Source organism: Somniosus microcephalus, chromosome 1 (genome assembly GCF_052327205.1).
Source record: "Somniosus microcephalus isolate GS21.2 chromosome 1, FLI_Smic_1.0, whole genome shotgun sequence".
In the NCBI taxonomy this organism is placed as follows: Eukaryota; Metazoa; Chordata; class Chondrichthyes; order Squaliformes; family Somniosidae; genus Somniosus; species Somniosus microcephalus.
The window spans coordinates 357,288,781-357,432,959 of record NC_140987.1 but is presented as its reverse complement, the minus strand read 5'-3'; the positions used below and the strand labels follow the sequence as shown (position 1 = coordinate 357,432,959).

At 44.8% G+C, this 144,179-nt stretch overlaps 2 protein-coding genes across 2 annotated transcripts; one reads left to right on the top strand and one right to left on the bottom strand.

Moving 5' to 3' along the window:
* The first annotated feature begins 78,657 nt into the window (after window positions 1-78,657).
* On the top strand, window positions 78,658-106,630 carry urp1 (urotensin-related peptide 1). The gene is made up of 5 exons (XM_086007601.1): window positions 78,658-78,770; window positions 85,483-85,632; window positions 86,051-86,085; window positions 93,474-93,579; window positions 106,405-106,630. Exons 1-5 carry the CDS (start codon window positions 78,671-78,673, stop codon window positions 106,434-106,436), a joined length of 423 nt encoding a protein of 140 aa, XP_085863727.1. The 5' UTR covers window positions 78,658-78,670; the 3' UTR covers window positions 106,437-106,630.
* Window positions 106,631-113,760: 7,130 nt separating this feature from the next.
* On the bottom strand, window positions 113,761-143,938 carry LOC147124991 (chloride intracellular channel protein 2-like). Its single transcript, XM_085995781.1, has 6 exons — window positions 143,648-143,938; window positions 140,975-141,084; window positions 130,796-130,921; window positions 122,559-122,665; window positions 119,676-119,857; window positions 113,761-117,466 (listed from the first exon to the last, which is right to left on the bottom strand). Exons 1-6 carry the CDS (start codon window positions 143,699-143,701, stop codon window positions 117,305-117,307), a joined length of 741 nt encoding a protein of 246 aa, XP_085851907.1. The 5' UTR covers window positions 143,702-143,938; the 3' UTR covers window positions 113,761-117,304.
* Window positions 143,939-144,179: the final 241 nt, after the last annotated feature.

The following is a 144,179-nucleotide window of genomic DNA, read 5'->3' as shown; positions in this document are numbered from 1 at the left end:
GAGCAGATCGGGGTCGCTGCGTTGCTCCGCTGCCAGTTGAGCATAGTCCACTGCCAGGTGGGCGGGATAGGCAGTCGGCCACCACGTTGTCTCAACCCGAGACGTGCCGGATGTCCGTGGTGAATTCGGACACCGCGGCGAGCTGGCGTTGTTGCCTGGCTGACCACGGGTCCGCAGATTTCGCCATCGCGAATGTCAGGGGTTTGTGGTCGACAAACGCGGTGAAGGGGCGGCCCTCCAGAAGAAATCTAAAATGGCGGACTGCCAGGTACAGTGCGAGGAGCTCGCGGTCAAAGGTGCTGTATTTGGCCTCCGGGGGGCGCAGTTGGCAGCTGAAAAAGGCCAGCGGTTGCCAGGCCCCGTCGACCCACTGTTCATACACGGCGCCGACCGTGTGGTCGGAGGCGACCGTGGTGAGGGCCACCCTGGCGTTGGGCTGTGGGTGAGCGAGCATGGTGGCGTCGGCGAGCGCCTTTTTGGTCGAGTCGAAAGCGGTCAACATGTCCGCCGACCACTCGATCGCCATTCTGTCTTTCTTACCACGGAGGGCTTCGTATAGGGGTCGCATGAGGGAGGCCGCTCCGGGAATGAAGCGGTTGTAAAAGTTGATCATCCCCAAGAACTCCTGGAGGCCTTTGATGGTGGTAGGCCGGGGGAACTGCTGGACGGCTTGCACCTTGGCGGGCAGGGGAATGGCTCCGTCCTGCGTGATGTGGTGGCCGAGGAATTCGATCCTGCTGAGGCCGAATTGGCACTTGGCTGGGCTGATGATGAGCCCGTGCTCACTGAGCCGCTGGAACAAGGTGCGGAGGTGCTCAATGTGTTCCTGCTTGGAGGAACTAGCTACCAGGATGTCATCCAGGTAGACAAAGAAGAACTTCAGGTCCCGGAGGACCGAGTCCATGAGCCGCTGGAAGGCCTGGGCCACGTTTTTGAGGCTGAAGGGCATTCGGAGGAACTCGAATAGCCCAAAAGGGGTGATTATGGCCGTCTTGGGAACGTCCGTGGGGTGGGCTGGCACCTGATGGTAACTGCGCACCAGGTCGACTTTGGAGAAGACTGAGCGGCCGGCCAGTCTAGCCGAGAAGTCTTGAATGTGCGGTATGGGGTACCGATCCGGCGTGGTGGCGTTGTTTAGGCGCCGGTAGTCCCCGCAGGGGCGCCATCCCCCATCGGGTTTGGTGACGATGAGGAGTGGGGGGGCCCAGGGGCTGTTGGAGCAGCGGATGATGCAGAGCTGTTCCATTGTGGCGAACTCGGCCCGCGCGATCTCCAGCTTGGCCGGGTCCAGCCTGCGGGCGTGGGCATACACCGGTGGGCCTGTGGTGGGGATGAAGTGTTCTACCCCGTGCTTAGCAACCTTCGCGGAGAAGGTCAGGTTGGTGAAGGCTGGGAACTCAGCCAGGAGTGCTGAGTAGTCGTCCATTGAGCGGGCGCAGCACTGCCACGCCATTTCGGCGGGTTGGGGGGGGGGCCATGGCGCCCGGGACAGGTGACATGGTGTTCATGTCCACGAGGCGGCGCCAAGGCATGTCGACCAACAGACCATGGGCGCACAGGAAATCCGCACCGAGGAGCGGGGAGAGCACCTTGGCGGTGATAAACTCCCAGTGGTAGCGGCGGCCTGCGATGTTGATGGTGACGGTGCGGGTGCCGTACGTCTGGATGTTGGTGCCGTTGGCGGCAGCCAGCGCAGGGCCGCGGCCACCTCGCTGGATCTCGAGGGCGGACGCGGGGATGATGCTGCGCTGCGTGCCCGTGTCGCATAGGAAACGGCGTCCGGAGGCACTGTCCGTAACATACAGTAGCGTGCCTGCTTGTCCCACGGCCATCGTGTAGGCCGGTGTGGGGGCGGTTGGAAACGTGCAGGGATGGCTGCAGCGGCGTGCCCGTGCGCCAAACCGGGTATGGAAGTAGCAGTAACCCTGGGTTGGAGGGCTTGGGGGACGTGGGGGCCTGGGGGGCCTCGTGGCTGAGCTGTGTGGCCGCGCGATAGAGGGTGGAGCGCGCGCCGACGCTGCGGAGGCCAGGTCGGGGGTGACGGTGTGGTTGGAGCTGGCGGACAGGAGCTTATCGGCTTCGTCGGCCAGGGCCTCGAGGTCCATGAGGCTGGATGCCACGATCGCCGGGCGGATGCTGGGAGGTAGTTGGCAGATAAAGAGCATGCGGAAGAGGGAGCCGGGCGGTTTCTCGTCGGTCAGAGCAAGCATGTGTGAGAGCAAGTCTGACGGCGTGGAGTCACCGAGGCCCGGGAGGTCGAGGAGGTGGCAGTTGCGCACGAATTGGGAGGCTGTGAATTTTATAATGAGCGCGGCCTTGAGATGTGCGTACTTGCCTTCCTCCAGAGAGTTTTGTAGTGTTGTCCAGACTTTCGTGATTGTGGAGCTGCCCAGGGAGGCGAGGAGGTAGTCGTACATCATTGCGTCGGCGGTGATGCCGCGGAGTCGGAATTGCGATTCGGCTTGAAGGAACCAGGTGGTGGCCAGGTTCTCCCAGAACTCCGGCAGCTTCACAGAAACTGCGTTTGTGTCAGCCATGGTTACGCTTAGGAGTCGTCCTGAGCGTCGGGATCACCAATGTAGGAGTCTACGTACTCCTAGCAAAAAATTCTGAACTCGGAGAGGTTCAACAGAAAAGGTTTAATTGTTGAGGCTGCATGCTGAACACAAAATGGAGTCAAAGACTACACAAAGTACAACTCTCTTTCATCAGTGCACAGCTTTGACTGCTCCTCCCCCGCTCTGGGCTTAACTATGTTGCAGATCGAGTTTCTTAAAGGTGTGATCCTTCTTAAAGGCATGACGCCTGATTTATAGCCTACGGACCGGAAAGCGGATTGTGTCCGTTCTGTGTTCGGTACGCCACAAAAAAAACTTAAAGTCTATACATATGAAATGAAATGGTTAAATACACTATCAGTCATAAATATAAATTCCAAGAAATAACACAACACCAACATTTAAACAATAGTAAACATTAAAGAATTGACAAATATGCCCCCTTGCATCTGAGCCTGAAGGTCGAAGGAGGAGGATTGTGCAAAAGGTGACACCCTATTGTCTCCTGCGCTTTGCGCTTTGCCCTTCCCCGTGACCAGAGCCCTCTCATGCTCAGTGAAAGGCCCCTGTGTACCATCTCTTGCCCTTCAGCAGTTGTCTCGTGACAGGGTTGCTGCTGCTGCTGCTGCTGAAAGGCAACATTTGCTTCCAACATAATTGATGGAGCTGCTGTCTCGTGGGCCTGCACTGTGTCTGCTCTGGGAGCAGGCAAGGGGGATTCTGCAGGGGTCAAATGAACGGCAGCTGAACCTGCTGTCTTCAACTGAAATAGTTGAATGAGAGACTCCTTAACCTGATTAAGCGCCAGATGAATATGGCCCATCACATCAGAAAAGCTGTGTAAAGCCATGACAAGCTCATTAACAATTATCTGTGCAGTTGTGCCAAACTGATTGATGGTCTGTAGACCTGTGTCCAAATTATTGCATATACTGCTGCCAAGAACATCAATCCCCGGCCTGATAGATGCAAGAGCGTCAAGTTTCTTCCCATGACGAGTAACCATACCTTGCCTCAATCCTTCAATCTGTTGCACCTGAGTTTCTAAATCATTCTGCTGCACTAAACATCTTGCTGCTTCTCCCACCTGCTCTGCAGTATCAGGTTGGTGGCTGGCTGTGGAACGACAGTCATTTGTGCCTCGCACAGAGCCAGAGGGGCCAGGAGATAGAGAGGTGGTGTGCAGCATTTCATCATGGTCAAGGTTCCCACTTTGCTCGGTCGCCCACCCAGGGTCCATACTGTAATGTATATACCTTTAAGGGGGGAACTATCTTTTACAGCTCATGTATACTGCAGTACCGGCAGTGACCACACCTGTATATAGCACTGAGTAGTAATCTGTACAGATCAGTTCCCGTGTGAGCCACATTGAGTAAACACCTGTTGTACCGTTCTCCTGCAGTCTGTGTCTTATTATACACAGACACAACATTGGCGACAAGCAAGTTCGAACCTACCTGCAACTCTGCATCACCTCCCGGGGATTCGTTCCTGGAGATCAGTGGATTGGAGGTCAAGGCCAGAGACTCGGGCGTCGACCACGGGCAACCGCCCAGTCATCCAGCAGAGACTCGAGAACTGCGGGAGAGGCTGTTGAGAGCCAGGCTTGGCTTTCCAGTCGAGGTGGTCCAGCGAAACGGGCTGGCAACAGGTAATGCGCAGACCCTTCCCGGACAGCGGCGGGTTAGAGCCCGACCGAGCGGCACAGCAAAGGGCCGAGCAGCGTCGACGGGGGAGAGAGAGAGAGAGAGGGCAGAGCGCACAGGGTGCAGCCGGTGTTCAGGGGCCGAGCAGCGTCGAAGAGAGGGAGAGAGAGACGCGCAGAAACCCGCGAGGTGCCGCCATTGCCACGAGGACCGCCGAGAGCGGCATTGGCAGCAGCGCAGGAGAAGCACACGAAACCTACAGGGCGCCGCCATTGCCACGAGAACCGCCGGGAGCGGCGTTGGCAGCAGCGGGGGAGGAAGGAAAGCGCAGGAGACACCATTTTAAGCCATTGGGAGATGCCATTTTAAACCACACCCAAAATGCCGAAGAGTGGCAGTATCACCGCGTTTGACAATGAAGTCGAAGATTGGACTACATATGTCGAACGAATAGTGGTATACTGCAAGGCAAATGAGGTGTCAGATGGCAAGAAAGCGTCGGTATTGTTAAATTTAATGGGTGCAAAGACGTATGGTTTATTACGAAATCTAGTAACCCCAACGAAGTCAATGGAAAAGAGTTTTGAAGACATAGTGACGATACTACAGGAACATTTAAACCCCACACCGCTGCTGATAGCAGAAAGATTCAAGTTTCACAAATGGAACCAGCATAAGGATGAAAGCAATGCTGATTATTTAACAGAACTGTGCAAACTATCGAAACACTGCCAGTTTGGAGCGGGACTGGCAGATACCTTAAGGGACAAGTTTGTGTGTGGGCTTCAAAGTGAAGGAACCCAGAAACGGCTTTTATCTGAAAAGGACCTTACGCTGGAAAAGGCTTTCAGCATTGCGGTATCATATGAAGCAGCAGCACGGGGCGCTGCAGAGATACAACAGAGACCGCAAGAATATGGCACAAACGAAATGTCATATAGAACAGAGAAGTGCTGTTGCTGCGGCAGAACAACACACGACCAGAATGATTGCTGGTTCAAAGACAAAGTGTGCAGACAGTGTGGAAAAGTAGGGCACATAGCACGAGTCTGCAGGTCGGGAAAGAAAACCAGCAATAAGAAACCTACCAAAGAAAAGTACAAGAAGGTACATAAGATGACGGAGAATAGTTCAGACGAACAAAAGAGTGATAACGACTCCGAAAGCACGGAACTGAGTTGTCTGAAACTACATAATGTGATCACAACGGAGGATCACCGAACCATTTGGGTCACTCTCAAGATAGCAGGAGTCCAGGTAAAGATGGAATTGGACACAGGATCAGCCCTAACAGTCATAAACCGACGGGACTACGAGCGGCTATTCTCACACATACCCTTGAGAGACACAAAAATTATTTTGAAGACGTACACGGGGCAAAAAGTCTACCCCAAAGGAAAAATAAGGGTGACCGTTATATATAACGGTAAGGAAACACCAAAACTAGACCTGTATGTATTGCAAGATGGAGGACCACCATTACTGGGACGTGAATGGATCCGGAAAATACAACTGGATTGGCATTCCATACAGGCACTGGCTGTGGCTGACAGAAAGGATGACAACGTCATACCTGGGCGACTGTCAAAGATCCTAACTGACGCCAAAGAAGTGTTCCAGCAAGGACTCGGAACACTAAAAGGCATGACAGCGACGATTAAAATTGAAGAAAACGCAAGCCCCAAATTTTTTAAGGCCAGACCGGTACCTTATGCGATCCACCCAGCCATCGAAGCAGAGCTGGAGAGTCTGGAACGTTCAGGTGTACTGTCCAAGGTAGACTGGAGCGAGTGGGCTACACCCATCGTCCCTGTGATGAAAAAGTCATTGAGCAGCACGCCTGGGGAACCAAGGAAGGATCGCATCTGTGGGGGCTTTAAGGTAACAGTGAACCCGGTCCTTCACACCGTACAATATCCACTTCCGCGGATTGAAGATATTTTTGCCTCGCTATCTGGAGGGAAACGCTTCACTAAGATTGATCTGGCCCAGGCGTATCTGCAAATGAAGGTAGAAGAAGCATCAAAAAAATACCTCACAATCAACACCCATAAAGGTCTCTACCAATACAACTGGCTGGTATTCGGGGTAGCATCAGCTCCGGATATTTGGTAGAGGGCAATGGAACATGTCCTGCAAGGGATCCCAGGGACCCAGTGTTATTTGGATGACATCCTGGTCATGGGCGAAAATGACAGTGATCATCTTGCCAACCTGGAGCAGGTGCTCACTAGATTGCAGGAATATGGGCTCCGAGCTAATCGCCCCAAATGCGAGTTTTTTAGAAAACAGATCTCGTATTGTGGCCACGTTATCGATAAAGAGGGGTTACATAAGCCCCCAGAGAAGATTGAGGCAATAGTCAAGGCTCCAGCACCGGAAAATGTGTCACAACTGAGGTCGTTCCTCGGGTTGGTAAACTACTACCATAAGTTCTTACCAAATTTATCTACAATACTACACCCACTGAACACCCTACTGCAAACTGGGGTGCCATGGAAGTGGAGTGATGAATGTAGACGAGCTTTCCAGAAGAGCAAAACACTAATCACATCGAAAGAGGTATTCACAGAAATCACAGAAACCCCACAGTGCAGATAGAGGCCATTTCGGCCCATCGAGCCTGCACCGACACATATCCCACCCGATCCCCGTAACCCCTACACCAACACATATCCCACCCTATCCCTGTAACCCCACGTATTTAATCCCCCTAACACTAAGGGTCAATTTATCATAGCCAATCAACCTAACCCGCACATCTTTGGCCCATTACAACCCGGCATTACCAATTCGGTTGGCATGTGATGCGTCACCCTACGGCATTGGAGCTGTCGCACAAATTCTCGGACGGCTCAGTCACTAACCTCAGCCGAGCGTAACTACGCCCAGATTGACAGGGAGGCCCTCAGCCTAGTGTGGGGAGTGAAAAAGTTCAATCACTATCTGCACGGACAGAAATTCACCTTGCTGACTGGTCACCAGCCTCTTGTCTCCATTTTTAATCCAAAGAAGGGCGTACCGGTGATGACTGCGCAATGACTACAAAGATGGTCACTTTTTCTAGGGGCGCACCACTATGAGATGGAATATAAGGGCACGAAACAGCATGGAAATGCTGATGGGCTATCACACCTGCCACTGCCTACTGCGGAGGAAGCACCAGCAGTGGATCCTGTCAAAATATTCCATTCGACTATAGTTGAATACCTACCGGTAACTCACGCTTGTATCGAAAAGGAAACCCGAAATGACCCGACACTGTCTCGGGTATATGATTTGACGGTGAAGGGATGGCCAGCACATGGCGACTCACGGTTGCCAGCATTCTCGACAAGGAGAGAACAGCTGTCAGTGTGCCGGGGGACCTTGATGTGTGGATCCTGAGTGGTAATTCCACCCAAGTTAAGGGATAAAGTGCTCAATGAGTTTCATGAGGGTCATCTGGGCGGGGTAAAAATGAAAAGCCTAGCCAGGGCTTATGTGTGGTGGCTGGGAATCAATAAACAAATCGAGGACCTGAGCAAGAGCTGCTCAGGGTGCCAGAAAGTCCAAAATGCACCACCACATGCCCCTCTACACCCATGGGAGTGGCCCTCATCTCCATGGCAACGGGTGCATATTGATTTTGCTGGTCCATTCATGGACTCAATGTTTTTAATAGCCGTGGATGCGCACTCGAAATGGCCTGAGATCATCAAAATGTCCTCCACCACCACGGAGAAAACTATTGCAGTCCTACGGACCATTTCTGCCAGGAATGGCTTGCCAGAACAGATTTGCTCCGACAATGGACTACAGTTTGTGTCCGAAGGGTTCCGGAGGTTCTTGAAAAAGAATGGGGTAAGGCATTACATATCCGCCCCGTATCATCCAGCCACAAATGAATTGGCTGAGAGGTTCGTACAAACCTTTCAGAAGGCAATAAAGGCTATGTACAATGACAACATTCCGCTGCAGCACAAGGTGGACAATTGCAGTCACCAACCAGGCCCCAGCCATGATGTTCTTTAACCGAAGGTTAAGATCTCGCCTGGATTTGCTCAGACCAAACGTACGAAGAGATGTTGAGAGTAAGCAATTCCAGCACATCCATGAGAAGCCAACAAGGAGCTTCAATGTAGGGCAACCAGTCTTGGCCCGCGACTACCGAACAGACAAATGGCAGCCAGGAATGATATGCACACGGCAGGGCCCACTAATGTACACAGTGGACGTTGGGGAGAGCATCGTGAGGCGCCATGCTGACCAGATCCTAGAGTCACAGGAACAAGTCAACCCCATGCCTCGCCCATACATACCTGGTGATGAACCCGACGTACAGGTCGCATCTACCCCAGAAACAGTAGCATCGGAAGCTGATGAACCAATCGATGACAGGGGGCCAGAATTGCCTCCGCACCAAGAGCAAGACACTCGGGAAAGGCGCTATCCAGAAAGGATCAGGAAGCCTCCCCAAAGACTGAATATATAAATAGACTATTTTCAGCTAATGTTGCATGTTAAAAGTGTTAATTGTAATTAGTTTGATATTTAATTGTTAAATGAGTGTTATGGTACTGTTAATCTAAAAGGGGAGGAATTGTAATGTATATACCTTTAAGGGGGAACTATCTTTTACAGCTCATGTATACTGCAGTACCGGCAGTGACCACACCTGTATATAGCACTGAGTAGTAATCTGCACAGATCAGTTCCCGTGCGAGCCACTTTGAGTAAACACCTGTTGTACCGTTCTCCTGCAGTCTGTGTCTTATTATACACAGACACAACACATACCCTCCCCTTCCACTAGCTGAAACTCCACAAATTGCTCCTCCTCCGCCTCACTTACTGTTCGCACTTGATCTGTAAGCCCTTCCCCAATGCCCTCTGCAGCCGCAGACTCAATGCACTCTTCATCCTGTGTCTGAGAAGACAGCTGTCCACCTGTGGGAAGGAAACAGTAAACATTTACAATGTTGAAGCACATCACAGTGCTGATATTCAACGCACACCTAACAGTTTTAAACATACAGCTGGACAGAGCAACTCACCTTTCCTTACTCCAATGTCTGATTGGGCACCAGACACTGAACTGCCACCATTGATTCCCAGTAAGTGCGTGACCCTTTCCTCTTGCTCTGCTAACTCCCTCAGAGTGGCAACACCACCGCCTGTCATGGCACACTCTCTGGCGTTATATGCCATTTTACTCTAAATTGAAAACAGAATTGAAAACGAAACTTCAGTCTTTGTTGCAGAGACCAGCTGCCTGCTTTGGAGACAGGGTATTGTTCACTAATTGAAATTTCACACCTCAAAACCAGAGTACAGATAAGGGGGGTGAAATTCGTCTCCTTTGCACCTGCCGTTAATGCCTCTGGGGTGTTGCTGAGGCGCTACCAGATAGCGCCGCTCCCCCGCCGGTAGTGCCCCAGGCCGCCGCATCTTCGTCAATGACATCATCACAGTGCGCGCAACCCCTTAGCGCCCCATGGCAGAAATTTGGATGCTCCCCGCGAGGCTGCCACAGATGGTAGCTTCGTGGGTCACGAGCCGGGCCAACCTCCGCTCCAGGAGGTGCGGCCGCGACCCGCGCCGCCATTTTGCTTTTTTGCCCGACCTCCAGGTCAACCCTCCCTGGTGTACTGTGGCATGGTCCTGGCTGCCATTGCGCAGCCTGGCACCGCGTCTTGGCACCGGGCTGCAGCCGCAGCACCCCGCCACCCTGGTGGCCTAGTGTGGACCATAGGAGGCCCTGCAGAATGCGCAGCGGCCCTCCCCTTTAACTGAAGGGGAGGGGCGTTGAAACATGTCAGCGCTCCGTGGTGCCTCAGCGGAGTGCTGCCAATCTTGCCCCAATGTCGCCTCGGTTACCGCACCACCAGGAAGTGGAGCGTCCAACATTGCGCTCCACTTCCTGGGCAGGGTGGTAATGTGATTTTTGCGACTGGGACAGGACTTCCTCGCCAGGTGCAGGATGCCCTGCCTCATCAGCGTTACCACCCCGAAACGGGGCGTTACCGAATTTTGCGCCCCTTGTTTACAAGCACAATAGGTGTCCCTGACTGGCTCCAAAGCCATTGAATTTTACGACTTGCTCAGATGCCTGCATAATCAAGCCACTTCACAACAAGTGGCGCAATGGTTATGTCACTAGACTAGTAAGCCAGAGGCTCAGTCAAATGCTCTGAGGATATGGGTTCAAATCCCATCCACGGCAGCTGGTGGAATTTAAATTCAATTCAATTTAATTCTGGAATTAAAATGTTAGTCTTAGTAATGGCGACCATGATACCATTGTTGATTGTTGCAAAAGCCCATCTGGTTCACTAATGTCCTTTAGGGAAGGAAATCTGCCATCCTTACCTGGTCTGGCCTACATGTGACTCCAGACCCACAGCAATGTGGTTGACTCTTAGTGCCCTCTGAAATGGCCTAGCAAGCCACTCAGTTGTAAACAATGAAAAACAATAAGAATAAAACCGGACGGACCACCCGGCATCAGCATCGGCACCGGAAACGACAACGACAACGGCAAACCCAGCCCTGTCGACCCTGCAAAGTCCTCCTTACCAACAGCTGGGGGCTTGTGCCAAAATTGGGAGAGCTGTCCCACAGACTAGTCAAGCAACAGCCTGACATAGTCATAATTACCGAATCATACCTTACAACCAATGTTCCAGACACCACCATCACCATCCCTGGGTATGTCCTGTCCCACCGGCAGGACAGACCCACCAGAGGTGGTGGTACCGTGGTATACAGTCAGGAGGGAGTAGCCCTGGGAGTCCTCAACATTGACTCAGGACCCCATGAGGTCTCATGGCATCAAGTCAAACATGGGCAAGGAAACCTCCTGCTAATTACCACCTACTGCCCTCTCTCAGCTGATGAATCAGTACTCCTTCATGTTGAACACCAATTGGAAGAAGCACTGAGAGTAGCAAGGGCAAAAAATGCCCTCTGGGTGGGGGACTTCAATGTCCATCACCAAGAGTGGCTCGGTAGCACCACAACTGACCGAGCTGGCCGAGTCCTAAAGGACATAGCTGCCAGACTGGGTCTGCGACAGGTGGTGAGTGAACCAACAAGAGGGAAAAACCTACTTGATCTCGTCCTCACCAATCTACCTGTTGCAGATGCATCTGTCCATGACAGCATTGGTGGAAGTGACCACCGCACAGTCCTTGTGGAGACGAAGTCCCGTCTTCATGTTGAGGATACCCTCCACCGTGTTGTGTGGCACTACCACCATGCTAAATGGGACAGATTTCGAACAGATCTGGCAACTCAAAACTGGGCATCCATGAGGCGCTGTGGGCCATCAGCAGCAGCAGAATTGTATTCAACCACAATCTGTAACCTCATGGCCCGGCATATCCCTCACTCTACCATTACCATCAAGCCAGGAGATCAACCCTGGTTTAACGAAGAGTGCGGGAGAGCATGCCGGGAACAGCACCAGGCATACCGAAAAATGAGGTGTCAACCTGGTGAGGCTACAACACAGGACTACTTGCATGCCAAACAACGGAAGCAACATGCGATAGACAGAGCTAAGCGATCTCACAACCATCGGATCAAATCAAAGCTCTGCAGTCCTGCCACATCCAGTCGTGAGTGGTGGTGGACAATTAAACAGTTAACAGGAGGAGGAGGCTCCAAAAATATCCCCATCCTCAATGATGGTGGAGCCCAGCACGTGAGTGCAAAAGACAAGGCTGAAGCATTTGCAACTATCTTCAGCCAGAAGTGCCGAGTGGATGATCCATCTCGGCCTCCTCCTGAGGTCCCCAGCATCACAGATGCCAGTCTTCAGCCCATTCAATTCACTCCACGTGATGTCAAGAAACGGCTGAAGACACTGGATACTGCAAAGGCTATGGGCCCTGACAACATTCCGGCAACAGTACTGAAGACTTGTGCTCCAGAACTAGCTGCGCCCCTAGCCAAGCTGTTCCAGTACAGCTACAACACTGGCATCTACCCGGCAATGTGGAAAATTACCCAAGTATGTCCTGTCTACAAAAAGCAGGACAAATCCGACCCGGCCAATTACCGCCCCATCAGTCTACTCTCAATCATCAGCAAAGTGATGGAAGGTGTCGTCGACAGTGCTATCAAGCGGCACTTACTCAGCAATAACCTGCTAACTGACGCCCAGTTTGGGTTCCGCCAGGGCCACTCAGCTCCTGACCTCATTACAGCCTTGGTCCAAACATGGACAAAAGAGCTGAACTCAAGAGGTGAGGTGAGAGTGACTGCCCTTGGCATCAAGGCAGCATTTGATCGAGTGTGGCATGAAGGAGCCCTAGCAAAACTGAAGTCAATGGGAATCAAGGGGAAAACTCTCCATTGGTTGGAATCATACCTAGCACAAAGGAAGTTGGCTGTGGTTGTTGGAGGTCATTCATCTCAATCACATGACATCACTGCAGGAGTTCCTCAGGGCAGTGTCCTAGGCCCAACCATCTTCAGCTGTTTCATCAATGACCTTCCCTCCATCATAAGGTCAGAAGTGGGGATGTTCGCTGATGATTGCACACTGTTCAGCACCATTTGAGACTCGTCAGATACTGACGCAGTCCGTGTCCATATGCAGCAAGACCTGGACAACATTCAGACTTGGGCTGACAGGTGGCAAGTAACATTCGCACCACACAAGTGCCAGGCAATGACCATCTCCAACAGGCAAGACTCTAACCATCTCCCCATGACATTCAATGGCATTACCATCGCTGAATCCCCCACTATCAACATCCTGGGGGTTACCATTGATCAGAAACTGAACTGGACCAGCCATATAAATACTGTGGCTACAAGAGCAGGCCAGAGGCTGGGAATTCTGCGGCGAGTGTCTCACCTCCTGACTCCCCAAAGCCTTTCCACCATCGACAAGGCACAAGTCAGGAGTGTGATGGAATACTCTCCACTTGCCTGGATGAGTGCAGCTCCAACAACACTCAAGAAGCTTGACACCATTCAGGATAAAGCAGCCCGCTTGATTGGCACTCCATCCATCACCTTCAACATTCACTCCCTCCACCACCGGCGCACTGTGGCTGCAGTGTGTACCATCTTCAAGATGCACTGCAGCAACTCACCAAAGCTCCTTCAACAGCACCTTCCAAACCCGCGACCTCTACCACTTAGAAGGACAAGGGCAGTAGATGCATGGGAACATCACCACCTACAAGTTCCCCTCCAAGCCACACACCATCCTGACTTGGACCTGTATCGCCGTTCCTTCACTGTCGCTGGGCCAAAATCCTGCAACTCCCTTCCTAACAGCATTGTGGGTGTACCTACACCATATGGACTGCAGCGGTTCAAGAAGGTGGCTCACCACCATCTTCTCAAGGGCAATTAGGGATGGGCACGAAATGCAGGCCTAGCCAGCGACGCCCACATCCCATCAATGAATTAAAAAAAACAGCTATGTGACTAAACATGTTTTAAAATAGCAAAGTTAAATTTTACCAAATTTTACAGTTGACATTTCTAATAACTGTACAAACCTTGGCAGATTGCATTAAGTCATTCAATTTTTTATGATATTGTTCTGCTGTCCATGGAACGGTGGAGTTAGTACTAACAGCCTGCGCAACTTCTGTCCAAGCTATCATTTGTCCTTTGCGCGGCACCCTGGACTTTTCGGTCCCAATGATCTGCAGGCTTTTTGCCTCAACCTCATTGATGTCATTAAAATTCTGAGCTCTCTTCATCATCACAACTTTGTTTGCTCCTTCCATTTCACTTTGCTGTTTAATTAAAAGTATTGAAAATAATTTCAAGGTTTTTAAAACTCTTTAAAATGCTTTAAATCTCTTTTAAAGTCTTTGGCCTAGAAATTCACTATGGCCCCGCCAGCTGGCTAGCGCCCAGAAGTTAGCGCTGGGCGGGAAGCCCATAGCGATCGTCAGATATTCATTGTTAGCGCCCCAATTCAGAACCGGGCGCTATACCAGGGTGTGCCCGCCTCCGCTTGGGGTGCTGACACTGAATATCAGCGCTCTTGGCGCCGCTGCGCCAGCCGCTGCGGAGCGGCAGGCTGCGGTACTGCAGGCCTCCTCCTTCTCTTAAGGGGGAGGTGCCTGCAACAGCCGGAGCCCCGATCGCGAGTGCCGGCAAAAGAGCCCGGCACAACGGAGAAGTGCCGGGCTCCCGCAAACCAGCCGGCAATGCCGCGGGGGGTGGTGGAGGAGGCCGGGGAAGGAGGTGCGGGTAGGCGGCCGCCGAAAAAGCGGCCGGCCGCACCTTCCCCTTTAAAGCGCCCCACTAAGGATTCAGCACAGCCCCGCTTTCTGGTCGCTGTTTGCGGCCGCTTCGGAGGAGGCGGCCGCAACTAAATATGGGGATCGGGCCGGTTTCGGGGCGGTACCGGGGCACTGCGCACACCGATGACGTCATCGGTGCCGGCGCAGCGCTAACGGCTACCGCCGCCAATACCGCTGCGCTGAATATCTGCGCAAACTCATTTTTGGCGCAAAATCACTCTTTAGGCGTTAACTGGGCGCAAAGCTGGCAGCGCCTTAATGAATTTCTAGGCCTTTAAATCCATGTAAAAGTCTTTAAAATATTCTAAAAGTTTACAAAAGTTTTTAAAAACTATAAAAAAAGAACTTAACATTGCGAATTACAGCTGCTTTCAATGCTGAAGGCACTGCACAGTTAAAAAAAAATTGGGGGCGGGCCTATGCAAATGTGAATTTTGTCAGGTCTTGTGGGCGGGTCTCACTTATGAATGAAGCCCTAGGCTCCGCGCATGCTGCGCTCCTGGGTGGCATGATGTCATACGCTACCTAGGGCTCTGCAGACTCAAAGTGCAAATCTCCACATGGGGACCCACTTCAGGTAGGCGCAGATTTATTTTGGTGGTAGGCTGTGTTTGCCCGCAGGAAGCCTCTGACCGCAAATTCAGGCCCATTGTGATTTTCGAAGTGCTCCCTTAATAATAGATTTTAGCATTTTCCCTACTACTGATGTCAGGCTAACTGGCCTATAGTTTCTTGTTTTCTCTCTCCCTGCTTTTTTGAATAGCGGGGTTACATTCACTACCTTCCAATCTGCGGGAACCATTCTAGAATTTAGGAAATTCTGGAAGATCACAACTAATGCATCCACTATCTTTGCAGCCGCCTCTTTTAAAACCTGAGGGTGTAGGCCATCAGGTCCAGGGGATTTACCGACTTTTAGTCCCATTAATTTCACCAGTACTTTTTCTTTACTAATACTAATTACTTTAAGTTCCTCACTCTCATTAGACCCTGGTTCCCCCCAATTTCCAATACGTTCTTTGTGTATTCTACTGTGAAGACAGACACAAAATATTTGTTTAACGTCGCTGCCATTTCCTTATTCCCCATTATGATTTCACCTGTCTCTGTCTCTAAGGGACCCACATTTACTTTCACTAATCTTTTTCTTTTTACATACATGTTAAAGCTCTTACAATCTGTTTTTATATTTCTTGCTAGTTTACTCTCATTCTATTTTCTCCCTCATCATCAATTTCTTGGTCATTCTTTGCTGATTTTTAAAATCCACCCAATCCTCAGGCTTACTACTCTTTTTGGCAACATTGTAAGCCTCTGCTTTTAATCTAATACAATCCTTAACTTCTCTAGTTAGCCATGGCTCTACCAATTTTCCAGTGGAGTTTTTATCCCTCAAGGGAATGTATCTTTGTTGAGAATTATGAATTTTTCCTTAAATGTTTGCTATTGCTTATCTACTATCATATCTTTTAATCTAATTCACCAATCTACCTCAGCAAATACCCTCATACCTCTGTAATTGGCTTTGTTTAAATTTAAGACCTTAGTTGTGGGCTTAACCACATCACACTCAAACTTAATATGAAATTCTATCATATTATGATCATTCTTCCCCAGATGATCCTTTACTATAAGATCACTAATTAACCCTGTCTCATTACACAATACTACATGTAAAATAGCCTGTTCCCTGATTGGTTCCCTGACATATTTTTAGGGCATTTCTCCTACAAATTTCAATAAAATTATGAAGACATACTCGTTTGCTGTTGGAAAACATGCCGTGAATACCTAATAACCCCTGACCTAGGAAACTAGGCCAAGGCCGTGGTGGGGTGAGGCAGCAGATGGAAGTCCCATCCTGGCATTTTGGGGATAGAATCTGGAAAAGCTAGCCTTAATATCTATATACCTCCCCATCTCATCTCTTTACAAGGTTTAAAAGCCAAGCTTCTCCAATCTGTCATCTTACCTCAATCCTCTAATGCTAGTGATCAGTATAGAGACTATTTTCTCACTTCTTTCAGGTTGAAGTGTTTGTTTACTTTGCAACTAAAGGAAACTACGATGGTCTGAGGAGCGAGTTGCGTAGGATTGATTGGGGAATGGCACTCAAAGGGTTGCCGGTGGATAGGCAATGGCAAACATTCAAAGACCAAATGGGTGAGCTACAGAATTTGTTCATCCCAGTTTGGCATAAAAATAAAACAAAAAAGGTGACTCAACCGTGGCTAACAAGGGAAATTAGGGATAGCATAAGATCCAAGGAGTTGACATATAAATTGGCTAGAAAAAGCAATAATCCTAAGGATTGGGAGCAGTTTAGGAGTCAACAAAGGAGGACAAAGGGATTAATTAAGAAAGGGAAAATAGAATATGAGAGTAAGCTTGCGGGGAACATAAAAACTGACTGTAAAAGCTTTTTTAGATATGTGAAGAGAAAAAGATTGGTGAAGTCAAGCGTAGGTCCCTTACAGTCAGAAGCTGGGGAATTTATAATGGGGAACAAAGAAATGGCGGACCAACTAAATACATACTTTGGTTCTGGCTTCACAAAGGAGGACACAAATAACCTCCCAGAGATGCCGGGGAACATAGGGTCTAATGAGAGGGAGGAACTGAAAGAAATCAGTATCTGTAGGGAAATGGTGTTAAGAAAATTGATGGGACTGAAGGCCGACAAATCCCCAGGGCCTGATGGTCTACATCCCAGGGTACTTAAGGAAGTGGCCCTAGAGATAGTAGATGCATTGCTGGTCATCTTCCAGAACTCGATAGACTCTGGAACAGTACCCATGGATTGGAGGGTAGCTAATGTTACCCCACTATTCAAAAAATGTGGTAGAGAAAAAGCGGGGAATTATAGACCGGTAAGCCTGACATCGGTAGTGGGGAAAATGCTAGAGTCTATTATAAAAGATGTAATAGCAGAGCACTTGGAAAGCAGTGACAGGATCGGACAAAGTCAACATGGATTTACAAAAGGTAAATCATGCTTGACGAATCTACTGGAATTTTTTGAGGGTGTAACTGGTAAAATAGATAAGGGAGAACCAGTGGATGTGGTGTATTTGGACTTTCAGAAGGCTTTCGATAAGGTCCCACATAAGAGATTAGCCTGCAAAATTAAGGCACATGGGATTGGGGGCAAGGTATTGACTTGGATAGAGAACTGGTTGGCGGACAGAAAGCAAAGAGTTGGAATAAACGGGTCATTTTCCGAGTGGTAGGCAGTGACTAGTGGGGTACCGCAAGGATCGTACCTAGGACCCCAGCTGTTCACAATATATATTAATGATCTGGACAAGGGAATTGGATGTAATATCTCCAAATTTGCAGATGACACAAAGCTGGGTGGGAGGGTAAGCTGTGAGGAGGATGTCGTGAAATTCCAGTACGATTTGGACAGGTTGGGTGATTGGGCAGAAACATGGCAAATGCACTATAATGTGGATAAATGTGAGGTTATCCACTTTGGTGGCAAAAACAGGAAGGCAGATTATTATTTCAATGGCAATAGATTGGGAGAAGGGGAAGTGCAAAGAGACCTGGGTGTTATTGTGCACCAGTTGCTGAAGGTAAGCATGCAGGTGCAGCAGGCGGTTAAGAAGGCAAATGGTATGTTGGCCTTCGTAGCAAGAGGGTTCGAGTACAAGAACAAGCATGTCTTGCTGCAGTTGTACAGGGCCTTGGTGAGACCGCACCTTGAGTATTGTGTGCAGTTTTGGTCACCTTACCTGAGGAAGGACGTTCTTGCCATGGAGGGAGTGCAGCGAAGATTCACCAGGCTGATACCTGGGATGGCAGGAATGACATACGAGGAGAGATTGTGTCGATTGGGCTTATACTCACTGGAGTTTAGAAGATTGAGAGGGGATCTCATCGAAACCTATAAAATTCTGTCAGGTCTGGACAGACTAGATGCAGAAAGGATGTTTCTGATGGCTGGGGAGTCCAGAACCAGGGGTCATAGTCTAAGGATAAGGGGTAAGCCATTTAGGACTGAAATGAGGAGGAATTTCTTCACCCAGAGAGTGGTGAACCTGTGGAATTCTCTGCCACAGAGGGCGGTGGAGGCCAATTCATTAAATATATTCAAGAAAGAGTTGAATATATTTCTTGAGGCTAAAGGGATCAAGGGATATGGGGAGAAGGCAGGGACAGGGTACTGAATTTTGATGATCAGCCATGATCTCATTGAATGGCGGAGCAGGCTCGAAGTGCCGAATGGCCTACTCCTGCTCCTATCTTCTGTTTCTATGTTTCTATGGACACAATACTCTAGGTGGTTTGACTGAACACTGTACAACTTCAGCGTGGCATCCTCCAAATTATAATTGGCTGAATTAGCAATATGATTCAGCATTCTATTTGCTTTGGCATTTGTTGTTCCACAGTGATTGGATGTCACTCTACTAACATTCTTCATTCAACCTCACCTTTGGCATCAGACCCTATTTATAGAGTATGTACACCTCCCATATTTGTTCTTCCAGCCAGGTATCTTACAGTCATCTGTATTGCACTCCATTTGTTATGATCTACCCAATTAGACTTTTTATCCATCTCATTTTGTAGGTGGAGTGTGTGTGTGAGAGTGTATACATGTCCAGTCTATAAAGTTCAGTTGTATGGAAGTGTAAATACTTGCATGTTGTGATTTACCCAACGAGATGGTCGGGAGTTGGTTGTTGACAGAACAAACTATTTGGTCCAAAAGACTTAGAAAAAACTGACAAACTGGGAACTGAAACATGAGCCTAGAAATTAATGTTAGCAATGGGTTAAGTCCTCTGTTTAAGTAGTTACCAGAGGAATGTCACATGCATGCCAATATTGCAAACAGTAATTTCTAGCCTATGAAGGTCTGTTCAGCGACATTGAATACTGATTACAAATTAGACAAGTGATGACTGGTTGAAGACTTGCTGCTCGAGCCTTGTCTCAGCTCTCAACGAACCACTTCGCCTGAATTTAACAAGAGAGCACATGTGCACCCCCATTACTGCTTATTAGCCCATGAAAAAATGTTTCCCCAGCTTTCCTGCATTTGAATTACTGAAGGTCTTAAGTATCATGGCAGCACGGAGAGCATTTATTTTAAACGGACATAACCAAATGGAATTTTTTATATATATTTTTGTCACAAATTGTGAATCCCATTGTATCATAACCATGAGCCTACTTTTGAAGTGCAAAATAGTGGACCAAATCTTGCTGGGAAAATAACAGAGTGTTAACGACACATGCCATTATTAATGAGCAATCGGCTAGCAAATTCAGGGGATTAAGAGTTACGCCGTGCGTTGCGAATATCCAGAACGACATCTCGTCCCTAGCGTCCCCGTTATTTTTAAGAACTCGCTGGATTTCTCATTAATTGCCCATTAAACTCACCACTTTAAATTTGGGCTGGTATTTAATTGTGTAAGTACCTATTTAACGATGTGATAATCAATCTCTCTGGCTCAGAAAGGTAACAATTTAAACTGTTCAGTCTCATTCCTGCATGTAGTCAATTGGTGTTGGGATTTAAAAAAAAATTAATTTTAAATTTTAAATTTTGAAGAGACTTTTCCTTTCTGTCTCTTTTTGCTCTCTCTTAATCCACTCTGTCTTTCCCTCTCTTTATTTCTCTTTCTGTAGCTGATTTGACTCTAATTCACCCTCTTCTCCATCGTTACAACTTCCAAAAAAAATATATTCCACTGAGAAGAAAAGGGTGTAAAAGAAAAGACAGCCATCCGTGGCTAAGTAAAGAAATTAAGGATAGTATTCGACTAAAAACAATGGCATATAAGGTAGCCAAATCTAGTGGGAGGATAGAGGATTGGGAAAACTTTAAAAGACAGCAAAAAGTAACAAAAAGATTGATTAAGAAAGGGAAGATAGATTATGAAAGTAAATTAGCAAAAAATATAAAAACAGATAGTAAGAGTTTTTATAGTTATATAAAAAGAAAAAGGGTGGCTAAAGTAAATGTTGGTCCCTTAGAGGATGAGACCGGGAAATTAATGGTGGGAAATATGGAGATGGCAAAAACACTGAATGAATATTTTGTATCAGTCTTTACAGTAGAAGACACTAAGAATATCCCAACACTGGACAAACAGGGGGCTACAGGGGGGGAGGAGCTAAACACGATCAAAATCACTAAGGAAGTGGTACTCGGTAAAATAATGGGACTCAAGGCGGATAAATCACCTGGACCTGATGGCTTACATCCTAGGGTCTTGAGGGAAGTGGCGGTAGGGATTGTGGATGCATTGGTAATAATTTTCCAAAACTCCCTGGAATCAGCAAAGGTCCCGGCAGACTGGAAAATTGCTAATGTAACGCCCTTATTTAAAAAGGGCAGTAGACAGAAGGCTGGAAACTATAGACCGGTTAGCCTAACATCTGTGGTAGGTAAAATATTGGAGTCCATTATTAAGGAGACAGTAACAGGACATTTGGATAATCATAATTTAATAGGACAAAGTCAGCATGGTTTTATGAAGGGGAAGTCATGTTTGACAAATTTGCTGGAGTTCTTTGAGGAAGTAACATATAGGGTGGATAAAGGGGAACCAGTGGACGTAGTGTATTTAGACTTCCAAAAGGCATTTGACAAGGTGCCACACAAAAGATTATTGCTTAAGATAAAAAATCACGGGATTGGGGGTAATATTCTGGCATGGATAGAGGATTGGCTATCTAACAGAAAGCAGAGAGTTGGGATAAATGGTTCATTCTCGGACTGGCAATCAGTAACTAGTGGTGTTCCACAGGGGTCAGTGCTGGGTCCCCAACTCTTTACAATCTATATTAATGATTTGGAGGAGGGGACCGAGTGTAACATATCAAAGTTTGCAGATGATACTAAGATGGGAGGGAAAGTAGTGAGTGAGGAGGACATAAAAAACCTGCAAGGAGACATAGACAGGCTAAGTAAGTGGGCAGAGATTTGGCAGATGGAATACAATACTGGAAAGTGTGAGGTTGTGCACTTTGGCAGGAAAAATCGTAGAGCAAGTTATTATCTTAATGGCAAGAAACTGGAAAGTACTGAAGTACAAAGGGATCTGGGGGTCCTGGTGCACGAAACTCAAAAGGTTAGTATGCAGGTGCAGCAAGTGATTAAGAAGGCCAATGGAATGTTGGCTTTCATTGCTAGGGGGATAGAATATAAAAATAGGGAGGTATTGCTTCAGTTGTACAAGGTATTGGTGAGACCGCACCTGGAATACTGCATTCAGTTTTGGTGTCCATACTTAAGAAAAGACATACTTGCTCTCGAGTCAGTACAAAGAAGGTTCACTCGGTTAATCCTGGGGATGAGGGGATGGACATATGAGGAGAGGTTGAGTAGATTGGGACTCTACTCATTGGAGTTCAGAAGAATGAGAGGCGATCTTATTGAAACATATAAGATTGTGAAGGGGTTGGATCGGGTGGATGCGGGGAGGATGTTCCCGATGATGGGTGAAACTAGAACTAGGGGGCATAGTCTTAGAATAAGGGGCTGCTCTTTCAAAACTGAGATGAGGAGGAACTACTTCACTCAGAGGGTGGTAGGTCCATGGAATATGCTGCCCCAAAAAGCTGTAGAAGGTACATCATTACATAAATTTAAAACAGAAATAGACAGTTTCCTAGAAGTAAAGGGAATAAAGGGTTATGGGGAATGGGCAGGAATTTGGACATGAGTCTAGGTTCGGATCGGTCATGGCCCTGTGGGTAGCGGAGCGGGCCCAGGGGCCATGTAGCCTGATCCTGCTCCTATTTCATGTGTCTAATTCTGTTAGATTCAGGAGATGGTTCAGTGATAGTAGATTGGCGGTTAGGATCAGATCAGCCATGATCTTATTGAATGGCGGAGCAGGCTCGAGGGGCCGATTGGCCAACTCCTGCTCCTATTTCTTATGTTCTTATGTTATGTTCTTATGTTCCTCTGTTTCTTTCTCAATCCTTTGATCTGATTGGTTAAGGAGATACACTGTTGGTCCCATCGTTCACTAAGGTCCCAGGGGTCTTGTTGCCCTCACCATGCCATTAACAGCTCACCCTTCCAATAAGTTACTGCACAAATTATATTTGAGCTGAAGTGGAGGAAAAAAATCTAACTAATGGTGTATGCCATGAGATGCCCCGCTCCAGCTAATTTGGCCCATGTGTTCAGGCTTTGGCTGAAAAATAGTGAAACAAACATTAGAGTTAATTTCATAGAACATTTTCCCAGGAGTCTGTGGCACTCCCCCAGCTCCCTCTCTGGGCTGTTTTTACTCTTCTTACTCGAGTTGCTCTCATTCTCTGGTACTGATTACTGAATAAAACAAGCAGAGAATCCTGACCACACCACTGTTAATACACATATAAAAACAGAAAATGCTGGAGAAACTCAGCAGGTCAGGCAGCATCTGTGAAGAGAGAAACAGAGTAAACATTTCAGGTCGATGACTTTTCGTCAGAAGTGGAAAAAAGCATGAAATGTAACAGATTTTTAAACAAGTGTAGTGGCTGGGAAATGGGGGAGGGGATGAAAGAACAAAAGGGAAGGTCTGTGATAGGATAGAAGGCAGGGGAGGTTAAGAGACATTGAGAGACCTTAAGAGATATTCAAGGCGAGAGGAGGTGGTAATGGGACAGGTTAAGAAACAAAGGATGGCTCTCGATGAAGTGTAAATTACACTGGCAGAATGAAGGTCAGCTGCCATGTGGGAGAGAAGAACAGAACAAAAGTGTGGATAAAAAATATATATATGTTAAAGGCCGGGGTTATGATCTGAAATTGTTGAACTCTATGTTGAGTCCAGAGGGCTGTAAAGTGCCTCAGCGCAAGCTCGAGGAACAGCTCCTCATCTTTCGATTTGTTTCTTTGTTTCTTAACCTGTCCCACTACCTTCTTCTTTTGCCTTGAATATCTCTCAATGTCTCTTAACCTCTCCTGCCTTCTATCCTATCACAGGCCTTCCCTTTTGTTCTTTCATCCCCTCCCCCATTTCCCAGCCACTACCCTTGCTTAAAAATCTGTTCCATTGCCTGCTTTTTTCCAGTTCTGACGAAAGGTCATTGACCTGAAACGTTAACGCTGTTTCTCTCTTCACAGATGCTGCCTGACCTGTTGAGTTTCTCCAGCATTTTCTGTTTTTATTTCAGATTTCCAGCATCTGCAGTATTTTCTTTTTGTATTACTGTTAATACACACATGCACACTTCGGGGTAACAGCTGGGGGAAGTTCCGCAGTCAAAAAGAAAAAGAAAATAACTGCAAGTAATGAAAATCTGAAATAAAATTAGGAAGTGCTGGAAATACATAACAAGTCCATTAGCATCTGAAAATAGAAAGAAAACAGGATAATGTTTCAAGAGTAGTCACTTCGTCAGAGTGGTCTAACAATTAGGTGAAGTTGTAATAATTTCCTAAATATATAAAATATCTTTTGTTTTAATAATGGAAACATTTTGCCATTGTCACTACAGTGGCAGACTGCATCTAACTGTATGCGGTTACAAAATAAGTGCTTCTTGATTTTCCTCCAAACTTTTGCAAGATACACAGTTTGCACTGCAATTAATTAATATACCACAAAGCACATTTAGTAATAACTGATAAGATCAAATCTCACTTAAGGACCACATTTCATATTTGCAAGCCTTTGCTATTTACTGCAAATGCAACATGTTATGATCAGATTCAATGATTAAATTACATGAAAGATTAGAATAAAAATTCCTGTGGACTGAAATGAGGGTTAGATCCTAAGTAGGATGCCCATCCCTTGTCTGTGTGAGAGATCAGTAAATGTTGGGATTTAGAGCGATTTGGGGATCCTTGTACACAAATCACAGAGAGTTAACATGCAGGTACAGCAAGCAATTAGGAAGGCAAATGGTATGTTGGCCTTTATTACAAAGTGGTTGCAGTATATGAGTAAGGAAGTCTTGCTGCAATTATATAGGGCTTTGGTGAGACCACACCTGGTGTATTGCGCACAATTTTGTTGTCCTTATCTAAAGAAGGATATACTTGCCCTCAAGGGGGGTGCAACGAAGGTTCACTAGATTGATTCCTGGGATGAGAGGGCTGTCCTATGATGAGAGATTGTGTAGATTGGGCCTATACTCTCTGGAGTTTAGAAGAATGAGAGGTGATCTCATTGAAACATACAAAATTCTGAAGGGGATTGACAGGGTAGCTGCTGAGAGGCTGTTTCCCCTGGCTGGGGAGTCTAGAACTAAAGGGCATAGTCTCAGGATAAGAGATCGGTCATGTAGGACTAAGGTGAGGAGAAATTTCTTCACTCAGGGTTGTGAATCTTTGGAATTCTCTACCCCAGAGTCTCAGTCGATGAGTATATTCAAGACAGAGATCAATAGATTTTTGGGCATTATGGGAATCAAGGGATATGGGGATAGGGCTGGAAAGTGGAGTTGATGTAGAAGATCAGCCATGATCTTGTTGAATGGCGGAGCAGGCTCGAGGGGCTGTATGGCCTGCTCCTGCTCCTATTTCTTATGTTCCAATGTTAAGTCCCAACCCTGGCCCATATCCCAGGATCGGGGGCATTTAAATGCTTTGGGCTAGTGCCTGCACCGTTTACAGCACTGATGAGCTATCTGCCTCAGTTGGCGGAAGGGGATTTCTTGCCGTGCCGTGACACAGTGGGCCCATGGTCCTGGGGAAACAGCTGTTTAGAAAAACATATTAAACTGGCTGCTTCTCTATTTTGCTGGTTTTCAAAACTGGCTCTTAGCAATCCGAGACAGCATGGATATACAGGTGTCTCTTGTGTCAGCCGTGGATCATTGGTAGCCCTCGTGTCTCTGAGTTAGAAGGTTGTGGGTTCAACTCCCACTCCAAAGTACTTAATTGGCTGTAAAGCACTTTGGGATGTCCTGAGATCACGAAAGGTGCTATAAATGTAAATTTTTCTTTCTTGTGCCCAGGGTTGCTTTGGCATAAATAACTGGGATTACATTTGCTTCTGATTATAATGCACCCACCCGTACTTAGGTGGGCGTAATATGCACGCAACAGTTTCCCCGAGTAACTTGACAGGAAATTTGGGGGCTAAATTGTTTAGGGTGTAATTTACATCCAAGATTATTTCCTCTTTTACATTCTATGGTGTCAATTACTATTTATGAGGCTTTTATCCCCCAAACTTCTTCCCCAGATATCTGATAACTGATAACACCAGCATATACACTAGCACTAGTCATAACTATTGTTGAGTGTTGTATTAGAAAAATACCAAACTATGAATCAGACTCCTAAATGCTACCTGATGGTTTCAACTTAAATCAGAATCTTAAGCCTAAGATAATCTTATCTGTTCCAAAATATTTATTTTAGTTGGTCAGCATTACATGCTTGTAAATCAAAAATCAAAAGTCAACCAAACACTTAGACCTCCAGACTGAAAGAATTGATCAAACGTATGCAGTACACTTTTTTTGCCACTTTATGTCGCTCGCGCGCTTTGAAAGCCTTCTCATGTGTGATGTAGCACTTACAAACACAGTCTGCCTCTAGTGGTAGTAAATGGGTGCTGCAGCATTAAAATTAAATATGCACTGCGAAATGCTGTCTGACATGTTGTCCCAATTAACTTCCTCGTATGGTTAACTAAACCATTCCTGTTTTGTGAAGTCTGCTTCTGAGCAATTTTTAAATCTGTCCCACCTTATTACTAATCACGGGTTTCCTTTGTTCTAAATTCATAGATGTATTTAAGGGGAAGCTAGATAAGTACACGAGGGAGAAAGGAATCGAAGGATATGTTGATTGGGTGAGATGAAATAAGGTGGGAGGAGGCTTGTGTGGAGCATAGGTCTGCTGGTCGAATGGTCTATTTCTGTGCTGTAAACTCTAAGTAAATTGTGGCACTCTACATTTTTACTGATTTAACAGTTTTTCTTGAAAACTCCAGTCTTACAATGATTACATAGAACATACAGCACAGAAACAGGCCATTTGGCCCAAATGATCTTTGCCAGTATGATCCTTGTTGGCTTCTTGTAAATCAGAACAGTGAGCTATAGGGAACACCAACTTCAGCGCAGAATAAATAAAACATTGCATTGTGTGTTGCTTGTAATGACAGGGGACATAATAGAAATGATGCATACTGCACTGTGTACGACAATATTTAACACATCCCAGTCACTGAAGATGGTAGAGTCACAGTAACCTGGTGTTCCAGATCATTGGGATGCCAGTTTGTGCATGTGACTTATCCATACAGCAAAATCTTCAATGTGACACACAAAGGAAATATAAATGGAGGTATAATTACATTTAAATTCAGCGCACAAGTAATTATCACATGAACAGAGTTAAGATTACACCTCACATATTTTCTGGAACAAAACATCTATTGAATACAAACTTAGAAATGACAGGACATGGGTTACTGGTGGCAGTTTCTCTTGTTTGGCCAGTCATTGTTGCTGTCGGATTTCACAGATTTACAGAAATGCATGCTTAGCAATGATTGCTCCTTGCAGTACCGTTGATGCATAGAAGTTATATTGACGAAAGGCCATCGAGCTGAAACATTAAGGGCTAGAAATTGGGTTGCCTTATGCCTCTCGTTAGCACCCCTGGGGGTCGCTAACGGGGTGCAAATGCCCTAGCGCCTGGCGTCGCTCACGCCTCCCGCGAAATTCAGTGGGAGGTTAGCCGCGGCGGTAGCTGGTAGTGCCCATGCTCCGCTGCGCCCCGGCTGCAAACTTCCCTTGCGCCCCCTGACCTATCGCCGGATGATATGTGCCACAGGATCAGGGGGTGGTTTTGCAGCGGTGGTAGTGGGCAGCGAGGCAATTTAAAGGGCAGGTATTGGGTGGCCATTTTTATTTTGGCTGACTGCCAGCACCTGCCCCCTTTCACATTTGTATGTGGGATGCTGGCCGCGATTGTTCAGCCCATCACTCCTCTTCCAATAGCGCTCCATCTCCTTCTTGGGGAGCGACTACTGAATTTACGGGGTGGCACGCTAACTTCTTCTAAATTCTTAAAATTAGTGCACCGGTGAGGTTAGCGGCCCAAAATGGGCTATACCCCTAACTCTGTTTCTCTCTCCACAGATGCTGCCTGATCTGCTGAGTATTTCCAGCATTTTCTGTTTCTATTTCAGATTTCCAGCAGCAGCAGTATTTCGTTTTTGTATTAGAGGTTATATTGATGTTATATTGATGCAGGATAGGCGCACCAATGTCAGTGTTCTCGCTTAGGCCAAATCCCCAGCATCGAAGCTTTGACCACGCTCGATCAGCTCCGATCGACAGGTCACATTGTCTGCATGCCCGATACGAGACTCCCAAAACAAGCGCTCTACGTGGAGCTCCGACACGGCAAGAGAGCCCCAGGTGGGCAGAGGAAACGCTTCAAGGACACCCTCAAAGCCTCCTTGAAAAAGTGCAACATCCCCACCAACACCTGGGAATCCCTGGCCCAAGACTGCACAAAAAGGAGGAGAAGCATCCGGGAAGGCGCCGAACACCTCGAGACTCTTCGCCGGGAGCAAGCGGAAGCCAAGCGCAAACAGCGCAAGTCGACCCAAACACCTCACCCACCCGCCTCTTCAACCACTGTCTGCCCCACCTGTGACAGAGACTGTAGGTCCTGCATTGGACTCATCAGTCACCTGAGAACTCATTTTTAATGTGGAAGCAAGTCATCCTCGGTTCCAAGGGACTGCCTAAGAAGGAAGAAGATATTAATGTGGGATTATAAAAGTCACAATTTTTAACTGTTATGGAAAAAAAATATCGTTTTAGTACATTTACATTGATAGAAAATTTTAGCTTTTCTTTAATTGTTATTAATTCGGCAGAAGTATTTTCTCATGAGAATTCACTTCAGCAGAATCAGCGTTTTAACTGTTCATTTCCATTTTTGCTGATTGAAAAGCTATGGAGGATGGACCATGATGTTATATAATGGCCTGGAGTTTCCGCTAGGTTGCGTTGTTTTTTTAGTGCAAGTGGAGGAGGCCTTGCTTCTGATTTCAAGGGTTCTGCTCAGACCACTTGCTCCCAGTCATGCAGGCTCTACTTGCAGTCCCCCTTGTTGTATAACAGAGAGATGGAGCAAAGGAGCAAAGAAGAGGACAATGGCCCTGAAATTAGGACCGGGAGCTTGCCGCGCGTGCAAGCCCCCGATGTGCACTCACCCTGCGCGCCGACATCTGAAGCCCGGGCCTGCTCGCATTTCCTGTCACAGGCCCGGTTCAGATGTCGGCGCGATGTGCTTACCTGATCCAACGGCGTAGTTAGTGCGATGTGCCGGCTGGGATCAGGTGAGCACTGTGCAGCCAATCAGGGGAGGGGAAACTCATTCATGAGTTTGAGAGTAAGAACTGTCAAACTCATGAAAAGTATGGGCTGCCAAAACACTACTTAAACTTTAAATAAAATTTTAAAAAAACATCCCACTGATTATATTAACTATAAATAAGTTTAAAAAAATGTTTTAAACAATTAATCAATTTTTTGAAAAAAATAATTAAAAAAAAAATAGGGTCTAAACCTAAATTTACCTTACTGTAAATTCTTTAAAAATAATAAACCTGTGGAAAAAAAATTCTAAATTGTACTAAAAGCCCACTTACCTGTAAAACTAAGTACTTACGTCTGGTTTTTCCACGCGTAAAAACCGGAGGCCTTTACACTCGGGCAACTCTGGAAAAAAAAAAGGAATTTCACTGCGCACGCGCTGTCTGTGCAGTCGCACGCATTCTGCCTCTTAACCCCTTGGGCCAGAGGACAGGAAATGCCGGTTTTCAGTGCATGCGCTGTGCATGCTGAAAACCGGCAATTCCTCCGGTCACACGCGTGAGTACCCTGTCCGTACTCACGCGTTGTGACAGGAATTACTGGGCCATTATCATTAATTATTGGCTAAGTATGCTTGCAGAGGGAGGAGGGGGTGGGGCAGGAGGGCTCTCAGCAGGAGATCTTACCCACCTAGGGGCTTCCGAGAGCGCTTATCCTATGTGCACTTAAGCCAGGAGCAGTGTATTTGGAGGCTTCACTTCACCAAGGGGATAGTCACTGAACTCTGTCACCTCCTGGAACCAGACCTGCAGCCTCAGAGGAGGGCGACGACAATGCTGCCAATGGCCCTCAAGGTCACCAATTTTATCGCCACTGGATCCTTCCAGTCTGGACCAGGAGACATAACTAACATCTCCCAGTTCGTCGTCCATCGCTGCATCTAGGAGGCCACAGCGGCTCTCTACTCCAGGGACTTCATTGTCTTCTCTCTGAACAGAGAGAAGCAGGAGGAGTGCGCATGTGGCTTTGCCAGGATAGCGGGTTTCCCCATGGTGCAGGGGGCCATCAACTGCACACACTTGGCTTTACAGGTGCCGCATATCAATCCTGAGATGTGCCGCAACCGTAGAGGCTATCATTCACTTAATGTGCAGTTGGTGTGCGACCATGCCCCGCAGTTCCTGATGGTCAATGCCTGGTATCCTGGCAGCAGTTATGAGGCTTTCATCCTGCCAAGTCCGCTGTGCCAGCAATCTTCCAGCCACCATGTTGAACCCAAGGGTGGCTGCTTGGGGATAAAGGCTATCCACTCTACACGTGGCTGATGATTCCCCTCTGCAACCCCACCACTCGTGACCAGCACTCATATAATGACAGCCATGCTGCCACGAGGAACCTCATTCAGCAGATCATCGGGGTGCTAAAGCAATGGTTCCGCTGCTTTGACTGCTCAGGAGGAGCCCTCCGGTACACGCTGAACAGGTGTCCCATTTCATGGTGATCTACTGCATCCTCCACAACTTGGCCACCATGAGGGCGCTGACCTTGCCACTACGGGTTCCGCGACCACCCCAGGGGGAGGAAGAAGAGGAAGAGGAGGAGGAGGAAGGGAGCAGGAGGAGGAAGGAAGGAGGCAGGCAGCAGATCCCATTCTGGACAGGCTCTCCGTGAGCGCCTCATCAGAATCTGGTTCCCCTGAATGAAACCCCAGATCCCCGTTACTCACCACTTCCCCACCTTACCAGCCCTCTGTCACGGAACATCACAGCTTCCTCTTGGGTGCAAACTGAAATGAGAGCCACCACAAAATAAACATTCCAAACATAATTTAAAAATGAATCAATCCAAAACTACATAACAAAGCCAACTAATCACCCTTGTGCAATTGCTGGACTAGTTACACATTAATAACGGTAAGCGCCATTACTTTGGCCGCAAAATCTGGGCCAATATTTTACATATTCCAGACTCTGAAGATGGTAGTCACAGTAACCTGGTGTTCCAGATTGTTGGGATGCCAGTTTGTGCATGTGACTTATCCATACAGCAAAATCCTCAATGTGACACACAAAGGAAATATAAATGGAGGTATAATTACATTTAAATTCAGTGCACAAGTAATTATCACATGAACAGAGTTAAGAGTACACCTCACATATTTTCTGGAACAAAAGGTCTATTGAATACAAACTGGAAGATTGTATTAGAAGTGACAGGACGTGGGTTTCTGATGGCAATTTCCCAAACAGTGACTTTCCAATGTTGTCCAAGCCTTCAGTGGGAGGTGCCCAGTAGAGACCAGAGCCCAGTTATTGCTGTTGTCGATATGAACACTCGAATATCTAAGGCATTTCAATTACATTCCCCTGTTCACTATTTTAGTGGAGGCATTGACCTATTTAAAATAAACAGTTTAACATCAGTGTCAATATTAGTGAATAGAGGGATGGCGTGCAAATGTGTTAAATGTTCAACCATTAATATTAGCGACAGTCATTTCCACAAATAAAGGAATATGAGAGGCTGGCGTACCCTGGGCTGCTTTCACACATTTCCTCGGGGCAGATAGTGTTGGAAATACAGAGATTGCCAGTACCACTTGAACGTCTATTTTAGAAGAAAAAGGAAGAAAGAAGATAAAGGCAAAAATAGTTTGGCCCAGAAATTCCGTTTGCAGGCCTCCCGTGGGCGGAGGGCTGCGATCTGGAAAAATCTGCGCCAAGACCGGAGGGCCCTCGGGAGGCGCAGAGTTCTGCTCCTAGGCCTCTCCAAACTGCCGGTGTGCAGGGCCCACATATCCCAGAGGCGCAGGCGGTTTGCAGTGACCCTGGGATCACGTGGGCCATGGGGAGCTAATCAGAGAAGGGAATCTCCATTCATACATATATGAATGGAGATCAGCCCCAAAACATAGTAAAACTTTAAATACATTTTTTTTAAATCACATTTTTAAAATGGCTTGAAATTACATAAATTAACTATTTTAAACAAAAATTTACATTTTTGAAAAAATAATCGAAGTTTTTAACGGGGCTAAAAATAAACTTACCTTTCTTTAAAGTATTTTAAAATTATAAATCAGTAGAATTTTTTAAAAAACTTTTTTCAACTCTTATCCTGGTGACAGCAGGCCTTGCGCTTGCTTTTACCAGGCGCAAGAATTGTAAGGGTTTTCTGCAGGTGGAGGGTCTCCAAAAAAGCGGAACTCTCCACCCACAGAGGCCCTTCTCCAGGGCAGCTGGAGGATCTATCAAGAGCTTTCTTGACAGATCAGAAATGCCGGTTTCCAGCGCATGCACAGTGCATCCCTAAAACCAGCATTTCCGATGTCCCGACGGGTGAGTACACAGCGCGTACTCACCCGTAGGGATCGGAATTTCTGCCCCATAATAGCTATTTGTTAGAGAAGCTGCAATTCAATTTGTATATTTAATATTCTTGGCCCAACTAGGAAGGAGGCATTAATACAAAAGCAAAATACTGTGGATGCTGGAAATCTGAAATAAAAACAGAAAATGCTGGAGATACTCAGCAGGTCAGGCAGCATCTGTGGAGAGAGAAACAGAGTTAACGTTTCAGGTCGATGACATAGAAACATAGAAGATAGGAGCAGGAGTAGGCCATTCGGCCCCTCGAGCCTGCTCCGCCATTCGATGAGATCATGGCTGATCATCCAAACTCAGTACCCCGTACCTGCCTTCTCCCTATATCCCTTGATACCTTTAGCTCTAAGAAATATATCTAACTCCTTCTTGAATATATTTAAAGACTTGGCCTCAACCGTCTTCTGTGGTAGAGAATTCCATAGGTTCACCACTCTCTGGGTGAAGAAATTCTTCCTCATCTCTGTCCTAAATGGCTTACCCCTTATCCTTAGACTATGACCCCTGGTTCTGGACTCTCCGACCATCGGGAACATTCTACCAGCATCTAGTTTGTCCAGACTTGTCAGAATTTTATAAGTTTCGATGAGATCCTCTCTCATTCTTCTAAACTCCAGTGAGTATAAGCCCAATCGACCCAATCTCTCCTCATACGTCATTCCTGCCAGCCCAGGGGTCAGCCTTGTGAATCTTCGCTGAACTCCTTCCATGGCAAGAACATCCTTCCTCAGATAAGGCGACCAAAACTGCACACAGTACTCAAGGCGTGGTCTCACCAAGGTCCTGTACAACTGCAGCAGGACATCCTTGCTCCTGTACTCAAACCCTTTCGCTATGAAGGCCAACATACCATTTGCCTTCTTCACTGCCTGCTGCACCTGCATGCTTACCTTCAGCGACTGGTGCACAAGGACACCCAGGTCTCGTTGCACTTCCCCTTCTCCCAATCTATTGCCATTCAGATAATAGTCTGCCTTTCTGTTTTTGACACCAAAGTGGATAACCTCGCATTTATCCACGTTATATTGCATCTGCCACGCTTCTGCCCAATAACCCAACCTGTCCAAATCATCCTGGAGTTTCTCGGTATCCTCCTCGCAGCACACACGCCCACCCAGCTTTGTGTCATCTGCAAACTTGGAGATACTACATCCAGTTCCCTTATCTAGATCATTAATGTATATTGTGAATAGCTGGGGTCCAAGGACCGATCCCTGCGGTACCCCACTAGTCACTGCCTGCCACTCGGAAAAAGACCCGTTAATTCCTACTCTCTGCTTTCTGTCTGCCAACCAGTTCTCTATCCAAGTCAATACCTTGCCCCCAATCCCATGTGCCTTAACTTTACACGCTAATCTCTTATGCGGGACCTTATCGAAAGCCTTTTGAAAGTCCAAATACACCACATCTCCTGGTTCTCCCTTATCTATTTTCCCAGTTACATCCTCAAAAAATTCCAGTAGATTAGTCAAGCACGATTTACCTTTTGTAAATCCATGTTGACTTTGTCCGATCCTGTCACTGTTTTCCAAGTGCTCAGCTATTACATCCTTTATAATGGACTCTAGCATTTTCCCCACTACCGATGCCAGGCTTACAGGTCTGTAATTCCCCGTTTTCTCTCTACCACCCTATTTGAACAGTGGGGTAACATTAGCTACCCTCCAATCCATGGGTACAGTTCCAGATTCCAGCGAATTTTGGAAGATGATCAGCAATGCATCTACTATTTCTAGGGCCACCTCCTTAAGTACCCTAGGATGTACATTATCAGGCCCTGGGGATTTATCGGCCTTCAATCCCGTCAATTTCCCTAACACCATTTCCCTACAAATACTGATTTCTTTCAGTTCCTCCCTCTCATCAGGCCCTATGTTCTCCAACATCTCTGGGAGGTTATTTGTGTCCTCCTTTGTGAAGACAGAACCAAAATATGCATTTAATTGGTCCGCTATTTCTTTGTTCCCCATTATAACTTCCCCAGCTTCTGACTGCAAGGGACCTACACTTGATTTCACTAATCGTTTTCTCTTCACATATCTATAAAAGCTCTTACAGTCAGTTTTTATGTTCCCTGCAAGCTTACTTTCATATTCTATTTTCCCCTTCTTAATTAATCCCTTTGTCCTCCTTTGTTGAATCCTAAACTGCTCCCAATCCTCAGGGTTACCGCTTTTTCTGGCCAATTTATATGCCCTCTCCTTGGATCTTATGCTATCCCTAATTTCCCTTGTTAGCCACGGTTGAGTCACCCTTTTTGTTTTATTCTTATCCCAAACTGGGATGAACAACTTCTGTAGTTCATCCATGCGGTCTTTGAATGTTTGCCATTGCCTATCCACCGTCAACCCTTTGAGTGACATTCCCCAATCAATCCTACCCAATTCGCGCCTCATACCATCGTAGTTTCCTTTATTTAAATTCAGGACCCTAGTCTCCGAGTCAACTACTTCACTCTCCATCCTAATGAAGAATTCTATCATATTATGATCGCTCTGACCCAAGGGGCCTCGTACAACAAGATTGCTAATTCATCCTCTCTCATTACATAATACCCAGTCTAAGATGGTCTGATCTCTGGTTGGTTCCTCGACATATTGTTCCAGAAAACCATCCCGTAAACATTCTAGGAATTCCTCCTCCACAGTATTTTTACTAATTTGGTTAGCCCAATCTATATGTAAATTAAAGGCACCCATGATGACTGCTGTGCCCTTACTGCATGCTTCTCTAATTTCCCTTTTAATGCCATCCCTTCATCAGAACTGGAAAGAGCTGGAGATGGAACAGGTTTTTAAGCAAGTGCAGGAGCAGGGGGAGGGGAGGAAAGAACAAAAAGGAAGGTCTGTGTTAGGATGGAAGGCAGGAGAGATTAAGTGACATTGAGAGAGATTAAGAGATGGTGCAAGGCAAAAGGAGATAGTAATGGGAGAAGTTCAGAAACAAAAGATGGCTCGAGATAAAGTGTAAATGGCACTGGCAGAATGAAAGACAGCTGCTATGTGGGAGAGAGAAAAAAAAAAAAATGGAAAAATAAGGATGGGGCGGAGGTTATGGTCTGAAATTGTTGAACTCTATGTTGAGTCCAGAAGGCGGTAAAGTGCCTAATTAAGTGATGAGGTGCTGTTCCTCGAGCTTACGTTGAGCTTCATTGGAACAGTGTAAGAGTCCGAGGACGGTGAGGTCTGAGTGGGAGTGGAGTGGAGAATTAAAGCGACAGGCGACCGGAAGCTCGGTTTCGCCCTTACGGACTGAATGGAGGTGTTCCGCAAAGCGGTCACCCAATCTGCGTTTGGTCTCCCCAATGTAGAGGAGACCGCATCATGAGCAATGAGTACAGTATACTAAATTGCAAGAAGTACAAGTAAATTGCTGTTTCACCTGGAAGGATTTTCTCTCCCCACAGATGCTGCCTGACTTGCTGAGTATTTCCAGCTTTTTCTGTTTTTATTTAGGAAGGAGGCATTGCTGGATCTGGTGCTGGGGAATGAGGTGGGCCAAGTTGACCAAGTGTCTGTGGGAGAACACTTGAGTACAAGTGATCATTGTATCCTAAGATTTAGATTAGCAATGGAGAGGAGCAGGGAACAATCTAGAGTGGAACTTCTAAACTGGAGTAGGGCTAACTTCAATGGGATGCGAAAGGATCTAGCCAGGGTAAAATGGAACCAAAGACTGACAGGAAAAACTGTAATGGAACAATTGGTGACCTTTAAGGAGGAGATGTTCCAAGTACAGGCTATGTACATTCCAACAAGAGGGAAGGGTAAGGGAATCAAATCAAGGGCTCCTTGGATGATGAGAGAGATGGAGAAGATGATGAAACAAAAAAAGAGGGTGTATGATGCATGTCAGGTGAATTCTTCAAGGGAGAACCAGACCAAATACCATAAGTTGAGAGGGGATGTGAAGATGAAAATTGTTGTATCCGTGTGTTAATGGAGACACGGAATGCAGGAGTTGGTTTAACAGGTGTTTACTGAACAAAGTCTGGAGGTGAACTAAAAGATACAAGACGCTATATAGGCTTATATACCCGAGTGGTCACTACCGATACTACAGTACACAGGGGCTCTTAAAGGTACATACACTACAATTCCTCCCCTTTTAGATAATTAGTACATAACATTTTAAGTAATCATTAATTAACATGTTTACAAGAACAATAATCTACACATTTGCTGCAGTTAATCAATTATAAGTCAGTCTCTCTGGAGGCTTCCTGACTCGGTCCGGATAACACCTCGGTGGTGTAGTAGTTTTCGGTGGTGTAGTAGGTTCTTTTGGCAAGGTCGATTCGGCTTGAATGCCAGTGTCGGGTTCATCTGGTTCCAGTATCACCGGATCGGAGGTAGATACTATGGGTATCTCTGCTTCATCATTAGGCGTATAGAGTTGTGGTGTAGGTTGTCCCTTTTCGGATGACTCTATGATCTGGTCAGCATGGTGCCTTATTATGCTTTCACCAATGTCCACGGTATACATCAGCGGTCCTAGTCGTGTGCAAATAGTTCCAGGCTGCCATTTCTCGGTACGGTAGTCCCGGGCCAAAACTTGTTGACCTATCTGGAAGGTTCTAGTTGGCCTTTCATTCATGCCTTGAAATTGCCGGTTCGCTACGTCCCTTCTGATGTTTGGCTTGATCAAATCCAGCTGGCATCTTAGTCTTCTATTGAAAAACATCATGGCGGGAGTTTGGTTTGTAACCACATGTGTTGCATTCCTGTACGCAAACAAGAAGTTATCTACCTTATGTTGTAGATTTATGTCTTCATTACCCATGGCCTTTATGACCTTCTTGAAGGTCTGGACAAACCTTTCAGCTAATCCATTGGTGGCGGGATGGTATGGGGCAGACGTGTAGTGCTTAACCCCATTGTTTTTTAAGAACTTCCTGAATTCTTCGGACACAAATTGCAGTCCATTATCAGAACAGATCTGTTCAGGCAGCCCATTCCTGGCAAATATGGTCCTTAATACTGTGATGGTTTTTTCCGTGGTGGTGGAGGACATCTTTATTACCTCCAGCCACTTGGAGTGTGCATCAACTGCGATTAAGAATATTGAGTCCATAAATGGACCAGCAAAGTCGATATGTACCCTTTGCCATGGAGATGAGGGCCACTCCCATGGATATAGAGGGGCTTGTGGTGGGGCGTTTTGGACCTTCTGGCATCCTAGACAGCTCTTGGTCATTTCTTCAATGTCTCCATCGATACCTGGCCACCACACAAACACTCTGGCTAGGTTCTTCATTTTCACTCCACCCAGATGCCCCTCATGAAGCTCCTTTAGCACTTTATGCTGGAGTTTGGGTGGAATCACCACTCTGGATCCACACATCAAGGTTCCTCGGCACACTGACAGCTGTTCTCTTCTTTGCAAGAATGCTGGCAACAATGGTTCACCATGTGCTGGCCATCCCTTCACCGTTAAATCGTAGACTCGTGAGAGAGTCGGGTCATTTCTCGTTTCCTTTTCAATGGTAGAATTTGTTACTGGTAGACATTCTACTATGGTTGAGTGGAACATCTCCACTGGGTCCACTGTAGGTGCCTCTTCTACCGTTGGCAACGGTAGGCGCGATAAACCGTCAGCATTCCCATGCTGTTTTGATCCTTTGTATTCTATGTCATATTGGTGTGCCCCTAGGAAAAGGGACCACCTCTGTAGCCTTTGCGCTGTCATAATGGGAACGCCCTTTTTAGGGTTCAATATGGAGACGAGGGGTTGATGGTCAGTCAACAAGGTAAATTTTTGTCCGTGTAGGTAATGGTTGAATTTCTTCACTCCCCACACCAGGCTGAGTGCTTCCCTGTCGATCTGGGCATAGTTACGCTCAGCTGAGTTCAATGAGCATGACGCAAAAGCTATCGGCCGCTCCGAGCCACCAGGGAATCAATGCGATAATACCGCTCCTACGCCGTAAGGGGATGCATCGCACGCCAGTCTGATTGGCAGTGATGGGTTGTAATGAGCCAACACTTCCTTGGACGTGATCAAGCCTTTGCATTTATGGAAGGCACGTTTACAGTCTTCGCTCCATTTCCAAATTACTCCCGTTTGTAGCAGTGCGTTAAGAGGGTGCAGAACAGTTGACAAGTTCGGTAAAAATTTATGATAGTAATTTATCAATCCCAGGAACGACCTTAATTGTGAGACATTTTCAGGTGCTGGGGCTTTTATGACCGCTTCAATTTTTTCAGGTGACTTATGCAACCCTTCTTCGTTAATTATATAGCCACAATATGATATTTGTTTCTGGAAAAATTCGCACTTGGGGCGATTTGCTCGTAGGCCCCGTTCTCTCAGCCTAGTGAGCACCTGCTCCAAATTGGCAAGGTGCTCGTTGTCGTTTTCTCCTGTTACAAGGATGTCGTCTAGGCAGCATTGAGTCCCCTGAATCCCTTGCAGGACTTGCTCCATAGCTCTTTGCCAGATAGCTGGAGCTGATGCTACTCCAAAAACCAGTCGATTGTACTGGTACAGGCCTTTGTGTGTGTTTATCGTGAGATACTTTTTAGAGGCCTCCTCAACCTCCACCTGTAGATATGCCTGTGCCACGTCAATTTTGGTGAAACGTTTCCCTCCGGATAGTGAGGCGAAAATATCTTCTATCCTTGGAAGAGGATACTGTATCATGTGAAGGACCGGGTTTACAGTCGCCTTGAAGTCCCCACAGATGCAAATTTTTCTCTGTTCTTCAGATTTATCATTATTCAACATTTTCTTCATGACCGGGACGATGGGTGTTGCCCACTCGCTCCAATCTACCTTGGATAACATGCCTGCTTTTTCCAAATTCTCCAGCTCTGCCTCGACTGCTGGACGAATTGCGTATGGCACCAGCCTTGCCTTAAAAAATTTGGGAATTGCCGCATCTTCCACTTTTATTGAGGCGGTGATGCCTTTCAAGGTTCCTAGTTCCTGTTGAAACACTTCTTTGGCGTTAGCCAAGATGTCTTTTAATCGTTCAGGTATGACGTCATCATCATTTTTTTTCTTACTGGTCACCGTCAGTGCCTGAATGGAGTGCCAGTCTAAACGTATCTTCCTGATCCATTCACGTCCCAACAACGGTGGACCACCATCTTGCAGAACGTATAAATACAACTTCTGTATTTCCTTGCCGTTGTATACAACAGGCACCCTTATTTTCCCTCTGGGGTATACTTTCTGCCCCGTATATGTCTTCAAGATAATGGATGTGTCTTTCAAAGGTATATGCGGAAATAGCCGCTCGTAATCCCGTCGACTTATGACGGTCAGAGCTGATCCTGTATCTAGCTCCATTTTAACTGGGGACCCCGCTATCATGAGGGTAACCCAAGTGGTCTGGTAATCTTCTTTGGCAATTACATTATGTAATTTGAGACAGCTTAGTCTCTTGTTTCCGGAGTCGCTATCGCTCTTCTGGTCTTCAGAGCTACTGTCCGTCATCATTTCTGTACTTTTCCTTATTGATTTTTTTTCTGTCAGTGGATTTTTTGTTTCCAGATCGGCATACACGTGCAATGTGTCCCATCTTTCCGCATTGCCTGCATGCTTTGTCCTTGAACCAGCAGTCCCTCTGGTCATGGGTGGATCTGCCGCAGCGATAACATCTCTCAAAACCCCATGTCATTTCATGGGTGCCGAAGTCCTGTGGCTTTTGCTGTATCTCTGCAGCTCCTCTTGCTGCTGCTTTGTATGATACAGCCACACTGAAAGCCTTGCCCAGTGTCAAACCTTTCTCAGAAAGTAGCCTTTTCCGTGTTCCTTCACTTAGGAGACCGCAGACGAATTTGTCTCGTAGAGAATCTGCCAGTCCTGCCCCGAATTGGCAGTGCTTTGACAGCTTTCTTAATTCGGTGAGGTAATCAGCGTTACTTTCATTCTTGTGCTGATTCCTCCTGAAGAATTTGAATCGTTCCGCTATCAGCAGCGGTGTTGGGTTTAAGTGCTCCTGTAGGGTATCAACAATCTCCTTAAAATTCTTGTCCATCGGTTTGGCTGGAGTGATTAAGTTTCGTAACAGCCCGTATGTCCTTGCGCCCATCAGATTTAGAAGTACCGATGCCTTTTTATCATCCTCTACTTCATTCGCTGTGCAATATACCTCCACTCTTTCCACATATGTGGTCCAATCCTCTATATCACTATCGAAAGCAGTAATATTGCCAGTCTTAGGCATCCTGAAAATCAAAAATGGCGCCTCCCGCGCTTTCCTGTCTTCCCTGCCGAGAAAAAAAATGGCGCCTCCCGCGCTTTGCCGCCGCTGCCGCTGCTGACAACGCTGTTCTCCGCGGTTTTTATTTACACAGATATTTTTAATAGTTGGAGACTCGCTCCCGCTGGACTCTCTGGGACTTTTCCCTCCCTCTGCTTGGTCCGAACGCCGACCTGCTTTGCAGCGCTGGCCGTCTCCCGAGTGCTCCACTCTCCGTCTCTGTTTGCCTCCGCCTTCCGACTCGCTGCTCGGCCCCGCTGCAGAGCCACCCGATCGAGCCCCAGCCCACCGCCCAGGAAGGATTAGTGCAGTACCTGCCACCAGCCCGGCTAGCTGGTGAAACCACAGTTTTTTTTTCTTTTTTTTTCTTCGACCTTCGTCTGAGGAATTGATCTCCTTGGCATAGTGGTTAGCACTGTTGCCTCACAGCGCCAGGGACCCAGGTTCGAATCCGGCCTCGGGCGACTGTCTGTGTGGAGTTTGCACATTCTCCCCGTGTTTGCGTGGGTTTTCTCCGGGTGCTCCGGTTTCCTCCCACAGTCCAAAGATGTGCAGGTTAGGTTGATTGGCTATGATAAATTGACCCTTAGTGTTAGGGGGATTAAATACGTGGGGTTACGGGGATAGGGTGGGATATGTGTTGGTGTAGGGATTACGGGGATCGGGTGGGATATGTGTCGGTGCAGGCTCGATGGGCCGAAATGGCCTCTATCTGCACTGTGGGGTTTCTGTGATTCTGTGATTCTGTGAGGTGCTGCCGAATTGCAGGTAAGTCCGTTTCCAATTCATCACCACTGCTGTATCCGTGTGTTAATGGAGACACGGAATGCAGGAGTTGGTTTAACAGGTGTTTACTGAACAAAGTCTGGAGGTGAACTAAAAGATACAAGACGCTATACAGGCTTATATACCCGAGTGGTCACTACTGGTATTACAGTACACAGGGGCTCTTAAAGGTACATACACAACAAAAATAAGATTGGTAAAGAGAGAATATGAGAGTAGAATGGTGGTTAAAATAAAAGGGAACCCATGTAAACAGTAAGCGGGTAGTAAGAGGTGGGGTGGGGCCTATTAGAGACAAAGAAGGTGATATATGCTTAGAGGCACAGGACAAGGCTAGAAAACTTAATGCGTTCTTTGTATCGGTGTTTAGAAAGACTGGGTATGCTTAGAGTGGATAAGTCGCCTGGTCCAGATGGCTTGCATCCCAGGTTGCTAAGGGATCTGGGGGAGGAGGTAACGGGAGGGCTTGCCATAATTTTCCAATCTTCCCCAGATGTGGGAGAGGTGCTTGAGGATTGGAAAGTGGCAAATGTGACACCATTGTTCAGGAAAGGGTGTAAGAACAATCCCAGTAACTACAGGCCAGTCAGTTTAACATCAGTGGTGGGTAAAGTTTTAGAAACAATAATCAAGGAAAAAATGAACGGGCATTTGGAGAGGTTTAAACTAATTCAGGAGAGCCAACACGGGTTTGTAAAAGGAAGATCGTGTTTGACTAATCTAATTGAATTTTTTGATGAAGTAACAGAGAGGATTGATGAAGGGAATGCAATGGATGTTGTCTAAATTGATTTTCGGAAGGCGTTTGACAAAATACCACATAGAAGGCTGGTTGACAAAATTGAGGCTCATGGAATAGGTGGGTCAGTGGCAGAATGGATAAGGAATTGGCTTAAGGACAGAAAACTGAATTGTGGTAAATGGCTGTTTTTCAGATTGGAGGATGGTTGACAATGGTGTTCCCCAAGGGTCAGTGCTGGGGCCAGTGCTTTTTTTGATATGTATAAATGACCTGGATACTGGAATACAGAGTAGAATTTCTAAATTTGTCGATGACACCAAACTTGGGGGTGGGGCAAACAGTGATGATGATACCAATTGACTGCAACAGGACATAGAAAGGCTAGCAGAATGGGCAGACAAGTGGCAGATGGAATTTAATACAGAGAAGTGTGAGGTGATACATTTTGGCAGAAGGAACAGGGGGAGGCAATATACACTTAATGGCACAGTTTTAAAGAGTGTGCAGGGACAGAGGGACCTGGGAGTTAATGTGCATAGGTCCCTGAAGGTGGCAGGACATATTGAGAGAGTGGTTAGCAAAGCATATGGAATCTTGGGCTTCATAAATAGAGGTATTGAGTACAACAGTAGAGAAGTTATGCTGAACCTTTATAAAGCGCTGGTTAGGCCACAACTGGAGTATTGCGTTCAGTTCTGGTCACCACGCTTTAGGAAGGATGTGAAGGCCCTTGAGAGGGTGCAGAGGAGGTTTACCAGAATGGTTCTGGGGATGGGGGATCTTAGCTACAAGTACAGGTTGGAGAAGCTGGATTTATTTTCATTTGAGCAAAGGAGATTGAGGGGTGATTTGATAGAGGTGTACAAGACTATGACGGGTTTGGATTGGCTAGACGGGGAAAGGCTGTTCCCACTAGTTGATGGTACAAGGACTAGGGGCACAGATTTAAGGTTTTGGGCAAGAGATGCAGGGGTGATGTGAGGAATAACTTTTTTATGCAGCGAGTGGTGATGACCTGGAATTTGCTGCCGAAAGAAGTGGTGGAAGCGGAGACACTCCATGTTTTCAAGGGGAGACTGGATAGGCACTTAAGGGAAATAACCTTGCAGGGCTACGGGGTAGAGCGGGGGAATGGGACTGACTGGATTGCTCTACAGAGAGCCGGCACAGACTCAATGGGCCGAATGGCCTCCTTCTGTACTGTTGTGTAGGATTCACAAAATTCCCACATCTCCCAAGTTATTATTAAGGGACCCTGAAGCACAAGTTATTAACAAGGGTACCCTAAAAGGACATGGCTTTTGGACTTCATGATAAAATCTGCAAGATTAAAGGCAGGACCCTGCAAAAAAAAGCATGTCAAGTTCAAAGCTCAAAACTTGGCATGCCCAGGCCTGTAGGAGACAGCTTTAATTTGTGATTTCAAACCAGACAGCTAAAGGAGACAGAACACGCATTCTTCCCTTTAAAACAAATCAACTCAGGAAGATGTTTAATCATGCACAAAGTTAAAGCCATCAAGACTATGCATATATAATCGCCTACCGTTCAAATTAGCTACCAAGCCAGGAAGATACCGATTTACATTATGCATAACAAACACCGAGACATTAAAGACCATTTAGCAACGGGACAACCACCCAAAAACCAGTTAAGGTGAACGACTATAATCACCTTAAATGAGCCCACCAAAATTAGGCAAAGAAATAGCACTGATTTGGCACGCAGATAGCGAACTTCGAAATAGTATAATTGTAGGCCCACCGGTAACCAAAGAGAGAAGAAGGCGGGCATATGAGCAAGCAGAGAAGGGCAGGAAGAAAGCGTTGGGGATGAGCAGGCACACGCTCGGGTGCAGAGCTACTCGAAACTCAAAGAAGCAGACAGGCACGGTGGGGCAGGCTCGACCAAAGACGACTAGACCGCAACCGCAGCCTTACACAGAGACCGACCACGAGCACTGCGGTAACAAAGGGCTGGGTAAACCATACCTTCAGATCATTACCACTACACAGGTAATGATCTAGGCCACCGCGACCGAGCCGACACCGTAGACCACCAGCCGAACCCCAACCGCAACAAAACTCGACGACCAGACCACCACCAGAAGAACGAAACCCGAAGTTTTCCACTCTACAAGATAAAGTACCCAACAAAGACTTTACTCCCTATCTCTAACGGAGAAAAGAAGGTACTCACCCAGACAAATCCACAACCACGCCCTTACCGCATCTGCGGACTCCACCCAACTGAAGAATCTTCGCAGATTCTAAGGCTGAGACCACGTGGCAATGGCAGGCCCCAAAGGACACAAAGAGCGAACCCCAAAAATGCAACCGGCTTAATTGACAGGATTCGAACTGTCAAGAAACCCCTATTGGTGAGCATAATCCCTAGCTCTTGTAGTGCAATTTAGTTAGGTATTGGGGGTGGGACAAGGGTAGGGGGATTATTAATGTGATTTTCCCTCATTGTGCCGTGTGTTCCCCATTCTTAATTAAGTGTACTTTTGTATGCCTGTAGCTACTCCTGTAATTTAAGTGTGTAATTTTAAGTGTGTCTAAATAAAATACAGTTTTCTTGCACCAAACCAATTCTGTATCGCCGCCTGTACCTAAGTCCGGTGTCTAGAACCCAGGGATGTGGGAGTGATTTGAACTGCTCAAAAACCAGTCAGGGGCAAAGCTGACTGCACACACGCCACCCCCTACAGTTATGACTCTGACTCTATTGGGCCAACTGTTGGAACGATTTCTCTAAGCTTTGAAGCTCTCTTGCACCAATTGTATCCTTTACCTGAGAAGTCAAAGATCAAAATCAAAATGAAGTGTCACCCACATGACTGAAATTCAGTGAGTTCTTTTTCAGGATGAAGGGCTGGAGTCCATAGTCAGGACATTGCCAAAGGTGAAATGATTGAGCGCACTAAGGCTAAACCAGAAGAAATTCTTTGAAAAGTCTCTAGCCCACCACCAAGGCTAATCAGCACATTGACACTGCACCTCCACTTAGCTTGTACCCCAGCATTTAGAGCACACTCCCTCCCATCCAGTCAAGGTAACCTCCATCGCTATGGTGACACAACCAAAACATGCCAGGCACTGGCGCAGCAGGTAAGCATCAGAGTGCGCACTAACCACCTGGAGTCAATCACCAGGGCTTTTCACAGCTCGAGCCACTCAGCAAAGCTCACTCACTACCACAATGCACTACGTATATTAATTACACCAATGTATATTGTATATTCTGGATGTTATGTCCAGCAATGTATTATACCCAGAACAATTGCAATTATAATAAAAGAAGCGAAATAGGAATGACTAAGTCAGGAAGTCGTGATTAGGTAATGCTAAGCTTGGGTTTAGAAAGCTTCAAGGTTTTAGAAGGAAGGAAGGATTGAAGGAGAAAAGCACTTCTGCAGTTTTGAGGGTCTCAATCAATGAGAAGATGACGCAATGAGCCTTGATTTTAACATTGTGAGGGAGGAGGAAGAATGTGTAAGGTGGAGTATTTTCAACTTAGGAAAAGCATGAGAGGGCAGTTCAGAGGAACATTTTAAAATATTTTCTTAACCTCAGTCTGGAACTGATGCCCTGTCTATTTTCTTGGCAGCAAGAAATGGTTTAATATGACCCAATTAGCTTAGTAATTGGCATCACTGAGGTTTAGTATTTGTCCAGCTTGTTACTGATAAATCAAGAGGCCTTCGCATTTCTCAGATAATGGTGGAAGAAAAGACAGAAGGTTCTTTATTACCTTTACCAGAGACCACCCAACGACTGATAGCACATGGGAACCGACACACTGATACCACCTTAATGAGACCAGGTGCATTCGCAGTCCCATTTCCCACATTTTGGAAAACTTGGAGCACTGAGGCTGTTGCAGCCCATATTTATGTTATTAATAATCTTGTGTTTGTAATATTGTATCATTATAGTGATACTTTAATGTTGTTGATTGGGCAATGCTAACCATGTGATAACATGAACCAATTAGATTTCAGCACTGCTCTGCAGTGATCACATGACACCATAGACCAATCAGATCATTAGGAAAAAATAATTCAATCCATTTTTGGCAGCTGTGATAGCTCTCCCTTATCCCTTCTATTAATTTTGCCCTTTGGACATTCTGCCCACTCTGTACAATCTGCTTTTTCATGGACACCCTGCCAAGTGCACCAGTTCTGCTGCATTCCTTCCCTTCCAGGTGCAGCCTGAATGCCCATGGTCCAGCTCCACTCCTTATCTCATACCAAGACCCTCCCCAATTTCCGCAGGTCATGCTCCCTCATCTCATCCCCCATTCTCCGACAATGGGACAGACAGCATTGCTGCAGGAGGTTGCTTAGTTTTTAAATAAATAACTAAAAGGAAGGATGATGCTGAAAGATGTCACAGTTTGATGCATAGGTTAAATTTTACAAGATTTTTCTCCCCAACATGGAGCCTCAGTTATTGGAAGCATGGATTGGTGAATTGGGCACAGAGTACAGTGAACCCAATTCACGATTCTTCCCAATATTTTGGTGATTAATTTTACCCTCCACCACTCCCTCTATACCAATAATCTGCTGTGTGCTCTCCTTAGAGTAACTCATGTGGCCTTCCTCCCATCTGTGTCTTCTCCCTTCTGTTATGCCCAGCTTGTCTTACAAGCAAAGTTGAGTAGTTGAAAGTGCCAGAAGCACATACAGTTACATGCAGGTGCCCAGTCAATAGCCCACCATGGGTGTGGGTGCAGTCAGTTAGAGGATATCATTGTAGCAAAAATTATATTTATAAGTTGCTGGTGCAAAATGTACTTGCTGCAGAATGGGCACATTCAATGAGCTGTAAAATAGTTTGAGTGGGCCAAAAAACTTTATGGATTGCATACTTTGTCAAACTACTACCGGTATAAGGTCATGTTGGGTAATTGTACCTTGGCTGATTTGCTGAGTGCTCTAAGCTTCTGTAATTTCAGCTAGGTGCTCTTTGTGGTGGAAATATCATTTGACATTGACGTTCCGTATGTGGCTCGCCTGTGTGTATAATGCCTGCAGTACCAAACAGAGCAACTCTCCCCCTACTACCCACGATCCAGCAGCAGCTCTATTGATGCATCGTGCAATTAATTTGTAACTTTTATCCAGCGAAGCTCCCTCCTTTTAAATCCGCCTCCCAACCAGGAAGCTCCGAGCAACATGCCGGGGGCTTGTTGTGCACACAGGATTAGGCCCGGGGTGAGGCAAGTGCAAGTCTGTGGGAGCCTAAACCCAGCTACACAAGGTTTCTACTTAATCCACGGAACATCGTGGGAAAATCTACTCTTTTGTGTGCTTGATGTCAAAAGGAGATTTATTTTTTGTGATTCACTCTTTCCCCTCTGTGCCCTGCCCACTCTTGATACAGACCAGAAAAGCCAGCAAAATAGATGACTGTTGTTATTATATTCTTTAATAACCACTAAACATAAAATTTGACAAACCCCTTTATCAAGCTAATGCAGTTAATAATTAATGACACTAATGGCTGTGGTTCAAGGTCTCATTATGCTGAGCTCACACTGGAGGTAGTGGTGCTACAGGTCACAACTCCACACACAGACAGAGGATTGCAAGGACTTAATCAATGGCCATTGATGTCTGTCCTGGTGGAACTGAACTCAGGTAAAAATGTAAAGGTAAGTGGGTCACCAAGAACCCCACTGAAACTGTACAACCCTTTTTCTGACGGATTGAACAATGGTACTAAACTTGGCTTTAGTATTTAGACAGGCAATTACCTCTCACGTCGGAACAAGATCCAGGTATAATCTAGCAGAGCAGCATGTGACCACATGTGATGGGCACTTTTAAGGTTCAAAGTTACAATCCATTTGATTGGGGCAGTTATGACATGGAGAGAGAAGTAGCAATGAGGAATAAGTTTAGATTTAATACTTTGTGAATAAACCATCAAATGCAATGAAAGCATGAGGGATTCTTCTAAGGGCTAAGTGGCCGAGTGCACTGCATGCTGTGGGGCTAAACCATACAATCTAGAGTGTCCCAGGTTGGATCCCCTGGTCTGTGCTGAGTTGTTGCATCACAGTAGAGATGGTAGCAGGCCTGCTATAATTGATCTCAATGCCCTAGGGCTAGGGAGGGGGAAAAGGAGACCAACATTCTTATCCCAGATTGCTATCCAGATGGCTCTGGTCTGAAAGTGCATGTGTTTGGACATCGGATGAGAACATGTTTGAACTCAGCTGTGATGCCTTCCATGCTTGCCAACATGCACTTTTAGGCTCATATGTGAAGAATGACTACTTGGGTGAGGTGCCAGAGAGTTGTGGTGACTGTGGAACTGAATCCCAGCAAGAGCCAGCACCTTCAGGAGAGGGAAAATGGAAAAGAAGGGACATAAAGGAACAGAATAAAGACAAATGGGCACTCCCCTCCATTGGGTGCATTTCCTATTGACCGCCTACAGTCTCCTAGCTGCAGGAGTTTGCGTGCTGGTGAATGATAGCAATAGAGATTGAAAGAAAATTCTAAATGAGTAGAGAGATAACCACTAAAACACTATTTATTGGCAGCAGGGTTTTATACTTCCTGTTATTATGACAAATAATCTTGTCTCCTGTTTTTCTGGAGGTGAATAATTAACTCCCTTTTCACTTTAGCAAAAGTTTCAATATTTATCTTGTTGTTTTCATTTTCCTATGAATGTATATGCATATATTATATATATGTGTGTACATATATATGTATTTGTGTGTGTGTATATATAGGGGGCACAATAGCAAAATCTGCAGATGACACAACAATAAGAAGCATTGTGAAGAGGACTGTAAGCAACTTCATTTTAGGAGGAAGAATAGGGGAGGAAATATGTATCAAATGGTGAAACTTTAAAAAGAGCAGAGGAGCAGAGATACTTAGGAGTTCAGATGCACAAACCTTCAAAAGTGAGAAGACAAATTGACAAAGCTGTTAAAAATAAACATGGGATCCTATATTTTATTTTTGAAAAAGGGCATAGAGCACAAAAGAAAAAAGATAACACTAAACCTGTACGAATCATTGGTTACGCTGCAGTTAGAATATTGAGTCCAGTTTTGGGCATTCTATTTTAGGAAGGAATGTCAAGAAAAGATAAGGAATGGGTGGCTTTAGTTATGAAGAGAGACTCGAGAAATTGGGGCCCCTTTTTCTAGAATGTAAAAAGGGTATTCAATAGAGGTATTCACAATGATGAGTGGTTTTGGTAATGTGACTAGGGAATGGCACTAAGTAGATTCTTTAAGCGAGCTGGTGCAAGCAGGAGGGGACAAGTGGCTTCCCTCGCCGTGGAAATTCTATGATTCCAGGATGAACTGTTCTTATTCCTGTGCAACTTCTTTCTGCTGGGAAGGTAGGATGGTGCCCCTGCAGTATTCACCTTGGCTGCAATTATTATCTACCATCTACAAGATGCACTGCAGCAACGCACCAAGGCTTCTTCGGCAGCACCTCCCAAACCCGCGACCTCTTCCACCTAGAAGGACAAGGGCAGCAGGCGCATGGGAATATCATCACCTCCAAGTTCCCCTCCAAGTCACACATCATCCTGATTTAGAAGTATATTGCCGATCCTTCATCATCGCTGGGTCAAAATCCTGGAGCTCCCTCCCTAACAGCACTGTGGGAGTATTTTCACCACACGGACTGCAGCGGTTCAAGACAGCGGCTCATCGCCACCTTCTCAAGGGCAACTAGGGATGGGCAATAAATGCTGGCCTTGCAAGCGACGCCCACATCCCATAAACAAACAAAAAATACCTATGACTTTGCAAGTGGTCAACATTAGCACTGCAGCACAAAGAGGTGAGCTTAACTTGGTTGAGAAGTGCCAAAATGTAGCTAACCAAGAAGATTAGGGCTCATGCTAGGAGTAGCAGTTTACTAGTTGAAAGCCAAGCAGATGTATAATGTATCAGTGTATTTACTTGTTATAAATCCATGAAGTGAGACAAGGACTCAAAGAGGCGAGGTATTAGGATTAATAAGAGTACTTTATTAAACGACTGCGAAGCAACCAGGCAGGCTTGCATCCAGGCATTGCACCTTTGCTGACCTTGACAGGAAGCAAACCTCTGACCTTAACAGGAAGCAAATCTCTGACCTTAGCAGCAGCATTGGCTACAGCACCACCTGGTGGATAACCTTAATCATGACATCCCAGATTACTATATCCCTCCCCCCTTAAGATTTCAGTATGAATTTCTTAACAAACAACCATTCCCGAGGGTCACATAATGAGTCTCCATTCATCATGTTCCATACTTGACGAATCTAACAGTTCAGTATCAATCTCTCTGGTGGCTTGCGAGATCTTTGTGAACGTCTAACAGTAAAGTCCCTGATTGTTTGTGGTGAAGCCACCAGCTGCTCCTGAGCAGTGCTCAGAGTATCTGACTCTGCAACGATGGTTTCCTCTTGACGAATAGGTTCCTGTGGAATTGTCTCTGTCCCTGGTGGTGGCAGCACAGATGCACTTGGATAACTGGGGGCAACCCTGTCTTCAGGCATTGCATCTGGATCCTTCATTTCAATTTCCCCTTGTCTGGGAAGTATCTGATCTACATGTCTGCGTACTACCCTACCATCACCCAACATGACCTTGTATGATACTGGACCTGTCATTGAGTCGATGAAGCCAGGAATCCACTTTGGTCCATAACTGAAATTCCTGGTAAGGACTGCATCTCCTTCTCCAAAACTTCGGCTCTTTGTTCTTTTGTCATGGTTCTCTTTTTGTTTGTTTTGTCTGTTTTCCATTTTCCTTTTTAGGTCTGGGTGGACAAGGTCAAGAGTGGAGCGTAGTCTACGACCTAATAACATCTCAGCAGGAGAGAGTCCTGTGGTGGATTGAGGTGTTACTCTATAGCTGAACAGAACCCGTGACACTTTGGCTGCTAAACTCCCTTCTGCACTTTTCTTCATCATCTCCTTAAATGTTTGTACGGCTCTCGCCGTAAGTCCGTTCGAGGACGGATGATATGGAGCTGAGGTCACCTGCGCTATGCCATTTTTTCTCAAGAACTCTTTTGTCTCTGTACTCACAAAACAAGTGGAATTGTCACTCACCACGATCTCCGGTAGCCCTTGATTACTGAAGCTCCGACGGAGGCAGTCTATAGTAGTAGTGGCGGAAGCAGAATTTACAGGATAAACATCCATCCATTTGGAATGTGCATCAATGATTATGAGGAACATCTTCCCCATGAATGGACCCGCATAATCTAAGTGCAATCTTTGCCATGGTTTATCCGGCCACTCCCAGGGGTGGAGAGGAGCCGCTGCTGGTGCCTTCCGGTGTTCCTGACAAGTGCTGCATGTCTTGACTAGATTTTCTATCTCCTCATCTAGCTTTGGCCACCACAAGTAACTACTAGCCAAGGCTTTCATACGCGAGACCCCAGGATGACACTGATGTAGTTGTTCTAGGATAGACTGCTGTGCTGGCTGTGGAATAATCACTTGTGCTCCCCACAACACGCAACCATCCTGCACACTCAGCTCTGTTTTCCTGACACTGTAGGGTGTGAAGTCAGCCCCTTCCGGATGCTGTGGCCACCCCCTCACCACATATTCTCGAACTCTAGACAGTACTGGATCTTTACCTGTCCATGTTCTTACTTGCTCTGCAGTCACAAGTGCCGTGTCAGTGTCCTCCAACATCAAAATTCTGTCCTCTGGAGCTGCAGGGATAGGTGTGCCTGGCAGTGGAAGACGGCTCAAGGCATCTGCGTTCCCATGGTACTTGCCCGCCTTGTAGATGATGGCATACTCATATGCCCTCAACGTCACTGCCCACCTCTGGATCCGGGGTGACACCATCTGTGGAGCTGCTTTCATTTCATTGAAAAGAGAGAGAAGAAGTTTATGATCGGTGCATATGGTGAACTTCCTGCCATATATGTACTTGTGGAACCTCTGTAACCCAAACATTACTGCTAACCCCTCTTTGTCTAACTGGGAATAGTTTTTTTCTGCTGGTGTTAGAGTTCGGGCCATAAACCCTATTGGTCTTTCAGTTCCATCTTCCATGCAGTGTGAAAGAACGGCTCCCACCTCGTAAGGTGAAGCATCACAAGAGAGAATGATGTTTTTCTCTGCATTGTAGTGAACCAGCACATCCGACAACAGCATCAGTTTCTTGGACTATTCAAATGAAACCCCCTGCTCCTCTCCCCACTGCCACTGTGTCTCCTTGCGCAGTAGTTTGTGAAGAGGTGCTAACACAGTTGACAAGTTTGGTAAAAACCTGTTATAATAGTTCAGCAGTCCCAGGTAAGCTTTTAACTCAGCCACATTTGTAGGAGCAGGGGCATCCTGCAGTGCTTGTACCTTCTCCTTGAGTGGATGGAGCCCGGTGGCGTCCACTCTGTGTCCCAGGAACACTGCCTCATTCCCCAGGAAAGTGCACTTACTCCTCTTGAGCCGGAACCCTGCCCTCTCCAATCTCTGTAGTACCTCTCTCAGAGTGCTCAGATGCTCCTGGTCAGTTCTTCCATCACCAGAATGTCATCCAGATAGATGGAAACATGTGGAATCCCTTGCAGTACACCTTCGATTGTCCTCTGGAAGATAGCTGGACTAGATGAGACACCAAATGGTAAGCGGTTATATGTAAACAAGCCCTTGTGTGTATTTATGGTGACATACTTCTTTGATTCATCATCCATTGTAATCTGCAAGTAGGCATGACTCATATCCAACTTTGTGAATTTCTTTCCTCCAGCCAGGTTTGCAAAGAGATCCTCTGTTTTGGGAATCGGATACTGCTCTAGTTTGGACACCCGATTGACTGTCAATTTATAGTCTCCACAGAGTCTTACCGAATTGTCCGGTTTTAAAACAGGTACTATGGGAGCTGCCCATTCCGAACATTTCACTGGCTCTAGTATGTTCTCTCTCAATAGATGGTCAAGCTCAGCCTCTACCTTTGGCTTCATGGCATAAGGCACAGGTCGTTGTTTAAAGAACCTTGGCGGTGCCTCCTTGTCTACATAAATCTTAGCTGGGGGGCCATTAAATGTGTCAAGTTCCTCTTTGAACACATTCTCATGTTCACTCAACACTTCTTGCAACGTCAACTGTTTGCCCGCATCTACTTGATGTACTGTTCCCCAGTCTAATTTAAGTTCTTTTATCCAGCCCCGACCTAACAGGTTTGGACCGGTACCCGATACTATAACTACAGGTAGCTGTTCCACTGTGTCCCTGTGTTGCACAGTTACATTAGCTGTACCTAATGTCGCTACCCATTCACCTGTATATGTTTTAAGATGCAGGGAGCAAGGCTTTAACTCTGGAACTTTTGCATGGTTCCACAATTTTGAGTACTCTGCCTTGTTCATTACGGTCACGCCGCACCCTGTATCCACTTCAAAGTTCACCTTAGAGTCATTTACTGTCAGTTGCAATGTGATAGGAGCCACTTTTGCAATGTTCTCTAACATGCTATACATTATGAACATATCCTCTTCTTCCTCAGCTTCCCCGCTGATGTGGTGTGCTCCATGTTTTTTTACTTCTCTCCCTTGGTGTTGCTGTCCTCCCCCTTTTGGTTTGGATTCCTCCACAGGTGATTTCGCCCTGCAAGCTCGTTTTATGTATCCTTGTTTCCCACACTTGTAGCACTTAGCTCCAGAAACCAGCATTCACTCGCCAGGTGATCGCCCTTGCATCTATAACATGCCTTCACATGCTCACGTTGAGGTTTCTGATGCATGTTCAACTTGTGCACAACAACCTGACCTGCAACTTGCGTAGCATTAGCCCTGTCTGAACCCTGTATTTCTTTTACATCTCGGTTCACTGTCTCTATGGCTTGAGCAAGTTCCAATGCTTTTTCATGAGTAAGCCCAGTCTCGGATAATAATCTGCGCTGTACTCGGTCATCCATTATTCCGCAAACTAGCCTATCTCTCAGCATTTCCTTCAGGTTGTTCCCATAATTGCAATCTTGTGCTAATTTACGCAACACCGTTACATAGTCCATTACACTCTCTTCCTCTTTCTTGTTCCTTGAATTAAACTTGAACTGCTGTACAATCTCACTAGGCTTAGGGCTGAAATGTTCTTTTAGCAAGGCCACTAATTCAACAAATGATTTGTCTCCAGGCTTTTCAGGACTGAGCAGATTCTTCATCAAACTGTAGGTTTGGCTTCCCACTGAACTAAGCAGAATGGCTTTCCTTTTTCCGGCATCATTTATTTCATTTGCTTCAAAAAAGGAACCCAACACTTCACAGAATTCCTCCAAGGTTTGTGCTTGACTATCAAAAGCGGAAACCGTTCCTACCATGGCTGCCATGCTCTCTTCCAGCTTGTAGCTAACCGTAGCTCATAATTTTGTTGTTTAAACGTCCTGGCAGACTTTTCTTCTTTATTCAGGGTCCTTTAGTTACCTCGTCGCCAAGTGTGATAAATCCATGTAGTGAGACAAGGACTCGAAGAGATGAGGTATTAGGATTAATAAGAGTACTTTATTAAACGACTGCAAAACAACCAGGCAGGCTTGCATCCAGGCATTGCACCTTTGCTGACCTTGACAGGAAGCAAACCTCTGACCTTAGCAGCAGCATTGGCTACAGCACCACCTGGTGGATAACCTTAATCATAACATCCCAGATTACTATATACTTTATTGTGCAGGTAATTCAATTATTTTTACAAAGATTACAATGTGGGTCTTGCAACTTTATACAGTAGACACTTCTTTTAATGACTGTCAAGCCTCTCTAAAAATATCTGATGAAATCAAACGTATTAAAATGTTTACTTATTTCATAACAACTAGTCTAGAAATGTAACTCAGCAACGCTAGCTTACAATTCCTTAACACATACCGAGTTCCCTCTCCACTACTTTAACAGAGGTGTTAATCTGGCTTTTAATGCATCTGTTAATACAGCAGAGAGAGGAATTTGCTAAAAACACATTAGGTGTCTGTAACATACCATCTCTCACAGTAATTTCCAGGATACAATCGTTACTCACTTTATTAGGAAAACACATTCAACCCTGATCTATTAGGAGGGATTTTTATATAATATTTTCATTTGCCTTACATGATATGATAATGAACTAATTAACCTCAAAGAAATCTGGGTTAAACAATGTTAATATGATGTGACTGCCAGATCTGCCTATGAATGGGCATCTTCAAAATTATTGTGTTATTTTTAGGAGAGAAGTAAGAATTGCTTTATACAGTTGCACTGTGGCAATTAGAAACGATTATATTGAATAACTACATTTGAATCTCCTTCACCACTCTACTGATCAAATCCTCTGATCAGATTGAATCTACATTATGAAAGCAACGCACCTGCCCTACAGAAGTCAAAAGCAGCCCAATGTATTTCTGTTTGCTGCAATCAGTAACAAGAATTTGTGCCTTTGTGTCTTAAGTATCTAAGGAGAATTTTTGTTGCTTAGCGCAGTGAATGGGTCTGAGTGGATTTCTGCAAGAGACCTGCATCACAGTCTATGGGAATGGTAGCAGGTTGAATTGATGGATATTGGAATCAAGATCATTTCGTAACAATTTGACCTTGGTCATGTACCAGTAAATCTACTCTAAGTATAGTACATTATCTTTGGAAAATTAAAGGACTTCCAAAAAAGAACCACCGCAGCTCTCCCTACACTGGTCAACATAATCTGTCAGGATAACTATTTGAGAAATTGGCCAGCATTTAATCTGTCAGTCATTTTCTTTTTGAGTGCACAGGAAATTCTTTTAGTCTACTCTTAAATCTCAGTATGTTGTGCTTTCAGTTATATGCAACAGCATCTGTCATACAGGTGCAATGCAGATGTTATAGAATGAAATGGTTACAATCTCCATTGCAAAGTATTTGCTTCAACCATCTGAAAGCTGGCCCTTGTAATTTCTTATTTCATAGTATAAAGTGAAGAGTTATAACACTGTCCTATATTACTGTGACAAAAATGAAGCAATTTTGTTAATGATGTACATAGAATTGCATAAAATGAAATAGAATGATATAGAATGTACAGCACAGAAACAGGCCATTCGGCCATGCTGGTGTTTACGCTTCACACGAGCCTCCTCCAACCCCTCTTCATCTATCCTTACCAGCATAAGCTTCGATTCCTTTCTCCCTCTAGCTTCCCCTTAAAAGCATGGCTTCTTTAATTCTATCATGGTACATAGGAGTTAGTAGCTAAATTCACCGAAGAATCTCCCAGCTTCTTCTGTTGCAATTCTTGCAATCATTAGATGGTTTGACTGAAGACAGATGCCCTACTGATGGGCTGAGGCGTTTATTTCTAATAGAAGCATTCTGTGTGATTTGTTCAAATATGTTTTTGATCGACAGCTCTTTCTCAGCTCGACAGACAATTCTTCAAATTCACTTTGGTCGCTGTCATTTTTTTAATGCATTTGTCAGGCTATCATTTTTAAATCAGAGAGTTTGTCTGCAACCTTCAAAGAGAGGATGGTAGGATAGATCGCTTTTGTGGATGGTGAAAAAGGGAAAGAATTACTATGCAAGATTTTACTTGTATCATAATTTAACACAACAATTGTGAACTATTTATTATTTTCTGCTCCATGAGCTAACAAAGCTGAATAACGGCTGTAAAAATATAGAGGGGGAAAACTTCAGTTGGTTTGCGCCTCCCGTTAGCACCTTAAGAGGGCACTAATGGGGCGCAAAGCAACTAGTGCCCGGGCGCGGCGATGTTTGCGCCGCTCGCAAAATTAACTAGACATTTTGTGGCAGCACTAAACACTACCGCCACGATCTCCTGCGCCGGCAGATTGTGACGTCAGTCGAGTGCGCAACGCCCCGGTAGCGCCCCAGACCAGATATTGAGTGGTGCCTCCTGCCTTACTGCCTGCTGCTAGCAACGACAGGTTGAGGGGAGCGTTTTGCAGTCAGGAAGGGACTGGGGGAGCGCTATTTAAAGGCGACCGCTTCCTGCCTTTTTTTGTTGGTGACATTTTTGCACCATGCATTCTGAGAGAGAGAGAGAGAGAGAGACTTCTGGAGAGATTCAATGCTTTGTGAAGGAGTTTTGGGTACTAAGCAGCACTTTGCAGGTTCATTTTGATTTGCCCTTCCTTGAATTGATTTAGAAGAGACTGTGGGGGCTGCACTCTGAGCTCTTTCCCTGGGTCTCTCCATTGTTCTTTCTAGCAGATTTGATGTACAGGTCTCTCCAGGCCGAGATTCAAGGCTGCAATGAGCAGGATGTGGATGGAGAGCAAAATCAACCCTCCCCTTTAAGATAAAAACAGAAAATGCTGGAGAAACTCAAAAGGTCAAGCAGCATCTGCGAAGAGAGAAACAGAGTTAACGTTTCAGGTGGATGACCTTTCGTCAGACCTCCCCTTTAATAACTGGTCGGCGCCATTGTGTCTGTGTTCCATTGCTGACTGACATCACATGAGCTTCGCCAGCGCTCTGAGGTAGCGCCTCGCTCCTCGGCCTTTGCGCCTTAAGACAGGTGTGAAGCATCTGATTTAGCGCTTCAATCACCTCCAGGGGCGATAAAAGCCAAGTTTGCCGTCAGAGGTGATAATTAGCGCCAGGCGCTGAACTTTGCGCACGGCCGATAATGGCTCCCCAAACGGGGCGATACTGAATTTTTCCCCCATAATGTTACCGCTGCTCTTCACTTGTTCTAATAAATTTATTCGGCACTTATAATCGGAGTCAAAGGCTAGTGTAATGTTATTCTGTTGTTTTCTAAAGACAAGGAAGATCACGTGATAAAACCAGTCGCTGAAATATGTTGAAGAGGAATCTCTTTGTTCCTTGGGCACACTCCAAATTTCCCTAGCTAGCTGGGCAAGTGAAATACTCTTTGGGACATGGGGCGATAGGACTTAACTATGAGACTAGTCTAAAATGTGGAAGCCAAAAATATCTAGAGTGAAAAAAATCATTATGGTGCGAAAATGCTACTACAGTCCTGAAAAGGTTCATTCTGGAATGGCGACAGCGTGGAAGTTCCTACAACAATCCTTTAAGAGCTGTATATTTATTCATTGTTTATTGTGGTCTGTAAAATTAAGCATATTTCAGATCTTGATGCTCTTGCTTATATTATGCAACAAAAATTCATTTGTTTCGCACATAATCCAAAAGAGTTCCTCGTCTTTAAAATAGTGACAGGCCAACAGGGATACTGGCCTTGCAAAGGTACAGAGACTGGAAGCACTGGAATTAGTTTTGTATTAGCAACAGAACCACACAGCTATAGGCTTGCTGTAAGACTACTGCAGCCTTGATCGAGAGATTCGGGCACCCATACTGTTTCTTTGTTTTGAAATTGATTTTAATGGCACCCTGTGCAGGATTGGGACCAGTTAGCAGTGAATTTAAAACAAAAATAAACACTAGGTTGATCTGGTAAGTTGTAATACGAGTTGCTGGAGAGGTCCTTTACCCATTAGATGGATTCGAAAAGCTAGAGACAGTAATATGTCTGATAATTCACTTCATTTATGATTGACAAAACATTAACGCTAAACACCCATACACAGTAGCGTACATCAGCCTTGCGTCTAATCACTCACATGCGTAGATTTAATGAGGAAGCATGGACATGGCTTCTTCAAGCCTGTTCGTGCCACTGGGTCTTGAAGGTAGCAAGAGGTTTTTCTTTCTAACTAAGTAAAAACATGACATCGCTTCTTATACCATTTTAGTTATGATTTGCTTCCTGCTGGATGCAACACTATCCCTATCTGTTCGAACAGATTGCCAAACAGAAATAAAAGGCCCCATGCCTTTTCACACCATACTATTACTTCCTCAAGCCATAGTTTTATTGTAAACAACCTTTGATGCATGCTGCATAGCAACATATGACATTTAGTTTGCAGTAATCTCTTACTCTTATACTATCCCTGGCTGTGATGAAAAGCCTGTGTTTTAAAAGCCCATATGTTTCAATTTTAATAACACTTTAAGCTCAATATTTATATGTGCCTATCATTACAGTACAATGCCAGAAGAGGTACAATAATGTCAGAAAGGTGGCTAAGGTAAGTCAAGGCACTCTTGCAAAAACACATCCTCTACCACTCAGATAGCCTTCATCACTCCTTACCTCTTGTACACATCTCAGACATGAAGACAGGAGAACCTGTGGAAGAGGGCGAGGTTGGAGGTGAAGTGGGAACAGAAGGTTAGAAAAAGCAGGGAAATTCATCCTTCTCCAATGTTATCAGCATCATTGAGGGGAAAAGACAGGCTCTTCAAGAACACAATTTAACCAAATATCAGTCATGCCAACTTCACTTGTGTGCAAGCAAAGTAAGTCATTCTGAGGAAGATTGTTCAGTAGTCATGTTGGTTGTATTACACATCTACATATTATTAAAAATCTTATCAATGTGCACACTTCCTGTCCACAAACATTGCTTCCTGTAACACCTTTTTGTTCTGTATTTTCCTCCGAATTACTGCACATTTTGGGTGGATTTGGGTGATTAATGGAGTAAAGTGGGTTCTTAGACACTGCTGCATCAAATCCACTGCAAGAAATCTGGACCTGAATTATCCTCCCAAAAAAGCACTCATCTCCTTTGAGTCCTGCCAGGAATCGAGTCCTGCCAGGAGTCTACTCCGCCCATTCAAATGTGTTCAAGGGAGCATGGCTAACGCCTTCCTTAGTGGAACTGCCTGGACGGTCATCATTATCGCCTGCCTATTCCTCTAAATCCCCCCTCCCCCTACCCTCCATGATGTGAAACACAGAAGAGCTTGTTTAGCTGGGCTTATAGTGGCATTGACCCTTGAAGAAATAGCACGGAATGTAAAGGCATTGCAATACTTTGAGGAAACACATGAAGTTGAGACTACCTATGATCACCATTTCTCTGCTTTTTCTAACCTTCTGTTCCCACTTCACCTCCAACCTCGCCCTTTTCCACAGGTTCTCCTGTCTTCATGTCTGAGATGTGTACAAGAGGTAAGGAGTGATGAAGGCTATCTGAGTGGTAGAGGATGTGTATTCGCAAGAGTGCCTTGACTTACCTTAGCCACCTTTCTGACATTATTGTACCTCTTCTGGCACTGTGTGGCAGTTTTTGGCGTGGAGGAGGCTGCTTTAACTGCCTCTATCACCTCCCTCCAGGAAGCCAGCACCATCTTCTTATGGGCTTTCCTACTCTTGGCACCCAACAATCTTGCTCTTCTGGCACTGACTTATTCCAAAATGACCTCCAGGGATGCGTCTGAGAATTCAGGAACTTTATCAGCTTCAGCTGTTCTTCCAGGAAAATGATGCTGCCTTTTAACATGATTAGACTTATCTACTGAATTGTTTCTGTGTCTTTTACCATCTTCATTAAAGTCCTGGCATGAAGTTGGTGGTGTATGGTGGTTTGGCTGCAGGGGATGCCAGCCAATTTGGAGCACGCACAATACGTAGAGTTGTATTTGTTGTAGGGATCAGAGGTGCCAAAATGGAAAACTGCAAGGGCAAGATTTGACATGGTGAGAAGCATAATACAGGAGGGTAGCTAGGACTTATTTTCAATAAGTCAAGTAAATCTACCCACTGATGTAGGGAGGCATAGTGTGTTTATCTAGTTCAGATCACAAGCAGGCCTATTGTTACACGCTGGGTTATCCTATCATACAGTTAGGTGTTCAGGTCGCTTATGAGAGTGACAGACTCAGATTCAGTCTATGTGGATAGACTATTTGAGTTAGATAGGTTAGGGAGGACCAGGCGACATAAGCATAAGTTACTTAAGCATTGAGCTAGGTTAGATGTCAGGAAGCATTTTTTTACACAGAGTGTCGTTGGCCAATTGAACAAGTTGTCGCTTGGCAAGTGAGTATGGATTCTCTGCAGACAGTCAAAAGGGAGCTGGACAAGTTCCTAACTGTGGCCGACATCACTACGTATAGAAGGTAGGTGGGGTATTGGAGAATGTCCCTCCCTCTGACTATGGTCTCCTGCAACTTCTTTTATCACTATCAATGGTCAGAGAGGGATTTCCCAGAGTTATCTTTCCTAAACTGGCCTAGGGTTTGTTTTTGCCTCTCCCAGGGGATTGCTGGCTGGTGGTGAGGGCGGGTAGGTATCAAGTGGTGCATAAATTGCACCAATTAAACCAACATATAGCCAAGTCCCATTAAATACAACACAGTGGTTGCACTCTCCTGGGAATCATGGGTGTGCATACATATCCCAGCATTCCCGTGGCACGATATATTAGCCCATCACCTGTCAGTACTGACTCACCAATGCTGACTTGGGGCTGATGGTTCCTTTAAGCTGTTAGCTGAGTATTTAGTGACTGCCAATGCCTACGGTATGTTACTACTAGCAGTGCTAGAATGGGATATGATATGGAATTTTGAGACTGTTACGATCCCAAGCATCATCAGGGAACAAAATTGAGTTAATGCAATTTGTCCCATCCAAAAATCCTGCTGATTTTCTCCCTTTGAAATTCTAAACTTAATAAGAACAATGTCACGGAAATTCATTTGTGTCACATTGCCAGATGTTCTGAAAGAATATTGACTGGGAATCTCCTTGGAGCTGCTCCCACTGCCACAACTTGGCTGGAAGTGCGGTGGAAACCCAGTTACTGCGGAACTTCAGGCCAAGTTGTGATGGAAGAGCTGGAGCAACTTTTGAGGCAATTCTTTGGCCCGGGTCTTCAAACTGTTTTCAATTAATAAAACAATCCATGGCAGGGAAATGGGACGAGAGTCGATAGCTCCAACTGAAGGGATGGCGATGGGCCAAATGGCCACCTTCTGCGCTTCAATTTCTTTGTATTCTTCATTAGAATTAAACAGTAAAGATTTTTCCTAAAAATAAAAACAGAAAATGCTGGACATACTCTGCAGGTCAGGCAGCATCTGTGTGAGTTCCAGCATCCGCAGTGTTTTGCTTTTGTATTAAAAGATTTTTCCTAGTTTCTAGTTGCCCATTTCCAAAATTATAATTGATGCAAAGCAACTTCCTGTGAATAGCTTTGAAGAAAAAAGGTAAAGTGGTGATAGTAAAGACTCCAAATCTGTAGCTAAATTTTGTGCAGCTTCTGACATGAGAAACACACTCAGTTGGGCACTGTAAAAAAAAATGTGGAACAAACTCATTCACGTTGATTAGATGGAACTCACAATTATGTTGTGTGCTGAAAACAACAACAACAACTTGTATTTATATAGTGCCTTTAATGAAGTAAAAGGCCCCAAGGCGCTGCACAGGAGTATTTTAAGACAAAAAATTTGACAACTATCCACATAAGGATAAATTAGGGCAGGTGACCAAAGAGGTAGGTTTTAAGGAGCGTCTTAAAGGAGGAAAGAGAGGTAGTGAGGCGGATAGGTTTAGGCAGGGAATTCCAGAGCTTAGGGCCTAGGCAACAGAAGGCACGGCCACCAAAGGTTGAGCGATTATAATCAGGGAATCTCAAGAGGGCAGAATTAGAGGCACGCAGATATCTCAGGGGGCTGTGGGGCTGAAGGAGATTACAAAGAGAGCAAGGGGCGAGGCCATGGAAGGATTTGAAAGCAATAATATGAATAGATTCCCCGAGGAATGAAGGATATCTTGAACAGATATTTTTTCCTATTTACTGGATTACTGACTGGTGCTCTTCTCTCTGTCCCTAAAAACACCCTGGATCAGCTATAGAGTGTTTGCAAGGATGGGGTCGAGAACATCATATTCTTCCTTTGGATCTTCTGCTATGTTTTCCAGATGGAAGAGGAACAAAAGCCATTAACAATTGTTCTTTGTAAAAGTTTTGCAGTAGAAGTTGAAAGCTATTGCGGGATCTGTACGACCTTTGACATCAAGGGTGTTAGTTTTGGCAGATACTAGATCAGGGTTATCACTGGGGAGGGATAGTGGACATGGACTCACATTACGAATAAAAAGAGAAAATGCTGGAAATCACTCAGCAGGTCAGGCAACATCTGTGGAGGGAGAAAATGAGGGAATATTACAGGTTGATGACCTTTCATTAGAACCTGAAACGTTAACTCTGTTTCTCTCTCCGCAGATGCTGCCTGACCTGCTGAGTATTCCCAGCATTTTCTCTTTATATTTCAGATTTCCAGCATCCACTGTATTTTACTTTTAGCTTTTTTATTTTGATGCACTCAAATTATATTGGAGGTGCTGACATTAGACCCGGTGGTGTTGTATTCTTCTAAATAAACTGCCCAAACTCTGGAAAAGCAAAGATTATGTGATTATACATCAGAGACAATAATAATTTAATTACATAGTAAAAGAAGTAATCAGGATTTCAGTTAATGTCTCATTTCGCATGATAGGCTTTTATTTTTTCTCATTTGATATACATTTGTGACCATATACTACAGACCAAATAGAGAATACCAATTGCAAAACTCTGATTACTGTGCTCTGTAGATGCTTTACTGTGGAATATTACAATGCACGCCAGTGATTGCTATTTTACGACTTTTGCACACCCTCAATTATTTTTCTGCTCCTTATCTGTGCAGATCTGCCAACACTCATTTATTTGGAGTGAGGTTCATTCAGTCTAGTTCAAAAAAAAGCAAACCTATTTTGATATTTCTCACTTTGAAAAAAAACCACGTTCCATTGGGATCATTTTACGAAATGGCACTCTTAGCCAGAGCCTCGACCACCGGGAGTGTACATTGTGATTTTAGGGCTAGGGAGGGTGCGCTCCCTGTTAAGTCTGTGAATTATTTAGTTAATTAAGACACAGACTAATGAGTAACAATAAAAACAGGTCTTTACTGGTTGGAGGTAGGGACTATACTGAATACAAGATTACTGCACAGTGCTTATATACCGGTGTGTTCACCCCCGGTATTACGTCTACAGCAGCCTGAGAAAGTAGTACATCTCTTAAGGTGGAACAGGCTTAAGCTCTCTTAAGGTGGAACAGGTTACATACACAACACTCCTCCCTTCTTAGCTTTATAGTCATCCCCCCCATTTAACATAACGTAATAACATATATACATATATAACATCATGTTTAACGTAACATATCACAGATTCAGTCTCTGCGGAAAACAGTTCACAGATTCAATCTCTGTGGTGTAGTCGGTTCATGTTACTCATTCAATAGTCCTTTCATGGATTTAACAGCTTGAACTTCCGAACTGATTTGGCTCCGTTCGGAGGGACCACGTGTGTGATCTGGTAGAGGTGATAATGGTTCAGATGGGTCATCTTCTGTTTTTACTTTTCCTTTTCTGCTTCTTGAAGACTCTCTGGGCTCCATTGTCAGCTGCCACAGCTGCCAGCTGCATGCGCAGTTCCTCCTTCTCTTCCTCCTGTTTCCATCGTAGAGCCAACTTCTCCCGATGTTCCGTAGACTTTTGGTGCTCCTCCATGATTTCTGCACTTTGGGAGTCGAAGTTACAAGCTGGGCAGGACAGGACATCGTAATATTCGGTGTCGTCCACCAGGTCATGGTAATATTCGGTGTCGTCCTGAGCTAGACCAGTGAGAGGGTCGTCTATTTCCTCCATACCCAGCTGGACGTTAGCCAGCTCTTGTTCCAAATCCAGACATCTTTCCTGAAGAGACTTCTTCATGTGTACCTCTGCATCCAGCTTTTTCTGGGCTTTCAGCAAGTCGTTTACTAGTGACCTCATTTGTGATTTTAATACTTCAACTTCCTTTGGAGATTGATTGATCGGACTATGCAATCCCTCTACCGGAGCAGCTGTTTCAGCGGTCTGTTGTTCTACATTGACGTGAGTCAGCGTACTTTTGGCATCCAATGGCTGCTCTGTTGCAGTCGTTTCAGTCTGTGTCGTCACATCAGCCATCTCAATGACTTTTGAGAGCTCCGAACCCTTTTCCTTTGAAGATCGCAGCTCGTGTTCAAGTTTTTCCCATTTCAGAGTCTTGTCCCTCAGCATATGAAGGAGTTGGCTGACCGTTAACTCTTCTGACACCAGATTATAGCACGCACCTTCAGAACCTGAATCAGCTTTGATTCGTTCGGCCTCCTCGCGCAGATGGCTGGTGTGCTCCTGCTCCATTTTCTCCATCAGTTGCTTCTGTTGACTTTCCAGATTCTCCCACTCTGTAACAAAGAACTTTTTTATTTCATTCATCTCTTGCTCAAAACGGTGAATCATTTGTTCTAATTGCTGTTGTAGTTTGAAATGGAGTTGAGTTCGAGCCCAGTGTCCCTCAAAAATGTGCATATCAGTAGACTTGACAGACTCAGAATTCTCTGTTTGTTGCTCAGTGGAATTCTGTGCTGAAACTTTGTCTTTTGCTCATGGGTTGGTCTTACCATCATCAGTTCTAGAGTCTGGGCTGATTATCTGCACCGAGTTCTCACTCTTTATGGCTTTTAGCGAATGCCAGTCCATATTTATGTTTCTAAACCACTCCCGGCCTAGTAGTGGTGGACCTCCCTCCGGTAGCACATATAAGTCCATTATTTGACTTCCTTCGCCCTTGTTGGCCACTGCAACCTTTATTGTCCCGATGGGGTACACTCTCTGCCCCGTGTAGGTTGTCAATATAATCTCCGTATCCTGTAGGGGAATATGTTGGAATAACCTTCTGTAATCTTTCTTATTCATGACCGACAATGCCGATCCAGTGTCCAATTCCATTTTTACTTGGACTCCTTCTATCTGAAGAGTAACCCAAATTGTCTGGAGGTCTGCACCCTTACCAACGTTGAGTACCCTTAAGCTAGCCAGTTCAATACTGCTTAAGCCAGCCAGTTCATTACTGCTAGCGTCTGAATCGGACTCCTGTTCGGCCACCTTGTGTACTTTTGCGTATTTTCCTTGCGATGACTTCTTGTTGCTGGTCTTCTTCCCTGACCTGCATACTCTAGCTATGTGTCCAAGCCTACCACAAGTTCTACATTCTTGGTTTTTAAACCAACACTGGTTCTGATCATGCGTTGTCTTTCCACAATGATAACATTTGCCAGAACTCACACCCAATTTGTGTGCACTGAGCTCCGGTGACCGTAGCTGCATTACTGCCGTGCCTCTCGCTGCGGCTTCGTGTGCTGCTGCTATAGTGACCGCCTTCTCAAGCGTCAGCTCATTCTCCTCGAGCAGTCGCTTTTGTGTATCCTGTTTAAATAAACCACACACAAATTTGTCTCGTAGTGCATCTGTCAGTCCCGTTCCAAACTGGCAATATTTCGCTAATTTACGCAATTCCAGCAAATATTCAGCATTGCTTTCATGCTGTAGCTGCCTTCTGTCGTAAAATTTAAATCGTTCCGCTAGCATCAGCGGCGTGGGGTTTAGATGATCTTTCAGGACAGTAACAATCTCATCGAACGTCTTATCCGCCGGTTCATCTGGTGATAACAGGTGTTTCAATTGCCCGTATGTCTTCGCACCCATTAAATTTAATAATGTTAGAGCTTTATCTTGGTCACGAATTTTATTGGCCTTACAATAATTTTTTTACTCTTTCAACATATATGGCCCAATCTTCGAGGTCACTATCAAAGGTGCTAATATTCCCGTGTTTAGGCATTGTAGATTTGCAATTTCTCAGATTTTATTTCCTTTACTTGTTATCAAAGATGGCGGCTTCCCGCTCTTGCCGTCGTCCTCCGCCCACAAAATGGCGGTTTTCCCGCGCTTGGCGGTCTTCACCCGTCCCCCGACGCCGTCTCCCTTCAGCCCCCGAGTGCGGCCCTTATCTTCGCCGCGATCGCCCGAGTGCGGCCCTTATCAGCGGATGCGATCGATGGCCCGGCTGCGCCTCGCACTTGAAAGCGGCCCGGCCCTTATCAGTGCTTGCGATCGATGGCCCAGCTGCGCCTCGCACTCCAAAGCCCTTATCTCCCGATCGCGATCGATGGCCCGCGCTGTGCACCGCGGCTCTCGCGCCTTCAATTTCTGCAGCCGCTGCCCTTTCAGCCCGAGTGCGGCCCTTATCGGTGGTTGCGATCGATGGCCCGGCTGCGCCCCTCACTTCAAAGCGGCCCGGCCCTTATCTGCCGATCGCTATCGCCCTGTACCTCTGTCTTCCCCAGCCCTGTCTTCTACTCCGGTTCACAAGCTGATGGAGGCTTCAGGGTCCTAATGCCTGTCGCTTCCAGTGGGGTGGTGTGGTTTGAAACCTCTCTTCAACCGCCGTGGAATAACTGCCGCAGGGTAAGAACCTGACTCGTCGCCAGTGTTAAGTCTGTGAATTATTTAGTTAATTAAGACACAGGCTAATGAGTAACAATAAAAACAGGTCTTTACTGGTTGGAGGTAGGGACTATACTGAATACAAGATTACTGCACAGTGCTTATATACCGGTGTGTTCACCCCCGGTATTACGTCTACAGCAGCCTGAGAAAGTAGTACATCTCTTAAGGTGGAACAGGCTTAAGCTCTCTTAAGGTGGAACAGGTTACATACACAACACTCCCCACAATTGTTCATCCACATAATCAATAGAAAATCATAGGGAGCGTGTGTTTGAATTTCCAATATTTCTTCCCAGTGGGCAGGGCTCTATCTACAATCTACAATTGCCCCTCATATCGGAGTGTGATTGAGTTCAGTTTGTAACGCTCTTTCTGATCATAAATCTTACTCCAAGCTTTTCTTGGTATTAAGAGCTCTGGAACGTCAATGTTTCAATATACAACCAAAATTCTCTTAGCCTTAACAATTAAAGAGTAAATATTTCCAAATAGCCCAATCATAACTTGTAACCTGACCTGCAAGATATAACCCATAGAACTATCGCAGTGTGAGCACCGGCCAAAGTTTCTTTCCAAAGAAAGATGAGTGTATCTGTCTGGTAAGTAAAAGGAGTGTAGCTTGACATGCTGCTGTTATGAGTCCATGTCACAAAGATTTAAAGGGACTCTTTGTTGTAACATGATTTCTTTGTACTTAAAGTCACATGTAAGTCATACCAATAATGACTTTTAATCACGCTGAAAAACTACAGACCAGACAAATCCCATTAACCGTTAATTGAAGTGAGGTCTTTAGTGTTACCTTCTGGCACAGATTTATGGCCGCTTCATGCCATCAATCAAACTGGTTTCAGGGACAGTCGACAATGGCTTGAGGTAATCGCTTTTGATCCATTTTTGAAATGACTTACAGAAAGACAATGATTCATTTCTAAACTTGGAAACAATATCAAATGATAAATTTCTGCTAATATCAAATAACTGATTTCAGTATTTCTTTCTACACCTAAGGCCCCTAGTTTCTATAAATAACTTCCATCACAGCACAGATATGAAGCTCCATTAACACTGGGCGGCTTTAAATGTCAAGTGACGAGCATGGTATATCTTTGAACAGTTATGATGATAAAGACTGATGAACATTGGACAATGTTTTCCACCCTGGAAATTATTCATCTCGGACTTTTGAGTGTTAGCTGCACTTTACAACTTTCACATTTTTTTATCGAATAACATTTGCAAAACAGCTTTTGTACCTCTGGCTGTTACTCAGTAAATGAGGGAACAATAAAACTTTTTTTTAAAAGTTTGTCAAAAAAACACATCTATATTTTTGACACCCCTTTACAGTTTTGTCAGACGTTACCTGCAGGAGAGTGTATTAGTACAATGGGTTATTGGTGTATTTGTGCTGGGAACAGCACGCCAGTTGGTGAAGGGGAAAGGAGTCCAGATAACATGGCAGTTGTCCCTGACATTCAATGGGTTGAGGATATTGAGGCTCCTGCCTAGATATTGATCTTGCAGGGTTGAGTTGCTGTCATTTGTGGAGTTTTGGGAGGAGGACTATTATTGGCTGTGGTCTGACCCACTCAAATTTTCTGTGGGGGCCGGTCTGAGTATACGGGTGGAGGTGGGAATGTGGAACTTGGATCATGTAGGATTCAAGGAAGTCTCCAAACTATTCCGTATTTTGAGAACTCCAAATGGACCCCATGCATTACCAATTCTTTTGGCATAAGCCATACGGGTGTTTGACCCATGTTTGGTGTGAGGAAAGTATGGGCAAAATGGTATAGAGACAGGAGAGAGAAATGGCACTAAGTAAACAGCTCTTTTAGAGAGTTGCCATAGGTGTGTGGGACCAAATGGCCTCCTGTGAAGTAAAGTTCTGTGATTCCAGGTTACAATTTGCAAAAGGAGGAATGTGTCCACTTGCATTATAATTTTCTCCATACTTTGTTACCACGCTAGGAGAGTGGGATGGCCTGTGGTGTCAAATTCTTTACAGTTTTTCCCTGAGATGGAATGATTCACTATCAAGTGTTGCCCCATCAAGAGGTAAAGCTGAGAACTGAGAAAGCCTGTCCACGCAAGTCAGCTGAATCTGAATGGCGAGTGCTACTGGAACATGAACTCACAATTGTCTGGCCAGAAAAATATAATGGACAAAATGCCACTTTTGTCTCTGCCACATGTGTTGGCTCGGCTGAGCTGCAAAAGCCTCTATGTTGGCAGGAGGGGTGGGGGTGGAGAATGGTTTACTCTTTAGTGGATTGGCTCAGCCTGCACAATCTCAGGTCTGCAGAGATGGTGAGGCCTGCCATGCTCTTTCAATGCGCTGTTGTACTTGGTACTTTCTTAGTGGTAGCGCTCTCGCCTCTGAATCAGAAGTTTGTGGGTTAAAGTTCTACTCCAGAGACTTGAACGCAAATCCAGGCTGATACTCCAGTGCAGTACTGAGAGAGTGCAGCACTGTTGGAGCTGCTGCCCTTCGGATGAGATGTTAAACTGAGGCCCTGTCTGCTCTCTCAGGTGGACGTAAAAGAAGAGCAGGGGAGTTCTCCCCAGTGTCCTGGCTAATATTTATCCCTCAACCAACATCACTAAAACAGATTATCTGGTCATTATCACATTGCTATTTGTGAGGTCTTGCTTTGCGCAAATTGGCTGCCGTGTTTTCTACGTTACAACAGTGACTACACTTCAGAAGTACTTCATTGTCTGTAAAGCTTTGGGACATGCTGAGGTTGTGAAAGGCGCTAAATAAATGCAAGTTCTTCTATTTTTAAACACTGAACTAGTTTCTATTCTTAAGTAGAAACTTAAAGTAATTCACACATAGGAAGTAACTGAACAGTTGGCAAAATGACAGTATCTGGGAGCACACAGGTGGAAAGTACCTACAAAATGGCACATATACAAAAGAGAACAAGATAATGTGCAGACAAACATCCTTCAAACAACGTTCACTCGATGAAGAAAGCAATAGGTCTAACAGGGTCCTTTTTTTTCCATCTGTACAAAGCACAGAAATACAATTTTACATTGATAACAAGTCTCTTTATGTAAGAGAACAGAAAACTACTAAGTAAATGTTTAACAAATGATTTTTTTTAAAGAGCTTCAAAAGCTCTTAATGAAAAGGTTGTGTTTGTCTATATTGACTGATCTTGCTGAGCCAGTGTTATGAATTAAACCACTGATGTGATAATAATGGATAATCTCATGATATGCAAATCGTGCAGTATCACTCGTGTCGTATTATGCTTTGCATCAGTTGATCAATTCCACATGGCCACATGGTCATAGCAGAGTCGGAAACGGGTTGATGGTAGGAGCGTGTGTTCTGTGTGATGTTGGTCAGATGGATTGCATAAGTCTTGTCAGAGAATGTAGCAATCTTGAGCTGTTGATCAGCCCATCCAGCAACTGGCTATCCTTGAGGTGGCTGCAGATCAGCAAACAAAGATTTGGCTTACCAGGGCTCATCGGGGTTGTCCGGTGATATGTACATATCATTATCCGTTAGCCATTATTGCAGGTAATGAATTAATGGGTCAAATCTTTCTGGAAAAATAATGGCGCATTAATGACGCACGCTACTATCAATGCGCAAATTGATTAAGAGATACGTCGTGTGTTGCGAGTCTCCTGAACTTGCTGGTTGATTTACGCCGCTCGCCGTTTGCTTCGCACAAATGACATCAAGCCCTTATCCTCCCCAGTATTTTTAAAGAACTTGGAGGATTTACATATTAATTGGCCATTAAACTCGCCGCAGAAAGTTAGGGCTCATAATTAACAGCATAAGTACCCTTTTTGTGACAGCCGAGTGGTAAGGTCCGAAACTGAGATAAGCGAGTTATAAGGAACAAAACCCAACTGTTCATTATACGGTGTAGCAGAGAAACATCTCTTACAGGCTACAAGCAAAACACAGTATTTCTAACTGCATGAGCCAAGATGGAGGATTTACCTCTGAGTCATACCCATAATGCAATGCCACATTACCATACTAACTGGTGTACCAGGACATTACCTTAAACACTGGTGAATATGATCCCTTAATCTTTGGCTCCATCTGGTGGATAACTTAAACATTACATCCCAGATTACTATATCCCCCCCTCTTAAGTACACATTAATTTCTTAACAACATTCTTAAAAAGTCCCATAAGGAAACTCCTTTAACAATAGTCCATACTGAATGAATCTAGCAGGTCGTTATCAATCTCTCTGGTGGCTTGCAAGACCTTGGTGAACGTCTTACAGTCAAGTCCCTGCTTGGTTGTGGTAGAGCCACCTACTGCTCCTGAGCAGTACTCAGAGTATCTGACTCTGCTACGATGGTTTCCTCTTGATGAAGGGGACCAGGTGTAACTGGCTCTGTTCGTGGTGTTGGTACCACCGATGCATTTCGATAACTGGGGGCCAACTTGTCCTCCGACATCTCCTCTGGAACCTCCAGTTCGATTTCCCCTTGTCTGGTCAGTATCTGATCTACATGTCTGCGTACTACCTGACCAGTTCCCACCATGACTGTATATGATACTGGACTGGTCATTGAGCCTATGATGCCAGGAATCCATTTTGGACCATAACTGAAATTCCTGGTAAGGACCGCATCTCCTTCTCCAAAACTGCGGCTCTTTGTCCTTCTGTCATGGTTATCCTTTTGTTTGATTTGTCGGTTTTCCACCTTCCTTTTTAGGTCTGGGTGAACCAGGTCAAGAGTGGAGCGTAGTTGACGTCCTAACAACAGCTCAGCAGGAGAGAGTCCTGTGGTAGATTGAGGTGTTATTCTGTAGCTGAACAGAACTCGTGACACCTTGGTTGCCAAACTCCCTTCCACACTTTTTTTCATCATCTCCTTAAATGTTTGTACGACTCTCTCCGCAAGTCCATTTGAAGACAGATGATATGGAGCTGAGGTCACGTGCACTATGCCATTGTTTCTCATGAATTCTTTTGTTTCTGTACTCACAAAACACGTGGCATTGTCACTTACTATGATCTCCGGTAGCCCTTGATTACTAAAACTCCTACGCAGGCAGTCTATAGTAACAGTAGATGAAGCAGAATTTACAGGATACACATCCATCCATTTGGAATGTGCATCAATGATTATGAGGAACATCTTTCCCATGAATGGGCCCGCATAATCTACATGTAATCTTCTCCATGGTCTATCCGGCCACTCCCAGGGGTGGAGAGGAGCCGCTGCTGGTGCCTTCCTGTGTACTTGACAAGTGCTGCATGTCTTGACAAGATTTTCTATCTCCTCATCTAGCTTTGGCCACCACAAGTAACTCCTTGCCAAGGCTTACATATGCGAAACTCCAGGATGACACTGATGTAGTTGCCCTAGGATAGACTGTCGTGCTGGCTGTGGAATAATCACTCGTGCTCCCCACAACACGCAACCATCCTGCACACTCAGCTCTGTCTTCCTGACACTGTAAGGTGTGAAATCAGTCCCTTCCGGATGCTGTGGCCAACCCCTCATCACATATTCTCAGACTCTAGACGGTACTGGATCTTTACCAGTCCATGTCCTTACTTGTTCTGCGGTCACAATTGCCGTGTCTGTGTCCTCCAAAATCAACACTCTGTCCTCTGGAGCTGCACGGATAGGTGTACCTGGCAGTGGAAGATGGCTCAAGGCATCTGCGTTCCCATGGTACTTGCCCGCCTTGTAAACGATGACATACTCATATGCCCTCAACGTCACTGCCCACCTCTGGATCTGGGGTGACACCATCTGTGGTACTGCTTTCATTTCATTAAAAAGAGATAGAAGAGGTTTATGATCAGTGCATATGGTGAATTTCCTGCCCTATATGTACTTGTGAAACCTCTGTAACCCAAACAAAACTACTAATCCCTCTTTATCTAACTGGGAATAGTTTTTTTCCGCTGGTGTCAGAGTTCGAGACATAAACCCTATTGGTCTTTCTGTGCCATCGTCCAAGCTGTGTGAACGAACTGCCCCACCCCGTAAGGTGAAGCATCACAAGAGAGAATGATGTCTTTCTCTGCATTGTAGTGAACCAGCACATCCGACGACAGCATCAGTTTCTTGGACTGTTCAAATGCAACCCTCTGTTCCTCTTCCCACTGCCACTGTGTCTCCTTGCACAGAAGTTTGTGAAGAGGTGCTAACACTGTTGCCAAGTTTGGTAAAAATCTGTTATAATAGCTTAGCAGTCCCACAGAAGCTTTTAACTCAGTCACATTGGTAGGAGCTGGGGCCTCCTACAGTGTTCGTACCTTTTCCTTGATTGGATGGAGCCCGGTGGCATCCACTCTGTGTCCCAGGAACACGGCCTCATTCCCCAGGAAAGTGCACTTACTCCTCTTGAGCCGTAACCCAGCCTTATCCAATCTTTGTAGTACCTCTCTCAGAGTGCTCAGATGCTCCTGGTTGGTTCTTCCCATCACCAGAATGTCATCCAGATAGATTGAAACATGTGGGATCCCTTGCAGTACACCCTCGATAGTCCTCTGGAAAATAGCTGGACTAGATGAGACACCGAATGGTAAGCGGTTATAGGTAAACAAACCCTTGTGTGTATTTATGGTTACATATTTCTTGGATTCCTCATCTAGTGTAATCTGCAAGTATGCATGACTCATATCCAGCTTCGTGAATTTCTTCCCTCCAGCCAGGTTTGCAAAGAGATCCTCTGTTTTGGGAATAGGATACTGTTCTAGTTTAGACACCCTATTTACTGTCAATTTATAATCTCCACAGAGTCTTACCGAATTGACCGGTTTTAAAACAGGTACAATGGGAGCTGCCCATTCTGAACATTTCACGGGTTCCAGAATGTTCTCTCTCAAAAGACGGTCAAGCTCAGCCTCTACCTTTGGCTTCATGGCATACGGCACAGGTCGTTGTTTAAAAAACCTTGGCAGTGCCTCCTTGTCGACATAAATCTTAGCTGGGGGGCCATTAAATGTGCCAAGTTCTTCCTTGAACACGTTCTCATGTTCAATCAACACTTCTTGCAAAGACAATTGTTTGCCTCCCTCTAGTTGATTTATTGCTCCCCAATCTAATTTAAGTTCTTGTATCCAGCCCCGACCTAACAAGTTTGGTCCAGAACCCGATACTACAACTACAGGTAGCTGTTCCACGGTGTCCCTGTGTTGCACAGTTACAGTAGCCACTCGTTCACCGGTATATGTTTTAAGCTGCATAGAGCAAGACTTTAACTCTGGAACTTTTGCACGGTTCCACAATTTTGAGTACTCCTCCCTGTTCATTATGGTTATGCCGCAACCTGTATCCACTTCAAAGTGGACCTTAGAGTCATTTATTGTCAGTTGCAAAGTGATAGGATCCACTTTTGGAATGTTCTCTACCATACTATGCATTATGAACATGTCGTCTTCTTTCTCAGCTTCTCCGCTGATGTGATGTGCTCCCTGTTTTTTCACTTCTCTTCCTAGGTTTTGCTTTCCTCCTCCTTTTGGTTTATATTCCTCCACGATTGCTTTTGCCCTGCATGCACATTTTATATGTCCTTTTTTCCCACACTTGTGGCACTTTTCCTCCAGAAACCTGCATTCCCTCACCAGGTGATCGCCATTGCATCTATAACATGCCTTTACATGCTCACGTTGTGGTTTCTGATGCAACTTTAGCTTGTGCACATTAACCTGACTACCAACTTGCTTTGTAGTAGCCCAGTCTGAACCTTGTATTTCTTTTATATCTTGGTTCGTTGTCTCTATGGCTTGAGCAAGTTCCAACGCTTTTTCATACGTAAGCCCAGTCTCGGACAATAATCGCCTCTGCATTCGATCATCCATTATCCCGCAAACCAGCCTATCTCTCAGCATGTCTTTCAGGGTGTCACCATAATTGCAATCATGTGCCAATTTCCTCAACACCGCTACATAGTCCAATACAGTCTCTCCCAGTTTTCTGTTCCGTAAATTAAATTTGAAACGCTGTACAATCTCACTTGGTCTGGGATTGAAATGTTCCTTCAGCAAGGCCACTAATTCAGCAAATGTACTGTCTCCCAGCTTTGCAGGACTGCATAAGTTTCTCATTAAACTATACATCTGACTTCCCACGGAAGTGAGCAAAATAGCTCTCCTTTTCCCGACATCATCTATATCATTTGCTTCAAAGAAATGCATCAGCACCTCACAGTACTCATCCCAGGTCTGAGTCTGAAAATCAAAAGCAGAGATCTTTCCTACCATAGGAGCCATGATCCTCTATTCAGTGCTCTTTTTTTGTTTCTTCTTCAAGATGTGATCTGTTGACCCTCATCGCCAATATGTGATATCTGAGTGGTAAGGTCTGAAACTGAGATAAGCGAGATATAAGGAACAAAACCCAACTGTTTATTATATGGTGTAGCAGAGAAACATCTCTTACAGGCTGCAAGCAAAACACAGTATTTATAACTGCACGAGTCAAGATGGAGGATTCACCTCTGAGTCATACCCATAATGCAATGCCACATTACCATACTAACTGGTGTACCAGGACAGTACCTTAAACACTGGTGAATATGATCCCTTAATCTTTGGCTGCATCTGGTGGATAACTTAAACATTACATCCCAGATTACTATACTTTTAATGACATGATAATTGTTAATGCAATGCCAATCAATCTCTCCGGCCCAGAAAGGGAACCATTTAAACTGTTGTGTCTCATTCCTGCATGTAGTAAATTCTTCTAAGAGTTTTTGGAATTTCAAATTTCAAATTTTTTATTTTTTACTTTCCCTTTCTGTTTCTTTTGTCTCTCTCTCTTAACCCAATCTTTCCTTCCCTTTCTTTGAGGGGAATTTTAACCTTGAGGAGCGGGTGGTCTGGGTGCAGGTGGGGGGTGAAAACCAGGAAAAATGAGAGCGCATCCGGAAGCTGGCTCCAGCCCACCGACTTCCACATTTAACTCAAATGCGTTAGGCTGTGTGCTCGCAACCCCCTTGGGAAAGCAGGTTGCCTATTAACATATGCTAATCATTCAATTGGAGTAATATTTCAACTGACTTTTAAATTCAATGGTGCATCCATGGGTTTCCTGGGCTTCCTGAGACTCACCAGTGAAAGCAAGGCGAGAGCACAACGGCAATTGAGGGGGCTAGAAATACTACAATAAATACTCAGTACTCACAGCTGCTTTCTTACCTGCTAGTGGGAAAGGGTTTGTTCACAGTACTTTTGCTGAGAGTGTACTCTCTCAGGAGTCTCAGGTTGTTGTGTCATGTGGTGGCAGACATCTGCAGCCTCCCAGAAGAAGACCTGCTCCCTGCTGGACCTGGTGGCCATGCATTACCGGTCACTGCCAAAGTCACCACCACCCTCAACATTTTTGCTTCCGGGTCCTTCCAGTGCTCTGCCGGAGACAGATCCAGGATCTCCCAGTCAGTGGCCCACAAATGCATTAGATAGGTGACTGATGGCTTGTTCAGCAGATCCGGCAATTATGTGAATTTTGCCTGCGATGATGCCAGTCAGAATGAGCGGGCATTTGGGTTTCCATCTCTGGCTAGCATCCCACAGGTGCAGGGGGTCATCGACTGCACACAAGTGGCAATCTGAGCACCCCCAGATCAGCCAGGGTTAATCGTTAATCACAAAGGCTTCCACTTCATCAATGTGCAGCTGGTGTGCAACTGCAAAAAGATATTTCTGCAGGTGTGTGCAACATTCCCGGGTAGCTGCCACGATGCTTTCGTCCTGTGGCAGTTCAAGCTGCCTGACATCTTCGGACCTGCAAGCAGACTTAAGGGGTGGGTGCTAGGGGACAAGGACTTTGCTGATGAACTCATCAGAAACCTGACCAATGAAGCCCAACAGCGCTACAATGAATGCCATATGACCACCAGATGTGTGATCAAACAAGCCATCGGCATGCTGAAGTTGCGCTTCAGGTGCCTAGACAGATCTGGAGGTGCCCTTCAGTACACACCAGCCAGTGTCCAGAATGGTCGTGGTGTGCTGTATTCTGCACAACATTGTGCAGCAGCAAGGTTTGGACCTGCAGAAGAAATAAGGCAGAAAGCTCAGAGCCTCTTCGGATGATTCCGAGGGAGAGGAGGAGGAGTAAGATGAGGAGGAGGAAGATGATGTGGGCAAATCTTACATTGTTGCCCGGGATGCCCTTATTAATGCAAGGTTCACTTAGGTTACACCATTGGGAATGGTAGTATAGTGGTTATGTTAGTGGACTAATAATCCAGAGATGTGAATTCAAATCCCACCATGGGGAATTTAAATTCAGTTAATTAAATAAATCTGGAATTAAAAAGCTAGTATCAGTAATGGTGACCATGAAACTATCGGATTGTTGTTAAGAACCCATTTGGTTCACTAATGTTCTTTAGGGAAGGAAATCTGCTGCCTTTACCTGGTCTGGCCTATATGTGACTCCAAACCCACAGCAATGTGGTTGATTCCACTCAGTTGTAAAAAACTGCTACAAAGAACAGCAGTTCAAGAAGGTGGCTCACCACCACCTTCTCAAGGGCAATTAGGGATGGACAATAAATGTTGGCCTTGCTAGTGACACCCACATCCCAGGAACGAATAAAAAAAAACACCAGTGGACTGATGAAAGAAGGTGGCAAGCAGGAGTGGGGCCAGAAGAGGCCCATAAAAATTAGTACAATCTATTGTTGTAGTTTCCCTGTGGGCCAAAATGAGCAGTAATAAACACCCCCCTCACCGCTTACCTTAATCCACGGACAGTTCTCTCGGGTCCCCGGCAACAGCCTCCTCCTGCCATATGAAATCCTGCTCCCGCCTTCTGGCTAGATAAGGATTACTACTGGGATTGAGCGGAAATCTGACTTGAAACATTGAAATGAGGCCCAGGAGTTATACAGGCCACACTCGTGCCCACAAGTTATAACCGGGCCTTAAATGTCTGAATCTTTATCGCCCATTGCCATTCTGTGTGCATCAATGTGGGGTAAAATGTGAGCCCTTCAATAGGTCTGACAAACAGTTGTTGCACTATAATTACATAAACTGTGCAACAGAAGCCTGGATGTTGTTCAAGTAATCACAAATTAGCACAACCAATATTTAGTTTGCAATAGCTAACGATTTGTCTTATCCGGCATTTAAATTATATTTATTTATTAAATTATATTGTATTTTATTTTGCATTCTATTGAGTCAAGATCCTTTTGTAAACTTGTCTTGCTGAATGGAAATCCTGTAAAAATATTACAAATCCTAATGGTCAATGTCCTTGTTCACATTCCAGGCAAAGAGTTGCTTTTCCGAGCTTTTCCTTTCATATATCCTGCACTGTGTATTTGGGTCTTTTGTTTAAATTATCATTAAGAAAATAAAAAAAATCCCCAATACAGGTTGGAACACTGATAAGACGAGAATTGTAGATATCGGCAAACATTTGTGAACTCTTCCTGTTTAAGCAGTGATAACAAGAGATTTAGAGCCTTCATCATCTTCCACGAAGGTTCTGACGTCTGATCCTGTCACTAACATCAATTACAGAAAGGAATGGAGCAAAAGCAAACGGCGAAGTGTGACATGACAAAATAGCCATGGGAATAAGATCGATTGGCCCCAGAGAGTTTAAAACAGTGCTCGGAGGAGCAGAGAGTCAGCAGAGACCTCAGAGACACCATGTACACCTGGACGCTCATCTGTGCCGTGGCTATTCTGTCGGCAGCCAGTCGATTGAAAGCTCTTCCAGTCTTTCCTGAGACCCCCAGGATACAAGAAGGTAAGTGGGATGTCTGCAGCACCTCTAATGTGGAAGATAACTTTTACATTTGCAAACTTTTTTTTTGTGCATCTGTTATGTGGAGTTTGTCCTATGGATTCATGTCCATGGGCAACTGGGCTAAGATTGGCCAAACTCAGGACACTAGCATCTGGCAGAGAGGAGAACTTCGCCCAACATCTGCAGGTTGAATGGGAGCCCAGGTCTTGGAAGTGACAGAACAGTGTTTGAACATACTGCTCCAATGCCACCTATTCAAACAGTACAAATTTTACACACTTTATTTGAGTAACTGGTGTCAGGTAATGTCATGACAGAAAATAAGACTGATCTAAGTACTGGAAATTGTCATTCAGTGAGAACAGAGACTTTTATATAACAAATGGAGAAAATCATCAACAGACCAAGATCAGAATATTCCTCTCATAAGGGTAAGCAGCATTAAAGCAGTTTGCCTTTCTCCATTAACTCTCTGTGTGGCATCTTTCTCTAGCCAATGTTCATAGAATCATAGAATCTTACAGCATGGAAGGAGGCCATTCAGCCCATCATGCCTGTGCCAGCTCTTTGGAAGAGCTATCCAATTAGTCCCACTCTCCCTGCTCTTTCCCCATAGCCCTTCAATTTTTTTCTTTTCAAGTATTTATCCAATTCCTTTTTGAAAGTTACTATTGGATCTGCTTCCACCACCCTTGCAGGCAGTCCATTCCAGATCATAAAAGCTCGCTGCGTAAAGAAATGTCTCCTCATCTTGCCTCTGGTTGTTTTGCCAATTACCTTAAATCTGTGTCCTTTGGTTACTGACTCTCCCGCTAGTGGAAACAGTTTCTCCTTATTTACTCTATCAAAACCACTCAAAATTTTGAACACCTCAATTAAATCTCTCTACTCTAAAGAGAACAAACCCAGCTTCTCTAATCTCTCCATATAACTAACTAACATAACTAACCACACCCCTGGTATCGTTCTAAATGTTGCATCATCTTCAAGCATTTTGTTTGTTATTTTAGGAGGGTTATTCTCAAACCTTGCAGACATTCATAATGCCGTCCATCCATGTCTTCTGTCTGCTTCATCTGCAAACTATTACTTAGATGTAAAAAGTGCGCATTGATTGTACTGTAGATAATAACGCTGCAGACAGAATCAACGAGAATTAACTCATATAAACAATTATATTTCTTGCACTTCCACACTTTTTCAATGGAGATGTTGCAATTTTCCAATCATTTTTCACACTGATACCACCTACACATACCAATTGCATGCTCACACTGCAAGTCGCTAACCCATATCCGCCGTCTTTGATAGATCTACTCAGAGGATACACTTAGAAGGACATAATTCTGTGATGGACCTGTTCATTTCTTTTATAACTCACTTGAACATTGATTTTATCCTTTAAAATGCAAGTGCATCTTTTACTTTATGTAACATCATATAAACAGAATCTGCAAAATCCCACGGTGGTGCTGTAAAGAACTGAGATGGCGCACACAGAACATTGGTTAACCCACAATATGGAATATACTGAACATTTCTAAACCTGTTCTGTGTGTGATTTTTAGTACTCTAAATGTATGCCCACTATTCTGCTTCTGTACGAGTTAAGCAATGCAGCATAATCTGCAAACTGATACCAGAATATAGGTGATATATAGGGGTAAATTTTATGATTTACACTATTGTGTCCTTCCACACATTTAGGGCTATATTTTTCTCTTCGCTAATATTAGTGTAAGAGTGGATGTAACTATAAAAAAGGTTCCATCATTTTATATTGGTGTCTTAAATTTTTAATAAAACTGACAGATCGTGCTGCTCCAATGACCAGCTGCTGGTAGGTCAGAGGATATGCTATTGTACTGAGGGGGAGCTGCACTGTCAGAGGTGCCGTCTTTTGGATGAGATGTTAAACAGAACCCCCTTCCCCCATCTACCTGCATGTGAAAGATCTCCCCAAACTATTGGAAGAAGAGCAGGGCAGTTTTCACTGATATCCTGGCCAATATTTACCCCTCAACCAACATTACCATAACAGATTATCTGGTGATTTATCTCATCATTTTTGTGGGATTGGCTGTGTGTAAATTGGCTGCCATGTTTACCTACATTACAGCAGTGACTACACTTCAAAAGTAATCCATTGTCTGTGAAGCACTTTGGGACGTCCTGAGGTCATGAAAGACACCACATAAATGCAATAGCAAAATACTGCGGATGCTGGAAATCTGAAATAAAAAGAGAAAATGCTGGAAATACTCAGCAGGTCGGCAGCATCTGTGAGCTGGTGAAGTGTCAGCCACTAGCTCAGTTGGTAGCATCTGTGCCTTTGAGTCAGAAGGTTGTGGGTTTAAGACTGACTTCAGTGACTTGAGCATGAAAATCTAGGCAGGGAGTGCTGTGCTGTCTTTCAGATGAGATGTTAAACAGAAACCCCGTCTGCTCTCTCAAATGGATGTAAAAGATCCCATGGCACTATTTTGATAGAAGAGCAGGATATTATCCCCGGTGTCCTGGCCAATATTTATCTCTCAATCAACATCACTAAAACAGATTATCTGGTCATTATCACATTACTGTTTGTGGGAGCTTGCTGTGTGCCTAATGGCTGCTTCATTTCCTATATTACAACAGTGACTACACTTCAAAAGTACTTCATTGGCTGTAAAGTGCTTTGGGACGTCCGGTGGTCGTGAAAGGCGCTATATAAGTGCAAGTCTTTCTTTCTTTATACCGGTCATCGACCTGAAACATTAACTCTGTTTCTCCACGGATGCTGCCTGACCTACTGAATATTTCCAGCATTTTCTGTTTTTATACTATATAAATGCAAGTCCTTTCTTTCTTTTATAGTAACAGGAGTACAATACCATGTGATGCAAAATTATTGCGCGAAAGTGCTGCGGTGTCTAAATGGAAAATGTCACTTTAAGGCCATAAGATGTACTTGCTGTGCCTTCCTCGGTCAATTCGTCGACTTCAGGTTAATTAGTGGCCAGAGTTCCTTTCTTTCTCATACATTGTTTTAAAGTGTGATTCCTGAAGTCAATTAGAAGGTATTCTTTGTTGGCATGAAAGTTTCTCTGTGTATTGGAAATGACTGACTTTTTTTCTTATCTGAGATTGCGGTTAAGACAATCTATTGATGTTACTCGTGTTATCTAAGCGCATTTGATGCTGACACTAGATATTTGAAGTTATAAAGTGTTGTATCCCTTGAGCAGCAATAAACCTTCACCAAACATCCAAACTTTTTAATGAATAAAAAAGAAGGAAGGAGTCCTCTTGGCATTAAACATTTCTCCCAAGGTATTCTGACAAAGCATTCAGAGCTCAGAGGAGATAATGCGATTTTCAGATTAATTTTCAAGCCCATTGCTTTTCTCCTCTAATTTCCCCTCCTCGCTTCTGTCACAAAGACGGTAACTCATGCTGCGATGTGGTCCCAAGGGTGCAGGCAGCTCTCTGGTACCTTGCCCAAGTGGCAGTTATTCATGGGTCAATTTAGTGAATGTTCACGGGTTATTTCACACTGGAAAGAAAAGAAAGTCTTGCATTTATATAGCTCCTTTCACAACCACAGGGTGTCCCAGAGCATTTTACAGCCAATGAAGAACTTCTGAAGTGTAGTCACTGATGTAATGGAGGCCATCACAATCTAGCTTCAGTACAGTTTTGGTCTCCTTACCTAAGGAAGGATATACTTGTCATAGAGGGAGTGCAACAAAGGTTCACCAGACTGATTCCTGGGATGGGGGGGATTGTCCTATGAGGAAAGATTGAGTAGACTAGGCTGAGTTTAGAAGGATGAGAGGTGATCTCATTGATGCATACAACATTTTTACAGGGCTTGACAGGGTAGATGCAGGGAGGATGTTTCCCCTGACTGAGGAGTCTAGAACCAGGGGGCACAGTCTCAGAATAAGGGTCGGCCATTTAGGACTGAGATGAGGAGAAATTTCTTCACTCAGAGGGTGATGAATCTTTGGAATTCTCTACCCCAGAGGGCTGTGGATGCTCAGTTGCTGAGTATATTCAAGACAGAGATCAATAGATTGTTGGACATTAAGGGAATCAAGGGATATGGGGATAGTGCAGGAAAGTGTAGATGAGGTAGAAGATCAGCCATGATCTCATTGAATGGCGGAGCAGGCTCGAGGGGCCGAATGGCCTACTCCAGCTCCTATTTCTTAAGTTCTTATGACTGTTGATCCTGGCCTTATATCTACAGCCGTGCACTTTCTGCAAGGTTCGTTGTACAGCTACAAGGAGTCAGAATGCCGGATGATTTTCCCCTCCCTAGCCAGAATAATGAAACCAATTGTTGCACGCCCATGGCAGAGATCTGCTAAATCACCATGAATCAAGGTTTTGAACCCTGGAATCTTTGTGGTTTGCATGGCTCAGTGCAACTTTAATTTAGCCACTCAGCCACCAGTGGCACTTTAACTCACCACACACCACCATGGAGCCACTCCACTGGTATCAGCTACGGGACATCAGTGAGTAGCTCCATAGGAAATCTCACAAATTTTCATTTTAGCCAGTCCTGGGTAATGATTGGGAAGTGTCCAAGGCTTATTTTATTTATAAACATTGGGGGTTGCAAATGTAGTGACAGGGATGCTCAGCTAAAACCAGGCAATGCACTTACACCAGGGAACAACGTCCTTATCTCAAAAGGGAAGCTGCAACAATTCTTTACATAAGTCAACAGCTCGGCATGTCCCAGAAAGATTCTTGAAGAAAAATGAAAAGTTTTTAAAAGCTACATTTTATCAGTTTATTTGCTATATCTAACTTCTTTGGAGACAAGTGCTCAATAAACAAAACAACTAACCACAACTCTCAGAAACCAACAGTTCAATCTAAAGTAGTCTGTTTTAAATTTATGTGCGACTAATAATAGGAGGAAGTTACATCTGAATGGTTCTAACAGCCTTCAGTACCACCTTCCAACTGATCTGATTGCCAGCCTTCAGCAACCGCAACAACAACTTGCATTTATATAGCACCTTAAACATTGCAAGGCGCTTCACAGAAGCGTTATCAAACAAAATATGACACCAAGTCACATAAGGAGATATTAGGGCAGATGGGTCAAAGAGGTAGGTTTTAAGGAGCGTCTTAAAGGAGGAAAGAGAGCTGGAGAGGCGGAGAGGTTTAGGGAGGGAATTCCAGAGCTTAGGGCTGTGTCTTCAGCTGCCAATGGTGGAGCGATGAAAATCGGCAATGCACAAGAAGCCAGGATTGGCGGAATGCAGATATCTCAGAGGGTTGTAGGGCTGGAAGAGGGTACAGAGATAGGGAGGAGCGAGGCCATGGAGGGATTTGAAAACAAGGATGAGAATTTTAAATTTGAGGCATTGCTTAACCGGGAGCCAATGTAGGTCAGCGAGCACAGGGGTGATGGGTGAACGGGACTTGGTGTGAGTTAGAACACGGGCAGCAGAGTTTTGGATGAGCTTAAGTTTATGGAGGGTGAAAGGTTGGAGGCTGGCCAGGAGTGAGTTGGAATAGTCAAAGACATGGATGAGGGTTTCAGCAGCGGATGAGCTGAGGCAAGGGCGGAGTCGGGCGATGTTACGGAGCTAAAATAGGCGATCTCAGTGGTTGAATGGATATGTGGTTGGAAGCTCATCTCGGGGTCAACTATGACACCAAGGTTGTGAACAGTCTGGTTCAGCCTCAGACAGTTGCCGGAGGAGGGATGGAGTCAGTGGCTAGGGAACGGAGTTTGCGGCGGGGACTGAATAGCAATGGCTTCTGTTTTCCCAATATTTAGTTGGAGGAAATTTCTGCTCATCCAATACTGGATGTTGGACAAGCAGTCTGACAAATCAGAGATAGTGGAGGGAGCAGGAGATGAGTCTCATGGACAGGATGAGCTCGGAGAGGGTATGAGGGGAGATAAGAGAGAATCTGGAGAAAGATGTGAGTTGAGGGCTAGGGCAGGGGGGAACCTTAGAGGAAGCTTGACCCGGTGGGCTAGGGGAAGGGAGGGAAGTGGCAGAGGCAGCTGAACAGATGGTCTGAATCTTAGTGACAAAGAAGTCCGTGAGCTCCTCACACTTGTTGTTGGAAGTGACGGTGGAGGGGGCAGGGGGAGGTGTTTAAGAAGACGGATTGCAGTAGAGAAAAAAAGCCAGGGGTTGTCTTTGCATACAGTTCCATCCTCCAACTGATCTGATTGGTTCTAACAGCCTTCAGTCCCATCCTCCAACTGCTCTGATTGGTTCTAACAGCCTTCAGTCCCATCCTCCAACTGATCTGATTGGTTCTAACAGCCTTCAGTCCCATCCTCCAACTGATCTGATTGGTTCTAACAGCCTTCAGTCCCATCCTCCAACTGATCTGATTGGTTCTAACAGCTTTCATGCCCACCCTCCAACTGATCTGATTGGTTCCAACAGCCTTCAGTCGCAAAATGATTTGATGGATTCCAGTAGCCTGTCTTTCTGCCTGACGATCATTCTGATTGGTTGATACTGACAACCTCCAATCCTGGTAAAAACAAGCTGATTTTTCCTGTGAAACATTAACACGCTGACACATGTGTTGAAGCGTCAAATGTCAGCATGAAACACTGGCTGTTGCCTTGTAGAAAATAAAATTGCATGAGCTCTGGAAAAATGCGAAACTCTGCAAAGATTATGCAGCTAATGCTGTTGTCTAACTGCTTGTCTCATTTTGCCTTAACATTTGACAGAATTTGACCCCAGAATGGCTGAGGATGCAGTTGGGTTCCTGTCGAATGACATTTCCTCTGTTGGAACTCAGAGGATGGCTGATTTCTATCCTGTGCTTCCAAAGCGAGAGGAGATGGTGATAGATATAGGAGGAGCTGGTCCGCAGGAAGGTAGGACACACAATGCCTTCCTACCAACTCTGTTTTGTGTGATTGAGCCGCTTCCTTTTCATTCTATAGAAATTTCTTCTTTTTCCCTTTGCAAACCGCTCTTGCAGTACCAAGTCTTGGTGTACAACAATGGCTGGAAACCAGCAAGCAAAATCAAGCTTCAGGTGCTTGTGAATACCTGAGTTAGGCCCAACTCTGACCACCATGAGTTTGTAAATTTTTTATGCTTTTCTGCATATTTTAGGATTTTGGCCAATACAGCAGTTTTGTTTAACACAACCTTATCCACAATTAAATCCCTATCTCTACTGTTTTTGGGATTGACTTGTACTATAGTCGGTTGCCATGATTTTAGGATTGCTGGCAATGAACCTTGTTCCATAACCCAGTATTAATGCATTGCTTTAATTGTTTACAGATACTGTAGAGCAATTTGGAGACAATGCCAACCTGGTAAGTGTCAGGATGTGTTCACTAACTTTTATAGATTGTTTTTTCTTCTTATTCTGTTATCTTCCCTGGTGAGTCACCTGCCATCACCTGCCATGACCTACGTAGGTTCCCGGTCCAGTAACGACTTAATTTTAAAATTCTCATCTTTGTGTTCAAATCTCTCCATGACCTCACTCCTCGCTATCTCTGTAATCTCCTCCAGCCCTACAACTCTCCAAGATCTCTGCGCTACTCCAATTCTGGCCTCTTGCACATCACAGATTTTAAACACTCCACCATTGGCAGGCGTGGCTTCAGCTGCCTCGCGCCCCTAAGCTCTGGAATTCCCTCCCTAAACTTCTCCACCTCTCTACCTCTCTCTCCTCCTTTATATGGCTCCTTATCTCCTTATGTGGCTTGGTGTCAAATTTTGTCTGATAACACTCTTGTGAGGTGCCATGGGATCTCCTATCAGTTTTATCATCTGAAAAACCAGGTGTTTGAAATTAACTCCTTTAATATCTGCTCCTTCAGTTATGGATCCTCTGTAGGAACTGGGGTTCCTAGCCGAAGAATTGAGATCGACTCAGAAAATCAAAAACAATAAAATTTAATGAACAAACGAAGCTGTACAGGAAACTGTAGGATACAATGCAAATAGGTCTGGTCTGCTTGAAAGCCTCTCTGGAAACTGCTAGAAGGTTCCGAGCTCAACTGCTAGAAGGTTCCGAGCTCTACTGCTAGAAGGTTCCGAGCTCTGACGTCATGACATCATCACGTTCTTCCCGCCGTTGAGAGATCATGTGACGGACGGCATGACGTCATCACGCGGAGTACAGGAAAGAAGCCCTAGTACAGTTAACAGATACATTAAAGTTGCAGCCCCCAGCTGTACTACATTGCTGTAAAAGGAATTATATACAATTGTCCGTAATCCTCTGGTAGTTCTGCCACATGTGCCCCCCCAGAATTGCTTTTAACAGAGAAGGTAAGGCGAGAAGGGGGTCTGACGAGTTTGTCCGACCGACTGCGATACCCCGGCAGCTGGAACGGAGTGCTAGAAGACGAACTGGCCGTTAGCTGTGGTTGGCATGACGCTGCAGGCGGAGGAGAAGAGGAGGCCGGCTGTGGTCGACCCGGTGAGGCGGGCACTGGCGACTCGGCGGATGACTGTGGCTGTACTGGACCGGCAGTTGACGGTGGACGACCACGACGAGGCGGCTGAGCGGTGACGACTGGTTCGCTCAGATCCAGATGCGCCGGTTTCAACCGGTCGATGGAGATGTGGTCAGGCTTACCGCCAACGTCGACTGCGAAGGACTTGTCACCTGACGAGATGACGCGGAACGGACCTGTGTAAGGCGGTTTGAGTGGGTTTTTGCGAGCATCCTGCCGAATGAACACATATTCTGCGCTCTTAAGATCCACCGGGACATGGGAGCGCTGCAGGTCATGATGCGACGTAGGCACTGGGATGAAATTCCTAGCCGCTTCCTGGTGGCTGACGAGCTGCTGAGCTGGGGACCAGGGTTCCGTGTGAGGAGGAAGAAAATCGCCAGGCACTCTGAGTGGTTGGCCGTAAACCAGCTCTGCTGAAGAAGAATGCAAGTCATCCTTAGGCGCCGTGCGAAGGCCTAGCAGCACCCAAGGGAGCCTGTCCACCCAACTAGGCCCACGGAGACCAGCACGGACCTGTGGAATCTTTCACACAGACCGTTCGCCTGTGGATGGTAGGCGGTGGTACGATGAAGCTTGGTGCCCAAACCTTGAGCTACGGCATTCCAAAGCTCAGAGGTAAATTGAGGCCCCCAGTCGGAGGAGATGTCAGCCGGTACCCCGAACCGAGCTACCCACGATGAGATGAAGGCTCTGGAGACGTCTGCCGCTGTGGTGGCAACCAAAGTAATTGCCTCTGGCCACCTGGTGGTGCGGTCTACCACAGTGAGGAGGTGAGTGTACCCGCGAGAGGAAGGGAGAGGACCAACCAGGTCCACGTGCACATGGTCGAATCGACGCTCCGGTACCGGAAAAGTGGAGACTGGGGCCTTAACATGGCGTTGTATCTTGGACTTCTGGCAACTCACGTAGGTATTGGTCCAGTCACGGATGTCGAGATGCATGCCCTTCCAGACGAATTTCTTTGCCATGAGTCGCTGTGACGCTCTCATGCCAGGGTGTGACAACCCGTGGATAGTGTCGAAAATTCTCCTGCGCCATTCGACTGGAACGATTGGACGTGGGACGCCCATCGAGATGTCACACAGGAGTGTGGTCCCTGCGGCCTGGAAACTGACATCAGCCACTTGTAAGCTGGAAGGTGCGGTCCGGTATGCCTGCACTTCAGGGTCTGCCTTCTGTTCTTTTGCCAAACCAACATAGTCGACTCCCAGGTGTACTGCGTGGAGCTGGGCGCGGGAGAGACAATCCGCCACCAGGTTGTCTTTGCCCGAGACATGTTGTATGTCGGTTGTAAATTCAGATATGTACGTAAGATGACGTTGTTGCCATGCCGACCATGGTTCCGCTGTCTTGGCCATCGCAAAAGTAAGTGGCTTGTGGTCTACAAAAGCCGTGAATGGGCGTCCTTCCAGTAGGAAGCGAAAATGGTGGATGGCCAGAAACAATGCCAACAACTCCCTATCAAAAGTACTATACTTGCGTTCGTTCTTCCGCAATTGGCAGCTGAAGAAATCCAGTGGTTGCCATGTGCCGTCGACCCACTGCTCCTGTACTGCCCCGATGGCATAATCAGATGCGTCGGTGGTAAGGGCAATGGTTGCGCCCGGAAGGGGATGTGCCAACATGGTCGCAGCAGCCAAAGCGTTCTTAGTGTCAAGGAAAGCCTGGTCCATCTGGGGTGTCCAATCGATCGGGTCTTTGCCCGATTTACCTCTGAGGGCCTCGTACAAAGGTTGCATCAACAATACCGCCTTGGGGACGAACCGATGATAAAAATTGACCATTCCCAGAAATTCCTGGAGGGCCCTGACGGTCTGAGGAAGAGGGAACGAGGTGACTGCTTCCACCTTCGTGGCCAGCGGGACGGCACCTTCTGAGGTGATTCTGTGTCCCAGGAAATCAATGCTGTGCAACCCAAACTGGCACTTGGCCGGGTTGATACTAAGGCCATGTTGGCTGAGACGAGAAAAAAGGGTACACAAGTGCGTAATGTGTTCTTTCGTGCTGTTACTGGCAATAAGGATGTCATCTAGGTGGACGAAGATGAACGGCAGATCGCGCAACACGGAATCCATGAGACGTTGGAAGGCTTGTGCTGCATTCTTCAGCCCAAACGGCATACGAAGGAACTCAAAGAGCCCAAAAGGTGTGATGACGGCAGTTTTGGGGAAGTCCTGAGGATGCACGGGCACTTGATGATAGCCTCGGATGAGGTCTACTTTGGAAAAGATGGAATTCCCTGCCAGATGGGTCGAAAAATCCTGTATGTGAGGAATTGGGTACCGATCCGGTGTGGTAGCCTCATTCAGGCGTCTGTAGTCGCCACATGGTCGCCATCCGCCGCCCGGCTTAGGAACAATGTGTAATGGCGAGGACCAAGGACTATTCGAACGTCGAATAATACCCAGGCGTTCCACTCCGCCTTGGCGGCCGCGAGTTTACCGGGTTCCAGCCTTCGAGCTCTCGCATAAACGGGGGATCCTGTCGTGGTAATGTGGTGCGCCACACCATGCCTCGCGACTGAAGAAGAAAATGTGGGTCTGGTGAGCTCAGGGAACTCACTGAGAAGACGAGAGAACTCATTTGGAGATGGGGCTGCACAGGCAACTGACCAAGACATCGCGGTGCTTCGGTGGCAGGGGACCGAGTGAAAAGTGGAGGCACTGATTAGCCGGCAATGTCGGACGTCGACGAGAAACCCGTTTGCGCAGAAGAAATCTGCCCCCAGGATGACCTGTGAGACATTCGCCGTGATGAACTCCCAAACAAAACGTTGGCCGCCAAAACTCAACTGGACCCTATGCTTTCCGAACGTGCGAATGGCCGCACCATTGGCTGCCTCGAGGGGGGCACCTTGACCGCCGGATTGAAGATCTAGCTTTGACGCTGGTAGGATACTGCACTGGGAGCCAGTATCACAGAGAAAACGTCGCCCTGACAGGGAGTCTGTAATGTATAGGAGTTTCCCTGCGGACCCGACGGCCATCGCAACTCCGGCGCATCCCTTAGGCCTTATTGATCTTCTCAGAAACCGCTGGTTTGAGATAGGTTTTTTTTTTGGTGAGAAACTGCAGGGCGGACGGCAATTTCTGGCCTTCGTGCCGAAACAAGCGTGGTATGCACACCAGCCTGCAGGAGGAGGAGTCGGATTCGCTCTTGTGGGGGATGGGCACCTCGTGGCTGCACAAGATTGTTGTGAGACGGTGAATATTTTATCCGCTTCCACGGCGAGTTCAGCACAATCCGTGATCGCGGAATTGGCCAAGGCCGTCTGTACTGGCTCTGGTAGTTGACAGAGAAACAGCTCGCGGAACAGAAAACATTGCGATTCCGAGCCCAAAAGTGTGAGCATTTGGCTCATGAGCTCTGAGGGTTTTGAGTCCCCGAGGCCGGGCATGGAGATAAGTTTGCGAGCGCGCTCCGACTTGGACAGACCGAAAATCTGCAGTAAACGTGCTTTTAAAGCTTCATACTTGCCATTGTTCGGTGGACTCTCGAGGAGGCTGACGACCCGCAAGGCCGTGGTGCTGTCAAGGCTGGAGACCACTTAATTATAACGGGTCAAATCCGCTGCTACTCCCTGGATTGCAAATTGGGCTTCCGCCTGGAAAGACCACGCGGCCGGTTGTTGCTCCCAAAATTGCGGCAGCTTGAGGGTGACGTCGTTCGTGTCCATGATGTAACTTCAACGAAAGTTGTTCGAAGAAATCGGGGTCACCAATGTAGGAACTGGGGTTCCTAGCCGAAGAATTGAGATCGACTCAGAAAATCAAAAACAATAAAATTTAATGAACAAACGAAGCTGTACAGGAAACTGTAGGATACAATGCAAATAGGTCTGGTCTGCTTGAAAGCCTCTCTGGAAACTGCTAGAAGGTTCCGAGCTCAACTGCTAGCAGGTTCCGAGCTCAACTGCTAGAAGGTTCCGAGCTCTGACGTCATGACATCATCACGTTCTTCCCGCCGTTGAGAGATCACGTGACGGACGGCATGACGTCATCATGCGGAGTACAGGAAAGAGGCTCTAGTACAGTTAACAGATACATTAAAGTTGCAGGCCCCAGCTGTACTACATTGCTGTAAAAGGAATTATATACAATTGTCCGTAATTCTCTGGTGGTTCCGCCACACCTCCAGTTTTGCTTGTCGACACAACTGCCATCATGCTGCTTCTGTAATGGCCACTAGGTGGTGCTGTGGCATATCTTCCCTCACTGACTTTACACGACCTCAACTTGGGGATGATAATTTACTGTCGAGAGAAAGCCTTGGTTTAAATTGCCAGAAAGATCAGAAGTTGAATCTGTGTGGGAAAGTGTCCCAACAGCAGATCAGCATGTAATTAAAACAATGTGACCCGACCAAGTGATTAAGCACAATAGCACAACTTGCCTGGCAGCCATGGTTCAGTGGTGAGCACTCTTGCCTCTTGAATCAGAAGTTTGTTGGTTCACGTCCCACTCCAGAGCACGTAAAGTAGGCTGGCATTTCAGTGCAGTACTGAGGGAGTGCTAGACTGTTGGAGGTGCTGTCTTTTGGATGAGATATTAAATTGAGACCCCGTCTGCGCTCTCAGGTGGACGTAAAAGAGCAGAGGAGTTATCCCCGGTGTCCTGTCTAATATTTATCCCTCAACCAACATCACTAAAACAGATTATTTGGTCATTATCACATTGCTGTTTATGGGATCTTTGTGTGTAAATTGCCTGCCGTATTTCCTACATTGCCATAGTGATTACACTTCAAAAAGTACTTCATTGGCTATAAAGTGCATTTAGGTGCCCTGAGGTTGTGATAGGTGCTATATAAATGCACTTCTTTCTTTTTTAATATCAGTTTTATCGTTCAGTTGCCTGCCTTGCGTCAGTTTGGCATGTCACTGGACGTTCATTTAATATTATTTGACCAAAAGCTAATGGGGACCCTTTACCTACCTACCAGGATTCTCAACTGACCTAAATAGTGCCTCTTTAGTTCAGTTGGTAGCACTCATGCCTCACAGTTAGATGAGTTGAATTCAAACCCCACTCTAGGACTTGAACACTTAGGAGGGAATTTTAACCTAAAAAAAACAGGTGGGGTGGGAGTAGTTAAAGTGTTAAAAATCTGAATCCTGCCTGCAACCCACCCACTTCCGGTTTTAACAGCGGTGGGACAGGGGAGCGGGCAGCCAATCCACTGCCAGGAGGCGGGCTGCCTATTTAAATATTATAATGAGGCTGGAAGCCTCTGCTTTAACCTCCATTTTGTATTTAACTTCAGCAGGTCAGGTTTTGCAGACCTCGTGAAACCCACCAGCTAAAGCATGGCGAGGACTGCTGGATCCAGGAGTGGAGTGCCTTTACACTTACCTCCTGCACTCAAGGTCCCTGCCTAATCCACCCCCAGTGATCAGAGATCCCCCCCAGGCCTCCGATCATCCCCCCAAGCCACTGATTCCCCCGCCGCACCCAGACCTCCGATCACCCCACGAGGCCTCCTCCCGCACCCCCCCACTCTGCCTCCGGCCCTCCCAGTGCTGCTCCTACCCACCGATCCCTTCCAACCCCACCCGCTCCTCCAGCCAGCCCATGATCGCGATCTTGTGGAGACCCCCCAACCCGTGCTCCTCCCGACCCGCGGTCTTTCATTGACCCGCCCCTGTCCCCACCCGATCCTTCCTTCCCTAGTGCCGCAGGCCTAACTGCCAGGAGCCAGCCAGCCTCTCAATCTGTTCAATTCGGCAGGGCCTGCAGGAGACCCTCCTCCAACCCATCTTCCCCATTAAAATTCAGCCCTTAATGTGGGCTGACACTTCAGTGCAGTTCTTGAGGTAGTGCTGAAGATGCTGCATTTTTCATGAGATGCTGTGCACAAATTGGCTGTTGCACTTCACTAAATATCAACAGTGACTACACTTCAAAACTAATTTAATGGATGAGGAATGCTTTGGGACATCCTGAGGATGTGATAAAACACAATTTAAATACGAGTTCCTTCTTTCTTAACTCTGCATTGTCACTCATCAGTCCTAACACACTCTGATGGCATTATCTAGAACTCGATAAACACAGATAAAAATAACCTAGAGAGGGACTCATGCCAATTGTGCTGGTGGAACATTTCATCACTTTGGTAGTCATGTCCAAACTCGCCATATACAGTATAAGCCTGTCACGGAGTTGTATTTTGTTTCTTTATCTCAATGACAATTTTTTTGTTGTTGCTTCTGGTGGACATTTCTCATGCAGATTGATGATATGAAGGTGCTATTGTGGAAGCTTGCTGCTGCTCAACATCTCCAACAACGCAGGTTCACAAAGTCCAATCAGGCTGCTCTGAGGTCCAGTAAGAGAGGTGAGGGTCTGAGCAATCAGAAACAGCTGTCGGGTTCTCCCGGTCCCTGCCCCGGGAAATCATCACAATTCATTGAATGCATGAGAAAGGCTTTCATTTTATTTGCTAAAACATTTTAAGCTTTGACCACTGATCCCATGGCCTTGCCCCTCCCTATTTCAGAAAGCTCCTCCAGCCCTATCAGCCTCCGAGATCTCTGCGCTCCTCCAATTCTGGCCTCTTGCACATTCCCGATTTTAAGTGCTCCACCATTAGTGGTCGTGCTTTCTTCTGATGAGGCCCTAAGGACTGGAATCCCGTCCCTAAACCTTTCCGCCTCTCTATCTTGCTCTCCTCTTTTAAGACGCTCCTTAAAACCTACCTCTTTGAGCAAGCTTTTGATCATCTGTCCTAACGGCCCAGAAATTCGGGTCGGGGGCTTCCCGCAGGTGCAAGCCCCCGACCTGCATTTACCTTGCGCGCCAGCCGTTGAGCTGTGGGCCCCCGTGGAATTCCGATCCAGGGCCTGCTCCAGCTGTCGGCGCGCAGTGCTTGCATATCCCAGGAGCGCAGTTAGTTCGAAGCGTCCCCTGGGATCACGTGGGCCATGGGGAGCCAATCAGAGCAGGGAATGCTCCATTCATAAGTCTGACAGGAAGTGCTGTCAAACTTAGAAATACTACGGCCCAAAACATCACTAAATTTTCAAATAAATGTTTTAAAAAACATCACATTTTTTAAATAAACTATAAATTACATGAAATAACTATTTTAAACAATAATTTAAATTTTTGAAAAAAATAATTTTATTTTCCAATGGGGCTAAAAATAAACTTACCTTTCTTTAAAGTATTTAAAAATAATAAACCTGTGGAAAAAATGTTTTAATTTTAAATAATTCACCACTTACCTTGTAAAAAGCAGGCCTTACGCCTGCTTTTTACATGCCTAACTTCTGGAGACTTACCCTCCTGGGAAAACCTGTAAAAAATAAACGAAGTTCGATGCGCACACGCAGCCTCGCCCGCGCACGTGTTCGACCTCTGAACCCCTGCTTTCAGGGGAACGGAAGTGCTGGTTTCCCGCGCATGCGCTGTGCATGCAGGAAACCGACACTTCCATTGGGCCTACGGGTGAGTACCCCGTGCGTACTCACCCGTGGAGACCCGAATTTCTGGGCCAACATCTCCTTATGTGGCTTGGTATCAAATTTTGTTGATAACGTCCTTGTGAAGCATCTGGGGATGTTTTACTATGTTAAAGGAGGTATTTAAATGCAAGTTGTTGTTGTTGGCCAGGGATTTTTAACAGCCTCAGCATTGAAATATATCCAGTGTGATCTGCGCGTTTAATCATTCATTATGCAACATATTATAAGAACATAAGAAATAGGAGCAGGAGTAGGCCATACGGCCCCTCGGGCCTGCTCCGCCATTCAATAGGATCATGGCTGATCCAAACCTAGACTCACGTCCACTTCCCTGCCCGCTCCCCATAACCCTTAATTCCCTTATCAGCTAGGAAACTGTCTATCTCCGTTTTAAATTTATTTAATGTTGCAGCTTCCACAGCTCTCTGGGGTAGCAAATTCCATAGATTTACTACCCTCTGAGTGAAGAAGTTTCTCCTCATCTCAGTTTTGAAACGGCAGCCCCTTATTCTAAGATTATGCCCCCTAGTTCTATTCTCACCCATCAGTGGAAACATCCTCACCACATCCACCCGATCAAGCCCCCTCACAATCTTATGTTTTGATAAGGTCGCCTCTCATTCTTCTGAATTCCAATGAGTAGAGGCCCAACCTACTCAACCTTTCCTCATACATCAACCCCCTCATCTCCGGAATCAACCGAGTGAACCTTCTCTGAACTGCCTCGAGAGCAAGTATATCTTTTCTTAAATATGGAAACCAAAATTGTACGCAGTATTCCAGGTGTGGCCTCACCAATACCCTGTATAACTGCAGCAAGACTTCCCTGCTTTTATACTCCATCCCCCTGGCAATAAAAGCCAAGATTCCAATGGCCTTCCTGATCACCTGCTGTACCTGCATACTAACCTTCTGTGTTTCATAAAAAGGTTATAGAGACACTGGAGAAGGTGCAGAAAAGATTTACTAGAATGATACCAGAACTGAGAAGTGATAATTGTCAGGGAACTGAACAGGCTGGGTCTCTTTTCTCTCGAAAAGGGAAGGCTGAGGGGTGACCTGATAGAGGTCTTTAGAATTATGAAAGGGTTTGATGGGGTAGACGTAGAGAAAATATTTCTGCTTGTGGGGTAATCCAAAACTAGGGGTCATAAATATAAGGGAGTCACTCATAAATCCAATAAGGAATTTAGGAGAAGCTTCTTTACCCAGAGAATGGTTAGAATGTGGAACTTGCTACCAGATAGAGTAATTGAGGCCAATAGCATAGATGCATTTATGGGAAAGCTAGATAAGTATATGAAGGAGAAAGGGATAGAAAGTTGTGCTGATAAGGTTAGATGGAATAGGGTGGGAGGAATCTCATGTGGAGTATAAACACCAGTCTCGAACAGTTGGACCAAATGGCCTCTTTCTGTGCTGTAATGTCTATGTAATTCTGTGTAACTGACTCTGAATGATGGTAATCCAAAACTGTTTACTATTACAAAATATAATCTGCTAAATTCTATCTAAGGGACTAGATTTCCAACACGCTGCTGTGTTTAATTAAAGATAGGTAATGTAGGCTGACATGAATGTGGTTAAATAGGCTTATCCACTTGCCTTTCTGAGTTATTTTACACAGCACAAATAAACAAAAATGACCATTATTATATTATTTAATTGTCAGACTCCAATGCTCTTCTAGCCAGCCTCCCATACTCCACCCTCCATAAACTCTAGCTATTCCAAAACTCACCTGCCCATATCCTAGCCTGCACCAAGCCCAGCTCACCCATCACCCCATACTCATCGACCTACACTGGCTTCTCGGCCCCACAATCCCACAAATTTAAAATTCCCATCCTGTGTTTAAATCCCTCCAAGCCTCGCACTTCCCTTTTTCTGTAACCTCCTCCAGCATTATGCCTGCTCTGAACTCTCCGTTCCTCTCATTCTAACACCATGCGCATCTCCCCATCACTTCACCCTGCCATTGGTGGCTGTGCTTTCAGCTTTCAAAGTCCAATGCTCTGGATTCCCTCCCTAAACCCTTCTGCCTCTCCACCTCCCTTTAATACCCTCCTTAAAACCTACCTCTTCGACCAAGTTTTTGTTTACCCTTCCTCATATCTCCTCTTGATGCAGCATTGATATTTTTGCCCCTTATGCTTCTGTGAAGCTCCTTGGGATATTTTTCTACATTAAAAGCACCAAATAAATGCAAGTTGATGTTGTCGTTGACACTTGCTCAGGCAAATGAATGGGGAGAATTTTGGTTTTTAAAACTGGTACAATTTAAATGTGGATGCACTAAATAGTTTTAGACTTAAGTACAACAGACTATAACACATATATGTTCTAATAATAAGAGGCAGCGAGCCCACGTAACAAGGTGGATGAATTAGCTGTGCAAACGGATATGATATAATTGGGATTACGGAGACATGGCTCCAGGGTGACCAAGGCTGGGAATTCAACATCCAGGGGTATTCAATATTCAGGAAGGACAGGAAAAAAGGAAAAGGAGGTGGGGTAGCATTGCTGGTTAAAGAGGAGATTAACACAATAGTAAGGAAGGATATTAACTCTGATGATGTGGAATCTGTATGGGCAGAGCTGAGAAATACCAAGGGGCAGAAAACGTTAGTGGGAGTTGTATACAGATCCCCCAACAGTAATGCTGAGGTTGAGGATGGCATTAAATGGGAAATTAGAGACGCATGCAATAAGGGCACAGCAGTTATCATGGGTGACTTTAATCTACATATAGATTGGGCTAACCAAACTAGTAACAATACTGTGGCGGAGGAATTCATAGAGTGTATACGGAATGGTTTCCTGGACCAATATGTCGAGGGACCAACTAGAAATCAGATCATCTTAGACTGGGTATTATGTAATGAGAAAGGATTAATTAGCAATCTTGTTGTGCGAGGCCCCTTGGGGAAGAGTGATCATAATATGATAGAATTCTTCATTAAAATGGAGAGTGAAGTAGTTGATTCAGAGGTTAGGGTCCTGAATTTAAATAAAGGAAACTATGATGGTATGAGGCATGAGTTTGCTAGGATGGATTGGGGAATGTTACTTAAAGGGTTGACGGTGGATAGGCAATGGCAAACATTTAAAGATCGCATGGATGAACTACAGAATTTGTTCATCCCTGTTTGGCATAAAAATAAAACAAAAAAGCTGACTCAACCGTGGCTAACAAGGGAAATTAGGGATAGCATAAGATCCAAGGAGAGGACATATAATTTGGCCAGAAAAAGCAGCAAACCTGAGGATTGGGAGCAGTTTAGGATTCAGCAAAGGAGGACAAAAGGATTAATTAAGAGGGGGAAAATAGATTATGAGAGTAAGCTTGCTGGGAGCATAAAAACTGAATGTAAAAGCTTCTATAGATATGTGAAGAGAAAAAGATTGGTGAAGTCAAGTGCAGGTCCCTTGCAGTCAGAATCAGGGGAATTTATAATGGGGAACAAAGAAATGGCAGATCAATTAAATACATATTTTGGTTCTGTCTTCACAAAGAAGGACACAAATAACCTCCCAGAGATGTCAGGGAACATAGGGTCTAATGAGAGGCAGGAATTGAATGAAATCAGTATTTGTAGGGAAATGGTGTTAGGGAGATTGACGGGATTGAAGGCCGATAAATCCCCAGGGCCTGATAATGTACATCCTAGGGTACTTAAGGAAGTGGCCCTAGAAATAGTAGATGCATTGCTGGTCATCTTCCAAAATTCTATAGACTCTGGAACAGTTCCCATGGATTGGAGGATAGCTAATGTAACCCCACTATTTAAAAAGGGTGGTAGAGAGAAAATGGGGAATTATAGACATAGATAAGACAAGGAAGGAGGTTCTGCTGAGGGAGTTTGAGCAGCTAGGGGCCAAATTAAAAAGCAGAACCACAAGGGTAATATGAGCCACGAGCGAATTTGACTAGGACAAATAAAATTAGAGAGTTAAATGCGTGGCTCAAAGACTGGTGTGGGAGAAATGGGTTTTGCTTCCTGGGACACTGGCACCAGTACTGGGGCAGGAGGGAGCTGTTCCGTTGGGACGGGCTTCACTTGGCCAGTGCTGGGACTAGAGTCCTGGCGGATCATATAACTAGGGCTGTAGAGAGGGCTTTAAACTAACTAGTGGGGGGGAGGTTCCTAGAGAGCAAATAATAAAAATGACAACAGAGAAGGTCATAGACTTAGGTAGCAGTGGGGAAATTAAAAACCAGAGCGTGTCAGGAAGGGGCAGAAGGTATGGAGTAAAAGGTAAAGTAATAAAAAGGGCAAAAGCAGGAACTAAGTGTCACAAAACATCTTTGAAAGTTCTCTATCTGAATGCACGTAGCATTCGTAACAAAATAGACGAGTTAATGGCACAAATAACTACATATGGGTATGATCTTGTGGCCATTACAGAAACATGGCTGCAGGGTGACAATGCCTGGGAATTAAACATACCAGGTTATTTAACGATCCGGAAGGACAGGCAGGAAGGAAGGGGAGGTGGGGTGGCTATGTTAATAAAGGAAGGAATCACTAATACAGAGAAATGATATTGGGTCAAAAGATCAGGATAATGGGTGGAGGTAAGGAATAATAAGGGGAAAAAAACACTAGTGGGCGTAGTCTATAGGCCTCCGAACAGTGGCAACTCTGTTGGACGGAGTATCAATCAGGAAATAGTTGAGGCTTGTAATAAGGGAACATCTATAATTATGGGGGATTTTAACTATCATATTAATTGGACAAATCAAATTGGGCAGGGCAGCCTTGAGGATGAGTTCATTGAGTGTTTTAGGGATGGATTTCTTGAGCAGTATGTAACTGAATCGACCAGGGGGCAAGCAACCTTAGATCTGGTCCTGTGTAACGAGACGGGATTAATTAAAAATGTCCTAGTAAAGGATCCCCTTGGAATGAGTGACCATAACATGGTTGAATTCCATATTCAATTAGAGGGTGAGAAGGTTGGATCTCAAACAAGCGTGCTAAGCTTGAATAAAGGAGACTATGAAGGTATGAGAGTGGAATTGAGTAGAGTGGATTGGGAAAATAGATTAAAGGGTAAGACGATACATGATCAGTGGTGTACATTTAAGGAGTTATTTTACAACTTCCAAAAAAAATATATTCCACTGAGAAGAAAAGGGTGTAAAAGAAAAGACAGCCATCCGTGGCTAAGTAAAGAAATTAAGGATAGTATTCGACTAAAAACAAGGGCATATAAGGTAGCCAAATCTAGTGGGAGGATAGAGGATTGGGAAAACTTTAAAAGACAGCAAAAAATAACAAAAAGATTGATTAAGAAAGGGAAGATAGATTATGAAAGTAAATTAGCAAAAAATATAAAAACAGATAGTAAGAGTTTTTATAGTTATATAAAAAGAAAAAAGGGTGGCTAAAGTAAATGTTGGTCCCTTAGAGGATGAGACCGGGAAATTAATGGTGGGAAATATGGAGATGGCAAAAACACTGAATGAATATTTTACATCAGTCTTTACAGTAGAAGACACTAAGAATATCCCAACACTGGACAAACAGGGGGCTAAAGGGGGGGGAGGAGCTAAACACGATCAAAATCACTAAGGAAGTGGTACTCGGTAAAATAATGGGACTCAAGGCGGATAAATCACCTGGACCTGATGGCTTACATCCTAGGGTCTTGAGGGAAGTGGCGGTAGGGATTGTGGATGCATTGGTAATAATTTTCCCAAACTCCCTGGACTCGGCAAAGGTCCCGGCAGACTGGAAAACTACTAATGTAACGCCCTTATTTAAAAAGGGCAGTAGACAGAAGGCTGGAAACTATAGACCGGTTAGCCTAACATCTGTGGTAGGTAAAATTTTGGAGTCCATTATTAAGGAGACAGTAACAGGACATTTGGATAATCATAATTTAATAGGGCAAAGTCAGCATGGTTTTATGAAGGGGAAGTCATGTTTGACAAATTTGCTGGAGTTCTTTGAGGAAGTAACGTATAGGGTGGATAAACGGGAACCAGTGGACGTAGTGTATTTAGACTTCCAAAAGGCATTTGACAAGGTGCCACACAAAGGATTATTGCTTAGGATAAAAAATCACGGGATTGGGGGTAGTATTCTGGCATGGATAGAGGATTGGCTATCTAACAGAAGGCAGAGAGTTGGGATAAATGGTTCATTCTCAGGCTGGCAATCAGTAACTAGTGGTGTTCCGCAGGGGTCAGTGCTGGGTCCCCAACTCTTTACAATCTATATTAACGATTTGGAGGAGGGGACCGAGTGTAACATATCAAAGTTTGCAGATGATACTAAGATGGGAGGGAATGTAGTGAGTGAGGAGGACATAAAAAACCTGCAAGGGGACATCGACAGGCTAAGTAAGTGGGCAGAAATTTGGCAGATGGAATACAATACTGGAAAGTGTGAGGTTATGCACTTTGGCAGGAAAAATCGTAGAGCAAGCTATTATCTTAATGGCAAGAAACTGGAAAGTACTGAAGTACAAAGGGATCTGGGGGTCCTGGTGGACGAAACTCAAAAGGTTAGTATGCAGGTGCAGCAAGTGATTAAGAAGGCCAATGGAATGTTGGCTTTCATTGCTAGGGGGATAGAATATAAAAATAGGGAGGTATTGCTTCAGTTGTACAAGGTATTGGTGAGACCGCACCTGGAATACTGCGTACAGTTTTGGTGTCCATACTTGCTCTCGAGTCAGTACAAAGAAGGTTCACTCGGTTAATCCCGGGGATGAGGGGATGGACATATGAGGAGAGGTTGAGTAGATTGGGACTCTACTCATTGGAGTTCAGAAGAATGAGAGGCGATCTTATTGAAACATATAAGATTGTGAAGGGGTTGGATCGGGTGGATGCGGGGAAGATGTTCCCGATGATGGGTGAAACTAGAACTAGGGGGCATAGTCTTAGAATAAGGGGCTGCTCTTTCAAAACTGAGATGAGGAGGAACTACTTCACTCAGAGGGTGGTAGGTCCATGGAATATGCTGCCCCAAAAAGCTGTAGAAGCTACATCATTACATAAATTTAAAACAGAAATAGACAGTTTCCTAGAAGTAAAGGGAATTAAGGGTTACAGGGAGCGGGCAGGAATTTGGACATGAGTCTAGGTTCGGATCGGTCATGGCCCTGTGGGTAGCGGAGCGGGCCCAGGGGCCGTGTAGCCTGATCCTGCTCCTATTTCATGTGTCTAATTCTGTTAGATTCAGGAGATGGTTCTGTGATAATGGATTGGCGGTTAGGATCAGATCAGCCATGATCTTATTGAATGGCGGAGCAGGCTCGAGGGGGCGATTGGCCTACTCCTGCTCCTATTTCTTATGTTCTTATGTTCTTATGTAAGCCTGACATTAGTAGTGGGGAAAATGCTAGAGTCCATTATAAAAGATGTAATAGCAGAGCACTTGGAAACAGTGACAGGATCGGACAAAGTCAACATGGATTTACAAAAGGTAAATCATGCTTGACTAATCTACTGGAATTTTTTGAGGATGTAACTGGTAGAGTAGTTAAGGGAGAACCAGTGGATGTGGTGTATTTGGACTTTTAGAAGGCTTTCGATAAGGTCCCGCATAAGAGATTAGCGTGCAAAGTTAAAGCACATGGGATTGGGGGTAAGGTACTGTCTTGGATAGAGAACTGGTTGGCAGACAGGAAGCAAAGAGTTGGAATAAACTGGTCTTTTTCCGAGTGGCAGGCAGTGACTAGTGGGGTACCGCAGGGATCGGTGCTAGGACCCCAGCTATTCACAATATATATAAATGATCTAGACGAGGGAACTAGATGTAATATCTCCAAGTTTGCAGACAACACAAAGCTGGGTGGGCGTGTGTGCTGTGAGGAGGATGCAGACAAACTCCAGCATGATTTGGACAGGTTAGGTGATTGGGCAGATGCATGGTAAATGCAGTATAATGTGGATAAATGCGAGGTTATCCACTTCGGTGGCAAAAACAGGAAAGCAGATTATTATCTGAATGGCAATAGATTGGGAAAAGGGGAAGTGCAATGAGACCTGGGTGTCCATGTGCACCAGTCGCTGAAGGTAAGCATGCAGGTGCAGCAGGCGGTTAAGAAGGCAAATGGTATGTTGGCCTTCATAGCGAGAGGATTCGTGTACAGGAGCAAGGATGTCTTGCTGCAGTTGTACAGGGCCTTGGTGAGACCGCACCTTGAGTATTGTGTGCAGTTTTGGTCGTCTTATTTGAGGAAGGATGTTCTTGCCATGGAGAGAGTGCAGCGAAGATTCACCAGATTGATACCTGGGATGGCAGGAATGACGTATGAGGAGTGATTGGGTCGATTAGGCTTATATTCGCTAGAGTTTAGAAGAATGAGGGGGGATCTCATTGAAACTTATAAAATTCTAACAGGACTAGACAGACTAGATGCAGGAAGGATGTTCCCGATGGCAGGGGAGTCCAGAACCAGGGGTCACAGTCTAAGGATAAGGGGTAAGCCATTTAGGACTGGGATAAGGAAGAATGTCTTCACCCAGAGAGTGGTGAACCTGTGGAATTCTCTGCCACACAGGGCAGTAGAGGCCAATTCATTAAATATATTTAAGAAGGAGTTGAATATATTTCTTGAGGCTAAAGGGACCAAGGGATATGGTGAGAAAGCAGGGACAGGGTACTGAATTTGGATGATCAGCCTTGATCTCATTAAATGGCGGAGCGGGCTCGAGGGGCCGAATGGCCTACTGCTGCTCCTATCTTCTATGTTTCTATGTAACACAGCCTGATCACAACATGGTGGCCACTATCATCAACAACAGTGACAATACCATCAACACCAGAACCCAGAAATACTTCCTGAGTTCCAAGTATACCAATAAGTCTGCAAAGAAGAATCAGAGAATCAGAGAATGATACAGCACAGAAGAAGACCATTCGGCGAAGTCTTGGAAGGATTCAAACACAAGGATAAGGTGTTAGGATATACGCTGAGCCTCACACGTGACTAAGGCAGTGATGAGAAGCATTTGAAAGAGGGTGAAAGTTTCAAGTTAGCTCAAGCTCTAACTGAGGACAGCACTGACTACAAATAATGTCAAGCAGTTTTCAAGTCCATGTGTTAGAATACACAAAATCAGGTTCTTCAAACAACAACAACAACATGCTTTTATATAGCACCTTTAACTTCGTAGAATGTCCCAAGGCACTTCACAGGAGCGCAATCAGCCAAAAAATTGACACCGACCCAAAGAGGGAGATATTAGGACAGATGACCAAAAGCTTGGTCAAAGAGGTAGGTTTTTGGGAGGGTCTTAAAGGAAGGGGGAGAGGTGGAGAGGCGGAGAGGTTTAGGGAGGGAATTCCAGAGCTTAGGACCTAAATGGAGGAAGGCATGGCTGCCAATGGTGGGATGAAGGAAGTGGGAAAGGCCAGAGTTGGAGAAATGCTGAGTTTTTGGAGGGTTGTGGGGCTGACAGAGGTTACAGAGATAGGGAGGAGCGAGGCCATGGAGGGATTTTAACACAAGGATGAGAATTTTAAATTTGAGGCGTTGCCGGACCGGGAGCCAATGTAGGTCAGCGAGCACAGAGGCGTTGGTTGAACGGGACTTGGTATGAGTTAGGATATGGGCAGCAGAGTTTGTGATGAGCTCAAGTTTATGGAGATTGGAAGATGGGAAGCCGGTCAGGAGAGCTGTAGAAGGGGCGCTGGAGTCACTTTTGATAAATGTAAATGAAAGAGCAGCTGCTAAACAGGATAGACAAGACCACCTTGTATAAATCATGTGGGGCAGATGACCTGACCACAGGAAAGATCAAAAGAAGGAGCACTATTTAATTTGAAGTCTTTTAATAATTCTTGCTTGATGAGTGGTGGCAGTTAGCTGAAATACCAAGAAAAAGGCATCCTTACTGCTAACAGGGCCAAAACACATTCAGAGTAGAAGCTTACCACTGGTGACTGTCAGTGGATTAGTCCTCACACTGGCACTGAAAATCATGGCAGTTTAAAAGCTGGTCTCATACTTTACTCAGATCTATTCCAATTTAGTCAACACTTTAAAATAGTTGAAAGAATGGACTTCTGACTACAGAGAGGTAGAAGACCTCAAGCTCTACATTTCAAATGAAACTAAATAAAATCTGAGAAACCAAGTGGCGAGTGATGTTGCTGGTATTCCAACAACAACAACACTTGAATTTATGTAGTGCCTTTAACATAGTAAAACTTCCCAAGGCGCTTCACAGGAATGTTATCAAACAAAATTGGACACCGAGCCACATAAGGAGATAATAGGACAGATGACCAAAAGCTTGGTCAGAAAGGTAGGTTTTAAGAAGCATCTTAAAGGAGGAGAGTTGGAGAGGAGGAGAGGTTTAGGAAGGGAATTCCAGAGCTTGGAGCCTAGGTTGGTGAAAGCACAGCTGCCGAGCACAAAACAATCAAAAGCAGATGTAGAGATAGACAAACGTCATGAAGAAAGTGGAAAATATTGCTTTGTGGAGCGAATGAAATAGACGCCTGCACAAATTGCACTAACACCAAAAGAAAAGGAAAACACATCATTTTTAGTCTGAAAGGTATTAACTGTTTTAAAAATTAAGGTTGGAGTTTACAAGCTGGATTTATTTAAATCTATTAATGAAGTATGGTGTTGAATAGGCTCCAATGTGATAAAAATAGAAGGAAAATGACTTTGGCTGGAATTTTCACCTAAAAAAACGGGTGGGTTTGGAGCGTGGGGGCAGTTAAAGTGTTAAAAATGGGATTCCTGACCTGATCCCGTCTCCAGCCCACCCACTTCCGGTTTTGCCGGAGGCGGGACGGGGGGTGGGCAACCAACCTGCTCCCAGGGGGGTGTTGCCTCAATTTAAATATTGTAATGAGGCTGGAAGCCTCTTTTTTCACCTCCATTTTGTGTTTAACTGCCTGTAGATGGGTTTCACACAATTCGTGAAACCTGGCAGTGACTGCAGCCTCCAGGAGGTAAGTAGCTTCATACCTACCTCCTGGATACAGGGTCCCTGCCTCCCCTCACGAGGCCTCCGAGCACCCCCACCAAGTCTTCCCCCCACCTACCCCAGTCCACCCCCCCCCCAACCCCCCAACAATGATGATGAGGCCGGCCACGATTCTCTGTTGGCCAACCCTGATCCTCTCTCCCCCCCGCTGATCCTTGGCTGATCTGCCCCTCCCCCCGCCGATCCCTGGCCGACCCGCCACCCGATACCCGAGCCCGGCTGATCCTCTCCTCTGCCCCCCTACCCCAATCCCCGACCCCGGCCGATTGCCAACACCCCACCCCCGATCCTCGACCCGAGCCGATTGCTGAACCCCCTCCAGCGATCCCTCCCCCAGCCCCTCGCTTCTGATGCCTACCCGCCCGCAGCCAGCCAGCCTCTCAATCAGGCTGGCTGCAGGCAGGAATCCGAGGCCTCACATTCAAATCGGCAGGGCCTGCGAGAAACCCGGCCTCCCGGGCTTCCCACCTGCCTCGGAGGCCCCCCGCCCCCAACCCACCTCCCTTGAGAAAATTCCGGATATTAATTAAGGCTTTTGTGTGTATGAATATTTTGATAACATCTGGATTTGAATATGAATTTTATACAGTAAGTGTGAATTCAAGTAATTAAGGTGGAACAGGCTCGAGGGGGCTGAATGGCCTACTCCTGTTCCTATGTTCTGAAGTCAAAATCACTGCTGTGAGCAATGGGTGACTGCAGTGTCTTTTTTTATCTCCTTCAGCCTGTTTCTGGAAATACTGTGTCACCGACTGACTGACAGACTCAACACCTAAACATCCAACTGTTGGGTAGTCAGCTCTACAAAGCCAGAGCCAATCTCTCAGTAAAATTCCTATTCTAGCAGACCCTGCCTTATCCAATGAGAAGCTGCAGCCCAGAGGATGTGTAAATACTTTTGTAATTAAACATCTATAACACAATGTCAATAAATGATACTTTTGTACTGAGATCAGTCCCATTGCTCCTTGTGAATCGGACAGTACACGTTACCCAAGATTCCGTAGGTGTGACTCGATTGCCAATCTCAACTAGAGAACAGCTCATCAACTTCCACAATAAATTAAATGGTCAAAAAATAAAATATAAGTGGCAATAAAGGACTAGCATTTAATTTCTGGAAATTGTTTGACTCATATTACGAGGATAATTTGTGAGTGGCTGGGTGCTACAATGGGTTAGCACAATGTTCTTTCACTGGGATATGGGTTTGAATACAATCCAGGCTAAGGAGATGAAAGTTTCAACTTTCTTCTGGCTGCAAGGGTTTTTACGAGAAATGAATTAGGGCAGTCTTAATACAGTTACTTGCGGGTGTGGGTCTGCAGCTCAGAATTTGCTTGGCATTAAATTGCACTAAAATGGCCATCTCACTCAGAAAGCCCTCAGGGATAGCTGATGTGGATAATGGAAATGTCGCACAGATGCAGCAGAGGATGAGGTTTGGAGCATTGTTGCGATGGAGTGAAGGAACCGAGAATGCTAGCCTCTGGGCGCCTAATATAGCAAAGTATTCCATTACCGCCACTAACATCCTTCACTTTAATCAGCGCAAGGATTCCCAAAAATATTACAAAGAAAGGAAAACATTTCCATTAGACTTTGTTGCTCAACCCATGGCAATCCCCTACTATTTCGCACCTAATCTATGTGATATCTGCCAGGGAGTTTTTGCTGATGTGAAAAAAATGCATCATTGCTCCTTATTTTGAGTAGCAAGAAAACTTATATACACACACTCACACAAGGATGCATTCAATCCTCGCAGCCCCAGTGAAACAGGCTAATTAATAACTGGATAAACGACATAAATTTGACAGTGGGGTTTATGCTATATCTATATTCAGATTGAATCACAGAATCATAGATTAGTACAGTACAGAAGAAGGCTATTCGGCCCATTGAGTCTGCGCCGGCTCTTTCGAAGAGCAATCCAGTCAGTCCCACTCTCCCGCTCATTCCCCATATTCCTGCAATTCTTTCTCCTTCAAGTATTTATCCAATTCCTGGTTTTTGTACTCCATGCCTCTATTTATAAAGCCCAGGATCCAAATGCTTTATTAACTGCTTTGTTAACCTGTCCTGCCACCTTCAAAGATTTGCGCACAAACACCCCCAGGTCTCTCACTTCTTGCACCCCCTTTAAAACGGTACCATTTAGTGTGTATGGTCTCTCCTCATTCTTCCTACCAAAATGTATCACCTCACACTTCTCTGCGTTTAAGCTTTTGAATTACCAATTTGATGTTTGAATATTTACTAAAAACCATTAGATCAAATATCCACATTGAGGGGAGCATTGAAAAATGGAAAAAAGAAACATTCGCGCCACACAAGTAACATTCGCGCCGCACAAGTGCCAGGCAATGACTATCTCCAACAAGCGAGAGTCTAACCACCTCCCCATGACATTCAACGGCATTACCATCCTGAATCCCGTACCATCAATGGGGGGTCACCATTGACCAGAAACTTAACTGGAGCAGCCACATCTGTAGTGTATGTAACCGTCTACCTTTAAGAGACGATTGTATGTAACCGTTCACCTTTAAGAGAACTATTTTAGGTGTGGCACTACTTGTTTGGCTTCTGTATACGGTAATACCGACGGTGACCACACCGGTATATAAGTGCTGTGGCATGATTTATAGGGCAGATTCGCCCTGACCTTCGAATAGTAAAGTCCTGTTGTATGTTACTCCTGAAGTCTGTGTCGTAATTAACTGCACAACCCACAGACTTTACAGTGGCGACGAGTCCGATCGTACCCTGCGGCAACAATAATTTCAAAGCAACGAAAGAGCGTCGAAAAGAGGCAACCGCCCTCGTCATTCGGCTGGGAGAAAACTCAAGGCTGCAGCAATAGAAAGGAGGAAGACTTTAGCGACAAAAACCTCCATCAGCAACAGGCACTGACTGTCCCTTCTGCCACGGTGACTGTGAGTAAGGGAAAGTGAAAAGAATAGCCGGAGGATAAGGGCTGGGCACTCGACCACGGTCGAGGGGGAAAAGGAGCCGGACAAAAAGTCGGGTCCAACGGCGTCGTGAGAGACCGCGACCGGCGGGAAAAGCCGGGCGGTGACCGAAGCCACGAAGCGCTGCGACCGGGAGCGTAGGCGCGGGAAGAGAGAAACTCAGCCGCAGCCGGGGAGAGAAGCACCGGACTGCGAGAGGGCTGGGAGGCGCGATTGGGGTCCGAGCGAGCGGGAGAGGCAGAGCCGACCAAGAGAGACTGCGCGAGAGCCAGTCCAGCGGCTGAACTGTCCTCCGTCAACGGGGTGTAACCAGTGCCGGTAGAGCCGAGCGAGCGGGAGAGAGGCAGAGCCGAGCAAGGGGAACTGTGCGAGAGCCAGTCCAGCGGCTGAACTGTCCTCCGTCAACGGGGTGTACCCAGCGCCGGTAGAGCCGAGCGAGCGGGAGAGAGACAGAGCCGAGCAAGGGGAACTGTGCGAGAGCCAGCCCAGCGGCTGAACCTGTTCACCGTCAACGGGGTACCCAGAGCCGGTCGCCCTGCCATAAAATAAAAAAAAAGGGAAAGCCTTGAAGCCGACGCGCAGGCTGTGAACCTGAAAGCCAGCGGCCGTCGCCCGTGGGGAAAGTGTACCCCTCCCGCCAGGGAAGAAACGCGGGAAGCCGCCATTAGGCGGGGAAGAAGACAGAAGCGGGAAACCGCCATTGAAGTGGGCGGGGAGAGAAGATAAGAGCGGGAAACCGCCATTTTCGCGGGAAAACCGCCATCTTAGAAAAAAAAAGAAATAATAATTTAAAGAAATACTTGTGTTGTTCCCAAAGAGAGGAAGATGCCTAAGCGTGGTAACATCAACGATTTTAATTCTGAGGTAGAAGACTGGGCCACGTACGTGGAACGCATTGAGATCTATTGTGAGGCCAATAAAATAGAAGAAGATGACAAAGCTATAACCTTGCTGAACTCGATGGGCGCAAAGACATACGGGCTCTTGAAGCATCTACTAGCACCAGCTAAACCGGCGGATCAGACTTTCGATGATATTGTGGCTGTCCTGAAGGACCACTTGAACCCTACACCGTTGATGTTGGCGGAACGATTCAAATTCTATGCGAGAACGCAACGGAAAGACGAAAGCAACGCAGAATACTTGGTCGAATTGTGTAGACTAGCGAAATACTGCCAGTTTGGAGGGAATCTGACAGAGGCATTGCGAGACAAGTTCGTGTGCGGGTTGGCAAAGGAAGGAACGCAAAAGCGACTACTCGAAGAGAACGACCTTACACTTGACAGGGCTGTCCTTATTGTAGCATCGCACGAAGCCGCAGCGAAGGGAACTGCGGAAATGCAGCTAAAGACAGCAGCACTAAGTGTGGATCAAATTACCTCGACAACAACAAAATCCTATCGTTGTGGGAAGACAACACACGACCAGAACCAATGCTGGTTTAAGAACCAGGAATGTAGGAAATGTGGCAAACTGGGTCACATAGCTAAGGTATGCCGGTCAGGGAAGAAGACCAACAACCAAAGGACCAACAACCAAAGGAAGCCATCACAGGAAAAGTACAACAAGGTACACAAGGTGGCTGAGAAGAGTTCAGACGAACAGAATTCAGACTCAGACCCAAACGGCCAGGAGCTGGGTAGTCTGAGAATTCACAATGTGAGTAAGGAAGCTGACCTACAAACTATCTGGGTCATGCTAAAAATAGCTGGAATCCAAGTGAAAATGGAGTTGGACACTGGATCAGCTCTATCAGTCATAAATCGAAGGGATTACCACCGGCTATTCTCACATATACCCTTAAGAGATACCAAGTTCGTATTGCAGACATACACTGGGCATAAAGTATACCCCATGGGAAAGATAAGAGTCAAAGTGAGAGATAGGGGTAAAGAACACCCAAGAATGAACTTATACGTACTACATGAGGGAGGACCACCACTTCTAGGACGGGAGTGGATCAAGAAAATAGACATGGAATGGCACTATCTAAAAGCCATAACGAGTGAGGACTCGGTGCAGACAATCAGCTCAGATTCTGAAACGGATGACGATAAGACCAACCCAAATATGAAAGACAAGGCTGAAATGGACTTGCCGACGAAGGTTGGAAAAACGAAGGCATGCATAAAGGCTTATGCTCCAGAGAAGAACAAAGTTTCAGAACAGAACTCCACCGAACAACGACAACCTAGTTCGACAGAAAATTCTGAGCCTGTTCAAGTTACGGACATATCCATGACGGAAGAACACCGAGCTCGGACTCAAACTTATTTCAAATTACGACAACAATTAGAACAATTGAGTTACCGTCTCGTACAAGAGATGAAAACAATGAAAAAGTTCTATGACACTGAATGGGAGAATCTGGAAAGACAACAGAAGCAGCTAGCTCAAGCAGAGAGCGACCATAGAGCCATCGTGACCAATTACCGATCACATCTCCCTTATGCTGTTCAGGAGTTAGAATATTTGCAGGAAGAAGCAAATGAAGAGGAATCTTCAGGAAGCCAGGATTTTATTCCAGTTCTTCTCTACGACTCCTTACAAGCAGAGTGTGAGAAGTTGAAAGAACAGTATGAACAGGCCCAGGCTACAATTCTGGAAGGGGTTAACTCGGCAACCTCCGAAAAGCTAGTTTCAGTGGAAGCATATGAGCAACTGAAGGTTGAACATGAGCAAGAAGTCCAAAGGCTGCAGGAAATTCTTGATGAGCTCAAGGCCAAGACAGACTCATCGGTAGAAGTTCCATCCATAGATGAGAAATTAGAGGTGAAAGACATGGCAGAACCTGAAAGACAAGATGTACAAGAACTCAAAAATATTAAAGGAAACCCAAGACAAATATGAGGCGGCAATGACCGAGATTCAACAACTTGAAGAACAGATTCAACTGGGAATCCATTCAGTGGAAGAAAAGGGAACTGTAAGAAACACAGAGACTGTAAGAATGGCCTCTGAACATGAGATAGAGAGCATCAAGGCGCAACTTCTCCGAGCGCTGGAAGCCAAAGTACAAGAGGAAAAGAAGGTGAAAGCATTGGAGGAAAAGGTGGATGAAATGGAGAAGACTCTGACCCACAGTGTTCCCGTGGAAGAGTTAACGGTCAGCCAACTCCTTCATATGCTGAAGGACAAGACTCTACAATGGGAACAATCTGAACACGAGCTTCAATCTTCAAAGGGAAGGAGTTCGGAGCTCTCAAAAGTTATGGAAATAGCTGAGGTGGCAACAGAGATTTTACAGGGATGCCAAAAGTACGCTGAATCACGTCAATGTGAACAGCAGAATGTTGAAACAGCTGCTCCAGTAGAAGGATTGAATAGCCTGATCAATCAATCCCCGAGGGAAGGGGAAGTGTTGAAATCACAAACGAGGTCATTAGTGAAGGATTTGCAGGAAACCCAGGAAGAGCGGGATGAATATGAACGCATGAAGATGTCTCTTCAGGAAAGATGTCTAGGGAGGGAACAACAGTCGGCTAACGTCCAGTTGGGTACGGAAGAAGTAGCAGGCCCTCTCGCTAGACTAGCTCAGGACGACACCGAATATTACCATGACCTGTTGAGTGACACTGAATATTACGAGGATCTGGTCTGCCCAGCTTGTGATGAAAACTCCCAAAGTGCAGAAATCAGGATGAAGCACTTAAAGTCTAAGGAACATAAAGAGATGGTGGCGCTACAGCTGGCAGCTGATAAGGGAGCCCCGAGAGTCTCCAAGAAGCAGAAAAGAAAAAGAAGAAGCAGAAGATGATAACCATCAAAATCATTATCACTCCTACCAGATCATGCACGTGGGCCCTACAAAGGGAGATAAATCAGTTGGAAAGTAAGGAAAATTACCAAGGCAATACAGCTGTTTGTAAAAGTCAGCATTGCTGGTTCAGCAGGACGGGAGTTCAAGCTGTTACGTCAAGGGGAAGACTAGTGGAGGAGTCACGCTAGCAATGTGAACCGGCTACACCACAGCGATGTTGTTCGGACCGAGTCAAGACTAGAGACTGAATCTATACACTGTTCTCACAGAGACTGAACCTGTGAACTGTTTCCCACAGAGACTATATCTGTAAATTGTTTACCTGAAGTTGAATATATGTATGTTAATGAGAAATAGTATGTTGTAAGCTAAAAAGGGAGGATTGTAGTGTATGTAACCGTCTACCTTTAAGAGACTATTGTATGTAACCGTTCACCTTTAAGGGAACTATTTTAGGTGTGGCACTACTTGTTTGGCTTCTGTATACGGTAATACCGACGGTGACCACACCGGTATATAAGTGCTGTGGCATGATTTATAGGGCAGATTCGCCCTGACCTTCGAATAGTAAAGTCCTGTTGTATGTTACTCCTGAAGTCTGTGTCGTAATTAACTGCACAACCCACAGACTTTACAACATCAATACTATGGCAACAAAAGTGGGTCAGAGGCTGGGTATTCTGACGCTAGTGTCTCACCTCCTGACTCCCCAAAGCCTTTCCACCATCTACAAGGCACAAATCAGGAGTGTGATGGAAAACTCTCCACTTGCTTGGATGAGTGCAGCTCCAACAACACTCAAGAGGCTTGACACCATCCAAGACAAAGCAGCCTGCTTGATTGGCACCCCATCCACCACCTTAAACATTCACTCCCTCCACCACCAGCGTACCATGGCTGCAGCGTATACCATCTACAAGATGCATTGCAGCAACTCGCCAAGGCTTCTTCGGCAGTACCTCCCAAACCCACGACCAGTACCACCTAGAAGGACATGGGCAGCAGGTGCACGGGAACAGCACCACCTCCAAGTTCCCCTCTAAGTCACACACCATCCTCACATGGAAATATACTGCTGTTCCTTCGTTGCTGGGTAAAAATCCTGGCACTCCCTCCCTAACAGTACTGTGGGAGTATCTTCAACACACAAACTGCAGCGGTTCAAGAAGGTGGCTCACCACCATCTCCTCAAGGGCAATTAGGGATGGGCAACAAATGCTGGCCTTGCCAGCGACACCCACAAATAAATAAAAAGAAAATGAGGCTGTAGGTGAACATGAGATGAATTAACGCATCAACGAGGTACATCTAAAGCATATAAATATATCAGCCGACTTCGAAAAAAAACAATAGTACAATTCTTTACTGTAGTTAAACAAAATAGTTCCAGGCATATATTAAAGGACATGTTACAGGACAATGTGGCCTTTCCATATTTGCACAATATTATCAAAATATTATATACGTTTATGATTTAACATTTATTCAGATAATACTACTAATAAAGGAACAATCTTTGTGCTGCATACATTTATCTCATTCCTGGGTGGAATGTCAGGATTATCGGACAACATGTCAATCTAAAGCAGATTTATTTTCATAGGAATTCAGAGTTTTATTCCTCTGTCAACTCAAACATACATTCAAGGTAAAACAAAATGCCGTGTGAGATTACAGAGAATGTCAATCGCGCAAACTGAAAATACAAATTTTCAATATTACAAATTGGTCAAGCCTTTATATTTTTTGCTCTGTTGGTTTTGGCTATTTGTGTATTATGAGCCGAGAGTAAGGGATCAATTTGAGATCGTAAGATTTGGGTGAGGTGGGCGGTGGGGTTGGGGGGGGTGGCAGAGGGGGAAGTGGGGGAGGCAGAGGCTGTCCGGTTACTGGCCAAGTACAATCTGACCGTCCCACATGCGGAGTCCTGATTTAGAAATACAAGGATAGCAAAACTGTGAAGCTGAGCTCCAGCACAGTCAGGTGCTGTACCACAAGGGGGCGAGTGATCCGGGATTCTCCATTGATGCCCTTGGGCTGCTTTCTGAAGTTCGAAGTTAATTGACAGTCGTGCCTTGGCCAGCCTTTGGAGCGGAAAAAAATGAGAGGGTGAAGAAGGTTCAGTGCAAACCACTTCCACTTAAATCTATTGCCGGAGGTTGTTTTCCATTTTAGAGGAGATTTTTATTTAAATAGTCACCAGCCCAGTTTATCATGACTGACTCTCATTCCAATGAGGGTCATTATCTTTGAGTACAAAGAACTACCATGACCATTATAGGAGCAATTTCAATGTTTAAGAAACTGTCACTGTGATTGTAACTTTTTGGGGCTTTTTACTGTGAGCAGAGTTTATTATAACCAGGTTCATTATAGCAGGGTCTCATTGTGTGTGGATTTATCTATATTCAATTCATGGCTGCTGCTCAAATTTTATTCATAAGCTGTCAGCAAAAAGCAAAAAATACAGTAAGGGATTTCAGTGCGTTAATGGGGTTCAGCTCCCTCCCAAAATTAGTTGAGAACAGGACCCTCTTTGAAGTATGTTGTCAAAACTAGTAAGTGTCTATGGATTGTTCATGGTAAATCAGATGATATGTTGGTTTATAAATACAGGAGGGCTATATTGTGCAGTGCAAATGTATTATACTGCTGCTAAAGCGGAGCTCTGTGTCTTTAATGCCACAAAGCCTCATTGCTGTTAAGTAAACAAAGCTTGAGGGCAAGTAGAGTTTAAGACCGGAATTTTGCCTACCTGGGCAGGTCTGGTGCGGGCGGTGTCCGTGGCGGGTCGCAACCCCTCTGCTGGCTCCATCCCACTGTTGAATATGAACTTACCTTAATGGGGCCTTATAAGCCCACCCAGCATGGCCCAATTGTATGGAGTGGGTCTGGTGACGTCATTCATGACGCGTTTTCAGCAGGGATATTTAAAGGGACCAGGGCCACATTAGATTTGAAGTTTAATCTAACATAGTTCTGTCAGTGCACTTCAGCATTGGAGTGCTGCAAACACTGACAATGACTGCACAGGCAGAGGGCTGCACCTAGGTTCTCCGATGACTCCCTCCATATGCTTATGGAGCGAGTCAGAGCACACAGGGAGGACCTCTTCCCTTCCGATGAGCGGAAGAGACCTTCCCAAGACACCAAGACAGCCTGGTTGCACATTGCAGAGGAGGGCACAAGCAGGGATGTGGTCAGGAGGACCAGGCTGCAGTGCCACAAATGCTTCAATGATCTCATTAGATCAGGAAACACTAGTACAAAGCCACACTCAACTGCATCCTGCTGTGTCTCTCATCACATCCCCATCACTCTGCCTTCCCTACCCTACTCCTGCTCATCCTTACTCATACCAACATACCTTGCACCTCCACCCATCCCTCTCTCTCTATCTACATTATCACATCACCACCTCACTAGCCACCCCTCACACTCACCCTCATCCTAGTGCAATCATGCCAACTAACACACAAGGGTAGCCACTTTGGTGTTTTAGTCAATGTTAATGGCAAGATTCCGTTAATGTATTGTCAAACATTAAAATCTTTATTTTCAACACATTCCGGTCTAGGACAGATTTGTGTGCACCTTTGGAAGTGGCTTAGTGAGTTGCAGTGAATGGTGAGACATAACGGTACCCCCTGCAATGGTGATGAGTGTGTAAGGAATAGCTTGGTCATTGTAGGGATGCTTTATGTTGTTGCTGTGGGGTAGTGGGAACCTGGTGCAGCATGTGGCAGCCATATGGGTATAGAGTGTAAAGTAAACTAAATCTGGCCATTGTAAGGACATCCCTGGCCTCCCGTGCAGCAATGTGCTCGGGTGCGATGTCCTCTGTCCTGTGCAGTATCAGGTGATTGCGGAGAAGGTTGGTGTTGTTGTTGTTGATGCTGCTGGTGTGCCTGGTGCTGTTGGTGTTGGGCCTCATCTGAGGACCAAGGTGAGACAGTATAAATGGCACCCATCTTAATGGAACAGATGGCAGGTGAAGTACAGATGACAGAAGCAATCTGTCAATGGTGAGACAGTTCTTCCAATGAGGTGACACTGGATGGAGACTTTGCTGGAAAGACTTGCAGCCTTCAGAATCTGTGCTGGAAATGGACTGAGTGACAGATTCTGCCTGAGGAAAGTGATCATCTGTCAGGTGGGAGCTTTTACTGTACATTTGATGCTGTCAAGTAATCAGCTGGAGCAATGGCCACCGAACTCCTGCCTCAGGTTGACGTGGTTCCCGAGCTGCATGAATTCCGTGGCAATGCAGGGAAATTTAAAAAGTAAGTGGAAAAAGGCTCTTAAATGCCTGTAAACTACCTGATAATGATTTCAATTGGGTTGCTCGCTGCTGCTGGTCGGGTCGGCTCCGCGATGACAGATGCGCCGGGGGGAAAGGCGTGTGGGGGTGGGATGACAGTGGGTTCCTGACCCGCTGTCAAAAATAACAACTTTCCCACCTGACCCGCCACCAATCGTGCCTGCTACCACCCTGGAAAACTCATTTCTAAGTGTTGATTGGTGAGGGAACTTTTGCAGGCTGGAAAGTGTTAATGATTTTCAGGCTCCAGGTTGGTGACCATCATTCTTTCTATGTCTTATTTTTAAGATTGTTTTGCATCTGTAACAAAGTGTGTCCATTTTGTGACTGGGAAGTGTGATGCTAGATGTATGACTTTTATAGTTAGATGGCCCATTACTATTGAGCACCCGCGAAGAATGACCAGTAATAACCAAACTGCACTCAACAGGATTCTCGCTAGAACTACAGTGTGAACAAATGGAAATGAAACATTTCCCTGTCACTTCTCTGTTGGAGAAATCATATATGGGTGTGTGGACAATTACATACATTGGAACTTTGCCGCGCAATATGAGTTGGTTTATCTTCATTGCAGATTTTTGGCGATGTCAGCGTAGGCTCGTTCAATCTCTTCATTGGATGGGCAGGTGTGGCTGAACTCATTTCGTTTATATGCATTGTTCAGATAACGCCAGAGAGCAAACATTTGTACAGGTATCTCAAAATCCCGGTATTTCTTTGCAGCCACCTGCAGAGAGGCCAGACAGACAGCGCCAATGTTACTTTAGCATTGAGGAAAATAAATGGACACAGTGAGGTACATGTGGACTACGTTGTCAACTTTGGTGTAGTTTGGAAGCTTGCAGTTTCTAAGTAACGTTAATCGATCAGCAGTACTAATCTACAAAAATGTCTTTAACATATGTATACAAAGAAACAACAGGCCCGATTTTAACCTGGCGAGTTCAGGTCCGGCAACCAATTTAGGCCCCGCCCAATTTTACACTCCATTGACCAGTGTCACCGGGCAGGTTGGGTTAAGGTCAGGTTTATAGAGTCATCAGGCATCAACAAACAGAAGAGATACTAATTAAAACTCCATGGTTTATCAATCGGTTTGAATGGGACCTCAGATTTCATTAAGTACCCTCGCAGCATTGCTCATGGTAAGTCAGATGATGTCCTGTTTTAAAATGACAGAATTATTGCACCATGTAACAATATAATGCACCTTTCTGTTGCTACGGTAGAGTTATATTTAATTGTCATGGTCCACAAAATCTAACTGAACATCCTGAGGTCAATTAGAGACTATTTGCTGTTGTTGAGGGAAGTTTGTAGTTTGGCAGCTGTCTATGTATCTCCAACTGCAGGTCAGAAGAAATCAGGAGAAAATGACTGGCTTTTGTTTTATACTGTTTTTAAAATTGCTGTGTCTTCATTGATAGGTTCTCGATATAGTCAGATGTGATGTGATTAGGCTTAACAAGACACAAGTGTGGTACAGATTGTGTAACACTTTCAAGTGTGGTACAGATCTGCTAGACACAAATGCCCAGAAAATGTGCAATTGGTGGCCACCCGTGGCCCCTGCTCCTGATGACCCTGCCAAAGTAACCATGGTCAAGGGGAGGTCACCTCACTTTGATAATCCAGGCAGGCACCCAACCCAACAGGCCCATGTTAGGCACCTGCTGGAAGGGTAGTGGGGTGGAGGGGGTGGGAGGGAGGGAGGCCGGGATGGGGGGTGGAGGGTGGGAAAGATAGAGCTGGCTATCCACTCACTCAGAAGTCAGCATCACTGGCTTACAAATGTTTCTTCCTGCAGCACAGCTGCTTCCTCTATAATGGGTCCATGAACAATACCGCACATGGATGTTTTATGGGAATAGGTCCTATGCATTTTTGGGGCCAAGACCTTTGTATATAGATAAATAGAATGATTGGGGATACACTTTTAGGTTTTAAAATTATTTAACTGATAAAATTCCATCAAATGCTCCTTGAAAATAATTGTCATTTATTTAGACAATGAAAATGGAAAAAATAATTCCTAAATTTCCACATAACAGGATATTTGTTACACATTAAATTAAAACAACCCTATTCTATGATTCCAGTTTGACATTATTCTATCAATAGCCAATACTGGCAGGATATGCAACAGACAAAATTGTATACATTGATTAATTCAGCTACGGTAGCTGAAGTCTTTTTTCCCTTTTCTCCTGAGGGCAACACTCATCTGGGGTACAGTCCCACGGGTACTGACAGCTCACTGCTACCTTGCTCAAGTAGCAATTCTTCATATGTTCATTTAGACAGTGAGTGTTTGACTTATTCAACTGTGGGAGGCATCCTAGCTTGGACTTGCTTTGGCCTCATCGGATGTCCACACCCACACACTTTCCCTGCAGGGGTCACTAGATTGTGACCAGGAGTGGGGACCTTGTTTGATTGGCCCTGCTCCCAGTCCAGGAAACATAAGCCGATTTAATTCCTCAGCTCAGAGCAACTAATTCATAATAGACAAGGGTTCAAACGTGGGACAGCCAAAAGGTTATGAAATCCTTTTCTGCAACTTTATAAAGAAACCATTTATACTTGATTATCAAGATATCCTACAGCCGGTGTATATATTCTATATATTTATTTTAATTTCGGTTGGGTTGTACTTGTAACTAGACAACACTCCGGATGGTGAAACAGCATTAGACGACAATAAACCACCCATGATAAAGCCATCATATCCTGATTGTGTTTGCTATCCAGATGGAGTTGTTGTGAGATGGAAAATTAAAATAGCACAATGCCGGGAGTTCCCAGGACACCAGGCCAACTCTCATTGTAAGGGATTGGGCCGAGCTGTTCCTGTGACTCCTTAGAATACGGGAGCCTCCTCCACCTCTCCTACTAACTGCATACTTTAGTTTCTTATAATTTCTTATAAATGATACCTTGATGATGTGAAGCTTAGGTAGCAGATTGCAGTCTGCCAGAGTCAGCTCATTTCCGTCTAGGTATTTCCTCTTGGAGACAAGAATCATCTCTGAACTATTGGCATCAATCTCATCAGAGAGGGGTTCTTTCAGGTAGTTGTCCAATCTAGTCAGCTCCTTCAGCAGGGCCTTCTCAAATTCTACAGTGAGCCAAAGAGAGCACAGTTAGCCAGGCAGATATCTGTGTTATACAATTTGCTGTTGTCATCGAGGTCAATATTAAATCCGTGTGTTAATGGAGACACGGAATGCAGGAGTTGGTTTAACAAGTCTTTACTGAATGGAGACAATCTGGAAACTGAAACTACAGAAGCCTGCCAGGGCCTTTTATACAGGGATGGTCACTACCGGTACTGCAGTCTGAGACCAGTTATTCCCTTAAAGGGACATACACAACAGTCAAGACATGTTAGTAATAAACACAGGTTGACACATTTACAAGGTGATAATCACATTGCATAATTTATATTAACCAAATATTAGTTCTCCAGGTACTGAACTTCTGGAAGTCAACTAACTTTTCAACCCTGCCAGAAAATAGCAACTGGAATATCTCGTGACTCATTCGTATAAGATATATTTGACAACTGAAGATCTGAGTTTAACTCTCAGGATAATGTGCAATGGAAGTCTTCTGACCTTTGAAAGCTACTGACACCTGCTGTAATATTTCTAAGACAATTGCTATCTGGGATCGTACCTTGTAAGATATTTTGCCCTGTGTGTAAACACAAATACCTATGATTACATTCATGGTTTGCAAAGACACATTTGTTAAATAAATGTTACATTTATGAGAAAGGTACGTGAAGAAACTCAAGCAGCAGCAGATGCAGCATGTAGTGTAGTTCGAACTGCTCTTGAATCACCATTATGTTGGTCTCTTCAGTGCAGGCTATCTCAGGAATTCAGTCTGTCCTCAAAGTTCTCCATAAGAACAAGTCCACTGCGAGGAGGAGTATGAATTGACATTCTTTTAACAAGCATTTTATATGTCTTTTTGCGCTCATTATTATGTCTTATATATTAAACAGGAAGGAATATTTTTGCTAAATGGTGCAATTTCACCGGAATCTCAGCATATATTTTGCTTTATTTCAATAATGGAAAAATTAAAATTTCTGAAAAATCTTCACTCAGACAACATTTATGATTTGGAATTATATCACTTGGCTTCATTATAAGCATCTGGAAAGATGAAAGATGAAATGGTACAATCCCAAAGACTGCTAATGAATGGAAACCAAGGACCAAAGAAACTACAGCAAAGGAAGTTTTAATCCGAGTTATCTTTGATAAATGGGCAACATCAAACCCAAAACTATATAACTCGCAAAAAAAGCAGAAGATTTTTTTTATTCGTTCATGGGATGTCGGCGTCACTGGCAAGGCCAGCATTTATTACCCAACCCTAATTGCCCTTGAGAAGGTGGTGGTGAGCCGCCTTCTTGAACCGCTGCAGTCCGTGTGGTGAAGGTACTCCCATGGTGCTGTTAGGTGGGGAGTTCCAGGATTTTGACCCAGCGACGATGAAGGAACGGTGATATATGTCCAAGTCAGGATGGTGTGTGACTTGGAGGGGAACTTGGAGATGGTGGTGTTCTCATGTGCCTGCTGCCCTTGTCCTTCTAGGTGATGGTGGTCGCGGGTTTGGGAGGTGCTGCCGACGAAGCCTTGGCGAGTTGCTGCAGTGCATCTTGTAGATGGTACACACGGTAGCCCCGGTACGCCGATGGTAGCAGGAGTGAATGTTTAAGGTGGTGGATGGAGTGCCAATCAAGTGGGCTGCTTTGGCCTGGATGATGTCGAGCTTCTTGAGTGTTGTTGGAGCTGCACCCATCCAGGCAAGTGGAGAGTATTCCATCACACTCCTGACTTGTACCTTGTAGATGGTGGAAAGACTTTGGGGAGTCAGGAGGTGAGAGACTTGCCACAGAATACCTAGCCCCTGCCTGCTCTTGTTGGCATAGTATTTATGTGGCTGGTCCAGTTAAGTTTCTGGTCAATGGTGACCCCCAGGATGTTGATGGTGGGGGATTCAGTGATGGTAATGCTGTTGAATGTCAAGGGGTGGTGGTTAGACTCTCGCTTGTTGGAGATAGTCAATGCCTGGCACTTGTGTGGCACGAATGTTACCTGCCACTTATCAGCCCAAGCCTGAATGTCGTCCAGGTCTTGTTGCATGCAGGCATGGACTGCTTCATTATCTGATGAGTTGCGAACGGCACTGAACACTGTGCAGTCATCAGCGAACATCCCCATTTCTGAACTTATGCTGGAGGGAAGGTCATTGATGAAGCAGCTGAAGATGGTTGGGCCTAGGACTGCCCTAAGGAACTCCTGCAGCGATGTCCTGGGGCTGTGATGATTGACCTCCAACCACCACAACCATCTTCCTTTGTGCTAGGTATGACTCCAGCCAGTGGAGAGTTTTCCCCCTGATTCCCATTGACTTCAGTTTTACTAGGGCTCCTTGATGCCTCACTTGGTCAAATGCTGCCTTGATGTCAAGAGCAGTCACTCCCACCTCACCTCTGGAATTCAGCTCCTTTGTCCATGTTTGGACCAAGGCTGTAATGAGGTCTGGAGCCGAGTGGTCTTGGCAGAACCCAAACTGGGCATCGGTGAGCATATTATTGGTGAGTAAGTATATCTATGCAAATTAACAACACTCTGTTGCTGCTGGGGTAACAAAGCACACAGTCTCACAACAATTAATTTTATTGTATTAAGTCAAACCCACAAGGATCAATTTAAGTCACTTTTCGCCCAGTCTGTAAGTATTGCTGGTGACACAGTTCAGAGCATTTACAATTAATTAATGATGGTAGCAGATCTTACTTTCATTGGCTTCTTTACTTGTGTTCTTGATATACGCTGAAAATTTGGCAAAGATATCACTGCCGGCGGCATAAGATTCTGACTGTCGTGGTGTGAGATGCGGGTACCTGATGGAAAGAGGATAATATGAACTCTCTTCAGCATCTATTTTATGTAAAACATTGAGACCACAGATTACTAAAAGACTGTGCCATTTTACAAGGCCTTTGTTATTTTGCATGGAGTGCTATAGTTCCATAAGGACCCTATTCAACTCATAACGTGAATGGCCAGATTTTTATCTTCACATTCATTCGGGAATCAAATCCTGAAATCTTTCCATTGCTTGTTCAGAAATCGTGAAAACACTTGTCTCCCATTTTGCTTCTCATATCGAAGGTGGTACAAACAGTTACTTGTGCATACAGAGAGATGTTTGTTATCTTTTTGCAGTGGTAGTTTGGTAGCTTGAGTCAACCTGTCATTGTGAAGTGGGTACAGGCTGGAATGTCTCGAAAGCCGGGCCGGTGTAGCAGTGGTGGAGTAGGGGAAATGGGACGGGGAAGCCAACAACTGGATTCCCCACTCCTAAATTCAGCAACGGATACTTTCCTTCCTGCCCCGCCCCCCAAAAAACAAGAATCTCAGCCAAAACCCTCCCCTTGACTGACCCACCATATTTAAATGATGCCGGGGGTGAGGCTATGTAAACTGGTGCATTTCTCTGTCTTCCCGCGACAGTACAGCTGGCCCCAGGTAAGAACGGAAGAGAGGTGTCGGTACTGGTTGTGGCAGCAGTGGGATGGTCATCACAGCCACTGAAGGATCTGCTTGTGGCCATTTCTCCCTCTCTGTTGCCCTCCTCACACCAGAATGTGTTTCACATCTCAGAGAATTCTTGGAGTGTATCTTTGTACAATCTGATTGTGACACTGGACAGAACGTCAACATGAATACCAAGCAGTCCGTATTAAATGTGGGTCAACCTCATTATCATTCATGTATCCTTTATACATGATATAAGCAGCGAGCTCAATTTGAGGGAGAGAAGAGTGGGTCCAAGACTAGTATTTTAAACTTAAATAAGGGCAATTATGAGGGCATGAAAGCAGAGCTAGCTAAAGTGAACTGGCAAATTAGGTTAATGGATAGGTCAATAGAGTTGCAGTGGCAGACATTTAAGGGGATATTTCAGAATACACAGAATATATACATTCCAACGAGAAAGAAAAATTCCAAAGGGAGGACCCACCATCTGTGGTTAACTAAAAAAGTTAAAGATAGTATCAAACTTAAAGAAAAAGCATATAATTGCGCAAAGATGGGTGGCAGGTCAGAAGATTGGACAGTATATAAAAAACAGCAAAGAATGACTAAAAGATTAATGAGAGAAAAATTAGAGTACGATTGAAAGCTAGCTAGAAATATAAAAACAGATTGTAAGAGTTTCTATAGATATTTAAATACAAAAAGAGTTAACTAAGTGAGTGTTGGTCCTATAGAAAGTTAGTCTGCGGGATTAATAATGGAAACTAAGGAGATGGCAGTTGAATTGAACAGATATTTTGCATCGGTCTTCACGATAGAGGATACAAGTAACATCCCAGAAATAGCTGTAAATCAGGAAATGAAAGGGAGGGAGGAACTCAAGAAAATTATAATCACCAGGGAAGTGGTACTGAGCAAATTGTTGGAGCTGCGGGCTGACAAGTTCCCGGGTCCTGATGGACTTCATCCTAGGGTCTTAAAAGAAGTGGCTAGTGAGATAGTTGATGCGTTGGTTTTAATTTTCCAAAATTCCCTAGATTCTGGGAAGGTTCCATTAGATTGGAAAATAGCGAATGTAACTCCTTTATTCAAAAAGGGAGGGAGAGAGAAAGCAGGAAACTACAGGCCAGTTAGCTTAGCATCTGTCATAGGGAAGATGTTAGAAGCTATTATTAAAGACATTATAGCAGGGCACTTAGAAAAGTTCAAGGTAATCAGGCAGAGTCAACATGGTTTTGTGAAAGGGAAATCATGTTTAACCAATTTATTGGCGTTCTTTGAGGAAGTAACTGTGGATAAAGGGGAACCGGTGGATGTACTGTACTTAGATTTCCAGAAGGCATTTGATAAGTTGCCACATCAAAGGTTATTGTGGAAAATAAAAGCTCATGGTGTAGGGGGTAACATATTGGCATGGATAGAAGATTGGCTCGCTAACAGGAAACAGAGTAAGCATAAATGGGTCATTTTCTGGTTGGCAAGATGTAACGAGTGGCGTGCCACAGGGATCAGTGCTGGGGCCTCAACTTTTTACAATTTATATAAATGACTTGGATGAAGGGACCGAAGGTATGGTTGCTAAATTTGCTGATGACACAAAGATAGGTAGGAAAGTAAATTGTGAAGAGGACATAAGGAGGCTACAAAGGGATATAGATAGGTTAAGTGAGTGGGCAACGATCTGGCAAATGGAGTATAATGTGGGAAAATGTGAAATTGTCCATTTTGGCAGGAAGAATAAAAAAGAAGCATATTATCTAAATGGTGAGAGATTGCAGAGCTCTGAGATGCAGAGGGATCTGGGTGTCCTAGTGCATGAATCGCAAAAGGTTAGTATGCAGGTACAGCAAGTAATTAGGAAAGCTAATAGAATGTTATCGTTTATTGTGAGGGGAATTGAATACAAAAGTAGGGAGATTATGCTTCCGTTATATAGGGCATAGGTGAGATCACACCTGGAGTATTGTGTACAGTATTGGTCTCCTTATTTAAGGAAGGATGTAAATGCATTGGAAGTAGTTCAGAGAAGGTTTACTAGACTAATAGCTGGACTGGGCGGGTTGTCTTATGAGGAAAGGTTGGACAGGCTAGGCTTGTCTCTGCTGGAGTTTAGAAGAGTAAGAGGTGACTTGATTGAAACATATAAGATCCTGAGGGGTCTTGATGGGGTGGGTGTGGAGAGGATGTTTCCGCTTGTGGGAGAATCTAGAACTAGGGGTTTAAAAATAAGGGGTCGCCCATTTAAGACAGAGATGAGGAGAATGTTTTTCTCACAGAGGATTGTCAGTCTTTGGAACTTTCTTCCTCAGAGGGTGGTGGAAGCAGAGTCTTTGAATATTTTTAAGGCAGAGGTAGATAGATTCTTGATAAGCAAGGGGGTGAAAGGTTATCGGGGTAGGCGGGAATGTGGAGTAATCAGATCAGCCATGATCTTATTGAATGGCGGAGCAGGCTCAAGGGGCCGAGTGGCCTACTCCTGCTCCTAAATTCGTATGTTCGTATGTTCCATTAACACAATCCAGATTGCTTTCTATATCCCCAAGATGCAGGTTAAAGAAAGCCCATCACCAGTAAATAATAAATAAATAAACCTTTTAGTCACAGTGTAATAACAAAGCACTGACTTCCAATTTGAATGATCTTTCATTAAATCTCAAGGCTACCTGTTATTTAAATCTTCCCACTTCAGTTCGGTGAGCTTAACAAGTTTTCTTAGCCATTAAATTATGTACTGCATCTTGACCAAGTGGCACTGCTCATTTTATTTTTTTTGTATCAGGCCTTCAGCCAGTTTGAAGACACCAGTGTTTGAGACCAAGATATGGAGAAGCTTTTGATTTACTGAGCATCTTTGCTGTTGCAGCTGGTGGAGTATGAATGATGGTGTCAATTACTTCAAAAAATACGGTAGTGAGAAGAATCTACAACAACAACTTGTATTTATATAGCACCTTTAACATAGTAAAACATCCCAAGGCGCTGTACAGGAGTATTTATAAGACAAAACTGTTGACACCGAGCCACATAAGGATAAATTAGGGCAGGTGACCAAGAGCTTGGTCAAAGAGGTAGGTTTTAAGGAGGTCTTAAAGGAGGAAAGAGAGGTAGAGAGGCGGAGAGGTTTAGGCAGGGAATTCCAAAGCCTAAGGCCTAGGCAACAGAAGGTACGGCCACCAATGGTTGAGCGATTATAATCAGGGATGCTCAAGAGGGCAGAATTAGAGGAGCGCAGATATCTCGGCGGGTTGTGGGTCTGAAGGAGAATACAGGGATAGGAAGGGGCGAGGCCATGGAGGGATTTGAAAACAAGGATGAGAATTTTGAAATCGAGGCGCTGCTTATCTATCTATATAATTAAAAGTTTGCCATCTCAAACATACCTGACAGGTGTGAGAAAATGGCCATTCAAAGGCTTAACACGCAAAATGCCTACATCGTAATGCATTCAGGTTGGCGTAATGGTGTTACTGGCCCCAGAATGCACCCATGTGACTTTCTGGTGGATAACCATTCCCAAACAGATAGGTGGAGTCTAATGTGCCTGGGGCAGGGCTGGCAAACAGATGGGCATGGAATGCCCTGTGAATGGCCAGTGTTGCTGCCAGTCATAAAAAGATAGGAAAATTACTTGTGAGCAATCAGCAATTAGTAAAAAGCTACAAATGAACAAGCAGCAAGCACCACAAAACCAACAAATCAAATCAAACAAAATATTTATTTTAATCTGCTCTCAGTGGCCACCTTGGTTGTTCACTGACCTTCGCATATATCCTTAAAAATAAAATTCATGATGTGGCAAATAGATAGGAATGAGTTAATTCACAACAAAATCATTAATCTTACCTATAGAGTTACTTCTTCTGTGTTGCAAATCCCTCCAATAAAGTTTCAGACCCTTGTTGAAGGGCCTGGACTTATTTTGACTCCTTCTTAGTTCCTTAGTCAAAGGCGCAGCCAGTAAACCAAACCTTCCCAGATTTTTGTTGGTTATTTGTTCTCAGGATGTAGGTGACAATGATGCTGGCAAGGCCACATTTATTGACCATCCCTAGCTGCACTAAAAAGGTGGTGGTGGACCTTCTACTTAAAGTGACTTGAGTCACTCACTCGGCCCTTTCAGATAGGATTGTGAGTCAAACCACATATTGGGAGACTGGAGTCACTGAGCCAGACCAGTTAAAAGTGGCAGCTTCGCTTCCTTGCAGTACGTTAATGAACATGTTGGGTTTTTACAATAATCTGGCAGCTTTCATGGTTAATTTCCTGGTGTCTGCCCAAAAATGACCAGCTTTATTGAATTCAATTTACTATAGGGGGATTTGATCTCACCATCTCCAGGCTACTAGTCCAGTACTGCAGCCATTACAGAATGCAGGGTGAGGAGCCATCCAGCCCTGAGAACTGGTCTCTCAGTTGGTGGAGAACAGCAGCCAGAATGGCACTGAGGTGCTGGCAGCAGTGACGGGACCATCTCATGACCTGGCTGAAATTCGGCATTCGGCACAGGTGAGTCACCGGGATCCCACACTTGCTCCACCCACTGAGGTGACGCTTAGAAGGAACAGGAGATTAGATCCTCTGCGAAGATTGACACGCTCCTGAGTTTCACCTGTCCTAGCTTCTGAAAGACAATGTCAGCGACCCAAAGTAAAACAGTGATATCATTGCAGAAGCTGTTTTTAGTATAAAGCAATGGAAATATTGTGCTGGTAAGTCAACAAATACAGAAATCTAATAACAGACAGAAGGACAGAAATTTGATGACCTTGCAAACCCTTTAGGATCCACCTGTACAAGAAGGAGTCCAGGGAAAACCTATGGCCTAAATCGTAACAATTGTTGCACTTCATTGTGTTCAGTCCTTTGAGACGTTTTGGCACGAAATATCAATGTATAACCGAAAATATAATGAACATAGAAACATAGAAAAATAGAGCAGGAGTAGGCCATTCGGCCCTTCGAGCCTGCTCCGCCATTCAATATGATCATGGCTGATCCTCTAGCTCAATACTATGTTCCCCCTCTCTCCCCATACCCCTTGATGCCCCTTGTGTCTAGAAATCTAACTATCTCCTTCTTAAATATATTCAGTGACTTGGCCTCCACAGCCTTCTGTGGTAGAATTCACCACCCTCTGAGTGAAGAAATTTCTCCTCATCTCAGTCCTAAACGTCTTACCCCATATCCTGAGACTGTGACCTCTCGTTCTAGACCCCCCAGCCAGGGGAAACATCCTCCCTGCATCCAATCTGTCTAGCCCTGTCAGAATTTTATACGTTTCAATGAGATCCCCTCTCATTCTTCTAAACTCTAGTGAATACAGGCCTAGTCGACCCAATCTCTCCTCATACGACAGTCCTGCCATCCCAGGAATCAGTCTGGTGAACCTTTGCTGCACTCCCTCTATGGCAAGTATATCCTTTCTTAGGTAAGGAGACCAAAACTGCACACAGTACTCCAGGTGTGGTCTCACCAAGGCCCTGTATAACTGTAACAAGACATCCTTGCTCCTGTACTCAAATCCTCTTGCAATGAAGGCCAGCATACCATTTGCCTTCCTAACTGTTTGCTGCACCTGCATGTTTGCTTTTAGTGACTTGTGTAAAAGGACACCCAGGTCCCTTTGTACATCAACATTTCCCAATCTATCACCATTTAAATAATACTCTGCCTTTCTGTTTTTCCTATCGAAGTGGATAACTTCATATTTATCCAATTTATACTGCATCTGCCATGTATTTGCCCACTCACTCAACTTGTCTAAATCGCCTTGAAGCCTCTTTGCATCCTCCTCACAACTCACAATCCCATCTAGTTTTGTGTCATCAGCAAACTTGGAAATATTACATTTGGTTCCCTCATCCAAATCATTGATATATATTGTGAATAGCTGGGGCCCAGCCTGCCACCCCGAAAAAGACCCATTTATTTCTACTCTCTGTTTCCTGTCAGTTAACTAATTTTCAATCCATGCCAGTATATTACCCCCAATACCATGTACTTTAATTTTGCACACTAATCTCTTATGTGGGACTTTATCAAAGGCCTTCTGAAAATCCAAATACACTACATCCACTGGTTCTCCCTTATCTATTCTACCAGTTACATCCTCAAAAAACTCCAGTAGGTTTGTCAAACATGGTTTCACTTTCATAAATCCATGTTGATTTTGACTAATCCCGTTGATATTTTCTAAGTGTCCTGTTATCACATCCTTTATAATAGACTCTAGCATTTTCCCTACTACCGACGTTAGGCTAACCGATCTGTAGTTCCCTGCTTTCTCTCTCCCTCCTTTTTTAAATAGTGGGGTTACATTTGTCACCCTCCAATTTGCAGGAACTGTTCCATAATCTATAGAATTTTGGAAGATGACAACCAATGCATCCACTATTTCCATGGCTACCTCTTTTAGTACTCTGGGGTGCAGATTATCAGACCCTGGGGATTTATCAGTTTTCAGTCCCATTAATTTCTCCAGCACTATTTTTTTACTAATACTAATTTCCTTTAATTCCTCCTTCTCAGTAGACCCTTGGTTCCCTAGCATATCTGGAAAGTTATTTGTGTCCTCTTCCGTGAAGACAGAATCAAAGTATTTGTTTAATTGCTCTGCCATTTCCTTGTTCCCCATTATAAATTCTCCTGTTTCTGACTGTAAGGGACCTACATTTGTCTTCAGTAATTTTTTTTTTTACATACTTGTAGAAGCTTTTACAGTCCGCTTTTATGTTCCTTGCAAGTTTACTCTCATACTCTATTTTTCCCCTCTTAATCAATCTCTTGGTCCTTTTTTGCTGAACTCTAAGAATCATTAGGACGGATTTCAAAAGCATTCTTGACCAACCTTATTGAATTCTTTGAATGTATTTGTTTGTGTCTCTACACAAGCAATCTGGTGGGTTATAATTCCCAAAATGTAGTTCCAGAGATGCCACATTATACTGACTTTAATGGACATGTAAGCTTAAAGAAATTTCTGACATGTTCTGTGAATGGCTGTCGTTAGTAAAAAAAAAGTGGTTGTGATTTTTTTAATTTTCTCAACCTTCTAAAATGTGTTCTAAAACTCAAAAATAAGTAATCTCAGTCTTAACCTCAGGTTCCTGCTCCTGACTAAACCCTAGGAAAACGTCCACTCTTGTTCTCAGCCCTAGGACCATCTCTACTCCCTTCCCCAGACTCCAAACTTTGCCACTCCCAGTTGCTAGGTACCAGGAAACGGACTCCACTTATTCCTGCTTCCACTCAGGTCGCACTACCCATACCACCCTTGTTCCAGTTCCAATTTCACTCAACTGCTCTGCTCTTTGACCCCCATACTCCATTTCTGCCCTTTGCTCTACATGCATTCCTATGCTCCATCACCCAACCAGTGCTCCAAAGTACCTATGAGGTACTGCACTGGCAATTTACTAGTATGGCTAAATGAGTTCAAGTAAATGCATTGTTATAATAGTTGCAATCCTATTATGGTCTACATTTTATACCTGGGTGGAGCAAGTGTCTCCTCAAGAAACTCTTCAATCTTGATGAAATCAGTTTTCAGCTCCCCATTGAAGATAAGGAATGGAGGATTAGTGCCTGGAGCCAAATCTTTCAATTCTTCCGGTCTCCTGTGAGAATTAGAACTGTTGTCAGTAAAATAATGGAAATAAGTGACTCCAACATGGAGTGGAAATAAGAATACAATGGACCCGCCTCGGTCGGCGAAATTGCGGCCAATGTGCCTCATGTACACAATCAAAGGCCGCGATTTCACCGACCGAGGCAGGTCTGGGGCAGCCGGGGTTGGTGTCACGGTCCCAGCCCACTGCCTACTGCAGCCCGCACTCGCCAAATGATTTTTGTTGATTGGGCTTGTTAAGCCCGCCCTGCGAGTTTCCCAGCCAATTAATAGGAAGCGGGTCTGATGATGTCATTTAATGATGCATCATTAGCTGGTTTCCTTAAAGGGACCATGTCCAAATTGATCTTGACAGTATGCTGTCAGTTTTCTACAGCATTGAGGTGCAGCAAACACTGACAAGCACTGCACAGAGATGCAGAGCTGCACCCAGGCTCTCCCATGACTCCCTCCATATGCTTATGGAGAGAGTTACAGCACGCAGGGAGGTTTTCTTCCCATCCCATGGGTGGAAGAGACCTCCCCAGGAGATCAACGCAGCCTGGTTGCACATTGCACAAGAGGAGACAAGCAGGGATGTTGTCAGGAGGACCTGGCTGCAGTGGCGCAAACCTTTCAATGATCTTAGCACATCATGAAACGTTACTGTAATGCCACACTCAACCTCATCCTGCTGTGCCTCTCATCACATCCACATCACTCTGCCTTCCCTACCCTACTCCTGCACATCTTTACTCATACCAACTTACCTTGCACCTCCACCCAACCTTCTCTATCTACATTATCACTTCCCCATCTCACTAGCCACGTCTCACACTCACCCTCAACCTACTGCAAGCATACCAACTAACAACACACAAGTGCAGGCACCTGGATGGTTTAGCCAATGTTCATGTGAAGTTTCTGTTAATGTGTTGTCAAACATTGAAATCTATGTTTTCAACTCTTTACCTTATTGGACAGATCTGTGCTCACCTTTGGAAGTGTCTTAGTGAGTTCCAGTGAATGTTGAAACATAACTTTCCCTGCCCCCAATTGTGATGAGTGTCAAAGGAATGGCTTGGACATTAAAGGGATGCTTTATGGTGCTGGTGTGGGGTGGTGCCAACCTGGCACATTATGTGGCAGCCAGGGTGTACAGCGTCAGTTGAAGTAAATCTGGCTGTGGTGATGCCGTTGCTGACCTCCCGGGCAGCAATGTTGTCGGGTGCTGGTGTCCTATGCAGCATCAGTTGATTGCGGAGAAGGTTGGTATTGTTGTTGGTGATGTTGGTGTGCCTGGTGATTTTAGTGTTGGGGCTGATCGTGGAGGGATTCAGAGGACCAAGGTGAGATCTTTTCAAGGGCACCAATGTTGCTGGCAGCTGATGTTACGATGACAGAAGTGATCTGTTAATGGTGAGAGAGCTTGCTCCAAGGAGGTGACAGTGGATAGAGAGTTTACTCCAAACACTTCCAAACTGCATAAAGCTCAAAAGTGTCTTCCAAGTCCTGAAGGCTCAAGCTTCTAACATTGGAAAATGACCAGCTGTGAAATGGTAGCTTTCATACCACTTTTGCAGCTGTCACCTATTCACAGCAATGGGGAGACATAGAGAACCCGACCTACTTCCCTGACGTGATCTCTGAACAGCGTGAACCCCGTTAAATAAGTGGGAAAATCGAAATAGGCTGGCAAAATAGTAGTTAACAAGTGTTTAACGGCATTTAACTATCTTAAATGCCTCCCCTGCTGCTTGGTGTTGGGTCTGTTCTGAAATCGCAGACCCGACACTTTGGAAGCTTACATGGAGGCGGGTTCGGAGCGGGTTCCCAACCCGCTGTCAATCATTTTAATTTTGATAGCGGACCTGTGTTGATTATTTCCTATGTTTAATAAGAAGTATTGTGATTGATGAATGGGGTGGTTGTTCTCTGTGTTAGTAAGAAGTATTGTAATTGGTTGTTTGTTTCTACCTTGAGATATATGCTGTAAACTCATTGGTAGTGGATGTCAGGTGATTTGTGGTGGCCATCTTAAATTCAGTTCTCTCCAGTCATGGTTGGAGACTGGTGTTGAAAGATGTGCTACTGGATTTTTAAAGTTAATAAAGCCTAGATTAGAAAGGCAAATCTATTCTTTATTTCAATTTATTAACTTTTTATTAGAATGGAGCGATATCTTCAACCAGAACGATTCAATGCTGACCCTAATTCTGCAGGAGTGGATGATAAATGGAAACATTGGTATTGTACATTTACAAACTTTTTGGGTGTGTTGGAACAAGAGTCTCTGAATAAGCTGAATATGCTGATCAACTACATTGCTCCGGATGTGTATAAGTATATTTTGGACTGTAAAACTTACGAATTGGCTATTTCTACATTGGAGAAGATTTTTGTTGAGGTATTTGCACGTTATCTTCTATCTGCCCGTAGGCAGCAGGTGGGAGAATCTTTGGATACTTATTTACAAGCACTTCGGCACCTTAGTGCTAACTGTAATTATAAAGCCGTGACGGCCGAAGAATATAAGAAAGAATCGGTACGGGATGCTTTTATTAATGGACTACTGTCTAGATCAATTCGTCAGCGGTTGTTAGAAAATAAGACTTTGGATCTCAAGAGTGCTTTTGAGCAAGCTTCTACATTGGATATGGCTCAGAGAAGTTTGGATTCTTATGCTCTTTCTAATCGACCTGCGACTGTGGTTTCGGCAGTTCCGGATGAAAAAGAATTAGGTGGACTTAATGGGAGTGGTTTACTAGATTCTGAAACAGTTTCTACTTCGGCGGCTGTTGCCTCTAGGATTCAGAAGTGTTATTTTTGTGGGAACGTCCGGCATCCTCGTTTGAAGTGTCCTGCCCGGGAGGCTGTGTGTAGTAAATGTGGAAAGAGAGGTCATTATGCACGTGTTTGTAAATCATTAGGTTCAATTACCTCCTCTTCTGCGACTATTCAACCTGTAGCGAGGGCGTTTATTGCATCAATTTCTGCTGCATTTGCTCATGGCCTAAACAAAGCTATAGTTATGGCCCAAGTTAATGGGTTAGAAGTGAAGGCTCTCATAGATACGGGCAGTACCGAGAGTTTTATAAGTCTTCAGTTTGCGAAGGAAAAGTGTTTGAAAATCTTGCCTGTTACTTATCAGGTGTGTATGGCTCAGACGACCCTTACTTCACAAGTAGCTGGTTGTTGCCTTGTGAAAATGATTCTTCTAGGTAATACGTATACTGATATACGCCTATCTGTTTTGCCTAATCTTTGTGCGGATATTTTGATTGGTCATGATGTGCTTAAATTACACGAGTCTCTCAGTCTTTCGTTTGGAGGGACTAAGCCACCCTTATCCATTTGTGGATTAACTTCTTTATCCATTTCTCCATTATCACTTTTTTCCAATTTGATGCTGGATTGTAAGCCAATTGCTACCAAGTCAAGAAGGTATAGCAGTCAGGATAGAGAATTTATTAATTCTGAAGTCCAACGTCTTTTATTGGAAGGAATCATTGAACCTAGTTGTTCGCCTTGGCGGGCTCAGGTAGTTGTCACCACTAACGAGAGACATAAGAAACGAATGGTGATAGACTACTCTCAAACTATTAATAGGTATACTCAATTAGATGCGTACCCTTTGCCTAAGATTGATGAGCTTATCAACAAAGTATCTCAGTATAAGTTTTTTAGCACTATTGATTTAAAGAGTGCTTATCATCAGATTCCTATTGTTAAGAGGGATCAACCATATACAGCCTTTGAGGCTGGTGGAAAGCTGTATCAGTTTTGCCGAATACCATTTGGTGTTACTAATGGTGTTGCTTGTTTTCAACAGGCAATGGATGCTTTTATAAGTGATAACTCTCTCTCTGACACCTTTTCATATTTCGATGATATCACGGTGTGTGGTAAATCAAGGGTGGAGCATGATTCTAATTTAGAAAGATTCCTTCAAGCTGCGGAAAAAGTTGGTTTAACTTTTAATAAAGAGAAGTGTAACTTTTTGACTACTGAGGTAAATCTACTGGGGTATATTATCTCAGGAAATAAGGTTAAACCAGATCCAGAACGTTTGCGACCATTGATTGATTTACCTTATCCTACTAATTCTAAGGCTTTGCAACGAGTTGTTGGACTGTTTTCTTACTATTCTAATTGGATTGCAAACTTTTCGCAGAAGATCCAGCCCCTTATTCGGGTTGCGACATATCCTCTATCATGGGAGGCCAGAACATGTTTTGATAATTTTAAAAAGGATATCTTAGGAGCAGTTGTGCATTCTATTGATGAGCAGGTTCCCTTTGTGATTGAGACGGATGCTTCTGATTTTGCAATTGGGGCTACTCTGAACCAGAATGGAAGACCTGTGGCCTTTTTCTCACGTACCTTGAACAATAGTGAAAAAAGACATTCTTCAATAGAAAAAGAGGCATATGCAATAGTAGAAGCACTGCGTAAATGGAGACATTATTTATCGGGGCGACATTTCACGTTGGTAACCGATCAAAAATCTGTGTCCTTTATGTTTGATGTTAAACATTTTGGAAAGATCAAAAATGATAAAATAATGAGGTGGAGGATTGAGTTGGCATGTTACCATTTTGATATAGTTTATCATCCGGGGAAGGATAATGTTGCTGCTGATGCACTGTCGAGGGCTTATTGTTCTGTGATTCACGGAGATACGCTTATTAATCTTCACAATGCCTTATGTCATCCTGGGGTTACGAGGATGATACACTTCGTATGCAGTAAGAATTTGCCCTTTTCAGTTGAAGACGTCAAGCGGATGACTGCATCATGTTCTATCTGTGCTCGGTGTAAACCGAATTTCTTTAAGCCTCAACGAGCTCATCTTATAAAGGCTACTTCTCCTTTTGAACGTCTGAGCGTTGATTTTAAGGGGCCTCTTCCTTCAACGACTCAAAATCGATTCATATTTACTGTTGTGGATGAGTTTTCAAGGTTTCCTTTTGCTTTTCCTTGCGCAGATGTATCAGCTGCTACAGTTATCAAATGTCTGACTCAACTTTTTGTCATCTTTGGGATGCCTGCGTATATGCATTCGGATCAGGGAAGTTCTTTTATGTCTTCCCAGTTGAAGGAATACCTTCAGAGTCGGGGAATTTCTACTAGTAGAACTACCCCGTATAACCCCCAGGGTAATGGACAGTGCGAACGATACAATGGGGTGATCTGGAAGGCAGTTATGTTGGCTTTGACATCCCGGAACCTTAAGAATACACAGTGGGAAATGGTACTGCCTGATGCCCTGCATTCCATTAGATCATTGCTTTCAACGGCTACTAATGTGACCCCCCATGAAAGGCTCTTTAATTACCCGCGGACATCCACTATCAATGATATCTACTACGGGATATTCGGTACCTTCATGGCTTACTATGCAGGGACCTGTGCTGCTTCGACGCCATGTTAGATTGTCAAAATATGATCCTTTAGTGGAGGAGGTGGAGCTGTTGGAGGCAAATTCCCAATATGCTCATATTTGATTCCAAGATGGGAAAGAAAGTACTGTTTCAATTAAAGATTTGGCTCCTTGTGGTGGCCAGCCCTCTTCTGAGGATACTAATAATAGTCACGATTCAGATAATGTGGATGTTGTTATAGATACTACGAATATTTCCAATCCTACTGCAGATAATTATACTTCTATTAGTCAGCCTTTGATGGATGTTCATGACCGTCCTAGTTTACTTCCTGATGGGATTTCCAATCCGGAAACCATTGATAATCGGGATATGGATAGCCTTCCTGCAGAAGATACTTCGGTGTCTCCGGGTGTGGGAGGGCAAAGAATTTCACCAAGGTTAAGAAGGTCGACACGAACAAGATATCCGGTCAACCGATTGAAAATGGACTTTTAAATTGATAGTAATGTTTTAAAATTGTTGAAATATTATATTTGTATTTTATTTGTAAATAAATTAATTATAAATTGTAATGGTTGTTTTAGGTTGGAGCATGTTTTAAAAGGAGGGGTGAATGTGGTGATTATTTCCTATGTTTAATAAGAAGTATTGTGATTGATGAATGGGGTGGTTGTTCTCTGTGTTAGTAAGAAGTATTGTAATTGGTTGTTTGTTTCTACCTTGAGATATATGCTGTAAACTCATTGGTAGTGGATGTCAGGTGATTTGTGGTGGCCATCTTAAATTCAGTTCTCTCCAGTCATGGTTGGAGACTGGTGTTGAAAGATGTGCTACTGGATTTTTAAAGTTAATAAAGCCTAGATTAGAAAGGCAAATCTATTCTTTATTTCAGGACCCACCTCTGAATCTGCACTCTGAGTGCTGGCAAAATCGCAGCCCTGGTCTCCTCTCACTGCTGACTGTTGGTGGCTAGCAATTTTCGGAGATGCCAAATTTCAAAATACTGAGCTGTATATCCCTGCAAAATAGGGGTCCATGAGGCACCAGCTGTCAGGGCTCATGCGAAGCAGGGCAACAGAATTAACACCAGAAATTACCAGTCCTGTGCTAGTGTAGCGTTCTCAAAATTCCCACATTCCCCAAAGTTATGGATAAAGGGACCCTGCATGGACAAGTTATGAAAAGACAGGATACCCAAAATGGCTTCTGCAGCCTCGTGACCAAAAGGACAGGATTTTAAAAGCAAGGCCCTGCAGACAGGCAGGCCTGGAGACAAAATTTAAAATGCAGGGATCTGTGAAAAGACTCTGGAGCCAGACAGCCAAAGTTAACACAGAATATGCACTCATTCGCCTTGAAACAAATCAGGCTAGAATGGGCCTATAATCGAGGCCATTAGGTTTTTGCATTTTAATCGGTAACAGCTCACAGAAGCCAACAAGTCAGGAAAACCCGATTAAGTCTCATACATAACCAACAACCAGGACAGCGAAACCATTAAAACACAGAGACAGCCATTTCAGGGTCATTAAAGCAAATGGCTGTAATCAGTTTAAACGAGCCCGCCAAAAGTTAGACAAAAGGACTGACCTGATTTGGCGCACAGATAAGGAATGAAGAATCGGGTATAATTGTAGGCCCATCGGTAGTGATCGGTCTCTTAGCTCTCTCATCGTGGTTGGCTCTGAGCTTTTGCTCTCAGTTTTCTTGTGCCCTGGCCTCGTGGCGGGCTCTCTTCTCGCTCCCCGCGACGCTCAACACCAAGGACGCCCATTACTACACCGAGGGCCCAAACGCGGGAGGAGAACGAGACCCAAGTTCGAAACCACACAGGCCACAAACGGGCAGACGAGACGAGACGAGACGAAGAATTACGGTAAACCGATAAGAGCAGAGAAGGGCAGCGAAAGACGCATTGGGGAAACCAAACGCCTGGTTATAAGCTGGCGTTTGGTGAATAAGTTGGCATTGCATGCATGGACAGTAAAACCCCAATTTGAAGAATAAGCTGGTATTCGAAGAATGGGTAGAAAAATCTAGACAAAACGGCCTAGTTATAAGCTGGCGTTTGTCACATAGACAGTAATAGCCCAGTTGAAGAATAAGCTGGTGTTCGAAGCATGAGTAACAAAATCATTAGATGGTAAAGACCGCCTACCGACCCCAGACCGCAGCAATACCGTCGGCGACCGCCCAAAGGAGAAGAAGGCCCATCGCGACGAAGTACTCGATGAAGACGTTAACGGAGGAAAAAGGAGGGTGCCTTTGCACAAACAACTTCAGCGTCGCGCCCTGTGACCACGTGGCGACGGGATACCCCAAAGGACAGGAAGAGCGGACCTCAAACCCCACCATCTAAAGCGACAGGTTTTGAATTGGTGAGCATGAATTCCTGGCCCCTCATAGCTTAATCTAGTTAGGTATGGGGGGGGGGATTAAGGATAAGGGGATTTTTAATGTATTTGTTTCCCTCGATGTGCCGTGTGTTCCCCATTCCCATATAAGTGTATTAACTGTTTTATGCCTGTAACTATACCAGTAATTCTCAGTAGTATTGTGTTTTATTCAGCCTTTTAATAACATTTTGGTTTTCTTGCACCAAACCACTTGTCTACTCGATTTTCTGTATCGCCGCCTGTACCTAGGTCCGGTGTCTAGAACCCAGCGGGTGTGGAGCGATTCGAACCGCTCAGGGACAGTCAGGGGTAGAGCTGACTGGGCACACACGCCAATAACCCACTACACTAGGCTTTCTCCCAAGGAGCCCTTGCGGTGTCCAGCACCTCCCAAACCCACGACCTCTTCCACCTAGAAGGACAAGGGCAGCAGGCGCATGGGAACATCATCACCTGCAAGTTCCCCTCCAAGTCACACACCATCCTGATTTAGAAGTATATTGCCGATCCTTCCTCGTCGCTGGGTCAAAATCCTGGAACTCCCTCCCTAACAGCACTGTGGGAGTACCTTCACCACGCGGACTGCAGAGGTTCAAGAAGGCGGCTCACCACCACCTTCTCAAGGGCAACAAGGGATGGGCAATAAATGCTAGCATTGCCAGCGACGCCCTGATCCCATAAACGAATAAAAAAAAACACTACAAATCCCCTAAACTAACTTTCTCATCACAAATTAGAATTGTGTTAAAGTGATGTGCAACTATCAGGACATTTCTAGACATGTCCTGATCATCCATGCTGCTTTTCAAACATGACTATATCAACAGTTTAAAAATCATACTACAAATACCCTAAATAAACTCAAGGGTCACCAAGAAAATGAACATTAAGTGTTAGCCTTGACTCAGTGTCATGACTGAAGGTTGTGGGTTCAAGGCCCACTCCAGAGACAGGAGCGCATAATCTAGGCTGACAACCTTCTTGCTGTTTGAAAAAAAACCCTGACTGACTGTTGGTTTCAGTGTTTTGTCTCTCACTGTTCACAGCCAGTAAAGGAAGACAACTTACCAGGTGTTTATTGATTACCAAGACAAGTTAACGAATAACAAATTATTTAGTTTATGAGAAAACAACATCGAACCTAGCTGATTAGTACCTTAACTACCTTTTTTGACCTTTTGTGGGCATGGCTGGCAAGACCAGCATTTATTATCCATCCTTAGTTGCCCTGAGAAGGTGGTGGTGGGCTGTCTTCTTGACCCACTACAGTGGTTCGATACAACTGAGCAGCTTGATAGGCCACTTCAGAAGACAGTTAAGAGCCACCTATGTTGATGTGAGACTGGAGTCACATATAGGCCAGACCAGAAAGGATGGCAGGTTTCCTTCCCTAAAGGATATTAGTGAACCAGTTGGGCTTTGACGGCAATCTAACAGCTTCATGGTCACTTTTACTGATTTTTAAAACTGAATTCAAATTCTCAAACTGCCCTGGTGGGATTTGAACTCTGGATTATTAGTCCAGGCCACGGTATTACTAGTCCAATCATGACACTACCTGTCACTTTACTATCTTCATAATCATCACGTCACCTGTCATCACAGAGCCTTTTTAAAACGTGTGTGAATACACGATGCTTTAAAACGCATTTGAAAGTAACTCTCTTTTTCCAAATCCATTCTGTGGAAAAAAACCCGAGATATGTTTTGTACTTACCTTTTGGAGCCTCTGCATCTGCTCTGGCTGCTTCTACTGAGCAGAGTGTCCTCAGCCGATGCTCCATTCAGTAGGCTATTAACATAGCTCTAAGGTCCTATCTAAGTGATAGAACCCCTAGTTGCATATATTTATGAACTGGTCACTTAAATCTAGTGGGCACCTCAACTGCCCAGGAAAACAGGCTGCGGGGCAGGAACAGATTGGTAAATGGACTGCTTTCATTTTAACTCTTATTCGCCAGGCGGCGGGAGTTAAAATCCCCCCCCCCCCCCCAACGTTTGAGTTCTAATCATTGTCATCCACCACTTTTATCAGCACACAATTAGAAAGGAAACTGAACAGGAAAATGTATGGATCTGTCAATCAACTTGAGAGTGGAACAAAACAAAACACTCTTTTTAATCTGCCATCCCTTGCCCACAAACTGCAAAGGTCAATAGGTTCCTAATAGAGTTTCTAGATAAACTTACATGATAGATTGACTTAAAATGTGATAGATCAGGCTCTAACAGTTATTGAAATTATACCAAGCATAACCCCCCCAGTTCTGAGGACCTTACTTTTTCATATCCACTGTTGTTACATTAAAGACGACGCCTTTCAGCCACAGGACCATGAAGAGACGTTGACAAAAAGGGCAGTTCCCAATGTTCTCTCCATCGAAACCAGCCTAGAGAAAAGGAAAAAAAGAATAACAGGAAGCTTAGGTTCTCAATAAAGTAGTCCACAGTATTCTGCTTTAATAGAATGAATGTAAGGGGCTGAATATTATGGTTATTCCATACACTGAAGGGAAAACTGATGATGATTTTATAACATCAGCTGTAAGGGATCACTGGAAGAGCCCAGTTAGAAATTTCCTTTACAGCTACCCGCAGTCCAATAAAGAAAGAACTTGCCTTCATATAATGCTTTTCATGACCTCAAGATGTCCCAAAGCGCTTCACAGACAATGAATTACAAATTAGGCTTCAGTGTCTGGGACTGGTAATATATACCTTAAATAATTGGCAAGTGCTTAGAACTTCATCTTCTGACACGCTGCTTCTTAGATAAGACCCTGAATTCTTTAAAGGGTTAGATTGCTCAGAATATGGAAGATGTAAAAATGGTTGAGAAATGTCTCAGTTCAGTGAACAAAGCCAGTAACCAGTAAATGTTTGAAACTCAGCAAAATGCAAAACACATTAAAAGTTTAATATTTTACTGTTTGGAATGCTGCTTGAGAAATTCAACAATGTCTAATATGAATTTCTAAATTTCTAAAATGAAAATAATTTACTGATTATCTCCGTCACAGAAGGGCAGAAATTATTGCTGGTGATGATATTGCACGAATGTGCTTTCTTCAAGTCCCTCTCTCCACTTCTTTAACAGAGGCACTAATCATTTACTTTAGGGTTAATAGCTTTTTTACATATGTTAAAAAATAATTTTCTATATATTTGAATTTGAACACACCAGTACGGGTTTCTAATATTTTGTTGTCATTTAATTTGTGTTAGTATATATCTGAAATAACATTTACTTTCCAAAGTGCTTGGAGCTTCATTTTCTGACACCCTGTTTTTTTAGATAAGACATCCATCATAGGGGTAGCTGCCAAACCCCACCATCAGGGAACGACTGATAAAGTTCACTGACGACTTCTCAAATCTACAAAGTGTGAGAAGGTCACGCACCCAGCAGGGTTCAGGAATAAGCTTCTTACCCTGTCAGCACTCTGAGGGTGCAGTTATATTGCAGCTGTTGGTTAGATTCTAATAGAGCCTTTCTATTGCTTGGCTCCTGTTCAGGAGAGAGTGCTGCATATGCCTAGATACACACATAGAGTTATCTCTCAAAAATTGGAAATGTAAATACTTGGAGGGTGAGGAGGGGAGAATCCCAGCGCTCTCGCCATTTAAGTTAAGGTTGGGCGGGTTTACAAAGTGTCCAGGCTTTGCAAACCAGGTTTAACTGGAGTTACACTCCATGACTCTACACTTCATTCCTGACTTACACTGCCAATTTAGCATCAATGCAAAGGAGGAGTCACTTCACACTAAACCTGTAGTGTAAATGCTCCAAGTTGGGTAACAACACAAGAAGAATTTCCAAAGAAGAGGTAAAAATGAACAACTGCGTAGTTATCACTATTATTGCTTAGCGCATGCACTAGCACAGAGGAACTTTACTCATAATGACAGAATAATGAGGCAATAATTCTGTCTCGGGGCTCAGATTTAATAGTGTTCACACAGCAAGACCAGAAACCCTCTGTAGAATGCTTTGTATATTCTTTGCTACATATTATTATTTTGTACGTAGCATGCAAGAGATGCAACTTCCAGGCGTTGTTGAACACCATGCAATCACATGAGTGATATATTCAATTTGAAGCCGCAGCCTTAGCTGTGATGTTTTTTAAAGTCTGTTATTTCCAAATGGAGAAGATCAATACTTGTCTCAAAAATCTGATCAATTCAAGTTGCTCCTCGGACAGAAAGATTTATTCAGGAAGCTGGCCAGGAATGTTAAGTTAGAAAAAGACAGGACGCAGCTGATGGCCACTGAGATTAAAAAAAGAAAGGAAAGGCTTATTATATTGTGGTAATTGTTACCTCAGCCAATTTATACACAGTAGAGCTAATGAGACAGAGATTTTCAGCTCTTTCATTATTGGTTTGGCTCATGCTCGGGTTCAAGGAGTCAGTCCAGCCCCCCTGCCCTGCCCCAAGATCAGTTTCAATTTTAACAGTATCTGCTCCTGTGCTCCTTTTAACACTGGTGCGTTAACAAGAAACACAGGGGATAGGCAAACAGATTGCTCTCCACTTCATCCTGTCAAGTCTTCAATTTGTTTCATAGCACTCACCGCCAGCAATCTTACTCTACTGGCTGTTGTTAGCTTCCTTATCCCTACAGAATGTGAAATAAATCTCAAGCTTGGTACTAAACAAACTTAAATTGAAAATATTGTATATATTATCATTTATTATTTATTATTAGCACAATACTTTAATTAATTTTAATACTCATTGATAGTGTCATTCTAAATTGAACCACAATTCAAGTCTTTAAAAGAATTTAAGATAACAATATTTTAAATGTTTACATATTTGGATAATAAAACTGTTGACATTTAAAAGATAAACTAGGTGGATGAAGTAAAGCCATCATCCACTCTAGATTCAAACTGCAGAGAAAGGTTTTGTGTAATTCCCCATCAAAAAAATCCATCAACTTTTTACCTTAATGAAAAGTTCAATGTCTGGGTTTTTCCTGCCAGATCCTTGTTTGGCCATTGCTGGATCAGAGGAACAATCAACCAAGCAGTCCAAGTGTAAGGCAAGTCTTCATAAGGAGTCTCGAAAGAAGCAAGAAGCACCAAACAAGTATGGCAGCCTCTTTGATTATCCCGCTCTCTTCTGAGCTTTTCTTAATGTGCAGGGCACTATAGAGTCACCGCAGCGACAATAAACCTTCACAAGGCACACAACAGTTTTGCTTTCTCTTCAGTTAGGGTGTAACGTCCTGCCTGTCTTAACACTATGCTTCCCTTAGTTGTAATCAGAGGGTGGCTCTAACTTTATAAGCCAGAAAGCAACACCTATGACTCAGCACTATCCCAATATTATTTACAGTAAAATACAGAAACAAATTCAAACAGCATAAAAAAAGCACAGACAAATGCAAAATGCCAACAAATTTGAAAAAAAATGTTTTTTTATTAATATCATGTAATATTGCTAGATCACCAGCCTCTTTAATCAAACACAGATA

What these genes read in the sequence shown, in the direction of transcription:
- urp1 (XM_086007601.1), top strand. Translation starts at nt 78,671, where the DNA reads ATGTACACCTGGACGCTCATCTGTGCCGTGGCTATTCTGTCGGCAGCC. An exon ending in AGGAGCTGGTCCGCAGGAAG is followed by an intron (nt 85,633 to 86,050) that starts GTAGGACACACA and finishes AATTGTTTACAG; the next exon opens with ATACTGTAGAGCAATTTGGA. An exon ending in TTGGAGACAATGCCAACCTG is followed by an intron (nt 86,086 to 93,473) that starts GTAAGTGTCAGG and finishes TTTCTCATGCAG; the next exon opens with ATTGATGATATGAAGGTGCT.
- LOC147124991 (XM_085995781.1), bottom strand. Translation starts at nt 143,701, where the DNA reads ATGGCCAAACAAGGATCTGGCAGGAAAAACCCAGACATTGAACTTTTC. An exon ending in GAGACACTTGCTCCACCCAG is followed by an intron (nt 122,666 to 130,795) that starts GTATAAAATGTA and finishes TCTTTCCATCAG; the next exon opens with GTACCCGCATCTCACACCAC. An exon ending in AAGTAAAGAAGCCAATGAAA is followed by an intron (nt 119,858 to 122,558) that starts GTAAGATCTGCT and finishes GGCTCACTGTAG; the next exon opens with AATTTGAGAAGGCCCTGCTG.